At 27.4% G+C, this 120,839-nt stretch overlaps 10 protein-coding genes across 21 annotated transcripts; 9 read left to right on the forward strand and 1 right to left on the reverse strand.

Annotated features, from left to right (window-relative positions):
• The first annotated feature begins 16,325 nt into the window (after positions 1-16,325).
• On the forward strand, positions 16,326-24,356 carry LOC132919839 (uncharacterized). Of its 2 annotated transcripts, XM_060981723.1 has the most exons (7): positions 16,326-17,231; positions 20,596-20,622; positions 20,878-21,101; positions 21,186-21,358; positions 21,429-21,588; positions 21,652-21,858; positions 22,333-24,356. In XM_060981723.1, the coding sequence occupies exons 1-7, from the start codon at positions 16,819-16,821 to the stop codon at positions 22,779-22,781; spliced, it is 1,653 nt and encodes a 550-aa protein (XP_060837706.1). In that variant the 5' UTR covers positions 16,326-16,818; the 3' UTR covers positions 22,782-24,356. The 2 variants fall into 2 exon arrangements, with proteins under 2 accessions (XP_060837706.1, XP_060837707.1); XM_060981724.1 differs by lacking the exon at positions 20,596-20,622.
• A 90-nt stretch (positions 24,357-24,446) lies between these two features.
• On the forward strand, positions 24,447-46,908 carry LOC132919838 (sodium/nucleoside cotransporter 2). Of its 2 annotated transcripts, XM_060981720.1 has the most exons (13): positions 24,447-24,669; positions 30,334-30,473; positions 31,337-31,438; positions 32,446-32,608; positions 32,703-32,838; positions 35,278-35,620; positions 37,030-37,191; positions 39,928-40,021; positions 40,213-40,369; positions 42,361-42,535; positions 42,619-42,777; positions 46,080-46,260; positions 46,589-46,908. In XM_060981720.1, the coding sequence occupies exons 3-13, from the start codon at positions 31,355-31,357 to the stop codon at positions 46,621-46,623; spliced, it is 1,689 nt and encodes a 562-aa protein (XP_060837703.1). In that variant the 5' UTR covers positions 24,447-24,669; positions 30,334-30,473; positions 31,337-31,354; the 3' UTR covers positions 46,624-46,908. The 2 variants fall into 2 exon arrangements, with proteins under 2 accessions (XP_060837703.1, XP_060837705.1); XM_060981722.1 differs by lacking the exon at positions 30,334-30,473.
• A 5,177-nt stretch (positions 46,909-52,085) lies between these two features.
• On the forward strand, positions 52,086-56,348 carry LOC132921862 (facilitated trehalose transporter Tret1-like). Its single transcript, XM_060985102.1, has 8 exons — positions 52,086-52,299; positions 53,148-53,215; positions 53,359-53,509; positions 54,216-54,604; positions 54,674-54,830; positions 54,918-55,096; positions 55,213-55,478; positions 56,113-56,348. Exons 2-8 carry the CDS (start codon positions 53,165-53,167, stop codon positions 56,327-56,329), a joined length of 1,410 nt encoding a protein of 469 aa, XP_060841085.1. The 5' UTR covers positions 52,086-52,299; positions 53,148-53,164; the 3' UTR covers positions 56,330-56,348.
• A 5,497-nt stretch (positions 56,349-61,845) lies between these two features.
• LOC132921861 (facilitated trehalose transporter Tret1-like) lies at positions 61,846-65,723 on the forward strand. Of its 4 annotated transcripts, XM_060985098.1 has the most exons (9): positions 61,856-61,930; positions 62,051-62,196; positions 62,754-62,830; positions 62,974-63,124; positions 63,250-63,638; positions 63,706-63,862; positions 63,950-64,128; positions 64,243-64,508; positions 65,128-65,723. In XM_060985098.1, the coding sequence occupies exons 3-9, from the start codon at positions 62,780-62,782 to the stop codon at positions 65,345-65,347; spliced, it is 1,413 nt and encodes a 470-aa protein (XP_060841081.1). In that variant the 5' UTR covers positions 61,856-61,930; positions 62,051-62,196; positions 62,754-62,779; the 3' UTR covers positions 65,348-65,723. The 4 variants fall into 4 exon arrangements, with proteins under 4 accessions (XP_060841082.1, XP_060841081.1, XP_060841084.1 ...); XM_060985099.1 differs by lacking the exon at positions 62,051-62,196 and having other exon boundaries at positions 61,846-61,930; XM_060985101.1 differs by lacking the exon at positions 61,856-61,930 and having other exon boundaries at positions 61,950-62,196; positions 62,754-62,919.
• A 5,569-nt stretch (positions 65,724-71,292) lies between these two features.
• Positions 71,293-74,128, forward strand: LOC132919652 (facilitated trehalose transporter Tret1-like). Its single transcript, XM_060981414.1, has 7 exons — positions 71,293-71,352; positions 71,730-71,897; positions 72,002-72,379; positions 72,449-72,605; positions 72,691-72,869; positions 72,986-73,251; positions 73,677-74,128. Exons 1-7 carry the CDS (start codon positions 71,302-71,304, stop codon positions 73,891-73,893), a joined length of 1,416 nt encoding a protein of 471 aa, XP_060837397.1. The 5' UTR covers positions 71,293-71,301; the 3' UTR covers positions 73,894-74,128.
• A 3,814-nt stretch (positions 74,129-77,942) lies between these two features.
• On the forward strand, positions 77,943-84,270 carry LOC132919650 (facilitated trehalose transporter Tret1-like). Its single transcript, XM_060981412.1, is given in 9 exon segments — positions 77,943-78,205; positions 79,095-79,178; positions 79,446-79,590; positions 82,175-82,563; positions 82,869-83,040; positions 83,339-83,517; positions 83,645-83,656; positions 83,658-83,911; positions 83,985-84,270. Coding segments are annotated over 8 exon segments (1,440 nt in total). The 5' UTR covers positions 77,943-78,205; positions 79,095-79,106; the 3' UTR covers positions 84,202-84,270.
• A 1,571-nt stretch (positions 84,271-85,841) lies between these two features.
• On the forward strand, positions 85,842-101,153 carry LOC132919649 (facilitated trehalose transporter Tret1-like). Of its 6 annotated transcripts, none has more exons than XM_060981407.1 (10): positions 93,481-93,587; positions 95,266-95,356; positions 95,422-95,758; positions 96,580-96,669; positions 96,987-97,131; positions 97,593-97,981; positions 98,661-98,814; positions 98,900-99,093; positions 99,213-99,478; positions 99,911-101,153. In XM_060981407.1, exons 4-10 carry the CDS (start codon positions 96,619-96,621, stop codon positions 100,125-100,127), a joined length of 1,416 nt encoding a protein of 471 aa, XP_060837390.1. In that variant the 5' UTR covers positions 93,481-93,587; positions 95,266-95,356; positions 95,422-95,758; positions 96,580-96,618; the 3' UTR covers positions 100,128-101,153. The 6 variants fall into 6 exon arrangements, with proteins under 6 accessions (XP_060837391.1, XP_060837390.1, XP_060837393.1 ...); XM_060981410.1 differs by having other exon boundaries at positions 96,593-96,669; XM_060981408.1 differs by lacking the exons at positions 93,481-93,587; positions 95,422-95,758 and adding an exon at positions 85,842-85,865.
• LOC132919651 (prostatic acid phosphatase-like) lies at positions 86,034-90,895 on the reverse strand. Its single transcript, XM_060981413.1, has 7 exons — positions 90,455-90,895; positions 90,242-90,340; positions 87,730-87,969; positions 87,466-87,651; positions 87,190-87,313; positions 86,917-87,122; positions 86,034-86,812 (listed from the first exon to the last, which is right to left on the reverse strand). The coding sequence occupies exons 1-7, from the start codon at positions 90,614-90,616 to the stop codon at positions 86,624-86,626; spliced, it is 1,206 nt and encodes a 401-aa protein (XP_060837396.1). The 5' UTR covers positions 90,617-90,895; the 3' UTR covers positions 86,034-86,623.
• Positions 101,154-102,026: 873 nt separating the features above from the next.
• On the forward strand, positions 102,027-109,219 carry LOC132922414 (solute carrier family 2, facilitated glucose transporter member 8-like). 2 transcript variants are annotated; one of them, XM_060985921.1, is made up of 7 exons: positions 102,027-102,160; positions 102,268-102,431; positions 105,272-105,814; positions 107,473-107,713; positions 108,058-108,263; positions 108,420-108,685; positions 108,796-109,219. In XM_060985921.1, the coding sequence occupies exons 2-7, from the start codon at positions 102,351-102,353 to the stop codon at positions 109,049-109,051; spliced, it is 1,593 nt and encodes a 530-aa protein (XP_060841904.1). In that variant the 5' UTR covers positions 102,027-102,160; positions 102,268-102,350; the 3' UTR covers positions 109,052-109,219. The 2 variants fall into 2 exon arrangements, with proteins under 2 accessions (XP_060841904.1, XP_060841902.1); XM_060985919.1 differs by lacking the exon at positions 102,027-102,160 and having other exon boundaries at positions 102,167-102,431.
• Positions 109,220-111,226: 2,007 nt separating this feature from the next.
• Positions 111,227-119,558, forward strand: LOC132920923 (pancreatic triacylglycerol lipase-like). The gene is made up of 8 exons (XM_060983664.1): positions 111,227-112,128; positions 114,250-114,668; positions 115,986-116,235; positions 116,365-116,636; positions 116,718-116,868; positions 117,262-117,391; positions 117,688-117,873; positions 119,058-119,558. The coding sequence occupies exons 1-8, from the start codon at positions 112,008-112,010 to the stop codon at positions 119,125-119,127; spliced, it is 1,599 nt and encodes a 532-aa protein (XP_060839647.1). The 5' UTR covers positions 111,227-112,007; the 3' UTR covers positions 119,128-119,558.
• The last annotated feature ends 1,281 nt before the right edge of the window (positions 119,559-120,839 follow it).

Raw genomic sequence — 120,839 nt, forward strand, 5'->3', positions numbered from 1 at the left:
TTTCGTTATAAACAAAAAACTACTAATTTGTAATACTACTCATAATTATATTATGTATCTATTATACTTTTATATTTTACTAAGACTTCCAAACCTATAACTTGTTAATTGAGTTAACTAAATTGATGTTCATGAAATATTTTCACTTATTTATTACGTTCAAAATTTAATTTTATAACTTCTGTATAATACATTATATAATATATAATATAAATTTAACAACAACTTTAGACGGTACCATATAATAGGTACCTACAATATACATGATATGTAAAGATAAATAATATATTAAGTTATATATTATTATATTAATTTATCATGTTAATGTTAAACATTAACATTAATTAGAAAACATATATTTACACCGACATTGCAGACATTATTTTTCAGTAGGTATACATTAAATTAGTTTTAACTTTTAACAAGGAATAAAATCAATCGATTAATGATAAGAAAAAAATTTTAATTTAAATTTAAAATGGTTAAAACTTTACCTTTCAAAGATCAGAAGTGCATTTTGATTGGTATAACAGCTTCTGACGCATATCCGCCGCATGCGTGTTGCTATAAACAGAAAACAACTAAACTCGTTTAAAATAAGTATCATTTACGTTACAATTTGGCACAACACTTTTGGACTAATTAAAATTAAAATAAGACAAATACTTGGACGAACGACTGCACTTTTTCAATTTACGTCGTATAATAATAAAATTAGAGATTCTGGACATTAGTTGCTGAAGCGTATATAAAAAGTGCATATGAGTTTAAAACACGATACTTGTTTAATAAAGCGACCTGATTTTAAAAATAAAAATATATGAATGTAAAAAATATTATAAATTATAATACGCACTTTGAATTTAAGTATATGTATATTTGTATTTAAGTATATAATATTATCAATAGAATGACGAATATGCAAGTGACATCTGTAATGTGAAGAAGGTGTGAAGAATCTTGCAGGGATCCAGAAATCCATTAGCATCACTACACATATTCGTATTTTCTGTTGTTAAAATTATTATTTTATAATTTTTTAATTTTAATTTTAGAAATTAAAAGAAATGTTTACAAATTAACAATTTAACAAATACAGTTTTGATTACTTACTTCCTATAAGCTAAAAACTTGTGTTGTAGGCAGGGAGTTATAACATTAACAGATATAATAATTCAATTAAGTAATTTCTTATTATATTATAGGTACATTAATTATTTATTAGCCTAGTTAAAGTAAAAAAAAAAATATAATAACAACAACAAAGAACGAAAAAAAATATAATTATAATTATAATTATAAACTATTGATGTACACTTAGATTTTTGTGGGATCTGTTCGATTTAGGTAACTAAGCATAAGTGTTGATTGATGCATTTTAGCAGTTTTAAACTAAAATAACTTAGGTACTAAACAATAATTTAATATAATATTTATAATTTTTATATAAATTTGTAAATAATACAATTAATATATGCATCTCATTGTAAAGTTGTCCACTACACTATACCGTTACATCACTGATGACCGATTTTGCTTCTAAACGTATCACTATAATAGTAACTTTGTATAAAATTATTTATATAACTATTGTTTATAACAAATTGTTATGGAATTAAAATAAATAAATAAAATCAAATTAATTTTAATTGTTCGTGTACAACTTTGGTGGCTTGTTTTGAAGTAAGTGATTAAAGATATAAATATTTCAAAGATTCTTATAGTTAATGATCCATTTACAATTTCCAACAGATGTTAAATTAAAATCAATGAGGTCAATTTTACCCTTTAATTAAAAATCGGCCGATATTATTATTTAATATTGCACAAAACAATCTATTGTGTGACATAGTATCAAATTTTTAAATTTAAATAAAAACAATATATTTTTAAACTATACAAAAATTAAGTACAACATAAGAAATAAAAATATTTAATCAACTGTCCAAAATATCGTAATCGGTAATCATGTACACAGTACACTCTATACATGTATAAATGCACAAGATTATTGTAAAATTACCCCATATTATGTTCTATAATTATTATATTTTTCCGTTATGTCATTTACAAGAATAATAAATTAAATTTATTGATTAGATTGTAATTTGCCCGGTGTTTAATTAAGATGAAATTCTCGTACAACACTTATGTTACTTTTTAGAGGTAAACACATGTGGGAATTATATTTTTTTATTGTTGGATTTTTGAAATTAATAATGATTTAAACTAAAGGCAGAATAACAATAAATATAATTAATAATAAAATATAGTCTTAGCTAAATAATATAAAATTGTTCCATTTTATTATTTGCCTGATTTAAAATTAGCATTTAGTTAGACGCCTAAACTTTTAACTAAATGCTTGGGCAGATATTAAATTCGCATAAAAATTAAAAATTAAATTCTTTGATTATTCGTTTAGTAAAATTACCGCTTTGATTATATGCCTATTACATATATAATATATATGTATGTATATGTATGCTTTGTTACTAACAAACAAATAATAACAATTTCAATATGATAATATTTTTAAATAAATAAATAAACAATACAATATGTTAAATATTGTATTTTATAAATCGACCATTAAATGTTAATATGGATTTATAATGTATACATATATATATATATATATTAAATGCAGGGTAATTCACCCCAAACATGCTTACCCTCATTTATTCTTCTGATAATGTATTTATTCAAAATCTGATTTTTTAATTTTTTAATACGCTGAAGGACCATGTTTTTAAATACTTTTATGTTTGGTGAATCATATTGTGTGTATTAACACATCGTATTGTAATATGTGAAGTATTTGGTAGAAAATGACAAATATCCTTGGGGTCATAGGAATTTCGCCTATAGACGTAAACATCTATTAACAATGTTTAGATATTGTAATATTTTTATGATAACACCTTTCGTAAAGATCAATATGCTTTATATATTGTAATAATATGCTTATGTACCTATATTTTATTGGAGAAAAATAATGACATGCCCATGGTGGTGAATGGTGGGTGTTAGAACCCGAACCCCTCCCTTCCTGGCTATGCCACTGAACATGTCAACAAAATAAAGCTATCGGAACTACGCAGAACCGTTGGAAAAATGCACTGTAATCGTTATTGGTTATTGCGTATCCGACGGTTTGTGGGTAGCTGCAATATTGAAGCGTAGTACCCTGCAGGGGGTGGACGATCGAAGTCGGCACAATGATCGACATACGACAACAACGACGACGACGATGATGATGATAATAATAATAATAATAATAATAACTGATGATGAGGGTCGTCATCATCTTTATTCCCACGATGTGGAACGTCCGTTCCGATTTCTCAGAATCGACCACGGTATATATTTTGAGACCGACCCCGACGCCACCTAAGCGAAATGATCCGCGCCAAACTTTTGTGTCTACGTGTTGAATTATTTTAGATATTTTACAACAATAGTTCTCTTCGTCCGTATACAGGACACGCACTGTTCGATCTTAAAATGACAATTGTCTTATTATCATTATTTTAACAATTTTTTGGAACCTACTAAGTCGTTAACTTTTGTGTATAATATTGTACATTCATAAGTTCATAACATACATGATACACGTGATTATCGTCAGATTGATGTCAAATAAATTTAATCGATCGAAACTCATCCAGTACGGTTGTTAAAAATATTGTTTTTTTTATATAATTTGATATTTTTAGCACTTTTTCGGGTATACGATGATGATAATAATACGTCTTGTCGTTCAGAGTACACCGTTATCATCATCGATATTAATACTACCTGTGGCGCAACGTGGGCAAGGTTTACATCAGATCTTCCGTTACACATACATTTGTCATCTGTCGCCGTGAATGCCATTTGTTTGTGGGTACCAAAACCTACATTGATTACTACGCATTTATCTCAATAATATATTATATTTATTGTTTAATCGTCTTTGATACGGCCCCACTTATGACGCAAAAGCAAAAAAACAAAGAAGCATATTAGACCAACAATGCTGCATTGTCTGTAATAAATAAAAAAAAATTCGCATAACGTCGCTCAAAAGATCTAGACTAGAATCTAAACTTATTCATAGAAAATTGATATCGTCAGCGTAAACATTATACGTACGACGCGCTGTAACTGCTGTAAGTTGTCCGTGGCTTAATCGCATACAATAATACAAAGGTAAATCCGCAAGGCTATGTGTTTACAGCCCGTTGACGTTGTTTGTGAGTTTTTCATAATAGAGCTACTAGAAAAATACTATTTTATAGTGAAAATAAAACTTAAGGAACTACGATAGAAAACAGGAAGTTTCGTAAAAAAAAAATTAAACTCGTGGCAAAGTAAGACATTTTGGTCCCCACCAGACACCAGTAATTAGCCATAGAACATATTTTGCGTATTACTTCTGTTGTAAAATCCGGAAAATATTATACCCGTGTACCTTACCTAATACATACTACACATTAATAGCCTATGAGTGTTATTTTACGTATGTTAATGCAATGGTGTGTTACAAAAAAAATAATAAATAAATAATCACCGTATTTAAGCTAAGCAAACAACCACACTAATCAATGTAATTGTAAATATAATTCTAGGCTAATGACCCAACTATTGAAGCCTTTATACCTAATAAAATGTTTCAAAAAAAATACAAGTTACAACATAAATAGCATTTTTTTTTAATATCATAATCAGAAAAACAATGAAATCATGTGCCAACAACATAAATAAAATACATTTATACTGCAAAAAATAAAAATGGAGAAAAAATCACTATTCTGTATAATATATATGTATATTAAAGTATATCACTGTAATGGTTGTGTTAATTTTAATTCAATGATAAATAATTTTATTGTATAAGCCATAAGATGAAAAACGATTTTGAAAGGGTTTATCAGCTTATATTTCTAAAGAAATCGTATTATATATTTATATTGCTATTAGTACTTTATTTTTCTATAAGTAATATGATAGTTAGTACTTTAAACTATTTTTTGCCAAAAGGAAATGTACACATATTATATTATATAATAATAATTACATTATTTCATACAATATTACTAGCTATTATTAACTTAAAAGTCAATACTGACGCATCGTAGAATGGTATGAATAAGTTAGTAATAAAAATTACTTAAAATGGACCTAAATAATTTTTAAATGTAATTTTTTATTGGTAATGGTGCAACATTCCAAATCCCTACAAATAATATTTTTTAAACCATAAAATAATAATTAATATTGTTTGGGAAGAAATTGATTTTACGTTTAAACATCCATTTGCCATAATTTTAACTTTAAACACTCAACAAAATTAATTAATTAATTAATAAAACATAATCTGAATTTACGTTCGACTTTTTTAAATCTAGTAATAACAACTTATAAAAGGATTGTTTTGCTCAATTTTTGAGCATCATATTTTTTTTTTGTAAAAAACCCCTCAAAAAATTAAAAATGTCAAATCTATATAAATAGTTTTAAAAAAACCAACATAATTTATGTTAAAAATGATTTACAAAAATGGAAATATCAATATTTGGTGAAGATTTCAAGTATAGTATTGTTCGCTTTTTAATTAGGTACAACAAAATAACAAAATCGAACCAGTTCTTAGTGTTCTTACGTTCATATTATTATTTATTCGTAATTTTATATTAGTTCTGCCTGATGTTTAAGAAAAGTTCTATGCATTTTTATAGTTTCGACTCCTAAAGCTCCTATTAAATCACAAAAAAAATAATTAATAATACACTATTTTAATACCAATACATTCATCAGTCAGAATCTTAAATTTAAATTATAACAATGACGACATCATACTACATTATATATAAAAAAAAAAAAATAGTGAGTTATGTAAAAATCATCAAATGTAAAATTTAAAATGTTTGTAATTGTATCGTATATTTTTATGTTTTAATTTTCGTAGAATAAAAAAAAAAATTAGCGAACTTAACGAGGATTTAGGTACCTAATGAACTTTTATTTAATTTATTTACAAACTTAATATATTTTTCTTTTTATAACTACTATTTGGCTGATAATTTAAAATAGTGAAATACATATAGAATACCTAAAACTCCAAACATCCTATAATTTATATGTCCCCGGAAAACAAATATCCGGTCTTAATATTGTCGAAGAAGAAACGTCTGTTTACCAATTCGGTGACAAGACTTCGATTACGGAAAAACAAATAATAAAATATACTCATTATACTTACAAAGTAATAGAGGATATAATTCGTTGACCGTTGTTAAACCCACCCAATGGCTGGTCATATATTTTTCTGTCTGTACTCAGTTTTATATACACTAGTATAGACTATAGACTCATAAATAAATGTATGTATATCGGATTCCTATAATTTAGTATATTTATGTGTGTATTATACAACCTGCGTAATTTGTATTTAATGCTGCGGATAATACTTGTCGTTGCATACGTAACAAGGTACACAATGATTTAGTAGGTAAACAATATTTATATTTACCTTTTGAATTTGTGTATAATCTGTAATCTACCCGAAATGAATTGTAATCTGTAAATTGTGATAAACAATTACAAGTTAATAGCCTTGTAATTATTGAAGCTGATGACATAATAATTAGAAAATAAAAATATTTATATTTAATTTAAAAATTAATTGTTAAATGGTTTAGATATCATTTCATAATAATTGTTTTGTTCATTTTCCAATTAATCGATATTCATGTCCATGATCATTAAATTTATAAATTCATAAAAATCTAACAGTAATGATCAAGATATAAACTTCGCAATGGCGTGCTAAAAAAATATGATGTGTCGTACCGATGTATATTTTAAATGTTTAGTCCTTTAAATGCAGCTACATAGTCTATATAAATAATTAATTTGTTTAATAATTATCGTCTACGATTAAATATATCAACATATTAATACATTATTTCATAAGAAAGGAGAAAATATAGAGGACACAACAAAAAATATTTTATGCGTAAATGGATAATCACTATAATCATCGTGATGTACCGTGTAGGTATCATCAATAATATCAAGTAACTTACATATTATGATTGATTGGGTCTTAGCGTCTTACTGTTGTTTAATATGACATATTTTAGGTCAATTAATAATTTAAAACTTACCAAATATGAAGAATTACTCACCGTAAATATCACTGTTTGCAAAATGCTAATTTGAGTAATTCAATTTAAGCATTAATAATAACACAATACTTACTATTAAATTAAGTTTAACTTATGCATTTTTAACAGTATGTATAATTAAAATTAAAAATAATTTATGCATTGTCAAGTATTTACGGTATAACTTACAATTTGGTTAAATTGTAAAAATATCATAATATTTTAATTGCCTAAAAATAATTCTTTATAAACTATTTAAAAATAATATTTTTTTCAGATATCAAACGAAGTTAAATAGTTATAAATCTTTTCGATGTATTTGATTCTGTAGCTTATCGTGTAAAAATACATTCTACTTTGATATTTAAAATTTAAATATAATATTCCAATACAAATTAAATATTCAAATATACCGAAACAGTTAGTTTATTTGATTTTCATATAAAAATAGTGACTTACGTACTGAGTAAAAAATGATAGTATTTTATTATCATAAAATATATTATTATTATAATCGTATTTATTTTAGGTAAAATAGTACCTACATAAATAATAATGTCAATTACACCATAAAGGTTCAATAAACAACGAATACATTCACAATTATTATTAATGTATAATTATACCGGTTTTTTTTTATGTCTTAAGTATGTCAGATGAAAACACGAGAATTCTATTAATCCAAAACTAGCGTGCGTTACGATATAAATACTGAAAGGTGTTAAAGAATTTGACAAGTAGCCAAGTTATTAATATATTATAAGTATGCCTATAAATCTTGTGCCATTGAAAGGTACATCAATACTCATGCGTTTCCTCTTTGATCAAAAGTTTCCAGAAAACGACCAAGTGACGAATAATTGTACATAAGTACGCTGTTCTTACTACGTAACAAGTATATTCATAAGTGGCAAACAATAATAACTCTGAAGTATGCCAGTCATGGGAACCCCAAGTATATCAATATCATAGTGTTATATCAACTATCAAGTACTTAAATTATATAGAGAATAGAAATATTTAATAGGACTCTTTCGGACGGCATATGATTGTGGTACTACGGAATTCAACTAAACATAAAATATATATTCTATCAATAATCGTTGTTGTTATTTGATATAATATCTCGTGTAGGTGGTGTGTGTGTGTGTACGCCATGTCACTGCGAGTAGGATGTTTTTTCGAATGTTCCACCAGCTGATGAACGACAGCGATGACGACTTATTCTCGATCCCCGCAAGCTTTAGAAACTTCTTTATTTTCGACGTTATATCCGAGAAACGGCCGGAAACCGACCGGATGGCAGTCCGCGCGGGTGTGATATAGGTGTATAGCCGGAGAACTGGAGAAGAAAACGCAGTCCCCATAAATCGGTAGTCGGTAAAAATAACGTACCGGGTAGTCGCGGTGGCGAAACGGACCAAATTAAATACTGTATAACAATACGGGGGACTGAAAAGGAGGCGAAAAAAATGTCTCAAAAACATATTTTCAGAACACAGTTTGCATTCCGTGGGAAGGTCTGCGGAAAGCGAGACTGGACAGCGACCACCGTGGGGGTAATATATTATTATTATTATTAATATCATCTCTTTCACCGAAAAATAATTTGAAACGCGCGCTCGGACACATCGCGCACACACACACACACACACACACACAACCGCCCGCCGAAGATGCGTATGTCCCCTTGGTCCGCGCGTCCAAAGGGAGAGTCTGCGATGTGCGACGGAGACAACGATCTATTGTCGCGGGCACTGCATCTCACACGCATCCCATTATAATAATAATAATAATAATAATAATAACATGTATATGCGATCCTCCGCCGTCTAGACGATTAAATGGTATTTTTCGCCTTTTTATTTTCGTACCGATCGTACCGCGTTTATGCGTCGGATACGCGCACCACACGTGTTCCGTTTGCTCGTTACATATATATATATATATATGTGTGTGTGTGTGTGTGTATAAATGCGTGTAAAAGATTCCGTATTGTTGTACACGCGCACGCGCACGAGCGCAACAAACATGCACATTATAACACATTTATTATCAAAATGTATTTGTGTGCGTATACGAATATAAATCCGATCGGTCTGCGCCGGGGCCGAGGCACGCCGACCGTCGACAGACGCGTTATTCGCGAACACCCCGAAAATTCCAAACGCTTATAATAATAATATTGTTATTATTATTATTATTGTGCAGACCGGCACGCCGCCACCGCCGCCGCCGCCGCGTAGTGTTGTCGTTATAATAGCGCCCGCCAGACAGACAGACAGACAGACAGAGACGACAGTGGCAGAGCGAGCGAGAGGAGTGCCGACGGAACGAGCGAGAGACGCGCACAGACGGAGATGATAATAATTCGTCATATGTACGATATATCATATATTATATATTATTATATTATGTAGTGGCGGTTTCCATTTTTATCCGAAAAACCTTTTTGGTTTTCGCGGCCGCGCGCATTGTGTGAAAACGTCGTCTGTGCGGTATGCGCCACGCCGTTACCGAGAAATCGACAATTCTCGGTAACAGCCTGCACGTACCTGCAGCCTGCAGACGCCACTGCACCGACGCAGCAACATCAGATGCGCCGAAATAATAATTAATGACGAGTCGCGTCGGCGGCGGAGGTGGCGGCTGAGGCGGCGGCGGCGACGACCACCTTCGGAGAAATACGTTTTCATCTCGTCCGGCACCTCCCCGCGGTGTACATAATATAATAATAATAATAATAATAACACGTACGATATAATAATGCGCACAAACCCGCCGGCGGCGCTGTATACCGGTCGGCTGTCACGACGGCCGTTTAGTAAATGTTGTGATCCCTTTCATTTATAATAATATTTATTGTTATTGTCTTTTTCACGTTTTTCCGCCCTCCATTCACGGAAAGCGAAATAACACAATAAAAAAAAAAAAAACATATATACGCTCGCACGCGGTGCTCATTGTTGTATTACACATCACAGTCGGCGGCGGCGTGCCGCGCATACCGTCGCACACATACACAATAATACACCTATATATGCGCACGATACGCGTATATTATGTGGGTACGCACACGCTCATTGACGGCGGAAACGCTCAAGGTTGGTCCCGCGCACGAGACTAGGTCGAAACCCGAAATAATAATATTATAATATGTGCCCTGGCGTTTTTAAATAATGGATGTAACGCGCGCGAATATTACCATCGTTTCCGGCTTCGAAAATAAAACAACGCGCTCGGCTCACGTAACTATAATATTATTATAATAGTATAATATAGGTATCATGTCGCGCGTAATGTGGATTTCCGTTCGATTGCAATCGGTTTTCATTTTTTTTTTCTCCCCGTCGTTTTCTGTTCCCCGTCTCAATGGCGGGTACGATATTACTATTATATATAATGTGTATATTACGACCGTACATTCAATAATATATTACGGAATAGGTACGTCGGCCGGGTCGCCATATACGCGAAAATAGTCGTCAAAAATATTCAAATTCAATTCACGCGCGTTATCGTGACCATATAATACACTGCACGTTATTATAATGAAAAATTAAATTGCCAATACCCGAAACCGGGTTTAATGTACAGACGACGTCCGTCGACAGACAGTAAATACTATTACTATATTATTGCCATTCAAAATGTCCACGTTCTATTAATGATAATCTAACCGACGGACCGTATAATACATTTTTATCTTATCGTACTATAATGTACCTACGGTAAAAAAAATTTCATTCATAAAACCCGTGCGTGGTTCATTAGCATAAAAATGCGTGTGTCTATAGTACGGCACCGTGTTGGCCACAAAATCGACACCGAATTCATTCAAATCTCCCGCAATGACGTCATTGGCGTGAGTGTTTTTCGGCGTCCGAGTTATTTTCGACGCCAAATCGATGCACACAGCAAATACGAAACTGACGGTATACCACGTCTTGTCCGGTTCGAATGCTCAGTCGAATAATTCTTATGTTAAATTTATTTATTTATTTCCACTACAGTGCAGTATATATGTAGTTGTTTTGGAATTCACACTACGCGTAGACTGATGTAAAAGTCCTTAACATTTTTTTTATGTTACATAATGCGTAAATGCTGAATAGGAATATAAATATTTAATATGAAATTTCCCGCAATCTAAAATAACCGGCAAATAAAATAATTTTAAATGTTTGTCTTAATGTAGTTCGTAGCACCTTTTTACCTAAAATAATATACCTAAAAATAGATGTTTACTTATAACACAAATTTGCGTAATAATTTATTACCAAAAAATGGGAAAGTTTACGAAATTGAAAATTTAATTTAATTTTAACCTACCGAACTTTCCAACCTAACAACAATATCACACACGCCATCATGTCAATTCCATCTTACATTCAATGGCCTCTACTCCTCAATAGTTTATCAATAATAATCACCACTATGGCGAACGTCTCAACGCTCTAAATTATATTACTTTTTATTTCATTCGACGTTTACCCATCACCAAAACCCACTAATACTAATTAATAATAAACTATCCTCCTGCTCAAACCTTGATAACCCCCAGAGACATTTAAAATGGCCCATAGAAACCTAGGTACTTACCTACTGTTTTAATAAAATTAGTCGGATAGAATTATTGAATAATTTCCTAATTATTTTTATTTATTCGTTTATTTACATGCAATTGAAAACTACTTATTTTAATCTTTTATGAATTATTTGTTGTTAGATTCATATAAATATTTTATATCAAACTATTCGTTAATACTTAAAAAGTATAGTCATTTTTCAAGTAATTTCTAACCACTTGATTATGTTTTTACTTTATATCTTAAATCCAATTTGCATTACACGCAAAATGCAGAAACATTTTTATAAAAGTCATAAAAATAAAAGATAAATAAAATAATATTTTTATAACTTACAACAATAATTTTGAATTTTTAAGATTATCAACAGATATTTGAGAAAACAGTTATCTTATTTTTGCACAATAAATTGAAGTTTATTTTATTTTTTACCTGGACTATTTTAATAAGGTGTTGTGAACTAGTAATATACTTTCTGATTGTTAAATTCTACGAAATTGTTACTTTAGTATACTCAATTATTTAGAATCCCAAAAAGCAATAACATTTTTATTATGCAGTTAGTATACGAACATCATTCATTTATTCGTCAAGTAGTACTATAATAAATAATTATATCAACTATTTGCTTAAGAGGATAATAGCGCAATATATATTTTATCTCTCAGGCCCACGCGCAGCAAAGATAAAACACATTCAAGTAAAATCATTTTTTTTTATGATTTTTGAATAATCCAAGAGAAAAATAAATAACGTATTACAAAAATTATAGAGGATAATATTTTTGAGGGTCATATTTTTATTATTATTTGTTGTCATATTCGATTAAAAAATAAGAAAAAATGTGTACATTTAAATGGATATTGTATAGCAGCTTTGGGACAATATTTAAACAAATCAATTCATTATAATATTTTCAAATATGTTATTCTTTATGATTTTTGTACCAAATAGGTGATTCTATTCAAAGCTTATCTAAAAAAAAATCAAAATTATATTTTGCGTAAATCGTTTTGTAGATGCTGCGCATAGGCGAGAGAGAGAAATCAAACTGATAAATAAATAAATGCACAGATATTGTCTTAATTGATATAATTTTACAAAATATTAATCCTTTAATCAAGATAGGTAGGTACTATCTTAACAACGCTTAATGATTTTGAAGTAATATCATGTATTACGACATAATAAGATAATTTTTATTTGAATAGTTATAATCATAAATTTATAATATATCATGACATATTACAAAACATTTTTAAAAAATCAGTAGTTATAGACAGATTTAAACAAAATTCATTAAATTGTTTGAGGTTTCACAAAAAAATATTATAATACTTTGGATTGATGTTTTTAAGACTTATTATAATATAAAATTATTGTTTTACATTTTATAATTTTTAAATAATAATCAATACATACGTAATTTATACTTTTATGTTTCCGAGTCTCAAATACGGAGTTATCTTCAGTTATGTAAGAATTATCAAGTTGATAATCCTTTTATAAATCTGTATTTTAGTACATAAGTTTTTATATAATATTACCTATCTTTTAGCGGGTACTTAATGTTTCTATCTATTAGATTTATATACCAAAACTTATATGATATATCAAATAATATATTATATATTATTATATTTGTATACGCATAAACATAGGGCGTTTACAAATTAAGTATATTTTAATATATTCCTCTTCGTCTATTCTTATTAGGTAATACCTATGTTTATATTTATAAATACAATATTTTTTTTGTCTATTAAAATTAATTATTGATTTGATAAAATTGAAACTAAAAAAATATACATATTTATGTATACCTATTTAATGAATGAATATATAATATTATATATATTATAACTAGTTTATTCCGATTGAAATCTAAAATACTTTACCTATGTCATGTTTAGTATAAAATGTAATAATTATTCAACATAATATTTTCATTTATATTATAATTAATCAACTTTTCTTTAGTGTTATTACATTTATTTAATTTGTCACCTGTAAGTTAAACAATTGCATAGGTATTTATTACTAATACAGTTTCTTAAAATTTCATGGTATTCAAAATATTATATAAAAATATTAAAAACTAGTTACGATTCAGTTTTAATTATGTATTTGAATTTGAATAATAATAAATTTAATAGAAATATAACGTAACAGCTTCACGAAACATTGACCATTGCAGCAATTGCAAGTTTAACCTACATACAGCTATGCAGGAACATAAAATACATATTTTATTCAAGCATAATATTATGTACTAAGTTAGTGTGATTTTCCACGTTTAAGCAATTATTTCTCATTAGTAATTATGTTGTTGAAACCTTTTAAGATAATTTGTTATTTTATTAATTTTATCAATTTTTTTTATAAATGAAAACATGTAACATATTTTCATTAGAATGAAATTGCATTTATTATTATTACGTTTAGGTACTTTTAATTTTGTTGTATGCTACTAATTAAGTTATACACATAAATTCAATAGTTATAGCTATATTATCAACTTAACGATTAGTAACTGTGTTTTTTATGTATAGTTTGAATTACCTATTTCACTATTCGCTAGGGAGTCTCATAATTCGTATTATTCGTATATAATTCGTTTAAATATGTATGATTTTATATTATATATTTTACAATATTCGCAGAGGCAGTCAAGAGTAAAAGCAAGTACAAATATAATAACCCAAAGAATGTGAATGAATACTAAAAATATTATTACTTATGTAGTTATGTGTGATGAATTTCAGACGGAGGGCGCACTCATATAATAATAATATGATTTAAACTCCAGTAGACTACCTATATAATGCATGGTATACGTGTTATTATTTAACGCACCGTGACCGGTATTTCATTGAAACTGAATTGAAGAAGACGAAACTCTACACCCGCTCTTCATCCTTTTGCCGACGTGTGTATATTGTTGTTTTCGCGTGACAATACGCGATACACATTATACATTATAATATAAATTATGTCTCGCCAATGATAATAATAATAATAATAACATTATTATAATAATATATTATCGTCCTCCTCGCGTGTCTGGTGTCTCGTCGCCCGGTATCCAAGCGTCTGGTCGAATAATCGGGGGAATTTTTTTTCGAAACCATCTCGAAACCGCCAACTCGATAAGAACACGGCAGCGACAGTGGCGGCATGTGGTCTACTCTGATGGGTGGGTGAATGAAGCGCGGTGGGCGCGATGTACTGGAGACTCGGAGTCGTCGTCACCACCGCCGCCGCCGTCGTACCGATTAATTATCAAAAAACAAGGTATTTGCCTTATCAGCAAAACGCACACAATATATAACGTTGAGAAAATACAACATCACATAATACTACATATCGTTGTACCTAATTGTATAAATTTGTATACTTAATTCGATCTATAAAATTATACACTGCAGTTGGTAAAGTATAGTAACACCTGCCCTGCGACTGATAACTTACGGTAGATACATTTTGTAAAATAATGTTTACAGTTTAGATAATAAATCTTAGCGTGTTCCAAACGTTATATTTATTAATTTTATTTTAAAATCAAACGCATTGAGTGCCTAATACAATTTATTAATTCAATAATATTCTATGACAACATTCAATTATATATCTAACATATTATGGTTTCGTAGCGTTAGCATAGACTTAGATACCGAGACCAAACCATAGAGTCTTTTCAAAAACGTGAAATTTTATTAGTTTTCTTATTTAACTTTCTTTTAAGGTCTGAAATCTTTCGATTTTTGAGAGTTTTTTTAATTTCAATAATTCGTATAATGAAAAAAAAAAACTAGAAGTAACTAAAAGTAGACTTGAATCGTTTACTCGTTTTTATTTTGAAATTGATTTTAAATGACAATTTACGCGATTTAACTTCATTAAATATCTATAAAATACATAAAAAGATGCATATATCTTTTTTACTTATTATTTTACTGATGTACAACCTATATGGACACCTATACATATATTTATGTATGTTCCTATTATAAATGTATTAATTTTTGATTTTAGAAAATGAAATAAGCTACATTCTATATACTACCTGTAAAATAATCAAAAACACAATTACTGAAATCTTGTTAATAATGTCAAACTATACCTGTACTAAAAATTTGAACATTATTGTACCAAAGTTGCACGCAACTCAGTGAATGATTAAAATTGAATCTACCGAGTGGGTTAGCTTCCAAACAATTTTTAAAATATGTATACCAATAACTATCGATAATATATGATAATAATAATAATAATATATATGTGACAGCATAGCAGTAAAGAGAAAGACGCAATATCGGCTAGACGGAAGTAGTAGAAGATAGAGATGAAGAAGACCACGAAGAATAAGAAGAGGAGGAGGAGGAGAAAAAGAGAAGAAAAATAAGAAAAGGAAGAAGAGGAGAAGCAGAAAGAAATCAAGTAAAAAGAAGAAGGAAGCGTGGCGTGGCGTGGCGCGTAGGTATACGTGACGTACAGACGCGCGCCGCCGGGTCCAAGGGTGGTGGTGTGACGGTGGCGGGGGCGGCGGCGCGGTGTATAAATGTAAACACTAAACACACGGATTTTACACACGCACGCCAATGCTCTCGCGCTCACGGGGTACACAACCCAGCCGCCACACTCACGCGTCTTCTAACGACGACTACAACGACGACGCGAAGCGCCAGAACGACGTCAAGTGCCAGAACGACGTGTGCAATCGCCTAAGCCGCACGGACAGCGACACATTATAACCACTACAATAAAACATTAGTGTTTGTGTTTTTTCCGTATTTCTCCGATTCGATTCTATCGCGTCTTCGTTTACCGGTGCGCGCTTAGCCACCCCGACGAGCCCTAAGGTCCCTCGAGACTTCGCCGCACGATTTTTTCGCAGACAACAAATTGCACGGTCTCCTGGCCGCACAATTCTCTACCACTTTTTCACACTGTCTCACCCGCACACGCACTGCTGCAGTAGACGATTTTAGTGATATTTCGATAATATTTTTTTATTGTTCAGCGACATAAATTAAAACCACTACACGTAAAAAACGATCTTCATACCCGCCACAATGATGCTGACACCGCGGTTACTATTCGCCATGGCCGTACTGTGGGTGGTTACTGTCACGGTACAGTGCCGGCCCACCGTCGACTCCGAGGAAACGGAACAAGACGAGTCCGATGAAATTTCAAGTAACCCCACGGTCCTGATGGTGCCGAACCGTATACTCGCCGACCCGGATTCGTCGTTTGGCAAGATGTTGCGCGATCGATTGCGTACCATGTCTGATAAAGACTTGACCGTCCTGCAATCGAATATGCAGACCGCAATCAAAACCGATCCCAACGACGACGATATGATGATGGGGGATATGCCGTCGGCGGACGATCCGCAGGACTCGTCATCACCGGCCTCCCCGCTGGGACTAGTCACAGTGACGCCGGACATGGATTACACTGACGATCTATTGCGCAGACAAAGGTAATATATTATAATAACACTGCTGTATAAAAATATAGTTTCGCATAAAAATACGGCAGGTTGCACGGGGGTAGTTCCACACGTGGTTGACGCACGTGGTTCACAATTCTAAATATTTATTACAGTTACTGTGGGTTCGTACATTAAAATCGTTGCAGTTGCTGCAGTTATAATAATATGATTGCGACAAGATTTATATTGCCCTTATACACCGTGTAATTACCCATAATACTGGATTTAGGGATAATGTAAGGGGGTGCATTAGTACTCAATATTTTTTTTAAGGGTATTAAGTATTTAGAAGTAGGATTTTTAGCGTAGTATATCAATGATAGATAATATTGATTTTTTTATAAAAAGTCTCCGATATAATAAGAAGTCTCATCCTGGACCTATATCTAACTCTGTCAATTTATTTCCATGAAACATTTTATTCACGATCGCCCGGCCGCCTATATATCGTATTCTATGAATAGAATATTATAACTATATTCACGACCCAAATCCCACGTGTATATTCGCTTTAGGTGGATTAATTTTATTATTATAGTTAATATATTTATTGGCTTATTACCAGTGTACCGCCACATCACCCTCGTCGAAAAAAGATTTAGTGCGTCTGTCATTTTGATGAATCAAACCTCATCTAAGGCGACGGCTTACGTTTGTTTAAAATATTGTGTTTGCGTAATTTAAAAAAAAACTGAAACGAAGCCGAGAATGTACACGACTTAGTTTCGGTTTGCCGCAAACACGCTGAGTTTGATCTACGTGGGCCCATATGTACATAGGACACACTAAATTTAGAGCGAAACCTCTCTGGGCGTGTCCAGACAATCGCGTGAAAAAAAAAACATGAACTTAATTCGATAGAAGTAAAAAAAAATGTATAAAAGGAAAATGCGTATAATATATATAATATATACATAAATAAACGTTGGACAGTCAACAAAAATGAATCACATTTGAGTACTTGTATCACTCCAAGGCAAACAAACCTTATATTTCTTTTAAAATAACGTAATTTTCCTAAATGTAATTAACTTGTTCTAAATTCAAAGAAAGGCTACCTCCCAGAACATCATATTAGTTCCTAAAAATAAAATCGAATAAAAATATTTTATTAACCAAAATTAGATAGAAAATTGTAATTGGTTATCTCTGAAGAAATATGATATATAGAAATATTATAAATAAAACAGAAATTCAAATTCGAAAATTTATAAAGTTTGGGTAATTGTAGAGCCATAAAATGTTTACTATATTATCATCTATATTTTACGTTATTATTTATTTTATATAATATGCTCTATAATCTGCGTAAATCTAATTAACAATCTACCAATATTTTAAGACGATTAAATTAGTATTATCGCTATTAAACATTGAAAACATATTATGATACCTAATTTAATAATATATGTTTAAAATAAATGTAAAAAATAATTTGACTTCTAATTAAATATATTATATTCTATACAAATCTATAGACATTGGCTATAAAACATCTAATAAGATAATTGTAATAAACGCAATTAAAGATTATTAATAACAATTTTATAAACGAACTCGTAATTTCTATACAATTCTAAAATATGTGAATGCCATTAATTATAAAATTAAATATTTAATACATAATATAGGAAATATATTTTTATATTAGCTACTTATAATTATTAATGATTTATAATAGGTACTTTATAAAATAAAAAAATTGTACAATCGATGCAACACAAATATTCAATACAATATAATATTGTACCTAATCTAATTCAATACGTACTTACAATATGAATAAATTATGTTTCAAAATACTTGTATCGTTTTTGTTTCAAAATCATAATATTATATAAGTTAGTTACATAGGTATCTAATTACACATAATTTCCATAAAAATGTAAGATATCCTTGTATAAAAGAGATTATGATCAAAATAACTATGAAAATCAAATGTATACCGTCTGTTATTAAAATTATTCTTATTCAACCTTTTTATGAAATTTTGTAATAATTATTTATAAAATGTTTTTATTTAGGAAATGTCTCTTTTTATTTTATTGTTTGCAAGTACACAATACTTTTAGTATATGAAGAATAATAAAAGCGCTACTGGGTGCTAAACACACACACAAATATATGTATCAGCCAAAATAAAATGGATTATGTAATTGTAATTTAAATGGAAACTCGTAAATTAATTCTACCTAAAACATCCGGATCAGCAACGCTGTTATTTTTAAGTTTGTGCATTATTCATAAATAATTGAATGTCTGGTTGATACCCAAAATCGATTTCCGTTACAACACAATCTAATGGAATATCTAATTTACCGATTTCAAAATCATAAGATGCCAGAATATATTCAAATTTTATAGTTATTCAAACAAAAAACTGTATAGTAATTATTATTGTAGAAGAATAAAAAGTATTAATGTATTATTAAAATAATTATATAGGTACCTATTTTCATGTTGAATATGTGAAATAAATATTATAAGAGCATATAGAATAGATAATTAAATGCATAAGCATTAGGCGTAATGTAAAAAATGTTCCACTATTTAAATACACGGGAAAAAGTAGTAATTATAAATTTGAACGGATAATTTAAAGTTGTTAAATAAAAATCCATCTTAAGCAAAATTTATTTTTATTTTTATTTTTTAATAAGACCCCAGATGCTCTCTAAATTACAAAATGTTGGGTGCATGTACACTGTACAGTGTACACCGTACAGTTAATGTTTGACGATTACGCGTGTATACGATTTAATTTTTTTTTTTTCGTCTCGGCTTCTTAATTTATTCGTCTGGACCATTATGTTTTTATTTATTTTGAACCGAAATTTAGGGGGAAATGCACTTGACGACTGCATTTCCAGACAGATTTTAATGCGTCTGCTCGGACGTTTTTTAAACGATTACAGGTTTTGTTGGTTTCGGTTTTTATTTTTCGTTTTTGGTTTCGTTTGTGACCCGGTTAATAAATCGAGACAAAAAATAAAAATAAAAAAAACAAAAACCTAAAGTACACGCAAGTAAAGAGGTACATTTACAATAAATCTGACTTGTTCTCTTGGCCGGTAATTGCGCGACGATCTCGGTTTAATGGGATCCGTCTACATCACGGTCTCCGGCCTTGGTTCACCAGACGGAGCTTAAAACGTGACCATTAATATTTCATATCTGATTTATATTTGCTCGTGGAGATTAATAATTTTTCGCGTCGTATCGTACTAACACTGTTAAAATATTTGGGGTTGGGAATTATTATAACCAAAATGTATATTTTATCGTCCACATAAAACTTGAATTTATTTTTAATTTGATCGCTCATACTCCAATGAACTTTGTTTATTCACAGCCCCGAGTCTGAAGATCCCGATGCCAGGTATGTTGATTCATCAACGTCGTAAGTGTGCGTGTGTTTGTGATAATATATTTCTCCTCTAACCTGATGTTTTGTATTTACTATTATCAACCGTAGCTAGTGTACCATTATTGTTATTATTGTTATTAACACGTATTAATTACCCGTAATATGTTGCCATTTTTGTTGTTGTTATTATTGTTGCTGTTGTTTTTATTTTATCGATTATATAAAACCAAACACTGTTTAATACATATTCTGTTTTTGTTATTGTAGTGACAAAAATCTCAGAATTCAAACCATTCAAGACCAGATAGTAAAGTTTATGGGGAGGGACCCCCAAATACTCTCGCCAAGTCCAATGATAAAGACAGGTCCGAGTTCAACAATACCTATTCCACAAAGAGATGCCATAAGAATATTTTACGACAACTTAAATAATTTTCCAACTTATCCTTCTGATACGTTTACTGAAAAAACTCAAAGCTTTTATCCTACTTGTAAGTTAAAATTTGTAATTTGGTACCATAAACCATCACAGTATGGCATGTGATATTTTATTTTCGGATTTTAATTATACGCAGGTGACTTGCCAAAGCACACAAATGAAGGCGTCTGGAATACAAAGGAATCAATGAATTTAATGTTTAACATTACTTTACCCAAGTCGTCTAAGGGTATCTCAATCAACGTAAATATGGCTAGACTCAGGCTATACAAACAATTCGTATCGTGTTATTCACAATCGAGTAATGAGGTATGTACCAGTACATTTGACTATTATTTTATAATTTAGTGTTTAATTTTTTCAATCTATTTATCTATAGACCGATGATTCGCAAGCATGTCCACCAACATTTTATGTAGAAACTGTAAAACAATCCAACACTAATTTATCTACAGCTGGTGTAGTACCGCTAATATTAGACGAAAGACAAATTCGTGTATCAGTTTACGCGTACACCAGATCACTTAAGAGAAAAAGAGGTAAAACATTTGAATGAGTATGTTTTATTTATTTTTTACCTAACGAAATGTATTCCTTAACAGTAAAGAGGAAGTTATTGGATAGTCGTATGTTGCCATACTACAGTGAAAAATGGACAGAATGGAACATTCGTAATGCAGTAAAGGCTTGGCACAGGAACCCAGTTCGTAATTACGGAATCAGTGTTGAAGTGGAAGATGAAGATGGTAATTTGTTGCCAGTCAGCAAATTTTTCAGGCCCATGAATTGCTCAGGAGACGCGCAAATAAGTAATAATTTATTTATTTTTCAATTATAAAAATTATTAGCAAACAAAAAAAATGTATAATATTAATTTTATAATACGCTTTCTGTTATTAAAAATGTTAGTGAATACAATATATATATATATATATTTATACAAGGATTAAACTAATTTCCTCAGTTGATTTTAATTTTTCAAAAAAATATGTATAGTATTATATATTTACAAAAAAAAACTAAACATAATTTTTATCATGGCAATATTAGATTATGTGTTTAAGTAATCGTTACGACAATGAGCCACGATAAAATATTGTATTTCAAATCATTGTATAAATAAAATATATGAAAATTCGTGTAAGAAAACGAATAATTGTGCTCATTGTGTTAGTTAAAACTGTACACCTCGAACGCGCCCATAATTTTATGATAGTCGCATTCACTCTGATCGTGTCTTATCTATGTCATTTATTTAATGATTGTTTTCTGATATGTTACAGTGGCCCCGAAGCCGGTTCCTGGATTCATAATGGAGGCAATGCACAACGGTTACCAGGCCGCTACAGCCAACAACAGTAACACAAACGCGGCCGACCCTTTAGCGTTTAGCTTCAACATGCACCGGTATCCGATAATGGACGTTACCACGGTAGAAGTGCCAGAATCGGAAGTGAACAACGCTATGCTTTACCAGTACGCGAAGAACGCGTTCGAACAGGTGGGTGGTAGTAGCGCGGCATCGGCGTCCTACTTATCGACGGGGCAGGAAGACCAGGGTAACCAGCACCGGCTCCGCCACGGTAGTCGGCAGCACCGTAACAACGGAACCGTACCCGGAAGTCTATCCAGAGACGGCCACGAGCTCCGCGATCAGATCATCATGCAAGGCGTAATCCAACGGAACGCGCAGCACAGACCAACAACCACCGAGATCCCGGACTATAGATAATTATGACGAAGTAAGACGACCAACAACCGCGGACACGTCGAATCATAATAATATATTATACGTGTGCACACTGCACAAGTGTGTTTTTAAAACAACTATTTTAGGCTCGTCGGTGCAAATAAGATGATAGCTAGCTTGGGTAAATTTTATCAACTCTTCCAAACAAGCAATTATTTAACAATAATCTTAAACCGCCTCTCATCCCGATATTATAGTAAATTGCGTTATTTTAATTTAATTTTAATACTTTATTTATTTAAAAGTAAATTGTTAATGCCCAAATACTACACCAATAGTCAGATAACAAATTTCCGGTTAACGATTGACAAAATTATTCTGTATCCATGTATAACACAGTATAGTATAAATGCCGTAACGATACGGTACTATGTGCGATGTCACTTTTCTGCGCGCCAAAACCATTCATTAATACATTAATCCATCGATTAAGCTGCCACAAGATCAATAATTTATAGGTTTAAATAACACATCTTCGATCCGTGTCCGTTTCGACTAAGGTCCGTATACACGACAAATAAACACACACACACATTTCTTTTTTACGTGACATAAACACTTCAAACCCAATTATAGTTTTTTTTTAATGTTATATATTATATATATATTATTATATTATTATATTGTTGAGGTGGAGGGACATACTATTATATATTTATGTATGTACATACGTGTACGTATAGTGTGTCGATTGAAAAATAGATGTAGTATAACTTTAATTTATATTATTATTATTATTATTATTATTATTATTTTTACTACTATTATTGTACTAACTCTATGTAAAATGTTCCTATAGTTTTTATAATAATTAGCGACGACCAATATAAAATCAGTTGTCTTAGTTTCGTAGCCGTTCTATATCAACACATAACCTTTTGTAAACATTTGTTAAAATCATGACTCCGCCATCGGTGAATTAGAAAAATCGCTTTTTAAAAAAACAATACAATGACAATAATAAAAATTAATACCCCCCACACCGTTGACATTGTTGTAATATCTCGTGCCTCGATCGTACACACTATTCGTTAGGTACCTACATATTATTAAATTATTCGAGTTTTAGTAACTTATTATATTTTGTTAAAATATTAATTTATTTCATACAGACTAAACGACGTGCGACTTTTTCTTTTTTTTTTTATGAATAATAGGTATTTATTATATTATTTACTGGTATCTGTAGGTACTCTTAATTACGTGTTATGTTTGTTAATGCGCAATATATTATTCATCTCATCTAGAGCGATGTCTGTGGACATTCGAATACTATATTAACCGCACACTTCTATCAATAACATATTTCACCTATTAATTTATTTATTTATTAGTCCTAAGTTTTTTTATTTTTGTCTTTTTTAAAATAGCTTTCATGACCACATTCGTAATGTGTTTAGACATAATGCTTCCTAACAATGTACCCTTTTACATGTAAATAATCGCTGTACTTTGTTTTATTTATATATATATATATAGATTTATCGTATACTATGTGTGTATGTTTTTTTAATTTTTTTTTAAATATATTATAATATAATTATTACTGTAAACGAATAGCGCAATTTTATTGGTTGTAATCACCGTACATGCACACTTTCACAGTTAACAAGTAGCTACATCGTATGTGTAGATGTGTTAGTCCTTGAGTACAATGTTCGAAGAACACTGCACAATATGCTCACTTAAGTACTGACTGTTACGCTGCACGAGTACCTAGTTACACAGATATTTCATGAATTAGTGTGTTTCGACTACCGGTTGAATCAACGACAGTTTCAAATACAAAGTTCATTTTAACTTTTAATTGTTTTTATTCTATATCAACAGCTTTTACTATGCACCGATGACCACGTAACCAATCACTAAGGTAAGATATTATAACATGCGTAATATTATACCTAACAATTTATAATACTATATAATATGTGAAAATGTAAAAGAATCACAGAGTTATTTTAAAATTGAATTAAGTAGATAGGTATTCTGTTTTTTGTTATAATCGATATAAAAAAAAAAAAAAAATAATTTGGTATTACATGAAAAAATGTAAATAAATAAAAACTAAAAGCTTGAGATGCGTACATATTTATTTAAATTTGTATTTGTTAATACAAGCTGCAAATCTTCATCATAGTTTTAAAAGAAAACAATAATTAATCAAAAATATATGCATATTCAATTTAGTATTTTTATTTTCTATCACTAAACGCCTAGAATTTTACCACGATTTAATTCAGTGAATTAAATCAATATAATTTTTAAATAGGTAAAAGCAATAATTAGTGCATTAAATAAGTCGATGATGATATCTTATACATAGATAAATATCATTTTTGAAACAATTACTCGCGTTTGCTTTTTTTTTTATTTACACTAGATTAAAATGAACTGTTTCATCTGCCAAACACTAATTTCTTCAGTAAATTTTAAAGTATGATTAACGTAATAAAACTTTAAAACAATAATAAATTTATTATTTTTAATGCGCTACGTCACTAGATTTTTGATCGTAGTTACCTATGTCATTATACGTTTAAGACTATTGGCTTAAACAAAGTTTTTTTGTAGTACAAACGTAGCAACAAAGTTACTGACTTCAAATTGAGTAAAGAAATTGTTCTCATAAGTAATACATTGACATTTTGTATTTAGCTAATTAAATTAATCATTTTGTGTAAAAATGATTTCAAATTTTTAAACGCACAAACCTATTATATTACCTAATACGTTCTGTTTCTGTGTTTTTAATTCTTGTGGAATGTAAATTCGAGTATCTACTCTCAACTATATACCAGTCCGCAGTGTAACGTAATGTTTACATTATGGTATAGTGGCACAATGAACACAACGAATCTATAAAATGCTAATAAAAGTATTAAATACCGATCGATCACACAATTATTGTGCATACAAATAATTATTAATGTATCTTCAAGTACGCACGCAGATAAAATATTATTTCAATATCGTTTTCCGCGGCGCGCGTAATGCATAGTGTTTAGTTTTGTATCCACATAATCGAAAATTCGTATTACATTCGTAATTATGTTATTATTTTCTGTCGCCGACTATAGCGTATTTTAATTTATATCATCTATCGCCGCTGTTGTACGGTTTTTGGTTTATTTCGGTTTCTCGCGCTCATCGTGGTCCATGTCGAGTATTTTATATTATGTGGTCGGTCGGTCGCACAACAATAGGTACGCATAACACCACAATGCATTATGTTATCGTTTTTAACGTCAGTCGTCTTTCATTAAAGCAACATAATATTATTATAATATGACCGAATAATTGTGTTGTGCAGTTCGACCTATATCATTGTCGCTATTGATCAAAAGTATAATATCCTTGTTCTGCTCTATCCTTTTATCTTGTAAAAGCCGATTGGCGTTAATATTATGTGTGAAAAAATAAATAAAAATACAAATAATCGCATAGGTACCTATAATACTAACCTATAATGCATGTTTTTGCAAAGTTTATCGTTTTGATTATTTCCCACACGTCAAAATAAGGTGCACAGCTTTAATCTGTATAAGCTACCTGTTATATTAGACACATATAGGTTAGGTATTCCTAGGTATATTGAGCATTATTGACGTACTGTATTATTATGAATCACGATGTATCTACTCGTACTTCGTCTGTTTGTCTATATGTTATTTTTTTGTTATTTTGTTATTTATTTTTTTACTGCTCAAGGTCGTCTAGCGTAGTAGGTAATCTGTGTGTCCACAACACATTTAATCATTTTTAATATTGTATTGCTAGTATATCATATTATTCGAGTTATAAGGAAATTGTCTTTATAGTTTTACTAAGAAGTTCCGACGCTACAACTACGAATTATAATATTTGTGAAAACCGTTTATTTTAATATACTATAATTAATGGTAATGTAATCAGTATTTAACATAAGTAAAACTGTTATTCTAGGAATTAGGACCCTTTTTTTAGTTTTAAAAATTTCGATGATTAGTAATTGATATACTCGTTTATGTTCATAATAATTTTAAGTGGTAGATAAGTACTTAAATGCTACGTAACTATAGGTTTAAATTACCTTATACACAATTCGAATTTTTTTTTTAACTATTATCTGTTTAATAATAGTATGTATAACGGATATGTGAATTGGCCACTGTACAAATTAATATAATTATAGAAGTAACTACTACTCGTTTATTCATTTTATAAAATATATTATATTGTAGTCAAATTTTAATGTTAACAAAACAAATAAACAATATAGTACATTTTAAAATTGTCCAAGAACTAATTAATTTGGTCATGTTTAATTCAAATATTTTTACAAACAAACAATACAATTTAATTAGAAATTAATATGTTTTTGTATTATTAAATGTCAAGAAAAAGTGAGAGTAGATAAGGCAAAAATAGGTATACATGAAATGGGACCCGAAAAAAACACGGATCAGTAAGAAATATAAAATTACAATATGTATGTACTAAAATGTCTAACAATGAGTTAACAATTGAAAAATTCTTAAACCGCACATAGATCATTGTCTAAGAAAACGTAATTTAAGTTAATATTTTTAAGTACATGTATCTAGCTAGGTAAATATATTAACATTTTGTAATTATAAATAAAAATGTAATAAAATATTTTGTGTTTTCGGACTTTTTGTCTGACTAAAAATGTGCTCGGATTTTTTGTCCAAATTTTTTTAAAACCAACTTTTTGACTGATTACCAAATCCCACATATATTACCTATTTAAATTTAAATAAATGTCTATAGTGTATTATTACATTTACTAAGCAAAATTTAAACTATATATGTCTATATATTCTTACTTCTCTGTCTATAAACTATGTGATATAAATACAGTAATACACATTATACATATTATGATATTAAATCGATATTAATATAGTTTATAATATAATCGTATTATACTGCTACATATTAAATGTAACATAAATTCATGAAATATTAAAATATTAAATTTCATATAACTTACTTATGTCTAACAAAGTGGCGATACACTACATAACATTAGGCTCTACACAAATGTTTTCTTTACATTTGGCTGTATTAATACCTTACGTTGTACAACAGCTATTTAACATTAAATGTCTGTTTAAACTCTAAATTCTTTCCTGGTATTGAGCAATTTAGCGATTGAATTATTAAATTATACTATATAATCATAAATTAATTTGTGTTAATAGTAACTTTTTGCATTACATTAATATTTAATAGTATTAATATTGCTTTGTAAAAAAACTAACATATGTACCAATAAATCTGCGACACTATTAAACACTTAAATAATCTTTTTGATTCAAATACTTTGCTTTAGGTATCTCATCAATTAAATAATAGAATAGCTATAACTACTGATTTGATTATTTTATTCACTATTCGTACATATTACCACATGTCTAAATGTTCTTTTATTACTAACATAACTAAGATAATATTTAAGGATAAAAGCATAAAACACCATATTAAAAATTATATCAGAGTAAATATACAGTAATTAACTTTATTATCTATTGGTGGTCTGAAAAATAATTGATTTATCTCACTGATCTTTAAAGTGATTTAACTTTTTTTTTTAAATATAATTGATTAAAATAATTTTTGCTTCATTTAGAATTAGTTTTATATAATTTAAATATTATTTGTAAAATTTTATTTTGTAAATATAAAAATATTTCATTTTTGAGAGGGGGTTGATTAGATTATCAAGGGCCACATTCAAGGGGGGGTAGACCATTTGGGCAAATCGATCCAAAATATGGTCTGTTACGGTGAATAAATAAATACAGTTTGGGCAAGGATTATTCAACTAAAAATACCGCTTGGGCGGTATGAAAATACTTATAATATACACTCAACAATTCATTAAACAAAATCATATAAAATATAATGAATTAATAATAAGTCCTATTAAAAAATAAATGTATATATTATTGGCTTAGATATTAATAATATTATTATATAAGTAGGTAGTAATCTACACTCCAAAAATTATAAATAAAATTACATATATTAATATATTTAGTACATTTTAAAGTAATCTATTGGCTTTGTATGAAAATGCTCATAATGTACATTCAACAATTAATTATTTAAATTTTTGATAATAGAGATTAATAATGATTAGCAATAATATTATCTTTATTTGTCACCAGGTTTTTACCTCGCATAGTTAAAAATAATTTTATTCTCCCAAACGGTACAAATGATAATCGCCCAAACGGACTACTATTTTTTTGGTCAAAATTATTACTTTCGCAAGATGCTATGTTTTTTATATATCTAACTGAAGTATTTTCACTGAATTTCTCTTTCCACCACGTCATTAAGACATTGTAATTCACACACAGATTTACATCGTCATAAGTTTTGTCATTAGTTATTTAATAAAAAAAATAAATATTTTACATTTATTGTCGAGTTTCTCCGTTTATATGCGATATTCTGTCAGTATTCGTTTGATAGTAAGAATTATTTCACATAGTTCATAAATTGATGAATCTTATTTTAACATTAGAAAACCATTTATTATTCTATTAAGTGTGCCTAATTCTTAGTATATTCAGTGTTGTATACATTTTAATAAAAATTCTGTTTTTGGTCAAATAATATAAAATTAATTAACAGGTATAACCTGTGTTAAAGTTATATTTATATGTAAAAGTATAGGAAATAAAAAACAGAATGTGCAATATACATAGAATACAGGTTTTTAGTTTATATTTTGGTTTGTTAGTTATAGTTTAATAATATGCGTATCATATAGATGCGTCGATTCCGGCAATATAGTCAGTGCATTGACTTACATAGGTATAGCGATTACATGATGAAATGTATAGATTGAATAACGCAGCCATATGGAAGGTGATCAATACATTAAGACTAAAAAATGAAATTTCGTAACTATTATACAACTCTTGTAAGTATCAGAGAACATACTGATAGCGGTAGATACCTATTACGGGGGCCCCCTTGTATAAGGTTTGAATAATCTCCTTTCAATTCACTACATCAGCAGGGGTCTTCAACCAATCACGGTCAGCCTATCTTTACTTTAAGACCATGAACACATTTTAAGCAAATGAATGTTTTATTACGAAAGCAGCCCGCAAATTTTTTTTTAAAAAATATGGCTATCCATGAAAATTGAAAATCTTTGTACTATAATATGTAAATTTATAATAGTTAGGTATATTAAAAATAGTTATACAATAAAATATATCTACATAATTTATTTATGAAAGAAAATTAGTTATTTTAGGATATTAATTATTTTTCTATAAAGGAGTAGTGAAATTTACTATTATTTGAATCAATAAACAAATCAAGTATACTATTATGCCTTTACTCTAAAATAGTTATAAAAACAAATAATAATTAAGTAAAATATAAATAGCTAATTACGATACAAAACAAATGTTTATGATTCTTTACATTTTAACATGCAATTGTTAATAATTGTTGTACAAACAAACCATATTAATTGAACTGTAATAATAATATTTATTTATTATAGTAAATTGTATGTTTTAATTTACTGACTATCGATGGTTACAAATGACAAATCGTTCATGATATAATTATTTTCTACGACTTCCACACAATATACTGATGCATCGATTCGGAATTTATAAAGTCCAACCTTATTAATATATTGTAAGTATAATTATTTATATAACTAATCAATTTGTTTTTATTCAATGATTCATGTTGGTTAAATATACCTAGCTCAATTTTTTGATTATTTCTAGCTTATCAAAATACTGAGCGAATAGTATAGTAAACAAATTTTACGTTATAAACGAGTATTGTTGTACACATATGACATAATAATATTATAGATATTATATCTACCACGATATTATTATGACTAAGATCATATTGGTATCAACTATTAACATAACATTATATTAAAAATATGATCATGTTTATTTAAAAATTCCTTTAAATAGTTTAATATTATTCCAAATTAAAATGATACATTTTAAAATGAGATGTTCATAGACGACTTTTTATTAAATAATAATTGTAAAATTACAGACAAAATATGTACATATTCACGAATCGTACGTACATTTTTTAATAAACGTGTCAGATGAGTTATACACAAATGATTAAATTATTGGACCTTTTTAAAATTGTGTTTACTAAATTCGATTAAACACGTGTAAATACAGTAATACAGTATACACAGTACTGAGTAGTTTACACGAATTGACGTTGCATGGTAGTCCAACATTTTGCGTTCGGCGGGGATTTTTTTTTATGAAATCCCCACTAATTTTTTAACGCAGAATTTTAGTACCTGTATGTTTATACTGTGTACACTATAATATTGTCAAAGTGATCAGTGATCATTGTTATTATACCGCTAATGTGAATACTAATATACTATATTTATCGCTGAGGATTTCTTACACATTTAAATATGCTATTATAGTATCTAATCAACATATATAAGTGTATAACTGTACACAAATAGTTATTCTATTAGTCTGACTGATATATTTTTTTTTTAGTAATTATTAAATCTTATCATGGAAATGGCGACAAACACAGATAATAAGACAAACGTAGACGAAAGCAATCAAGACTGTACCACCATCTCTTTCGAAACCCACGTATGTATATTGAAACAGTTTGTTTGTAATTCTGTATTAGATTTTAGAAAAACTTGAAAATATTGTATAGGTTTAACTATATCTACATTTTACGCAGCGGCGGATTGAGAGTTGGAGACGCCGAGGGAAAAATAAATTTTCCAAATAATACGTTATTGGTACTAAAAATATGTTGGCGCCGTTCTTAAAATATAAAATGTATGACGCCACAAGAAATTGCCCCTTTTGCCCACCCCCCGTTAGACGCGGCTTTGATTTTACGCTATACTCCATACGGTGTTAATTTTGTTGTCCATGATTAGAACAATATAAAAAAAATATCTCTAATAATATACGTAGTCATACTTAATGTATCTTCATAAAATCCCCAGTCCACGTCTACATCGTTGTGTTTGGCATAATATGACTAAATAAATATATATTTATTTACCTAACATACAATGAACAATTTATGTACAACTTTAATCAGTCGATGTTTTACTTAGAACTAGGAAATATTACTCACAATAAATATGCTAATCCAGTCGTTTTATCAATATGGAATTTTATCTTTATCAATTTGTCAAATAATACAAATATACACTAGCTGTTGTTTATAGCTTGAGCAAACTACATCAATTGTGTGACATCGATGTTAACATGATATATCTAATGTGTTTAAATAATTATCAAGTTTATTGTTTGTGTACAGTAACCAAACGTGCATTGAATAATATAGTTTTATTAAAATTGAATTGATATGGTTGTGTTACCGAATGAACTTATCGATAAAAACGCGTTTAATATTACAAAGCACAATATTATGCAGTTGAAGGAAACGTAATATAATATTGTTATCGTTGTTTTTAACGATGCGATTTAATATTACGTTTCATTTCTGACCACGTAATACAATCAATTATTTTGATTATTTTTTCGATATCTATCATATTGATAAATAGAAAAATTATTCCCACGAGATGTAATTTTTTTGATTTCTTAAATTCATAAATATTTATATATTCTAGGATACTCATCCGAGGGCGTGCAAAGAAGGATTCAACAACAGTACAAATTGGCGTTTCCCTCGGTTGCTGATCAGTAACAACAAACAATTAGCGCTAAAATGTCTGTGTCACGCAGTGGTATTGGCTTATTTATTAGCTGCCAGCCACCATTGGTATTTGAGCGGTGTGTACCCAATATAATCACATACATATCATATATGCATATGATATATAATAATGATACAGTTTTTGTCATTGTCGTCATCCGCGTGTTGCAGACGTAAAAGACATCGGTTGGAAAAACGGATTAGGTCTACTGATCGTTGTGACCGCGTGTTATTACGGTTTCAAGCCAGTCAAATGCCTGTTCACGTTGATGCCTTCTGTGAAGGTGTTGCCGCACGCGCACTTCAAGTAATACTACAATAATACATTATTTTATAAATACTTTATGGTTTATCAGTATAATATTATTATGTTAATCATTGTCACCAACGACACAAACTACTCTAAAGCGTTTTCCGTACCTTATCGAATTTCTATTAAGTGTTTTCCCATCATATATGCCTAGCGATTATTTTTATAATTAGCAGATTATATTCTTGAAATACTCGTATAAAAAAAATAACCAATTTCTGCGCTTTATGTAATCAAAAATTATTGAAAATTTGAAAAATTATTTTTTCTAAATGCGTAGGACGTAGGTATTACAGTGACCTAGGACATCGTAAAATAACTTAATTTAAAAGCGAGGTCATTGTACAAAAGTATCAAGTGTTGTTTTTGACTTTAGATACACTGAACTTATGTACAATGAACATAGTTTACAATTACTCGATTTATTATCCACGTCAAATCGGCCATGGTCGAATTTGTTACCGTGCGGTAAACTCGGTCGTTTAAAAATAGTAACTGATGTATACGTGAAAATTATGCTAATAAGCGACGAAAATTTTTCTCTATTGCAGTGTAAACATCATACAGATGTATATAGTGTTTAAACACCTGAGTTAGGTTACCATACATAGAGATAATAATGTGAATACTAAATAACATCTTTAACTTAGTAATTTACGTAACCTTATTGCTATGTTTTTTTTTTTATGGACTAAAACATTTAATGTTTAATTAATTAATAAAGATAACAATTTAATTTCGTGATTTTGTAATTTGAATATATTTTTTTTTATCGGATTATATATTGACACATTTTTATTTTAGTGAATAATATATGGTGTTTACGATGATGATTTAATTATTTTTTATCTTTTTCTGCTTACACTGTTTTTAAACAGAATTATTGGGTTAATGGTTTTAAATAGGTAGTATTCATTGAAAAATATCTAGTCATGTCTAATTTTAAAAGATAATTTGTTAAAATTCATCATCATTCATTTTTCTGAATGTATTACACAAAGATAAAAATATAGTTACTTAGTAAGTACTTGCATTATAGTTGATTTCAAAACATTTACAATTAGAAAGAGAAATGTAAATAATTACAAATCACAGTAGGTAGTAAATACAAATAACCAATTACTTATTTATGATTAAAGTAAATCACACTGTTAACTAATCAATGCTTAATTAAATAAATTATAAATTATCATTTTCCATTTACAATAATATTATTGTATTATTATGATAAGTCTATATTTATATATTATACTTACACAATATTTTTAAGGTACGATAAACTAAGGCTCTAAACGTATGTTACAAATTAAAATTAAAATATCAAATTGATATAAATATTTTTTATTGCTAATAACATTTTGTAGATAGTTTTAGTATTTTATATTTATAGCTAATCTTTCATGTTGTTCGTCAGAAATAGTCTCGAATGAATAGGCGCTTAGTATATCCATATCTCTATATTTCTATATATTAAGGCTGACAGTTTAACAGTTATGTGTCATCTTACATTGATGTAAGCTAAGGAAAAGGAAGCCCATCATCTGAATAATTATATTTATATTTTTAACTGTTATAAAAAAAAGTTTTCTGTGCCAAAATTCTTAAAAATTTAACAATTCTTATATCTGTAGTATAAAAATATTAAAAATACATAGGCAGATTTTTTTACATGCATTTTATGTTCAAATTTTTACAAAAATTCGTCAAACTCACAACCATTTACAAGTTACAAGTATCTTGTAGTAAAAATATTTAATTGAATCTTCAATTCTTATAGTTAATTTAAAAATGTAATACAATATTCCTCATAAGTAGTTCAGACTAGCTGAAATTAAATAAATATAATTATTTTTATAGACTTTTGAAGTTCAAATTTAGACAAAATTATGTATGATTAAATGATGAATACGATGTTCGGTATTTTGTTATGATTTAAAACATAAGTCTTTTACTATGTTTACATTTATTATAAATTGTATTTTACGCAATGATATTTTAAAAAATTATCTTCATTTTAAAGATTAATTTTAAGATATTACCTATATTTATAACATAAACCTATTTACACTGTTTTTTGGTAAAGTTGTATCGAGTTAACATTCAATTATATATTAAATGCAATGTTTTAGGCAATATTAAATCAACCTACAGCAATAATAATAGAAAAATAAATGATTCATTGCCATGTAAATATATTATAAGATACCTTTAGAAATATTAAATATAGCTGATTGTTTTTGTTCAAAATCATTTTACTTAAATAATGATGTATCATTAAGTTTAATTTAACACATAAATGTATGTAGTACAAGTACCCACTTGCTCAATTTTTTTTTTGTTGTTACCATTACTTCAGGGGTTCCATTAGTTATTATAATTTTTACAAAATATATTAAATAATTCACTTATTAATTATATTTTTTTCTCATAATATAGAATCGGAGTGCTGTGTACTTTCTTTGGGTCATTCATTTTATTTATTTTCTTCGACACAAAAAACAACCGACTTAGGCTATTGCCATTGGCTGGACTTTGCGTATTTATTTTCATTGGATTTATATTTTCCAAACACCGTGGACACGTGAATTGGATGACGGTTGCGTCTGGCCTAGCCACGCAGATAACTATAGGCATGTTGACCATCAGATGGCAGGTCGGCCGATCTATAGTCCAGGCAGTCGGAGAATTAGCTGAAAAGTTTTTCTCCTTTGCGTACGTTGGGGCTAAGGTGACGTACGGAAATGAACTAATCGACAATTATGGTGTATTCGCATTTAAGGTAAGTACTTGTATTGTTGATCTAGATATTATATTATGTTCTCATTAATGTACGGTAATATAATACTTTTGACTGCGTTCAATGTTTAATCTTATAATTGATCAATCTTATAAAAAAAACTATGAATCATATTAATTAGTCATTAATATACTTCGTATTGTATATTTATTTGTAATCAAAAGCCATTTAGGTCATAACTTTATCACATTTTGTCATTTTACGATCGAGTATTCTATTTCTCTATGTTCTACAATATTTTTAAGTTGGTTTTGATTTTGCATGATATTTTGACTACAGAAACATGAATATAAAATCGCTACGATATTTTAATATTAATCATTTAAAACATTTTAAAGTTTTATCAACAATATAAGCTATAAAACGCATATCTGTGAGTATGTGACCCATTTTAATAGTATTTATAACCTGCAATTATAATTGGTTATTAACGGGTTTATAACAGGTATACGTGTTTACTTAATATTTCAAAATCACAAATTTTCAATGTTATGCTCTTAAAAATTATATTATGTCTTCATACCATTGAATTAATTAAAAAAAAGAAACATTAGTATTTTAGCAAATATAATTGCAATAATACATTTTTTTTGTTTGCAATAATACCTATATAATATGCTTAGTTGACTTTCGTCTGAAAACATATTTTTTTTATGTTACCTACCTAATACTTTGTTTTTGTCCTTCAAGTTTTGAGTAGTAATTTGCATAAAATTTAATTTATTATTAATGTGTATATTAATTGCATGGAATTAAAAATTTGATAAATCAACCTTAATTCTTTAAAAATAATAGCAAACCGTGAATCAAGATTGGTTAGTAAGTAGGTACCACTGTTAACTTTCAATATTTTGAATTAGTAGTACTTTTGAAATACTTATTGAACCACTTAATAACTTCATTAATTTGTATCATTGGTCAGTAGGTACGCAATACGCATGAGTTAATTAGAGATATTACGAAATTATTCCTGTTTTTTAATTAATAATCTATAAATTATTCAATAAATTTTAGATTCTATAAGCGCATATTTACTCTGTGAAAACTTTGCTAGGTGATGACAAAGCTTCACGTACATATCACCATTTATTATATTATATTATTATATAGTATTTATAATCAATAATAACACTTAAACAAAGATAGATATTTAATTGTAATACCGTCTATGCTTATTTTATATACACCTACATATGGCTACATGGTTCTTTTTGAGTGATTTTTAAGATATCTTTACATGAAAATCAGTAAATCACTAGTACTTAGTACTTATACTTTTATTTAACATTGTATAACTATTGTTATTTAACGAGTAATATCATAATTAATAATATTATATACGAATTAAACATTTTAAATATATAAACCGTGACATTTTGAATTTATTACAGGCGCTCTCAGTGTTATTCTTTATGTGTTTTGTAATTGAAATACTGTTTTACTATGGAATCATACAAAAAATAGTTATAAAACTGGGATGGTGCTTGCAAAAATTACTAGGAACGACTGCAGCCGAATCAGTCAATACCTGTGCCAGCGTGTTTTTAGGCATGGTAAGTAAATTTAATCGTTTGAGAAACTATAAGCGTAATCATATAGCAGTATATGTATATACCTAAATTATTATTATATAAAAGCTTCCGTTTTAAAATGTAGAATATTGTTTAGAAATTTGAAGAAAGTAACTGAAGTCAATAAATTGTTTTTACAATAACTACTTTTCGTGTAGTTTATTAAGCTAATTAAAAAAAAATGTGGTGAAAGTGCCCCCCAACATTTGATTTTGCCCCTCCATTGCCCCCTATAATTAATGTTAAAAATGTGTAAGTAAATAAAGAAATTGTAAATCATTATTAACATATAAAATAGTATTAATTACTTTAAAGAGTTTTTAGACCTAAGTTATATTGTCTTAAGTTTGACTGTTATATTCAACTTAAATATGCGTTTTTGCACATTTAGTAATAAATATGCTTAATAGAGTTAATACTAAATACTAACGACACACTTTCTAAAATCGCATACATTAAAAAATAAAAAGTTATGTATTGTTACACACAAATAAAAGAAAACGGAGGAAATTTGAAGTTTTACTGTAGTACATTTGTAATAATAATAAGCTAGGTATATTTTTTGATTATTATTTATTTAGAAATATAATAAATTATACCAAAAACATTTTTAGTAATACTTTTCTGAAAATATGGTATAAACAAATTAGTTGGTGATCGAGTAGCCATCATGTATAAATGCCCCGCCAGAAAATATTTTCGCCCAGTATCACCTAATAAAAAATATCTGACCGCCACTGAACATAATACCGTTGTATAGTATTGTGTAGTAGGTATATGTCTAAAAACCCTAGAATAATTTTTCATAGAAAAAATATTTCATTTTTATTTAATTTAAAATAAATAAAAATAATAATACGTCTATCTAATTAAATTTAAATTCTGCTGTAACAATTTTAATTAGTTATCAATTGTTTGAATAAAAATAGTAAAAAAAAAAAAAACATTGTTTTATTATGTTAGGTTCATAAAATGTAATAATATTTTCAGTGATTAAGAAATTACAATTTTCAATTAAATCAATATTAATAAATTAATAATTTAAATGAATACAATATAATAATATATTGTCTAAAATATGAACTAGAGTTTTATTTACTTAAGAAAAACCCTATTGACATGAATATTATACCTACACATAATATTACTATACATTTTTACAACTATACAACGCAGATAATTACACATAGGTACTTGTATGACGTCCTCTACGTACACTTCATAAATCATGAGATTATTTGGTTTGACAAGAAAAGGAATCACGTGCATAAAATTTCCTTTGATGTTTACCTACATTTTTTTTTATCTATTAAATTGTTATAACTATACAAATAGTTTTATAAATATCACATTTCATTTCTCACGTGTCAATTAATATACAGTGTCTTTCAAATTAAGTTTGGAAAAATCAGCGAGTTACCTACTGTATTAAAACTACAATTTTTAAGTAACGTAAATTTAATTTAATTTAAGACATTTATGAATTTACATGGATGCTAAGATTTTTTGAGCACAATTTCTTTCCACAAGCAGTTCAAAATATATTTTTTTTATTAAATTAATTTTCAAGGAAATCTATCAACTAAAATAATACTGGAATTAAAAAATTATTTCATATTAAATAATAAATCAACAACATAATATTGTAATAAACATGAGCAAGATAACTATTTTGTATACAATAACAAATAAAATCAATGTTATTTCAGACAAATGCTATGTCAATATTATAAATGAAATATTTTGGGTACCTATTGGTAAACATATTATTTTTATTGCTACACTAAATCAGGCACGTAGCCAGGGGGGCCTGGGTGGGCCAAGCCTACCTAAAATTTAATCTGGCCTAGGGCCAGCCCCCCCAAAATTAAAAATATAATTATTTATGATTTGTGCACATTGAAATAAATCTATTGTGATTACTACTAGGTAATACAATTATTATTATAATAATTAATTTTTATATTCGTGGATAACATTTCTGAAAAAAGATAAATAATAGGGTCTTGATAGACATACCTGTTTTATAGACAATAATAGATAATAGACTAGCCCGCAGCTAGCAGTCAGTGCGTACTCGACTGCAATCTGTAGACTTTCAGCATTTGAGCTGTTTTTAAATATAAATTTATGAAAATTCAACGCCGTTGGCGTAATGACGTGTATACGCGTCAATGGACTTCATTCAGTATTTCAACGGTCCTGCGACGCGTTTACTCGTCAGAAACGACAGAAACGTATACTTTGGGGGTTTTTAATCTACTATAATTCAGTCATTTTTATTTTAATAAACTCTGAATCTTACATGGACCATAAACAACTCTAAATTTAATTTAATAGTCGGTTTTACTGGTTGTAGTTTTTAATTTTAGATATCGATAATCGTTTATTTTTATTTTTTTTTAATCATGTACTATCTATTTTTTGTAATACTCTAATAAGTACACTTGTTGAGAAAAAATATTTTTTAATCAACTACTAACCAAAGGTAAATTATAAATTAATAAGATTCTTTATATGGCATACCACCTAATGATGAGTGTGACGGAAAAACCCCCTACAAGTATATCATTAGGAAAAGTTATGGAAAATGATAAAAGGGCCAAAAATTATTCCCCCCCCACTATTAGACATTTTTTGGCTACGTGCCTGACTATAATAGATGACAATATTAGTATAGCAATTTTAATAAAACAAACTAAATTTTTTTTATTATAGTCAGAGGCGCCTATTATCATTAAACCATATTTACCTGATTTAACAGAATCAGAAATCCACACTGTTATGATGGGAGGATTTTCGACAGTAGCAGGTATGGTTAATCTTATTATATTATAAATATTGTTTTCTTACAAATTGTATCTATATAAAAAAAACAATAATAATAATAACATAAACAACATTATTATTGTTTAATGATTTTTAATAGATATTCAAGTTTCAAGTTTTTATCAAAGTGTGTTTGCTAATATAACATTTACATGAGTTTTATGTTTTAATTAGGAACTGTATTCGCGGCGTACACATCATTTGGTATTGACCCAGCCTACATAATTACTGCATCAATCATGTCAGCTCCAACTGCGCTCAGTTTCTCTAAACTGATTTTTCCAGAAACTGAAAAATCATTAAACAATGTGGATCAAATATGTACTAAAAAGTAAGTGTACGTCTTACGTGTGGCGATTAGGATGAGTCGTACCTATATCTTATTGAAGAGTAACATTACTAAAATCTGATCAGAAGTAAGGAAACACAGTATTTTCAAGCATGTTAATATTTTATGTTATATAAATCAGGCCAGTAAATTTAATGCACTAAAAAAGTATTAAATATCTATGCTTGCATTTATGCACTAAAAATTAGAAAATTGTAAAATTATACAATTCAAAAAAATGCTCAATAAAAACGTCTTTATTATATATAAAAAAAAAAACTATTAAAATGGATAACAAAAATAATTCTTTATTTATATACTTAATAATGCAAATTTTTCTTAACTGTCTGAAAAAGAGAAATATCTGATATATTAGATCTTTTGCGGAAAAGGTATTTAAACTATTAAATTGTTTACCTTCAAGATAATCATTGCATTCGGTAATCAGCGATTTATTTATATTTTGGAACTTGAACGATCTTCTATTTTGCGCCAATATAATATTGAACACGGAGAGCTCGTGAGGGCTACGTATTAAATAATATAATAAAGTATAATCAATGGTTGCCAATATACACACGATATTTTTAAAGACTACAGTTCAATTTGATAAAAATTGATTTTATATGTTCCCCATAAAGTCCAATGATAACGCACTTACGTGATACTGTAAGCTAGGTAGTCATTATAATAAATTGTACCAACACATAATAAATGTAAAACTTAGATAATTCACGAAATAATAATGGAAATTAAATCTATAACGTCAAAAAAATTATTTTTTCAAAGGATAATCGTGAATATTATAGGTGCATATCTTAATAAATAGTAGTCTGAGAAAAGTATATTGTTAAATAATATTTATTTGTTCGTGAAAAATCCATAACAGTAACCAAAACGACTCATATTACGATAGACCATCGGTTCTCAACCGGGGGGGGGGGGAATATAGTGATGACGGAATCACGAAAATAATTATGTTATTTTACAATGTTTTTATATTCAATAATTTTTTCTTATACTTAATATTATTACTTCGTAAGTTGATTTATAATACATTTTTAAAATTATGAAAATTATAAAAGTAAATATTGTATATTGTATAATATATAGTTATTTTGTATGATTTATTTGTACCGCTCACAAAAAAAAATTCACCTGAACTCTAATTTGGAATTTGGGAATGAAATTTTTGTAAATTTACAAGGGGGCGTAGAATGAAAAAGGTTGGAATAGATACATTATTTATTTTCTTTTTGTCATCCTTTCCTCTCGTTATTACTGTACGCAGTGGCGTATTTACAGTTGGGCTGTAATCCTCCCAGAGATTGATAATTTAGCAAATAAGAATAGAAAACTTGATTTTATTTAATAATTCGATTATATTTATACTTATAATAAATAATATAATCAACTTTTCACCTCTTCTCCTCAAAAAAAAAAGTTGTAAATACGCCACTGGCTGTATACGGTGAACACTGAACATATTATTCTAATACTCTTCTAAATATTATAGACTATAGACTATAACAGTAATACCTTTTTACAAATATTTTCCAGTACGTTCCTATTCAAGTATACAATAATTATTGGCACTGTTTTTACATTCCTACTACTTTCCAATCTCTGTTTAAAATACTGGTATAATTGTATTTTTCGATTGACCTTATATTTCAATTTACCGTGTACGTATTATTTGCTGAAATACCGAACAGTTTAATTATTTAAAAATTACACTATCATTACACACGATGTGGTCATGGTTGATGACCACAAAGCTTTTGTCTTCACTCTTTTGGCCATTAAATTAGAAATTGTTGCTACAAAACACTGTGTTTGTTGTTTTTTATAAATCACTAATATTCGTATATTATATTTTAAATATGCCAGCAATACTATGAAAATCAACCAAACAATAATGGATCAACACATAATATATATATTATCATATGGCTATTATTATCACCCTATTAATGTTGTTTAATATTTTACAGGACTGATAACGAGGGTAACGTAATGGACGCGGCTTGTAAAGGAGCCCAGTTTGGATTGAAAATAATCGGAGCGATTGTCGCCAACATAGTGGCGTTCGTGTCGTTCGTTGCGTTCCTAAACGCAGTAATATCGTGGTTGGGACATTTGGTCGGATTCGAAGGGCTATCATTCGAGGTTCGCAAAAAAAAATAAAATTATTAATATATAATTGTATCGATTTTCGATTTGTATTCCATCTCCCGATTGTCCGTCCGCAGTATGTATTGGGAAAGATTTTGATACCCGTCACGTTGCTGTTGGGCGTCGATCCTAGCGAATGTGAAGCTGTCGGCAAATTGATCGGCCTAAAAATGACAATTAACGAATTCGTGGCGTACAAGCAAATGGGCGATCTAATTAAAGAAGGCAAGATTAACGTAAGTATATAGTACTGCCGTGCATTGTATTTTACGAACGTCATATTCATACTCCAATATTCTAACTAGAATGGAAGTAGAAGAGGAAATGTGTATCTAATTTTTCTAAAACCCCTTTTTAGGCCTGCTAGAAATAAAATGAAAGAGCTATTATGACGTATCTTGAATATAATAAGGTATCTTACCCTTTAGATATATAGGTAGTTGGAATTTTTTTTTTACTTTTCAAGTACAATTTGGGTTTGCCGTAGTTAGGTTAGACGTGGTCTGACTGTTGACCGACACTGAGGAAGAATTGATAGCAGCTATGTTATAAAATATAAATAATAATTAAAAAAACATAATTTGAATGTCTCAAAATGTTTTCGTTCGAATAAATTACAACCACAAGCCATACACTAATTAATCCTAACCGTTAAATCGTGATAGAAAACATTAAAATTAATAATTTCTATCCATCAAGATGTCATACTAAATTTGTCATTCAATCTAAAAATAGCATTTTGATTCGTTAATATTTAAAATCTCATCTTCTATTTATATCTACCATGAATATAATATTATATCTATACTATAATTATTTAGAGTAAATTGTTGACTAGTAGTGATTTTATGATGACCAATGACCGTATACATTTTGGCAACTGCAATTAAACAACTATGAATTCGAATACGGTTGGTTGATTTTGCATAGACCTAAATAAGAACCATGTTATGATTTTAGATAATCCATACTAAAGCCTCCAAGTTTTTTTTTTAAATCTTAAAAATTCGAATGGCGTATTTCGTTTAATACTAACCTACAAATGTTCGTGTAAATAAATAACCTTGTTATTAGCTAAAACTGTCGTATGTTATAATTTATTAAAGACCGGATTTATATTATACGCCTAAAATCTTAAAAATAAGATGTTTTTATGCTTTATAATTTTTTCAAAATAATCTTTTATATGCATAAATATTCTTGTTTAGAAAAATATATTAAATACTGAAAAAACAAAATAATAAAAGTAACAATTTATAAAAATTAATCCTAATCTTTAAAAATTATTCAAATAGTCATATTTAATCTATAGGTACTGGTTTATATTATTTAATTATACTTAATATGTGTGATTGTAGCACATAGTTACAAAAGTTACATGTTAAAATTCAGATTTATGAATTCAAAGAATAATAATAATAAATAATAAAAAATTTTATTTTTATTCACTTATTCAATTTCGATACATCATTATACTGAATTACTATTATAAATTCGTATGTTTTCATATTAACTTAGTATAAATATACCATATTTAACCATATTTGCTTTCCCTTAATTTTTAATTCAATTTTAAACTGACCAAGCTACCTCCATTTGATGGTATCATATTACTGCTATTAATAAAAATATATTAGATTTTTTCAAAAGTCATGTATTAGTATCATCCTATAAGTATTTCCGTGAAAATTTAGTATACAATTTAAACCTAGTTTTCTAACGGGTAATTTATAATATTATAACAATAATTAAAAAAAAAATTTAAAATAGCAATCTGTTATCATATTATTTCAAAAATATATCAAGTTCGGGGGTGTATTGTTTATTGGTTAAATGAATTAATTTGAACTGCAGAAACTACCTCTATATATTATAACCAGTTACTAAAATAATGAGATAATATCTAAAAATGTTCATATGCGCATATAGCCTGATATTATTAAATTTTTAATTAACAATTATCACCCACTTACTCACCCATTTGAAATTATTCAAAATTATTAATTGCAAGACCAACAACAAAACACTTTTTGTTTCGTTTTGTGAAAAAATACAGTTTATTTACTTTCGATATGATAATACGGGTTTTTTTTTTTTTAAGTAGTGGTTTAAATGTAAAGAAGCGGGGAGTAGTGCTTATTTTTTTCAACTATAGCCCTGGCGAACTGGATAGTTGAGACAGCCATAGCCCATAGGTCTTGAATGACTTTAATCAATTCGTGCTGTATTGTAAAATTACGAACGCAATTAGCTTTGTCGATTTTAGTCAATGGGTTTAGTCATGATAATGGTAGTACTATCTTTCTAAACAACGAGTGAAAAAACCTCTCGTGTTTCCAATCATGTTCGCCACTAGATTGCACTGATGTACTTAATATTTGTTTGATTTTCAGCCATCCGATGTAGTTACAACCATATCGATAATAATTCCTCTTTTTCTTCTATTTTTAATAGCCCAAAATTTGGTTTTTATTTGAATATGACAGACATACTTCGTTTATTTGATTTTTTTGTGAAATTTCCTAACTTGCAATACGTAACCAATAAATTGTATTATGTACTTTAACTTTATACCAACCGTAAACCTTTAGAGGACGCGAAATTCGCATATGTTCTCACCGTTTTACAAACGAACCACAAATACAAATTTGCGTTAGTGGTTTATTTATTATCTCTCATTAGTTTGGGGTGATTCCCGTTTGCAATAAAAATAGGCCTTTCCCTTTTCCACCAGTATCCGTTTCCGCCAAATAAGATATTGAGTATTTACTGCGTTTTCATCAAAACAATTGTATACTACGCGTATATTAAAAGCTATCTATGTTTAACACGTTTTATTTTAACACACACAATTATTGTAATTCATAATTTAAACTCTGCAACCTTTTCACTTGTTCATAAAATATTAGTTTTTAGATATTATCCTGGTTAATCGACATAAAAGGTAAGTAGTACGATAACGATTTAATATACAATCAAATATGATAAACTTACAATATTATATATTGCTTATATGTATATATGTATATATACGTTTATACATTATACATCTAACATAAATCGGAAAAACTCACGAAAAGTATATTCTATAATTTAAAAAAATATATATTTTTTCAACCCAGCATTAGGATGTAAAATAAACTCAATACTCTATTAACGGTTTTAATAAAAGCGTAGTATATACAAATTGTATTATTAAAAACGTGGTTAAATTTGGTGGAAACGGATATTGATGGAAAAAGGTAAGGTACCCTTTTGATGGAAAAGGGAAAGGTCTGCTTTTGGTGGTAACGTGTTACGCCGTTATTTTCATATGTTGATGTACTTTCATACAAATTACAACTTACAATTTCAACACACATATCGTTATACGTTTTACGTAATATGTGCAGAATATTAAGAAGTTGTGCACATAAGTTCATTATAAGTAAAATTGTGCATGTAATTTTGACAAACCACTGTAAGATGTGACGTGCAATTCGGATGCAGCCATCACACTGCGTTTATCGATTTGTTTTCACGTGTATTTGTTTTTCAGCGCAAGTCGGAAATCATCGCCACTTTTGCTTTATGTAGTTTCGCCAATCCTGGATCGATTGGGTCGATGATTGCCACGTTGACGACATTGTGCCCGGCACAGCGATCGTCGATAACCAAAAATGTGTTTAGGGCATTCTTCGGTGGTACAGTCACTTGTTTTTTAACGGCTGCTATTGCTAGTAAGTATAATATTATTATATTATGTATATACTATATACGTCCAACAGTACCTCATAAGTGCAAAGCGTATGAAAAATGATATTGTTTGTTATCCTTTCCCTTCCCTTCCTCGACACTTACATCACGCCGTATACAATGTTTCACCCCAACGCCATCATCCATTGCATCCATGACATTATGTATAAAAACCGTAACAAAACTTTTGAATAAAAGTAGGTAATTAATATATTGTTGAAAACGTGAGGTAATTTTTTTTTTTTCCGTTACGGCACGGTGTTTGGGATGACAAGTCATAACTAATCAAAAATACCATTTTGTATTTTACAGGTTTATTAATGCCCGATGAAGGATTACATAACTAAAAGCAATTATTTATCATTGTAATTTTTGTATGTACATTTTGTTTTTTTTTTTTTTTTACAAATTTATTTGATGTATTATTGGTGCCTACGTATTAGTAAGCATACCTATATCTATTTATTGGTAGGCTGGTAGGTAATATAATATATTTTATTATTGTTATGGAAACTGTATCGACCAAATTCTCATTCTGTTTTGTTAAGCATGACTATTTTATATTGTTAGATTATACTTAATTGATAATATTATGTAAATATATAATATACACAATGTGAATAACAACGAAAGTTTTGTATTTTTTTAAATTAAAAATCAAAATCAAAAGTATGGTATTTATAAATATTATAATATGAAAACAAGTTTCACTTATGTGTACTATAAATTATACTTAACAAAATGTTCAACTATCTAAAATGTATAAAGCTAAGGTACCTAGTGTAAATATGTAAAAAAAAAAAATATACATTGTCAATTACGAAGTGGCCATACAGTTATACAAATTATAAAGTTATGAATTTCAAAATGTTCGTAGTAGGTATGACGTATGAACACTATAAACAGCATACACTATCCCAACATATTATCTACTATGGCGGCGTTTTAGCAGGTTTACAAAGCCTTGTGCAATAATATTAGTAGTAGTGTATTCGCTTTAAAAAGTTATTGAAATTGGCCCATGCTCATTTAGTGTTCATGGTTTATATCAATACCGGAAATAATATATTAGGTATATATCACTTTCCACGAACGAAATATATGATATTAGACATTAATTATGTTGTTCATAACTTATACTGTCAATAATTGTTATCGAATTTAGAGCATTGATTGAACATAATACTTTAATTCTAAATAATTGTATTTTGTATTAAAAATGTTTATTGTTTGTCATTTAGTATAATATATAATATTATATTAGAATAAATTTTAATTTTACAAGTATTATAAAGTCATGTTCAGGGTCTGTGATTATTCACCTTTAATAATTTATTCATACTCTGATATTTTAGAATTTTTTTAATATTGTAGTACCTACAAACTACAAACATTTGTTCAAACAAGAATCGACACCTATTTTCTGTAGTCGTTAAAATTATTATTATTTATTAATAACTAATTGCTTTTTATAAATATTTGATTTACCTACCTATTTAGATTGAAACGCGAAAATATAATTGTTGAGTTATTTAACTTTGTGTAATAAAAATTAAAGGGCTTTAATATTATCTATCTAGGTATTTATCTATGAATATCCTATAATTTGTAGTTATTAATTGACTCTATTAACTATTCTATTGAATCTACTATAGTTACAATTAAATTAATTCTACCTATTTTATATATTTTTTAACCGTTTTTTTAATAAATCAGAAACTATCTATTTATTCAAATTTCGATTGAGATATACACTACAATTTTCAAAAAAAAAAATTGACTTAATAATAATAATATAATAATAAATCTTTATTAACGAAAAATTAATTACAATTTATGGTACAATGTATACAGTTGTAATAATCAATAATTACATCAATGTGTAGTATCTTAATATAATTTTATAATGAACATAAAAAATTTGTATGACATTAGTAAGTTATTTATAGTTTATAATAAAAGAAAACAAAAATGGATAAAAACTAACATTTTATATTAATTGCTGTAAATTAATTACAGTTGTAATAAAAGTTCAATAAACATTAAAATGAAAAAATTCAAGATATTTTTAATATTACCTTGAGCCACCAAGACAGGGGGTCACCAACTAATTTATATGGAAGTCAGTTTTGAAACTTACCAACTGGCCGCAATTCCTGACAGTTTTAATGATTTTTACACACGTTAATAAAATATATAATATATATATTAATTAGTATTTATAATTATCTATTTATTTATGCATTTACCAAATTATAGTAGGTAATATAATATATATACACTTATTGTTTTTTATTTATTTATATTATAACAATTTTAAAATTTACTCCGTTACCCCTATACTAAGATACAACATGAAGAATTTTTTAAATAATTTTCGTTGTATTAATTTATACTTTATAAGATGAAGACTTTTCATTTGATTGTATTATATTTGTTTTAATAGTATTTTGACGTGGACTTTTAAGAACAAACATTAGAAAACTATGTTCTATTTTAAATAATTATTAGATAAATTATTATGGTGGTTTATTATGGCGAGCAGTTCTCATAAAAAAAAAAATTGCAATAGGATGATCAAACTTTATACTTGATAAATATTATAATATTATCACGAAATCAAACATTGATCGTCATGTACAACATCAAACAAAACAAAAACAAATTTCACTCAAATATAATATAACTTATTAAATTGTCTTAGTGGTAAAAGTACCTGATGCTACCTCTCAAATAAGCATTAAACACGTATTATGTTTTTCTCGAGCATAATAGTTTTAAAAAGGATTAACAACTAATCCTTTTGTTTTATCGGTCATTATTTATTGGTGTTAAGTTTTGCGTTTATCAATATAATAGGTATATGGCTGTATAAACATTTTATATACCTAATAATTACTATTATTATTGTTGTCCTCTACTTCGATCACGACTAATAATCCTATGTTAATACTTTAAAAAAATAATGTATTAGTGTTTTTTTTTCATTTAATACATTTGATAATAGATTATGTAGACATAATAGTATTTAGAGTGTTATTGCTTGTAGATACACTGCAGTACATATTATTTTATACTAATTACAAGCTACAACCAATGATATTATTATTTAATATTCAAATATAATATTAGTTTCATGTAAAATAAATAGTTATAAATAGTTATAGTCATATCTTTATCTCAAAACAATCATTTAAGAAACGACAGTATTTCTTGTACAGGTGATAATTGAGTAATTACACAATTACTATTTCTATTAATTCAAATTAGATCAAATTAACTTATAAACAATCTGTTTGTTTATTTTCTATTTATCACATAAGTATTCGCAATAATATATTTAAATATTTAATATATAAAAGCGTACATCAACTTTCAAATTTATATTTACGTTTCTTGCCAGTAATTGTATAGCATATTAAGTTCTTTATTAACACTTCAACAAATTGAAACTAATTTTAGAAAGACCACAAGTCAAAAATATTCAAATTGATTGACAGACTTCCACATACATAAAATTCCAATTACGTTTAACGACTTGTTACGTATTTTGTTTAATATTACTAAAATTATTTAATTATTTAATATTCAGCTCTACCTCTGAAGCACTAATTGTATAATACTATAATATGTAATATTAAAGAACAAGCAGTATTATTGCAGGGATAGTCAAAAATAACATGACACAGACAAAAATATATTTTTTTTTTTTTTATTTAAAATTATTACAAAAAAAGTTAAAAAAATGAAATTAATAAAATAGGACATTTTGGTGTACTTTTTTTAAAATTACTATTTATAATTGTTTCTTTCGTCTTACAAATTTTAACGAAACGGGCATCACGTATTTTATCCAATAAAGACCTGCTAGATTTCTACAATCATTTTAAATTTAATTTGAATGAGCGAGTTCTAAATGATACACGCATAGAAAACGAATAGTCACGCGCGGAGGCCCACAGAAACTGCAGCCAACCGAAGATTAAATGGAAATAATCTATCCTATATTATAGCAGTCATTCTAACGTACATAAAGCATAAGGAAAATTCAAGTTTGAAGGGATACATATTATTGTTTCAATTAGAAAAGCTTTAAAAAAATATTTACATAGAAAGAGACAAATTTACTAAAAATAATTCAAAAATCAGATACTTGAGACAATTGAGATCCCAAAATTAATTTACACTAATATTATTTGTTGTTTAAGGTGACATAATCCCACATAAACTTTGTTTTGGCTCGTGAATTGTTTTGTCACTGGTTACAGAAATATTGTTTGAAAAAAAAACAAAATATTTAATGCATTGTTTGTTATTAAAATGTACAATAAAATATTAAGCAATTATGTTTGTACTTTATAGACTTAAAAACGATAAAATTTTCAGAAATTATTTTTAAAATATTAAGGAAATTTAAAAAGTGGATTAGACCACGTCTCGATCAAATTAGTTCACAATGTGAGGTAAGTACTAAAGTACACCACTGTCAATTTGCCTGTAAATTGAGATACACTAAACCCGAGATACCCCAATATAACAACGTATTCTAATGGGGAGTTTACCAATTACGCTTAAAATGACCTTTTAATATACCAATTGCGCTCTGTCTTTTTTGGGTCGATATACCAATTGCACCCTGTCTTTTTTGGATAGATAGACCAATTGCGCTCAGTTGTTTTCAGGGTTTATAATTTTATTCTACATTACACCTAGTATATAAAAATACTTTTATAAAAAAATGTATTTTAAATAGATTTATAGGTACTACTATCAGCTTGTAGCTTGTCGTATTTTCTCGTAATTTCGTATACGTTTTGCTTTAAATTAAGTATATTTGAATGCATATTAGTTAGCTATATTTAATTGTGTATAAACATATGTAACTTTTTCCGCCATGTAGTAACTTACATACTATGTCCATGTAAAAATAAGGAACCTAAAATATAAGTAGCGCAATTGGTGTACTGACCTAAAATTTAAGCAGCGCAATCGGTGTAGGTACTGACCTAAAATTTAAGCGGCGCAATTGGTATACTGACCTAAAATACAAATATTGTTTTAGGTGCAACTGGTACATGCCCCTCTAATGTATTCGTTTATTTTTCCCAAGAAAATGTCAAATTATACATCTAGTAAAAATAAATAATTATTAAAGTATAAATGTCTCACAGAGATCTGTCAAATGAAATAATGAAATTACTTTTGTTCTAATCAATATTTTTATAAAATTTCATTTACTGTATAAGTCATAGACACACTTGTGCTACATTTTTTTATTTTTTATTTTTTCATACCGAAAATAAAAAACTTAAAAATTGATTAAAATAGATCGTAATTTACTTAACGAGAATATTGATATTTAAGAAAAAATTGTAAAAAATCAGTCACTAGACTTGAATAAATATTTTTACATCTAAATTTTTTTTAGTTAGATTCAAAAATTGGATATTTTCGAATATTTTGGAAATTTTTTTTATCAATTTTTTAGTTTTTTATTTTCAGTATTAAAAATAAAAAATGTAGCACAAGTTTCTATGAATTATATTTAAAAGATTTTTTTTTAAATATTGATTAGAACAAAAATTATTTCATTTGTCAGATCTCCGTGAGACACCCCGTATATATACATTTTAATTAGTTTTTTCAAAATAATCCTCAACAACAGTAGTTGTAGGAATGATTTACATAATAGTATACTTATTTGTATACAATATATAGATTACATAAAAATCGATAAATGATTAACGATTGCAACAGTGATGAGTATATAAAAGGTTAAGAGTTATTTTGTTACGTAGATTGGCTGCAACAATGAATTTAATAGTAGCGGAGGAAGAAGTATATTAAACTTTATTTACTAACGTGTAGTTTAAAAGTATTACGATAAAAGATAGTATGAAGCACTTAGGTGGCCGCAAATTTAATTATGTGTAATAAGCAATATTAACATACGTGTTTTTAAATCAGTAAGTTGAGTAATAATCGCATAAACTGATTGAATTGAACATTTTAGTTAATATCTGGTGAGTTTATTTAGAAAATATTATTTTCTCATAAGTTTTCAATGTTTAGAAATAATTAATTGGAATATATCAATTGTAACAAAATATACGGACAAAGAGTAAAATCATTTAATTATATTTAACAACCATAGATTTAAAGAAAATATTTAAATCAATTTTAATACATTTCGATTGGGTAAGTTAAAAGATACATATTTATAAATAAATGTAATTTAAAATAATAGATTAAATCAATATTGACTCATATATAATATAAAATAAATATTTATTTTAAATTAGTGAATTTAGTCAGAAAAGTACATCGATATGTATTGCATCTCGTACATAATATTTAAAAAAAATTTAAAAAAAAAAATTGGAAAAATAATCTCGACACATTTTCAACTTGTAACAAATCTAGATTTATGAATATTAAAATTAAAATACCTATAAATAATAAACTCATTATTTTAACAATAAATGCATTTTATACATATTATACATTATTTTAAACTTTAAACGAATATTTTCTGCTATGAAATAAGAAATTCAAATAATTCTATTGTTACCTAAAAGTTGATTTTTTCATAAATAGAGTTTTTATACATATTTTAAATCATAAATTGATAAGGAATTAAATATAGTACGAAAAAACAAAAATACTAAGCTCACGGCAACAAGACCTTGCGAGCAGCCCCAAACAGCAAATTCGAAAAAATACAAAAAAACCCACGCATGCACTACACAAACCGGCACAAAAGAACCAAATACCAAATTATATTAAAACAATTTAATATATTCTTTGTTGATAGATTAATTTGATTGTACAATCTTGTATTATCTTTTTTTTTAATTCATAAAAAATTAAGTGATTCCGTTCAACAATATGGATGAAAATAAGAATTATCAATATGGCATAAAATCAACTTTAGCTCAAGTAAATAATTTATATTTAATTAACTAATTCAATTCAAATCACGTAAGTGATCTGACAAAAGTTATAGTCATATATCGATATATCACGAGATGATTTAAGAGCAATAATGTATACAACGAACCAATATATACGTTTGTAAACAGTGTTGGGCAATCTCAGGAGTATGGTTCTTGCAAATCGAACTCGGTGTAACTGTCATGATATCAACTATAGTTATTGGCGCCTTAGAAAATAATGCATCTAAAGACCAAAACGAATTTTTGACTATGACAAGCGAAGAAGCATCTTGGTTTGGTGAGTATATGAAGATAAACGCTCTATTATACAACAACATTTATAAGTATGCACTGTATACTTTGTTTTAAAAAAAATACATTGCGATCAATTTAAAAAACAGCGGTGTAAATTATGGTATATTTATTTATGGTATTATTTTTTAAGTGAATGGAAATAAAGATTGATAAAAAAAATTCTTAAAAAATTATATTTAGTTTTTTTATTAGTATATTTAGCTTATTGTATTTTTAATTTGTTTACTATCTATCGTCGCGCTATCAACTGACCACTATCTATTGACATGGATCCGTTTAAATACGCATTCCAAACACTTAAATTACATGAGATTCCAACATTAAAAATCAATAAGCTAAATACTAATAAAAAAAAAACTAAATATACTTTTCAAGAATTTTTTTATCAAGCTTTATTTCCATTCACTTAAAAAATAATTAATCAACAAATAAAAATATATATGTTAAGTCACCAAAAAATGTACCATCATAAATTTCTAGTCCCCAATAGCTTTCATATACCAATTAGTAATAAACAGTATTCTGTATTTGAGTTATATTTTGGATATATTTATATAATTGTAATAATTATATCAAAATAAATATTTGAAAATATATTTAAAATTTGACGAATATGCTGTCGATTAGTTCTACGCGTGTATTTTAAATTGATGTGTCCTACAATAATATGTCTTATATCAACATTTCAGCTAGTCTGCTATATTTGTTCACGCCTCTGGGAAATCTTTTATCCTCACTTTTACTGGATCGTCTTGGTCACAAGAAATGTATGATACTAACAAATATACCGTGCCTAGTAGCTCAGATTATGCTGTATTTTGCTGAAAACGTAGAAATTCTATACGCCAGCTCAATCCTAATGGCATTGAGCATGGGATTTTCGAACGCCCCGAGTCTTGCATACGCCGGTGAAGTATGCGAACCAAAACTAAGAGGTGCCTTGACTTCGGCACTGAACATATTTTACTATGCCGGGTCCATAATATTGACTATGTTGTACAGCATTAACATGAAATGGAGATTAACGGTGCTAATGACCACGGTGTTTCCAATTATGACCATTATTATATTATTAACGGTAATCAGGTATGCAATTGGCATTACTAACCACTTATTAATAAACCACCAAAAAAACAATATGTCTTAGACGCCAGATTCTCCGATGTGGTTATTAGCCAAAGGGAAACATTCAAAAGCACATCGAAACCTCAGCAAATTGAGAGGAAAAGTTTCGTATGACAAGTGTGAAAACGAATTTCAAGAAATGGTTAGATACAATATGCCCTCTAACAATGACGAACCGCGTAATTTTATTAATTTGTTGTTACATAGATTATTTTGTTCTATTTTATTGAACAATAATATTCTAACAAGTCGTCACGTTTTTATAGATCACAAAGAAAATGCAAATATTTGGAAACAACTTTTCGAGCCCGAAGTAGTAAGACCTTTACGTCTGATGACGATATATTTCTTCTACATGAATTTATTGTCTGGATTACCATTATTACCATATTTAGTAGCGATATTTAATACATTTGGTGCACCTGTTAACATCGAGTGGACAATAGTAAGTTATTTACAAACTAATTTATGGTGTTTGTGTTATTTTATCCTGATTTTACTCAAAAACATTATTTAAATATATTAATTAATTTTTTTTAATGGTTTTGATTGTATTTTCAGTCGTTTTCAATGTTCCTTTCCATAATAGGAAGTTTAATTGCAGTTTTTCTAATACGTAAATTAGGCAAACGATTTCTTACATTATTTACGTTATCGGTTTGCTCCATTTGCTATATAATTATTGGATTAATTGGTATTTATTGGAAAAACGCACAATCAATAACATCATGGACAATACTAGTACTTTTTCTTACTACTATTTTTATTTCATCAATAGGAATAACACCGGTTTCGTGGACACTAGTCACAGAAATATTTCCTGCAAAGTGAGTTAAAACGGTATCAAAGAAAATAAATAAATAATGCTTGCTGGTTTCTCGACTGCGCAGAAAAAGATTGAATCATGTTATACATGTTTTTAAAATTATTATACCGTGCTATTTTCAAAAGAACACGCTTAAGAAAAATTAAAATTAAAGAAAAAAATATGATTGAGAAGTTTTTATAAATTTTTATTGCGTACACGTCTTTAAATATTTTTAATATTCTGATTGAAAAATAATTCAAAACTTATTATTGTTATTTTAAACGGGTAAAAAAGATACTTTAATTTTTAAAATGTAAATTTTTAGGTAACATAAACATTTTTCAATGAAATATTGTGTACTAATATTAAACTTATAGAACATTTTTTAAATATATTAGGTGATTTACCAAGTGCTCAGTTCCTTTTTTTTCTTTTACAATTAATTTACTCAAACTCTAAGTTGTTGAGTTCTTTTGTAAAATAGCATATTTTTAAGTAGTTAGCCAGAATTTTCGTTACATTTAAAAAGTGTCTATAACTGGTATAACTTTTTAGTTGATTAAAAATAATACAACGAATCGTTTTTTATCTTTATTGTTTATTTTTATTATAATATATCAATTGTGAATTTATTTATTTTATTTTGATTTCAGATGTAGAAATATTCTATGCAGTATTTGTACGGGGCTCTGCTTTATTATTACTTTTTTCATGACAAAATATTATCCAGAATTTTCAATTCTAGTGGAATTTTATAATGTATTTACAATATTTGGTATTTTTGGGTTAATAGGTTGTGTATATTTTTATTTTTGTCTACCAGAAACCGAAAACAAAACTTTACAAGAAATTACTGAGTTTTTTAAATAGAACAAAACACTTATTATCATTTTGTTCTTAATTTATTACCCTAATGATGTTTGTTTAGCATGGTAATACAAAGATATAACTTTATTTTCATTCATGAATGTTCATATTTTGAGTTGTTAAAAATTGAAGTATAAAAGCTATAAAACAATTTCTTAAATTATAACAAATAAATACTTTTTTATCCTTCATTAGTTTAATTACATTCATTTTGAGATAAATAACGATAAAATTGTTGGTTTGTGATAAAAGATTAATTTTTTAACATAATGAAAACAGAAACATAAAAAGAGATTTAGATAGTCATATTTTTCGGCTAAAGTTTTACGGAAGTGGTCCGCCGACGCTAATTTCTATCAACCGCCACTTAAGAACACAAACGCCGTGACCAGGATGACTCAGAGCTAGACTAGATCGAAAAAAAATTAAGTTTAAATTTTCAGTTTAAGTCAATGAAAATTTAAGTTTTAAATGTATACATTGGAATCCATTAGGAATACACATTAAAACAAGTTTAAATTTTTTTAAACTTTTTTTTTTATTTATTTTAAACTATTTTTTTTTTAAATAAATTTCTATGATTATACGAAATAATACAACAATAGAACCAAATTATTTAAAGCCATTTAAATATACAATATATATTTTGAATGCTGTTTTTTATTTCCTTAAGACGTATTAAATAATAAATTTTATAATTTGTAATGTATTATAAAATGATAATTTACCTATTTAAATTTCTTTATCTTAGGTCATTGACACAATTAAGTATAAACGGGGGTTTTTGTTTTCCACCAAAATGACCCTCGCCCGTTATTACCATGACCGTTTTCTTCTGTCAAAGGTTATATTATTCCGATTTCTAAAAAAAATAATAAATTATTTAAGTTTTATTTTTGAGACCCCCTGAATCTAAATCCATCAAATAGTAATGATTACGATGTATGCGCCTCACCTTGTTTCACAGATATTGATCATAAACTAATATTTATATCTTATCATACTGCCAATTGTTTTTTGTAAATAGTTTAGCAACGCACTGCTTATTGTAGCACCTCTACCGACTAATGCCGTTTTTATATGTATACGCATGTATAAATTTAAAATTATAATATGTCCACGGTTACTTGATATAATTTCAATATTTTGTGACATTATAGAATATTTTTTTAAATTGTTTGTTTACATTGTCACAGACCATGGCTTAAACTGATATATCATGGCTCAGACTGATATACAATGGTGAACAATAACCAATCAATTATCCTGGGATAAAGTTGCAATGAAATAATAATAATAACTTAGTAGTGATCATAATAATTAATAATTTTCCACCACAAGCTGCATATTCTTACGGAAAGAAGGTTAATCAAATCTGTAACTATTCATAATATCTTATCTGTAATAATTTGTGTACGATTTTTTCAATAAAAAAACAAATAAATAAATTACGTGGGATATAACTAATGTAAAGGGTTTTCAAAAAATATCTTAATTTATTTATTAATTTTTTTAGCGAAAATCGAAGTATAACCTTTTAACGGTTACGCCAGAATAAATACCAATAACATAAAATTACACCAGTTAAAAATTAACCGAGTATCAAAACAAATATAGGTTGTAAAATAAACTACGAATAAACAAATTAAATAAAATGAAAACATATTTTTATTATCATAGTGAATTAACATTGCAAGGGATTTAGGAAATGTGCACAGTAGGTTGAAAAAAATGGTAATATATTTATATATTTAAACGTATATTAACTGATAGAAGATAGTATAAACAATAAAGCACTTATAATGATAATAAATTAATCATATATACACCAAACATTTAAACTACAAAACACTAATCAGTTTTACTCAGTACGAGTTTGAATGCTTTTCATATAAACTGATTAACTTAAACATGTTATATTTAAAATATAGTAAGTTTATTTTAGACAATATTATTTTTTTTTTTAAATTTCTATTTCAAAGATCAATATTAAAATTAAAAAAGGTGGGCAAGTGGGTATCGCTCTGCTGTATAGTAGAGATGGAGAGTAGGTCACTGGTCACTACAATGGATGTGTTATTTGAATGCAATGACAGGTATCATTGTATACGAAAAACGATTCTGAACGGAGATGATTTATTAGTCAATGATAATTAGTAGGATATATTATATTATTACCTATATTTAAATTGTAATATATCTCTATTTTACGCGATTTCGTAAAAAATTAAATTTCATACGCTCATAAAATTTTTTTTTTATTGACGTTAGAAGTTTTTTTTACAGTTATTTGAAGACAAACTTATGGATAACCTTGTATTGGGTTTTTTAACCATAGGTATAAATCACAAAAATTTTATGAATTTTCAACTTCAAAATTCCTTGCAAATTTTCGTGATTTTGATATATTTTGTAAACATTTGAACTTTAAATGCTTATAAACAAAAATTGTGACTAACGATTTTTGATTTTTTTTTTTTACTACGATAAGTACAACTTATAATAAAACTTAAATTTTAAAGATTTTTTGGAAAGCCAAATTTTTTAATCGGCATTTTAAGAAAAAAAATTTAAAAACATCGAAAATTTCAATGGTTTATATAGTTTAAAAAAATTCTAAATATTTTGCAAATTTAATTGTAAATAGATAACGCTAATATAAACATTTGGTGAAATTTTCAAGTATTTACATTGATTTGTTTTTGAGTTACAGCAAAATAAAAAAATCGATTTTGTCGAAAAGTGGTTATGCGTAAAAATTCCCGTTTTTTCCGTTATTTTTCAGGGTTTTTCCTGACGCTTTTGAAAACTACTGGAAATATTTTACTTTTGACCCCCCAAAGTACTAAGTAGATGAATTTTCCTTTTCAAAGGGGTCTGAAATCAAAAATCAAAGCATTATTACTATTCCAGAACGTGATGACACACAAAAATAAAAAATAAAAAAAAACATACACACATCATTGTAGAATCAATACATTCATCACTCCGTTCAGAATCTAAAATGTTGCACAATAATGATTAATGAATAGTTAAATAAAGAATTTATCTTTTTAATGACGAGTAAGATATAGTGTGACTTTACAAAATTGGTATATTTTTGAGTACTTAAAAAACTCATCTTACAAACTGTAATTGAATATTTTCTGACAAGTAAATTATTCTATCAAAAACATCGTTATAATATTTACAATAAATCAGATAGGACAATCAATTTAAATAGGTAAGTATGTAATTTACACATATATTAAAACACGCATAACGATGAAACTTACAAATAATATGTAAAATAATTGTATAGTTGTTTATTCTTAGCTAAAAATTATACAGAACACTTTTTCCAACAGCTACTTCGATTAGTATATCAAAGAAGACGCCATACCCGCATGTGATGTCGAAGTCTTACTAACGTACATTATAACAAATTTTCGTTCAGCAGAATACATATTGTGATGTTAGCTTTAATATTAGAGTTTTATTGATATTATTGTTTTAAAGTGAGTTATATAGCTATGTAAAATATTACAACTTTAAAACGTTCATAACTCACTTTAAAATGATAATGTCAATAAAAGCATATGTCATTGTCTAGATAATATTCTTACCTTTAAATTTGTTAATAGGTTAATTTACTTTAATATTAAAGACAACAACACAAAATGTATTCTGCTGAACGAAAATGTGTTATAATGTACGTTAGTAAGACAGAGACAACACACGAGGGTATGGCGTCCTTTTAATAATAATTAATTTCAAATTTAATTGATACAAAATATATTGTTCCGGCGAACTTCTAATTTCTGAGTAGAATGAAATTTATCCGTTTGTGTTCAATAGCTTTCCGTTTGTATAATTAATCAATTACATTTTTAAAAATCTAACACGAGAGCCTACATTAATTATCAGTTTAATATATTTATAACCACAAAATCTGTCTTAGTTCGTAATGATGTAAGTTTACGAAATACGTGTTTTATAAAATATTTGAAATTACAATTTTTAAACTACAGAATAGTATTTTCTCATCCACAATAATATAGAAGTTGAAGAAAAAAATTGTTTTTTTTTTTTTTAATGTCTTATAAATTATTTGAAAGTTCAATATAAAACTCTTCATAAGTTAATTTAATTAAAAAATAATAAAAATCTACAAAAACAATGTTTTTTTATAATTGTTTAAAGTTATAATTTTGTAAAATTCATAAAAATCATGAAAATTAATAAATTATTTTGTAGATCGAAATTCATAAAAATATTTGTTCTTATAACTGATATTTAAAAAATAAATGCAAGTTCTTTATTTGTTTTCAACTTATATATGAAGAAAAATTCTACCTAAGTTCTAATAAATTTTTATCATTTAAATTTTACATTTTTATTTTACTAACACGTATTAAATAATACATTTTATAATTCGTAATGTATTATAAGATGATAATTAACTTATTTCAATCATTTTATCTAAGGTCATTGACACGATATAGATAAATACCAATAACATAAAATCACACCAGTTAAAAATAAAAATTATAATCATAAAGCACAGTATCAAAACAAATATAGGATGTAAAATTAACTACGAATAAATAAATTAAATGAAAACATATTTTTATTATAATAATGAATTAACATAACAAAGGATTTAGGAAGGACATACATTACTAGCTTTACTACATAAAAGTTGTCAATTTCTATTTATAGTATAATAATTTCAAAAAATTAAACTTATTCGTTGTGGAATCAATATATTTTTTACTTCTCTGAACACTTAAATTACAGAAATAATAAAAAATAAAACACAATTAACAAATAATAATTATATTTTAAGCATACTTAGTGTTATTTGTAATTTATAAGCTTAGTGTTTAAAGTATTACGAAACATTATACTTTACCTATAGGTACAAATTATGAAATAATTTTCATTCATTAAAAAAAAATTTTATTATCCTAATGAAGTGGTGACTATAATAATTGGAATTAACGTTTATTGTTAATTTACACATTTATATAGGAAATAAGGAAGGTGAGGTTATAAAATTACTAGTGTCATAAAAGCGATAAAATATAATATTGAACATAGTCCTTATCATTTGATATTTTAGGGACCTTTTAGGCTATTAAAATGTTGAGCACGCTCTACTTTTATTATCTCATATTATAATATTGACAAATATTAATGCACTCAAAAAATAAAATTCATTTATTTATATACATACATTTAAAATAAATTGGTTAATTTTCAAATAGGTATATACAAGATAATTCTAATTACATTTATTAAAATAATTGTATTCTCTATTATTTAATGTTTTTATTAATATTTCCATACATTTTTTGTTATATAATAGAAATATAACATTGACTACATATTAATATCATAATTTTAAATGTGCTTAATAGTTTTTAAAAAAATGGTAAAATATGTTTATTCGTGTGGTAACTGATAAAAAGTAGTATAAAAAATAAAGCATTTAATGATAATAAATTAATTATATGCATAAAAAAACATTTAAACAACATAACACTACTCATTTTGACTCAGTATGAATTGAATGTTTTTCATGAAAACCGATTAATTTCAACATATTATATTTAAAATGTAGTAAGTTAATTTTAGACAAAATTATTTTCTCTTAAAAATGTATTTCGAAGATCAATTAATAACCTTTTTCACAATAATGATTAATGAGTAGTTAAATTAATAGTTTATCATTTTAATCAGAAAAAAGGTATAGTGTCATAATAAAATATCTTGAAAAACTCATCTTACAAACTGGAAATTTATATTTTCTGATCAGTAAATTATTTCATCAAAAATATCTCTATAATTATTTACTATAAATCAGATTGGACGGTGAATTTAAATTGGTACGTAATTTTCACATTTATTAAAACATGCACTAAAAATCAAACTTATATACAATAAGTAAAATAATTGTGTAGTAACATTTTTAGCAAAATATTATGTACAAAATATATTTCCAATCTTACTTTTTAATGTATAATAAATGTCTAGAATGGTATTCTATACTTTCTAAATCTTATTCCCTGTATTTTTATTGAAATACCTACTAACCCATAATATTATTTGTTTCTTAGTCAACTGAAAGATGAAAAAGTATTTACATTGTGGTCACATTATTAGTTATTAAAAATAAAATATGATATAATATTTTTATTTTACCTATGCAACAAACTTTTTTCTAGTACCACAGATTTGCACGTACCTGCTCTTTTCGGTAGATTTTATACTACATAAAATATTATCATTAATTATTAAAGTGTTTTCAGTTTTAATTATTATAAAATTTCATCGATGCAAAACATATTATTTTTTAATGCTAAAAGCACGTTAACGTAACTACTACTTATCCTTAAAATGTTTTACAATAATTATTTTTATAATTATTAATTGTAATTTGTAGAGAACTAAAGCATAATACCCTACAATATGGAAGAAAGTAAAAGTTATAAATATGGAATCAAATCAACATTAGCTCAAGTAATTTTTTTTAATTTATTCAAATAATGCTCTTGAGGTAAGTGATTTGAAGAAAATAGTAGATAGATATCATGAAACGAATTAAGTGGGTAAGTATGACAGTATGTATAATTTAGATAATAATATATCATTTATGATTATAGTGCTGGGCAGTATCGGGAGTATGGTTATTACAAATTGAACTTGGCATGCAAGTTATAACATCCACTATAGTTATAGGTGCTTTAGAAAATAATGCATCTAGAGATGAAAATGAATTTTTGACAATAACAAGCGAAGAAGCATCTTGGTTTGGTATGCATATCTACTCCGTATTAAAAATAAATTCACAAAATGTATTTTTTAATTTTTTTTTATTATCTAAATCAAAAATAAGTATATTCAATTTTTAAATTAATAAATATTTATTAAAATTTTAGGTAGTTTGTCAAATTTGCTCACACCTCTGGGAAATGTTTTATCCACGCTTTTACTGGACCTACTTGGTCACAAGAAATGTATGATATTGGCAAATATGCCATGCCTAGTAGCTCAGATTATGTTGTATTTCGCTACAAATGTAAAAATATTATACGTTTGTTCAATCCTAATGGCTTTGAGCATTGGGTTTATGAGTGCCCCGAGTCTTGGATATCTCGGTGAAGTGTGCGAACCGAAATTAAGAGGTAGCTTGTCATCGACAATGACCATATTCTACTATGTGGGAACCATTATATTGACAATGTTGTATAGTGTTACTAAGCAATGGAGATTGACGGTGATAATGTCTATGGTGTTTCCAATTATAACCATTATTATATTATTAACGGTAATCAGATACTCAATTGGTATTGGTGACATTTCAAAAATAAATAGCTTATAATAATATGTTTCAGATACCAGATTCTCCTATGTGGTTATTAGCCAAAGGAAAACATTTAAAAGCACATACAAATCTCAGAAAATTGAGAGGAAATGTTTCATATGACAAATGTGAAAACGAATTTCAAGAAATGATTAGATACAATATGCCTTCTAACAATGACAAATCGCGTAATTTTATTAATTTGTTGTTACATAGATTATTTTGTTCTATTTTATTGAACAGTAATAGTTTAACAAGTCGTCACATTTTTATAGACCAAAAAGAAAATACAAATACTTGGAAACAATTTTTTAAACCTGCAGTACTAAGACCTTTTCGTCTTATGATGATATACTTCTTCTTCAAGAATTTATTGTGTGGATTACCGTTAGTACCATATTTAGTATCAATATTTAATAAATTTGGTGCACCTGTTAATGTCGAGTGGACAATAGTAAGTTATTTACAAACTAATTTATGGTGTTTGAGTTACTTTATCCTGGTATAACTCGAAAAGATTATTTAAATATATTTATTAATTTTTAAATGATTTTAATTATACTTTCAGTCGTTTGCAATGTTCCTTTCTATAATAGGAAGTTTAATCGCAGTTTTTCTAATTCCTAAATTAGGCAAACGATTTCTTACATTATTTACGTTATCGGTTTGCTCCGTTTGCTATATAATTATTGGATTAATTGGTATTTATTGGAAAAACGCACAATCAATAACATCATGGACAATACTAGTACTTTATCTTACTACTATTTTTATTTCATCAACTGGAATAACGCCAATCGCATGGACACTTATCACTGAAATATTTCCTGTAAAGTGAGTTAAAAGATTAAATGTATGTAATTGAAAAAAAAATATTATCTTCATTTTATAATTTCATACTTACAGTTATAGAAAAACTCAGAATTTCTAATATAATTCTCTAGAGTGTATTTATATATTTTAGTGAACTTTTAAACTGATTCTTAACACATAATAATGCATGTTCAAACATTTTTTTTAACACTATAATAACTATAATTTAACCATTTAACCATACATTTAATATGTAATAAAGTATTTTCTTAATTATTATTAAACTAAATTATTATACAAATATTATATAAATGGTTTTAACTATGAGGTGTAATAATATACTAGTTTTTCACATTAAAAGTATTCTTGATCAATTATAATTATTGTTTTACGTTTAATAATATAATTTACTGAACTATAATTTTTGTATAAATGTCTAAAAAGCCTTAAAAGATAATATATTATTATAGGTACTACTACTTATAATTAGCTAATTAAAAATTAGTTCAAATATTGACATCTTAAAATATGGTTTAATGTTTGTACCGTTGTTCAAAAATATTGTATTAATCATTTTCATCTTTAATATTTATTTGTTATTATCAACCTTTAAATATTACATTTTTGATTTTAATTTCAGGTATAAAAACATTTTATGCAACATTTCTTCAGCATTATTCTATGTGATAACGTTCTTTATGACAAAATATTATCCAGAATTTTCAAATGTAGTGGAATTTTATAATGCATTTACTATATGTGGTATTTTTGGTTTATTTGGCTGTATATATTTCTATTTTTGTTTACCAGAAACCGAAAACAAAACATTACAAGAAATTACTGCATTTTTTAAAAATTAAACAATTAAAAATATAATATAATATTATCAAAGTGATAAATGTACTGATTTTATCATAAAAGTTTTTTTTTTTGGGGGAAAGAGCACATGATAATTTGTTGATAAAATGCTGCAATATTCAAAAAGTACAGGTGGTATTGAATATTAAATTTAAATTTAATTTGTAGGTATTTTACACAGGTAAAATTTAAATATTCATTGAACTTATTATTATTATCGATTAAAACAAACCAAAAATTAAGGAATTTTTGTATACAAATTTAATGTTTAACAATATTCGACTTTATTTTTTTATGTAACTCAAAAACTAATACCCATAGATACTTAAAATGTTTACCAAATGTTTATATTATTAAAGTATCAAAATATTTTGACTATTTTGAATTTTAGTATTTTTTAAGTCTATTATAAATTATTTGAAAGTTTAATATTTATACACAGCCACAACTAACCATCAAAATCCACTTATCTCCAATCTCCGTTCTTTAACTAACCCAATTAATCCACTACGTCGATTAAAACAACGCTGGCCTAGAGATCTACTAAACAATTAACCTTTGAGGAGTAATGGAATTGGAACTGGTGTCACTGGACGCCCCCTTCTCTCAAGCCCACTAGTCCACATGTCCTGTTGTTTTCTTACTTTAAGCCTTCAAAATTTACTTATTGTATAAACTAAAAGTATACAGATTGTAAATGTTCATTAAAAAAAATAAAAAAAATTTAATATATACCTCCGCATAAGTTTTTAATTAAAAAATAATACAAATCTAAAGTAATAATGTTTTTTTTACAATCGTTTAAAGTTAGAATTTTGTCAAAATTCATAAAAATCACGAAAATTATTAAATTATTATGTGGTTAGGAATTCATAAAATTATTTATTTTTATTTTGTAATATTATATTATAAAATGATAATTATCTTATTTTAATTCCTTTATCTAAGGTCATTAACACAATAAAGAATAAATAACAATAACATTAAGTACACCGGTGTAAAATAAAAAAAAAATAATCATAAAGCATACCTAGTATCAAAACAAATATAATAGGTTGTAAAATAAACTACGAATAAACAAATTAAATAAAATGAAAACATATTTTTATTAATATTTTTAATAATGAATTAACATAGCAAAGAATTTAGGAAGGACGTACATTACTTGCGTATAAAAGAGTTGTAATTGTTGTTAATTCCTATTTATAGTATAGTAATTTCAAAAAATTAAACTTCATTGTGAAATCAATATACTTACTTTTCACTTCTCTCAGCAATTAAACTACAAAAAAAAAATGAAACTCTAATAACAAATAATAATTACATTTGAAGCACACTTAGCATTATTTATAATTTATAAGCTTGGTGTTTAAAAGTATCACAATAAATGACACTTTACCTACCCATTCAACATAGCACGTATAATCCATACTTTTAAAATAAGAATAATGTTGATGTGTATATATATATATATATATATATATACATAATGAATATTCGTATAATATACGTCAATAATACATGTATTATTGGGGTATTAGTAGTTAGTCGAACTTAAATCGATTTACATGTATAAGAATACACGAATATAATATTAGGTTTAAAATACGTTGATGCATATTCGTATATTTTCCGTGGTAAAATTGCGTTTAATTAACGTCGACCATACGTGTATTTTTGGTGGAATTTACGCCGTAATATATATTACACACATAATAATATAATATACGTTGAATATCTACTTTTTGATCCAAAAATATCCATGATTTCTATTTATTATCAACTAAATATATTCGTATATTATACGTTTAATATATGTAGGTATATTTGTTTACCTATATATAGGTATAAATTATGAAATAATTTTAATTCAGTAAAACAAAAAAAAATATTGTTTTTATTATCATGATGAAGTGATGACTATAATATTTGGGATTAACGTTTATTGTCAATTTACACATTTATAAAATAAATGAGAAAGGTGAGCTAGTAAAACTAGCACATGCAGTCATAAAAGCGATAAAATATAATATTGAACATATTATAGTACTTATCATTTGATCCTTTGGGGATCTTTTAGGCTCTTAAAATATTGAGCCCGCTCAACGTTTAAAATCTCATATAATATTGACAAATATTAATGCACTCAGACTCAGTTGTTAAACTACAATAATGGTGTTATTCTAGAACTAAATCTTTAGTTATAACATATTTATAAGTTATAGCTATCATGAACTGTTAAAAAAATATTAAGTTTAGTTGTGTATCGTTGTTTAAATTCAATTATAAATACTTCAATATTAATAAATTTTATATTGATGCAAATTGATTTTATGCCTATATAATTTATATTTTACATTATCTGAATATATCAAGAATATTAATACCTAAATGTATAATGAATAAATGAATAATGTATTTTAAAACGTATATTTTTATTTACATAAATTTAAATAAAATTGGTTAATTTTCAAGTAGGTACATTGGACCTATATGTAAGATAAATCTAATCACATGTATTAAAATAATTGTATTCTCTATTATATAATGTTTTTATTATTATAACAATAATTTTTTTGTTATTTATATATTACACATAAACATTGACTGCATGTCTGCATATTAATATCATAATTCTCAATTTTAAATTGCTTAATGATTTGAAAAAAATTGTAAAATATTTTTATTCGTATGGTAACTGATAAAAGGTAGTATAAAAAATAAAGCACTTAATGATAATAAATTAATCATATGGATCAAAAAACATTTAAACTACATGTCTACATATCACTACTCATTTTTACTCAGTACAAGTTGAATGTTTTTCATAAAACCTAATTAATTTAAATACATTTTAATTAAAATGTACTGTCAAATGGGGTAACATTATTGTACCAGTTTTCAGCGGTTTTCAACTTAGGGCTAATTTTATTTAGCTAGCACTTAAAATTAAAACAAATATTGACATAAATTTGTGGGTTCACACATGCCTTCTGCAAAATGTAATTTTTATTTAATTTTTAACTTTCAAAAATTTGGGCCAATGTTATCTGTCAATGGGGTAACTTTAAATCACCTCCAAAATATCCTTATATAGTTGCCGTTCCCGTTACATTGGGCCAAGGTTAACCTATAAACTATGCTAGGTTAATTTACAAATTCCTGAAAATTAATTAAACCAATATTTATGGTAAAAAAATCTAAAATAACGAATAAAACAGATATTTTAAGGAAAAAAATTTTTTGCTTTGAAAATACATACATTTACTAAATAAAAAAAAATATATATAAATAAACTAGATATGTACCTAAAGTACATAAAAAGACCATTTGAAACAATAATATAACATAATAATGCCAAAACATATAAAAAAAAAAAATTTTCGAAACAAATTTTAGTTAGGTATCACTCAAATAATTGTGGGGTAGTTACCCCGAGTACGAAAGTATAAATTTACAACACATTTGACTTTTCTTCAAATTGTTGATAATTACTATATTAGTACTATTATATAATATGTGACTGAATGCTAGACCAGAGATATATCAGACTAACCGAGTTCAACGAAGACTCTTTCACTACAAACAAAATATAAATTAGAAACAGGTTTTTTTTGATAACAAAACCAGTGATAACGGCAAAAACTGTTGTCATATTCGGTTACCAGTGTAGTCAACTAAAGGAAACCAACACAACATTTTGATAATAGTCACATGCCTTATCACACTATACTGAGGTATTCAAAATTCCAACGGTGGGCCAAAGTCACCTCCCGGGCAAAGTTACCCCAAGTTTATGGTAGTAAGTTTATTTTAGACAATATTATTTTCACAAAATTCTATTTCAAAAATAAATTAATAACATTTTTTATATTAATGATTAATGAGTAGTTAAATTAACAATTTACTCTTTTAATCACAAGTAAGGTATAGCGTCCGTTTTCAAAATCTACCTATGTATTTACGAATATTTGAAAAACTCATCTTACAAACAGGAATTTTATATTTACTGACCAGTAAATTATTTCATCAAAAGTATCTCTATAATATTTACAATAAATCAGATTGGACAGTCAATTTAAATAGGTATGTCATTTTCACTATTGTTAAAACACGTATTATAATGAAACTTACATATGTACAATGTGTAAAATAATTTTAAAGTAATATTTCTAGCTAAAAATTATACAGAACACTTTCCAATAGCTACTTCGAGTATTATATCATTATAATATTATGTTTAATAATAATTAATTTCAAATTTAATTTATATAAAACATATTGCTTCGGTGAGCATCTGATTTCTGAGTAGGCTGCCATTTATACGGTTGAGTTCATTAATTTCCGATTGTAGGTTAGTAGCTGTTTGTCCTTGTAGAGAAGCACAAGCACGCACGCGACTGGCTGGGTTTGCGCTTCATATTTGTACTTATAAAGGCGCGGTCTTGTCAATTACGTCGAAAACGCGACGGCACTCGTGCTCGGAAAAACCCAAGTGCGGAAACGTCCGGCATCGATCTTCGGTTGAATTTTTCGTCAGCAGTGATTATTGTTAACGGTTTATACCTTTTTCATTTCGCTGGTGCTTCCATGATTTGTGATGATTGATAATCACCTAGTTTTACATTATTAACCCAATATGTGCCGTTTTAGTTCATCCCGACACTTGCTATTATTACGCGCATAACAAATATTACGATATTAATAAAATAATCATTTATCGTTATTGCCGAAGGTGCAATACCTATATGGTCATCAATAATATTCATCATATTTCTCATGGTGTACCATTTGCATGCCATTCCACCGACCAGACCCATACTAACATTGAGACAAGCGTGATGCCCATTAACCAAAATAAACGAAGTATATAATAATACTTGTGGCATTTAATTACGCGATAACTGATAAAAAATAATAATGTAGTATTAATAGATTAATTTTTTCATGGTATTAACAATTAAACACCAAATGTGTGTAAAAAAATATGTGTATCAAAATACGTTCAAATCAGTTCAATTAGTTTAATAATACTCACATATTTGATTTAACATGTTATAATACATATTTAGTACTTAGCTAAGTTTATTTTAAACAATATTATTTTCAATTAATAATTCTATTATAAAAATTAATTAATTATATTTTTAATATTTAACACGAGAATCCATATACATACTATTAATTAACAATATAATATAATTTTAACCACAAAATCTGTCTTAGTTCCTAGTGAAAAAACTCTTGTTTCAAATTATAAACTACTGAATAGTATTTTCTCATCTACATGAATACACTAAATCTGACGAAAAATAGCATAAATAAAATTATTGAAAATATTGAGAAACAATAAATAAATTTATAATTTAAATATAAAATATACAAATCCAAAAAATTGACTCGCATGAATAACTTAAAGAAAAAATTGAAAAAATATGTGCCAAATATGTAGACAATGTTACTTTAATGTGTAATACATTTCTGGAATATTATTCCATACTTTCAAAATCTTATTCTCTGTATTTCTAATAAACTACCTACTGTCCCATCACCCTAAATTTCATGTTAATTGTTTCTTAGTCTACAGAAAAATGAAAAAGTATTTACATTATGGTCACATTATTAATTATTATTTATTAAAAATAAAATATGATATAATATTTTTATTTTTCACGTGTAACAAAGTTTTTTTTCTAGTACTACAGATTTGCACATGCCTGCTCTAATCTGTTGTTGACTTTGAATTACTTAAAATAATATATTATGATCAATTATTAAAGGGTTTTCAATTTTAATTAATTTCAAATTTCATTGATACAAAACGTATTAAATTTTAAGACTAACAAACACATTAACGTAACTACTACTTACCATAAAAATATTTTACAATACATTTTTTTTTCTAATTTATTATTATTATTAATTCATAGAGAGCTAAAGGATAACTTTCAACAATATGGAAGAAAGTAATAGTTATAAATATGGAATCAAATCAACATTAGCTCAAGTAATTTTTTTAATTTATTCAAATAATGCTCTTGAGGTTAGTGATTTGAAGAAAATAGTAGACAGATATCATGTAATGAATTAAGTGGGTATAGCAATACCATCTCTAATTTGGTCAGCATGTCCTTCCAGTCTTTTGCCTCCAACACCCAGTCATCCAAATAACTTTTGACCAACGTCTCCCGCAGTTCTCCCAACACTACGTTCATCAACCGTTGAAACTCGCCAGGTGCTCCAGCTAGACCGAACGGTGTTCTTGTGAACTCACCTGTGTCGTCTGTTATAATAAAGGCGGTCCTTTCTTTAGACTCCTTTGCTAATGGCAATAAGCGTATGACAATATGTATAATTTATATGATATACAATTTATGATTATAGTGCTGGGCAATATCAGGAACATGGTTATTAGAAATTGAAAACGGCATGCAAGTTATAACATCCACTATAGTTATAGGTGCCTCGGAAAATAATGCATATAGAAATGAAAATGAATTTTTGACAATAACAAGCGAAGAAGCATCTTGGTTTGGTAAGCATATTAACTCTGTATTAAAAATAAATTCACAAAATGTATTTTTTGTTATTATCTAAATCATAAGTAAGTATATTCAATCTTTAAATTGATAAATATTTAATACAATTTCAGGTAGTTTGTCAAATTACCTCTGGGAATTGTTTTATCCACGCTTTTACTGGACCGACTTGGTCACAAGAAATGCATGATACTGGCAAATATACCATGCCTAGTAGCTCAGATTATGTTGTATTTTGTTAAAAATGTGGAAATGTTGTATGTTTGTTCAATGCTAATGGCATTGAGCATAGGGTTTATGAGCGCCCCAATTCTTGGGTATCTTGGTGAAGTATGCGAACCAAAATTAAGAGGTAGCTTGACTTCGGCGTCGTGCATATTTTACTATATGGGAACCATTATATTGACAATGTTGTATAGTATTACTAAGCAATGGAGATTGACGGTGATAATGTCTATGGTGTTTCCAATTATAACCATTACTATATTATTAACGGTAATCAGATACTCGATTGGTATTGCTAACCACTTATTAATGAACAACCAAAAAACCAATATGTCTTAGACGCCAGATTCTCCTATGTGGTTATTAGCCAAAGAAAAACATTCAAAAGCACATAAAAATCTCAGCAGATTGAGAGGTAAAGTTTCATATGACAAATGTGAAAACGAATTTCAAGAAATGGTTAGATACAATATGCCTTCTAACAATGACAAATCGCGTAATTTTATTAATTTGTTGTTACATAGATTATTTTGTTCTATTTTATTAAATAGTAAATTTAACAAGTCATCACATTTTTATAGTCCACAAAGAAAATACAAATACATGGAAACAATTTTTTGAACCTGCAGTACTAAGACCTTTTCGTCTATTGATGATGTACTTCTTCTTCAAGATTTTATTGTCCGGATTACCATTAGTACCATATTTAGTATCAATATTTAATAAATTTGGTGCACCTGTTAATGTCGAATGGACAATAGTAAGTTATTTACAAACTAATTTATACTGTTTGAGTTATTTTATCCTGTTAAAATTCGAAAAGATTAGTTAAATATATTTATTAATTTTTTTTAATGGTTTTGATTGTATTTTCAGTCATTTGCAATGTTCCTTTCTATAATAGGAAGTTTAATCGCAGTTTTTTTAATACCTAAATTAGGCAAACGATTTCTTACATTATTTACGTTATCAATTTGCTCCATATGCTATATACTCATTGGATTAGTTGGTATTTATTGGAAAAACGCAGAATCAATTACCTCTTGGATTATACTTTTACTTTATCTTACTACTATTTTAATTTCATCATCTGGAATAACACCAATCTCATGGATACTTATCACTGAAATATTTCCTGCAAAGTGAGTAATATTTGAAATTTATGTATTTTAAATAAAATATTATTTAAATTTGATAGTTTCATAATAGTGTTCGGTTACAGAAAATCTCATAATTTCAAATATAATTCTCAAGAGTGTATTTATATACTTAAGTAAACTTTTAAACTGATTCTTAACAGATAATAATACAAGTTCAAACATTTTTTTAAAACTATAATAACTATTATTTAACCAAATCTTATGTTGAATATGTAATAAATTAGTTTCCTCATAATGATTAAATTTAAAGAAGTACATAAAAATATTATATAAAAGGTTTTAACTATGAGCTTTACTAATTTATTACTTTTTTACATTATGTTCTTGACCAATTGTAATTATTATTTTACTTGTAATAATATAAATCACTGAACTATAATAAACTATATTTTTGATTTTAATTTCAGGTCTAGAAACATTTTATGCAACATATCTTCAGCGTTATTCTATGTGATAACGTTCTTTATGACAAAATATTATCCAGATTTTTCAAATTTAGTGGAATTTTATAATGTATTTACTATATGTGGTATTTTTGGTTTATTTGGATGTACATATTTCTATTTTTGTTTACCAGAAACCGAAAACAAAACATTACAAGAAATTACTGAATTTTTTAAATAAAATTAAACAATTAAAAATACAGAATATTTTCTAAATGATGAATGTATTGATTTTATCATAAAAGTTTTTTTTTTCGGAAGAATACTTGAAAAGTTGTTGATAAAATGCCACAATTTTCAAAAAGTACAGGTGGTTTTGAATATAAAATTTGAATCTAGTTTTTATATTACACAGGTAAAATATAAAAATTAATTGAACTTATTTTTGACATAATTAACTTTGTTTTTTATATAACACAAAAACTTATACCCTTAGATACTTAAAATGTTTATCAAATGTTTATGTTGTTGTTTTTTTATGATCAAAGTATCAAAATATTTTGACTATTTTTAATTAAAACATTTTTTAGTTATTTTTTTTAAACGTCTATTACAAATTATTTGAAAATTTAATACAACCTCCACATAAGTTTTTATTTAAAAAGTACAGAAATCCAAAGTACCCATTTTTATATTTTTTTTTTTTATTTATTTATATTTTTTTCATAAGCGTTTAAAGTTAGAAATGTTTCAAAATTCATAAAAATCACGAAAATGAATAAATTATTTTGTATTTAAAAATTCATAAAATATTGGTTTTTATTACCAAGATTTACCAACAGATTATAAACAACAATTTTTATAGACATTTTAATTTCCAATTTGAACAAAATTATTTACCCAGTCAATAAATAATGATATGTTAATTTTTTTGTTATAACATTAATCGTTGGAACTTAAACTTTATTTTATATTATTATGAATTTTACTATACACAATATTACAATAATATTTTTGATTTATTTTAAAATATTATTTATTTGTTGGTACCTATTATAAATGTATTTGTATAGTTTTGCGATATTTATAGAAAGATGTTATTGAGCTCTTAACTACTGTGTGGAGTGTAATTTGTTTACTTATGTAGACTTCATCTCGTTTATGACGTCGGTAATGCGATGACTCCCACTACACAGCGTTCGAAAAATTCCAGCCTTCCACAGATACACTCGACGGCGCTGGGAAAATTCAACGTGGACGATGTTTGTTCTTCTCGGTTCGTCTCTTTTGATTCTGCTGGCACTCCCTTCATTGATTTTTACTTATGGTTATGAACCACCTAGTTTGCATTAGTAATCTAATTTGTGTGCCGCTATAGCTTTTCATAACATTGGACATTTTGTTACGCGCATAACAACCATTACGATATAATAACCACTTATCGTTATTACTTATTACCGAGTGCGGGTTTATGGTCACCGAGAACAAATCGATTGAATGAGTTTGCACATAAGCACATTGTTGTGTATTGTTGCAACCGGTACATGTCGCCGGTCAGACCCGAGCTCTACATAATACATTACTTCTGGTGTACAGTCGGTGGGAGATTAATAACTCCATTGGACGTCTGCCGACTGCAAACGTACGTAAAGCATTTATTTGCGACAATCGGCACGCAAGGATGTCGACCTACTATTTCCGGAAAGTATATGCTCATATAGTCGCAAATAGCGTTTGAGATTTGGGGGGGAGGCTGAAGCCCCAGATACTGAATGAGGCATTTATGCAAGTAATCAACACCTAAAAAATGTTTTAATACAACATAATAGGTATATATACAATATACCTAACAGGTATACCTGTTATTATAGTAATATAGTATACTACTGTATACTTATTATAGTCTTTTTAAGCGTATAAATGTATAATAATTAATAAATAATAGCCAAATAGTATATCAATATATGAGCTGCAAACCCACAACCATAGGGCATAGACTACGTAATAAGAATGCTTAGTACCATTCTTAGTTCTTGGTAGGTATTATGGTTTATGACTACAAGTCTACAATGTACAATAACAATAATACAAATAAAATGTGTGCATTTACGAATTACATAATCTTAAAATGAATTTTGCATCATTTACTATAATAATACTGATAAAGCTTAAAAAAAATTTAGAAAATGTTTGGGGGGCTTAGCCCCTAAAACTCCCTCCCCTATTTTGCCTATGTATATTCATTATACAGCTAATATTAGCTGAGTGCTCAAGATAACATGTAATAGATAACTATGCTAGTATATAAGTATAGATAATTACGTAGCACTATAATTGCAAAATGCAGCATTGCGCATTTTACACATGAAAACATTCTTCAAGTGGTGAGTTCAACATTACTTTTAAAATGGAAATTCTCAATGTTTTTTCAGTTTTTTGTCATTAATCATCGTAATCTGCAGATGACTGTATAATATGCTAACTCAATTTTATTTTGTGCTCTAAAATTATGCCAAACATATTCCATTGACAATATGAAAACAATTTAGTCATCCAATACTGGTATTTACCAATAATAATTAAGTTGTTTTAAAAACATTTTTTATGCTATTTTGATGAATTTTTTTCGTGAAAATTTATGTACCTACCCAACTAATCCGATATAATATAGTTTTAAATTATATTGCTATTATCGTAAATTAATCTGTATGTATATATCTTCCTAGTTCCTATCGATTATGCAAAACAAAACTAATATAAAATTAGTATATTTTTCTGAAAATTCTTTACTTACCCATACCTAACTTTTTTTTAGTATACTGAACTGTGAACACTATCTTTAACAAATCAAAATAAGTTCCATCATATACGGAACACATTTTTTTTTAAGGTAATACAAAATATTTTTGTCCAGTAACCATAGATTGAAAAAGATTTTTTGAGAGCAGATAAGAAATACAGAAATTATATTTTTTTATTAATTTCCAGATTTTTAGTCCTTTCAGTTTTCACATTTAAAATTAAACTTGCATTTTTTTAGAAGAAACAGGTATTTTCAACACCATTTTCAGATAGATCGATATTAAGCATTATTTAATTACATAAATTATTGAATTAAAACAAATTACCTACACAATTTTATAAATTGTACTATGTATTTAAAAAACATTATTTAACACCAATTTCTATTTAATTCGATTTTTCCAAAATTAACCTATCATTTTCTATATTGATGTACCTAGGTATGAGCGCATATAGGTATAAAAGTAGGTAGTCGAAAATAATAATCATTTTATATTCTAAAATTATATCATTTATCTTTAATATACTAATATTACATTAATTTTTAGATGTTTACATTGATGTCATTTGAGTATCACCTTACATGACGTCACATAATCACAGTAAATTATTACAATTTATCAATAAACGGTTATACAACTGTTTAAATATTAAATATCAATAAAAGTAATCATTATAATTCATGTTTATTTAAGTTGGCTTTTATTAGTTTTTCTTTCATTGGTTTCTATAAACATTAACTACTATTGTGTTTATAAACATAAAGACTTGAATTAATAATCAATGATTTAATAATTACATTAGTAGGTGGTTTATTTCAAAAGATTATTAGTAAAATGTTTGTAGTTTTAAAGTACAATTTTATTTCCATTTTTTTTTTAAGATTTCAGTTTAGTTAACATAAATTAAATAGAGAGATAAACATAGAGAATAAAAATAAATTAATTATCTTCTTAAGAAATATTTTATTGATGTCTTAGTGTTTGTTGTTTATTTGTACATAAAGACATAAAGCATACTAGGTACTTACTGTATTATATGGTAAATGTTAAGTTATAGTCTATAATATTCAATAATTAATGAAAGCGGTATCTTAAATACCTATAGCTGTTTTTAACTTATTAACTTTAACTTATTATAGGTAGGTACGTAATTATGTATTTTTGTATTTCATCGACTACAAAAACCAAATTTTCTATTGTTTTACCTAACAAATAAGATAGGTAGTGTTTTTATATAACTCGATAGTTTCTTAACTGATTTTAATTAAATATAGGTACCTATGTTGAAATTTAGTATTTATTTTACACAAGTTTAAAATTAAGTGAGATATCAACAATAAATACTTGAATACCAAAAATAAAATTTTAACGATATTAATCTAATTAACAAATATAAACATTTAAAATATAATATATATATATATATTACGATAAGATTTTACCGTCTAAAACACTTAATAATAATTATTGTGAAATAACGTGTATCTACCTGTTATTAAATCAGTGTAAATTGAGTGATAATCACATGCACATAAACTGATGCAATTACACAAAAGAATAAACTTAGAAGGTTTACGTTTTTGTTTGACGATATTATTTTCTTATAAATATTCTTAAACATTAAAAATCCGAAAGTATAATATTTTTTGTATTTAATAGTGTTTATTTTAAATCAATATGATAACTTAGTTTGATGATGGTTTTTAGGTACCTACTATTAAAGGAAAAACATTAACTATAAGTGAAAGGGTAAATATAAATATAATTTTATATATTATATATCTTATTCTAGTAATTAATTCGTACATTTAAATTAATAACTATTTTACTTCTTTTTTACGAGTGAGTAAATATAATTGAATTATTTAAAAATTTTAATTACTTATATAATAAAAAATTATTTTGGACTTCCTTTAATTATATTTAAGTTAAAGATTATACTTAGTAAAAATGTAAAATACATAAGTTACTCATTAGAAACGATTTTACTTATTTATATTTAATTTAATATTATATCCGTGATCCGTCGAATTTATTGTGATAATTATATATTTAAATCAATGCCTTTACTGAAAGAAAATATTATAGAAAAATCTTTTATTTTATTTGTTTTGTAAAAACACCAGTTAAGGACGAATCCATATATTTTAATAATATAGGTAAGGATTAAAATTAATCCATTTATGGCGTATTAATCATGTATATATTTCGGAAATACTTTATAATTGTAGATTTGAATTGATGTTGAGAAATGATATATAATTTTAAAAGCAGTAACAAAACTTGTTTTAAGATGCTGTTTTATCATATAAAGAAACAATTTATGAAAGTTGTGATGGAATATTTTTATATTGGTTAACACTATATTTAGTATTATAAAAACGTACAAAGGTTCATTTTGTAGATTATGGATTGAAAACAGTGGTTTCCAATAATTTGTAGTTAAAAGAAGTAATTGTTTTAAATGTGTTTATAATTTTAGCATTTAAGGGACATCAGGTATTTTTTATTTTTATTTTTACTTGTATGGTTATAGTTTGATATTAATTTTTTTTTTTAGTTTTAAATCAATATCAATACAGCAATTATTATAAGTTCGATTGGAAATTAATTCTTTCAGACTTATATTACTTTACAGAAAACTCAAAATATGACTGCTTTGAAAAAAGAAATGGAGTCCAATATTAACTATAAATACAGCTTTAAATCCATTTTCGCTCAAGTAAGTTATCGTTTAGTATTTATAAATTATATATTACTATAATGCAATTAATTTAGGTATAGTAACATTTTTATATGGTTGTATATTACACTTACATTTATCCAGTTAATAAAGTCATACAAATATATAATCATTTGTACAAAAATACAACGTGTTAATATTGCAATATTATTTCATATATAATAAATAATAATATGATTGTTATACATATGTAATTTTTTTAAGATTGTATTCCAAAATTAAACTCGGTGTTGTATTGACTTGCAGAGCTTGGCACTGGCTGGTCCGTGTTTCATACAGATTGGCATCGGCATAGAACTCACATGTTCTACAGTAATTATTGGAGCGTTAGCGAGCAATAAGAACAAAAACAGTTTGCAACCTTTAACGGATGAACAAGCGTCTTGGTTTGGTAAGATGACGTATTCTTATACGAAATTGTTTGGACTTAGCAACCCTATATATGCTAATTACATAAATTCATAATAACGGTCTGAGGGATGTCGCCCGTTTTAGTACGAAAAACCTGTGAAGTGTAAATAATATTATAATCGATGATTGATGCATGTGAGTCTTACCTTGACATACAACTCTGGGTCTGAAATCCTCGGTAACGGATGGGATATGTTTCATTAAACCGAAAGTCATAAGGCTCGCATTTACAGGGTGTCCCGTGTATTTACCCATTGCGATATCTCTTGAAATAATTAAGATATCATAATCATGTTTTTTTTAAAGACTCGCAGAGGCAAGAACGGTGGTAAACTCTCCCGATTTTTAAAAATAGTTAACTCTCCCAAGTCAACATTATGGTTACCCGTAGGAAATATGTAAAATCTCACAACAATGTGGGCTTCAGCATCATCATCAACTTCATAAACAACAAACGCTTGTGAATTGTTCCCTTCACATTTCTCTAGTACTCATCCATCTTTATTTGTATTTATTAACGCCTTAACAGATTTTTAAACTGAAATATATATTAAAATTCAAAGTTGTAATAGTCTAAATAAAACAGGTTAAAACAGTAATACAAAAAAAAATAAAGAAAAAACTATATCTCAAAAAATATTATAGATTACAAAGACAAAAAAATAGATACCATAAGTTTTTTTTAAATCTGCGTGTTTCTTTTCTATTATCGAAAAAATTAAATTTCAACTTTTTATTTTATTAGGTATATATTTTATATTTATTTTGTATATTAGATTTATTTTATGATTTTTTTTTATTTTTTATTGGGTTTTGACTATAATATCATAGCAGCTAAAAGCATTAATTTAAATTATTATTATTATTATATGATTGACTATTTTTAAATGAAACATAAATGTATATTAGATTTATTTTATTATTTTTATTAAATTAAATTAGTAGTATTAAAGACCTGGGAGAGTTTACATAATTTCGTCAGGTAGTAGTGGAATAAGTAAACCCGAGAGAGTTTACCATCGGGAGAGTTTACATTGTTTACAATCGCCCGGACAACCAGTATTTCATATTTTAATTTAATTTAATGTTTTTAAAAAAAGGTTAAAAAGACACGGTGTAATAGAAACTTGACTTAATGTTAACTATATGAACTATGGTATAAAGTCTATCACTTCAACCCTGGCATAAATACGTCGATCGTGGTTCACACATTGGAAACGGCATATACACTAGATACTAGAAAGTAACAGTGATATTTTCTGTTATTACTTATTAGTCAGTTAGGTTTTTAATTTCTACACGTATGTCGTGCACTTATTATATTGTTTGAATCTCAATTGAGTCATATTCGCATCTTTGTCCCCGAGTTCCATTAATGATATGTAATATGATTACACGAAATTCCGGTGGAACGAGTCTTGTACGAATATTTTCAACCTCGACACATAATGTTCGAAGGAACACTGATTTGTCGATGGTTATGAGGAGAAGTGAGATGTACCTACATCATGTCATCTATATTATTTACAAGTTCATAAGTTCTTTTTTGGGGTAGACAGTTATTATATTATGTAACACTAAAATTGTCATGGTGTTATTTAAAACAAATTGTATTTATATAGTATAATGTATGTAAGTGTATTTAAATACATTTTTTTTTTTTAGTTAAATCTCTGTGGAAAAAGTCACATACTAACACGCTATAATATGATGATTCTTAAAATAATGTATAAATGTGTAGTAGTGTAAAGTACCTATTAATTATTATTATTATTGTGGATTATCGTCACTTAGTTTATTGTATTTATAAATTGAAACGTGAGTATATAATTTTTTTCTATATTCATTAATATTTAGCGGGTTTATAGTATATAATGGGATTTAATATAGTGTTCAGTATGCATGTATAATATCAATTTTATTTTATAATGTGATAACATTTTCTATAATATAAATCCATTCGAGGATTAACGCTAAGCTATATGCATTATAATTTTGGTCAATCGACATACTTACAATAGATAGCTAGTTAATAGAGTACTCAACATCCAATTACTCAGAAATGTATTCTTAATATATTAAATTTTTTAAAAATCATATGATATAGCTTATTTGATTCATATTACTTTAAAACTAGGAATAAAGAAATAAAATGAATGCAAACAATATAACTTATAAGTTATAACTTAAAAAATGTTGCCGCAACGAATTTCTACCCGGTCGACTACGTGTCGACATCGGTCACCGACGCTCTATTATTATGGTTTTTGTGGATTGTGAACAATATTTTTATAATATTTGTTTATCGACAACTCTACACACATACTGGTTAGGTATTTTAATTAAAAACTTCTACGACGCGTTGGTACATGAATCCATGTTTTTTTTTTGTTCTGAGAAGGGGGGGTTTAACCCGGAAACCCCCCGTAAATACGCCACTGACCCCTAGAATCCCCCACCACAATAATACAGGTTCTTCCGCAACTGTTTCCATCTGGTCCACTGAAAACACTAGTAGTACCATTGATTATAATAGTATTTAATATTTATCGATATCTTTACAGGTAGTCTTCTGTTCTTGTTTACACCCTTGGGCAGCGCACTATCTTCGTTAACGCTGGACCGGTTCGGTCACAAAACGTGCATGATAATAACCAACATACCGTTCATAGCGTCGCAGATCATGTTCTTCTACGCCAACAGCATCGGGACATTGTATGCATGCTCGATGCTGATGGGACTTAGCGTCGGTTACTCAGGTGGGCCGTCTTCCGCTTACATCGGCGAGGTGTGCGAGCCGAAGCTGAGGGGCGCGCTGATGTCGGCGACGAACGTTTTCTACTACGTGGGCTCATTACTGTTTACGTTGATATACGCGATCACATTGGAATGGAGACTGACGGTGCTCATTGCCATGTCCGTCCCAATCACGACCACCGCTATATTGTTTATGGTTAGATGAATATTTAATAATATTACGATTGTGTTTAATATAACCTGAATAGGCTGAATAGATTCCCTTTGATAAAACAAAAAAAATGTATTCTTACCATCAGTTTTGGTAAATTTAAAAAAGGTTTGAAAATTTTGGGTTTTAATATTTATTAATTATTATACGTATATTATGATATAGAGTCAAGTAAATATGTTTCATAATAATTCTTTTAATAATTTTTCCACGAGCAAAATTATTATTTTTCACCACATTTAGTAATAATCATATTGTTGTTATGCAATATATATAATCTTATATTTTAGACGCCACAATCTCCAATGTGGTTGTTGACCAAAGGTGAATCTTTAAAGGCACAGCAAACGCTTGGCAAATTAAGGGGATGGCCGTCGCAAGAAACGGGTTCAAGCAAAGAGTTCAAAGAAATGATAGCTTATACGTCTTCTGTGATATACGATGATGATGACATCGAAACAGGTAGGTACCTTTTTTTAATAATAATTATACCTAGTGTGAAAACCGGTACGATATAAGTATATGTGCAAATAATTAAATTGTGCAGTCGATTCACTCGCAAAAAAAAAAATAATAAACGGGTTTATAAGTCTAATTAATTCTCGTTTAATACTAAATCTAAGAAAATTTGGTATCCAAAAAGGGATTTTCTTCAACTCAAGAAACACTAGTAATTTTTGATTTTTTTTTCGTTTTTGTGATTAAATGATACAGGTATGAGGTATGCATTATAATATGTATTTATATTATTGTTTTCTAGACAAGAAAGATGTAACAAGTTCTTGGGGACAACTCTTTCGGCCTGAAGTTTACAGACCATTCCGTCTGTTTTTGGTTTATATTTTTTTCGCAAATTTATTGTCTGGAGTACAGTACGGACCATATCTAGTATCAGTATTTACTAAATTCGGTGCACCCATTAACGTCGAGTTTACATTAGTAAGTACCTATCATCGGGTATGTTGTTTAACATATTATAAAAACATGACGACTATCTCAGCTGTCATTTTAGTGATGTATATTATTATATATTTTTATAATATATTTTTATTATTTACAATTATAGGCGTTTTCAGTGTTTTTTATCAACAATTGGTGGAATAATAACAATATTCTTGATAAATAAACTCGGCAAACGATTTCTCACTTTTACGACGCTATCAATTTGCTCAATTTGTTACATATTAATCGGATTAATTGGTGTGTATTGGACAAACTCAAAACCTACTACTTCTTGGTTGGTGTTAATACTCTTTCTTACTACTACTTTCATGTCATCGATTGGGATAATGCCTATCTCATGGGTACTTCTAACCGAAATATTTCCAATGAAGTAAGTGAGCAAAATAAAAAAAGTTTTTTTTGATTTTAATTCAAAACCTTTAATTGTTTTTAATCAATTTTAGGAGTAGAAACATTACCTGCAGCGCAGGTTCAGCACTGGGTTACTTAATATCTTTCTTCATGATCAAGTATTATCTCGAATTGTCCAACTTTGTGAACTTTTATAATACTTTTACTTTATTTGGAATTTCGGGTTTATTTGGTACTGTATATTTCTATTTTTATCTACCAGAAACTGAAAACAAAACATTACAAGAAATATCTGAATTTTTCAAATAGAATGTCTGTTATCATTATTTAAATACGAATGAAATGCACTTCATTAATAAACTCGATAAAAAAAGGTAATTGAAAATAGAAGCAAAGTAAAAGGCACTCGACAACGCTATATTCAAACCAACTATATTTACGTTTGTTGTAGGAGATCGTGATCTCTGCAGCGTTGGTGTTTATGCTTGAGTGATTTAGACCTAATGTTGAAATTAAATTGAATTCTTAATAAATCATCTTAATCAAGTTTATAGGAATTAAGTTATTATTTATTCATTATACGCAGTTAAAAACTCATAAAATATGATATCTATAATAGTATAATAATAAATAATCTCTATAATATCTTGTTAACATATATGATGAGAAAAAACATTTAATTTAGTGCATAAATAAATAATTACTTACACATTTTTGTATAAGCAATATGTTTATTATTCAACGCATATTTTCTGAAGAGACCTGTTTATTACTATTTATTATTATGTAACTATTATTTACTTTGGTCTCAATTTCTTGTGTTAACTTTGAAGTATTTATTTTTATTAATATAATATTTTAAACTAATATTGTAGTATTCTTCATGCTTAGTATAAAATTGTTTCTAAAAAAACAATAGTTTAAAGCTTAACTACTATAATTTCTTGTTAAATATTTCTGAAAATATGGTTAATTTATCTATAATAAATGGTAATTCATACCATAATATTATAATATAGTTATTCAATGTTTTGTGTAATTATATTTTACTGTTTATATTTTATTTATATTAGTTTAGTTTCCTGTATAAAAAATGTAAATAAATAAAAAAAGTTTGCTTTTTTTATAAATAATTTTTATTGTCAGTTGTCTCCTATTATTCTTATCAAACTATATGTAATGATTATTGGTCATTATATGTATTTACATAAATACAATATATTACTTTTCTCTTAATTACATATGAGACTTAACAATATAATTTTAGATATATCAAATAAAATTATCCATGACACAGCACCAATTATTAGTGAAGAAACTAAACTGCAATTAAAAACTATCAGGCAACTGAGATCATATATACATCAGAAGCCATAGCTATATTAAAATCAGTTGAACATGCAATTTCCAATAATGAGGTTGGAGACATACTATTTCATAATATACTCAGTGAATCATTTAGACAATCTAGTCATACTAATTTATAGTTCAATAACGGATATTTTTTCCTTACTACAAATTCACAAGAGTAGCTTACATGTGGATTGGCAGTTATTTTCATACTAAGGAAGCAAGTAAAAAGCAAACAAAGCCGTATGTCATAATGTGCACCACTATTTTTTCACTTATAATAAGTCATCAAAATATAACAAAAAAAAAGTAACAAATAACGCTTTATTGCTTTCACAATCATATCACGAAAAAATAACAATTTTAAATAAACATTAAAAAAAAACCCGGAATCGATATTATTTTAATGTTTTAGGTAATTAATATGTGGATTAATATTATGAAATAATTAACTACATGATAGTATTAAACGTGTTTAATTGTATTCGACGATTTTATATAATATACAACTCGTTGATTTAGTTCTTCATGTTTTCATAATAATATTTGTGGAACTGAATTGGATCTTTCATAGAGTAGACCAATGATCACCGAACTCTCAACTTGGACATATGCTATACAAGGTAAGAACTTTTTATTATTGTTATAGGTTTGTGGTTGGGTGGTGACTGGTGAGATAGAATACAATTATTAATTTAATGTTTTATTAAATTGTGTTATTATAGGTATCATTGTCAATATATTTAAATCTTAGATTTTAAAAATTAAATTAAATGAGTAAAATATCTCAATAAGGAATATAAATAATAGTTTATTTAATAATAATTATATCTATAATATAATATGATTATGTTGTATTCACTTATTCAGTTGATAAAAACTAATAATTAAATATGCTATATAATAATAAATAATATTATTAAACAACATGTCGTACATCATATAATAATAAAAATATTGGAAATTTATTCAACTTAACTTCTAAAGTACATAATACACAATTTTTTATATATACGATACTTTTATTTTAGATTTTTGGTATATTTTGTTGTTATTTTAAATAATAATAACATTCAAATAAAGATATATTTTATATATACCTATATATATATTATATATATATAATGAAATTGAGATAATTTCATACAAATACAGCCATAAAACGATGTAAAATACAATTATCAAAAGGCAATATTGGAAATCTTCATACAAATAACTCTTCTTGAATAATAAAAATAAACAAAATCTTTGTTTAAATAAAATAAATAAAAATAAAGTTATCACATATTAATATTTTAGCTGGTAATCCTTATTAAATATATGATAAAACAAACGTTCAAGATTATGTAATCATATTCATTAACACTTTCTAACTGTGATATTATGGACCTCGGTCAATAAACTTTAAGCTCGAAAATTTAGGATTATCAGTCTTGCATTCTTCACTCAAATTCGATGGTATCACGTTCGCCGTCAAGTTCATAATGCGTTCCATAGTACATAAATTGTCCTTACAATTAGGTATTTGTAAGTGATAAGGCTCTGTCGATGATTCGTTACGCAAAAACACCTAGGCAATGTAAAAATAAAAGTATGATATTTATTATTCGTACATAAGAATGTGCTAATACGTTGAATAAGTACAAAAAGTATTTAATTAATTTCATTAAATACCTTTAAATAGAAATCTCCTCTCTTTAATTCGTGTACCTCTAGTAATGCTAACATATTATAGGTGGGAATTTGCTCATCCCATACACCCAAGGTAATTAAAAGATTGGCTATAGTTGAATCGTGACCAGCGTAAGCATATAACTGATGTGTAGACAGTTTGTTTATTTTATTTATACTATTTTCCAGTATTTGTTTTAGTAATGGACCTTAAAAAATCTCATTCAACTTATTTTTTATATATCGTATATATATTCTATAGTTATGCAAACCTACCTCCTTTGAGCTTTTTCATTTCATTATTGTATGCGTTTAGTATAAAACTTCTAGATGTCACTTTGGTCAATTTCGTTGGATATACTTTGGATGTCCAACTTGGAAGAGCAACTCCATAGTCCGACTTGAGTAGAAAAATAAATATTAAATAAATTAAACTTATATCTTATGATTTAAGAACCATAAGCACAATAACACAAAATGTGTAATATTGCGTTAACGTATAATGTACAATTCCAAAATCTATCTATTATATACCTACCTTTTAGTACCTACCTCAGCTTTTAGCGTACTATAAATGGATTGTACATCGTCGGGATCTTTAATGGCCAGTCCTGTGTGATTGGACAGATAACTATATAAATCACTATAAGTATTGAGCTCTTCGAGAACTTCGGCGGAATTCATTATTTTATGTCTTTCTTCGTGGTACTTGGGACAGTCTATTCGCACTAACAACAACTACAGCACATACATTTGTATACTGCTGACAGTTAACATGCAGACATTAATTAAACAAATTTAATACTAAAATATTACTCGGTCGTCATTCAGAGGTTCAGAATGTATCGGAACGGGTTGCCAATCTAAATATTTATTCCATTTCTGTACACCAACTGGCTTGTATATAGCAGACGCGACTAGCTGAGCGCTCATTTTGGTTCTGTCTACGTCAGTACTTCTAAATGTGACCTTTTTTGAAGAATATAGGACATCCAAGAATCCAGAGTAACGCTTTCTGATAAATTTTCCGAGCTCGTATTGTTTTCGTTTGCCATTCTAAAAAAATGTTCACAAAAATATTTTATTTTATTTTCGTGTATTTATTATTTAAATTAATTAATTATATTTTTCAATTAGATTACAACTAATTATAAAATGAATGTTAGGAAATTAAATTTCTTGAGTGTTTTTGTTTTAGTATCAAACTATTAATATATGGATGACAATTCATGATTTGATTTTCATTAAAAACTTATAACGATTGAGATGTTTTTCTCTCGTACTTATACACCTAATTCGATAAAAAAAATTAAAATGTTCATACTTAGTGCTTAACTTTAAAAAAAGCTTCTATTCTAAAAATAAAAAAACGTTGAAAGTAATTTTGCATTATAAAAATAAATAGCTATTTTAACGCTTGGTATTAAAAATATTAAATTTTTCTTTCTTATTTTCTTGTTGTATAAATGTTTATTATCTAAAAAATGATAGTGCATTAATTCATGGCTAATCCGTGGCGATCTTCTTTATAAACAAATAACTGAATCATCAAATAATAAATAGTGTAGTTTATAATGTAAGAAAACTTGTTATTATAATTTATTTAAATCCTGTATTATTATTTATTTACTAGTTTCTGTATTCCTAATATTAGATCATGAAAAATATTTAAATTGCATTTAATTTAACTTCTATCTCCTTATTATATTTGTGGATCATGTAATAATATAGTTCACTTATAAGTGCTAATGAACATAGTTTAGATTTTAATTTCTCAAAATGTTAGGCTATATTGTTCTATAAAACTTATTAAAGCTTTAACTAATCAGTATTTGTACTTAATCTATGAAAATCTTTAGTTATTAATGGGCGATGAGATAAGTAATAACTTGGTGATTTGGGTATCACGTTTTATTGTGAATTGAACTTTTGCTCTCATTTAGGTTAGAATGTTGTATAAGACTAACATTTTTTATTTTTCGAGAATAATATGTATATATTTAAATAATGAATCACATACAATTTTTATAATGCACTTTTATAAAGCATATTTTTAAATATGGAAATTATAGTGTAGGATCCATTTATACTTTATATGGTAAGCATAAAATTAAATGTGTTTAGCGCAAGTTTCTTAAGTTTGCAGCGTTTAAATTATATAGGCATTGATAGGTATACTCATGTTTATTTTCCAGTTATGAACCGGTTTGGTTTAATTATTTTAGCTAATAGAAGGCTAGACGCTCATTTAACCTTTCTCGAGCTTCTAATTGGTGGCTAATCATATTATTATTATTAATTTATCATGCTATTGACTCTCTGATATAATATTATCTCAAATAAACTAAAGTTCCATTCTTCCATGTCTATTCCGTTGTTTATACCTTAATGCAATTTCAGTTATGTAGGAATCAACCAGTTATTGGAATCATGCTTACAGCTAATGAGGATCAATCAATTATATAAGTATAGTTAATAGTTATTTATATAGTATACATAAGATTATATTATTATTATCTATTGTTATGCTACAAGTTACGATCTGTATTGTTAATACATAAAATAAGTAAATATGAAAATAATTAATGTGTAAAATGTAACTTTAATATATTATATAATCTATTATTATGCTGTCTTTTTTTTTAAACAATTAATAATTATTCATATTATTTGCCAATAAACTTTTATTTTATTCACGCCGATTATCTAATTAAAAATACGTATTATTTTAGTAAAATATCTATTTAATACCCAGTAAAATTTTTTAAAAATAAATTATGAACTACTTTAATAAAGTATGTATATTATAATCTATATTTATTACGGTGATATGATATACCTACATTATATTAAAATATTATATATATTATTTTGTTATATAATGAGGTAATTATTGTTATTATTATTAAATGTTTATACATTTTGTTAGATCATTTGGAAAAATATAACTAAATTAATTTTTACTATGTAATTTGCTCACGATAGGCACAATAAGCACATATTAAAATGATATTACTCATTTGTAATTAATAAATGTGATGTGATTCGTACTATCGTACATGAAAATTAAAAAATTCAACTTTATAAAATATGATAGAAATTAAATAGTGTGGTTAATATTATAATATCACAAAGAATAACGTAAAACTAAAAATATCTCTCAGATCTGTCGTATTTCCATTTTCACGTAATAATATTATATTAATATTCCCCACACAGCTGCGTAGTCGATCGAATATACCAAAATGAATTATAAAAAAATGTTCACGCAAATAGTCACAACATAGTTAAAATTCTAAAAAATACAAAAATAATAATGTTCACTTGCATTTGTCAGTTGACCCCACCCGAATGGCTCCCACGACGAATTTATATACGGATCCAGAGGGTACGTGTCGGCAGGCGTCCGTTCTCCGTGCCTAAACACCTGTAAAAGATTTAAAAATGAGTTTTCACATTTATACTTTGTAACAGATGCAAACATCACAGCTAGTAGGATAATATTATTATAGTTATGTAGAAATATTATTAGCTTACATACCACGTGGACCAGTCTTAAGGTATTCGAATCGAATTTGTTTCCCATGTGTCCGTTTACAACTGCATAATTTTGGTACATTGCGACAACTACAGTGGGACATATCGAAGATATTAGAATCGAAATACATAGCTCTAAAACTCTGTTTCTTTTAACCGCGTTCATAATGCTCTATAATGTGTGCGTGGAATAAAAATAGTCATTGAAAACGTTTATAAGTAAAAATAATTGTGTTCAAAGAAACGAACAACAATGAAAACAACCAAAAAATATTATATAGTGTAGTGCGTGCTCGTTGTAAGTTCGATTTTTTTGAACGGCGCCACACAAACAGCTGACCGTCTGGATAATAGCGTGACGACAAACTGCATAGGCGCTTCGGCGATAGAATTATGTTGCATAATATATGTTTAGTACAACCACACTACAACAGTTGTTTATTATTATTACCAAACTATACTGAATAAGTGGTCACTGGACCATGTGGTCCGTGTGTCTGATGGAAGGAGTTAGGCGGCGGACCGTGGTGGTTTATGTGTATACGTCATCGTCGACATTCACTGCACCTACTAATATATTATTATTATTTACAATACGCACAACATTATACGCATTTGTACCCGCATTCATAATATTAAACCTTGGTCGGACGTTTTTCTGTCGAGTCGGGTCATCGTCAATTTTCACCCATTCGTGAAATAAATCAAAAACATTAAATACTCTGATCGTGTTTAATTTTTAAATTCTAACAAACATGAAAATGGTTCATATTATAATAATTACGGTTGTAATTTATAGAAGAAATTATATTATTATTATATGTTACGATGTACTCGTAAAGTCACAAAAAAAATATACCTATTATTTTAACGCAACCATTATAAAATCTTAGTCTGCTAAAGGGAATCGTTGACTATGAATTTAAACAAATGTTCCTATATATATATATATATATATATATATGTATATGTATATGTATTAAAAAAACGAATAGACGATTGAAAAATACACATATGATAAGATATAAATTACAATTTATAGATACTTTAATATCGAATTGCATAAAAATAGTAATAATTTAATAGTTCACTAAAATATAATGGAGCAATTTTGGGCTACTAAAACGTATTTAAGATACTATTAACTCACTATTCATTCATTAAAAATTTAGTGATTGATTGTACAACTCGAAAAGAGACACTTATCAAATTTGATAAATAAATTAAATGTGCTATTATAATTTAATTACATTAGTTATAATGAATTAGAAATGAAAGATGAAAAATAATTGTCTGAGATCGAAACAACAATTAATACAATCTTTATAAATATTTATTTACGAATTCAATGAATAAAATGTCCAAGCAATGTAATATTAAAAGGTGATATTTATAATTTTTACAATGTAAAACATTTTATTTTATTAAGTTTAAAACTGTATTTTTCAGATGCATAATACAAATAATATACATAAAAATAAATAATAATAGATACAAACATAACTCAAATATAATTTTAATTACCTACCAAATTACAATTTATTGTTTTTATTTTTTTAGTGACTAAAATGTATGTAATAAGAATATTTCCAAAATCTTTGTCAATATCTGAGACAATAAAAGTTAACCTTTAAAAGATCACCTTGTATAACTGATTATTGAATTAAAATTACAAATATACCTATATATAAATTCTTATCTGAAATTTGCATATCCAATTTTATTAATTTTAAATGAATGAATTAGATAAATAAATGAAAAATAATATTCTTATAGCACCTACATGGATGAATGTACCTATATGCTGTTTTATAAATGGAATATAATTAATTTTGATTAAGTCTGTTCCATAATACACCTTATTTCTAGAAGATTATATCAATAATGAATGTATAGATTTATGCAATAATCGTTTACAATCATTTTAATCATAACTTTGTTTTAATTAGAACACTACAATTATAGTACAATACACGTGTTTAAACTAGGTGATAGGTACGAATCTACACATGAATTACGTCGTTGAATTTAGATTGATTTGAAAGTGCTGTGATTGGTTTTTAATTTAATTTCGAAATTAAAAAAATATACCTATAGCTACGTGTTTTCTTAAATGATGGAAATCTATTTTTCATTATATTTTAAAATCTATTCAATCTATCAATTATATTCTGACGTAGAATCATACTATTATGCGTCAGAGTAATATTACCGTTGATGTATTATGTATACAATTTAGTTTACAATATTATCTATTTTACGCAGAATATAATAAATTATATACATATAGTTTATCATAGTTATTTTGAATAAATAAATTGATACACATAAACAAATTGTTGAAAATATGTTGATGAAAATTAAATACCTAATTTTTAATTAATATATATTGTTTGGTAAATACATCATATATTTTTCAGTTACAATTTCAAAACTGAAACTTTTAATTAATGTAATACACTAATATTCTTATGCTTAACTGCTGTAGTGCAATTTATTGTATTAATGACTTTAACAAATACATTTCAGTACGAATTACAGTTTCAAAGTATCTATCATCTTTATAGTTATATTTTTGTTCTTAATACAGATTTTTTAAGTTCCAATGCTTGATTATCTTACCATTTATTTGAGTGCATTGGTAGGTAATATGAGATAATTATATCTATTAAATAATGTATTTTGTGATAATATGGTCGTGTCATTTAATCTACAAATCAAATGTCAATAATTTATTTAAATTCTAAAATTTAAAACTATTTTTATTAGATTAAAATGTGTGATAGAGAACTAAAAAAAAACTCCAGTGAAACCTCATACGATTTTATTTTATTTAACATCTTATACCTTTTAAAGTAATACATACCCTCCGTTCTTTATGATATAATGTATGTTAAAAATATAATAGTCAACAAAACATGAATAACATATTTATAATTCACGCATTACTGATTGGTTTATCAATGGAGCCTACTACTAATCATTAAATTCTAATATTAGATGATAAGATTATAAACTCAATTTCATATAAGAAACACTCCATTATGAAATAATCTACGCACATTATAACAGAGGAAGCTGAATGGTACATGTTTGCATATCTTTTAAGATTACTTTTGGAGTTGAATGGAAATTTGGTGAGTTTTCAAACAATATATCATTCAAATACTTTATAGGAACCCGTAATTAATGATATAATGTAATGTATAATAATATACTAAAATAAAATATTTAACCAAATAGCTATAGTGGATAAATTGATTTTTTTTGTAAATAATTAAAATTAAAACATTCTAAAATCATAATATTTATTATAAAATGAAAAAATATTAAAATTAAAAATATTATTTAAATGCAAACAAGAATTAAATCCTAATAATAAATATATTAATTTACACTATGATTGATTAATTGTAAAATAATGTGACTTTTATAATAATTTTTTTTATGCTGTTAAATACCTATAAACTAAAATTTTATTTTAACTCATAAGACAATTACTTATAACATTTTAGGACCATGAACTATTATTTGTATTGTTACCAAATGTATAAGTATAATATACGTTTGCATGTATATAATTTAATCTAGAATAAGTTATTTAAGTTAACATTGGTTTTTCAAACTATTGTCATACTTAACGATATTTATTTACAAATGTTTATTTAAACAATACAGTAAATAGGTATAAGGTATAAAGTTATTAAATTGCGTGTTAGTATAGTTAATAATTTGTAACTTTAAATTAGACTTAAATAAAGCTAATTATATTCGTGCACATTGTACATAATATGTATGTGGTAACAGCATTGATTACAAATTGATTTAAATTTATATAATATGTACCTACCTACCTACGTACCTACACGTGATAATGGGAACACATAAATAAATGTTTCGTATTTTAAAGTTGAATATTTAATAAATATCAAGTTTGGTTAAAATTTAAAAATGTAAGTAACAAGATTCGACATATATATAGCACTTACTATAATGTTAATTTTCTTTTAAACATTATATAACGCAGCGAGCAAAATTAAATGACAATATAATTTTGAAAAAAAACAGAAGCAACATATAACAACATAATATAATTTAATCATTATATTATAGGCAATTCTTGGAAAATATTAATAATTATTGCTGATTTAAAAATAAAAATGTATGATAACTGATAACATCATGTGTTCAGAGTAACATGTATTTTAAACAAATATAATTCAATTGTGTTAATGAACTCCAAAATCCCTACCAAATACCTAAATTATCTCATTCAAATAAAGATGAGATGATTATTTTTCTAGAGATTCCTTTGAATAAGATTGATAACATTATAGATTGTTAAAAATATAATATTTTTGATGCATGTGATTCGGACGTGGTAATTGTCTTAATCATAATTTAGTTAATGGTATAGTTCGTATTAGCCATAAAATATACATCTACAGTATCAGATTATAATAATTAATAAATTAAGAAGTGGCAAAATCGCAAATAAATAGGTACTAAATACCTAGTTTAAAATCATAAAGGACGTCGCTTCAAACATTCAACATATTTTAAATTCTTACTTTACAGATATTTACTACAGTTTGGTGATATATTAAATTATTTAGGCACGTTTATTTAAATTATATTAAAATAATACATTGGTATATTTATATCAATAATAAATTAATAGATTATTAAAATAGATTTGTGCAATTTAATATTTATCAATTAATTGTCTATAATAAAATCCTATTTAGACACTTAAGTTGTACAATACTACTAATACATAATTGTATTAATTAATATTCATTTTGTTATGGTCAGAAATGTATCAACTGCCAAATAATGGAATTCACGTAAAGCTATTCATTTAACTTTAATTATAGAGGAACTTAAAAGGAATAAACAATACAAGGTTAGTTGAATAATGTTAACTTACTACTACTTTGCTTTATTAATTCAATCTATTTTATTAAGAAGACGTCGTACCTGCAGTGTATTCTATGCCTTACTAATGCAAAACATTCTATGACTTCGTTTTAGCTTGAATATTTTAATAAATTGACTTGTTATTAAATTTAAAGGTAAGACCATTGTACTCAATCAACTTCTATGGATTTTTGTGATCTTATAATTTTTAAGGAAGGTATGATATGGCTGTTAGCTTGCTTAAAAATTTTAATATTGTACAAATCAATAAGAGAATACAGATAATGTTCTTCGCCTTAAGTTTAATATTAGGTCAATTTATTCTAATGTTAAATCTAAGAACACATAATTGGAACCGCTGAACTCAAATTTGTTCCGCTATCCGTATGTAAGTCAGAGATAAAATAGCAGGGTGATCCTCTTAAAATATAATACTAATAAATGAAATAACAAAATATCCAAAACTAAACAGGAATAACTATAAAATACATACTATTCAATATTGAGATTAAAAAAAAGTTATAAAATTGTAAGGTTATAGGTATATTAATTGGAGGGAGATTTTTATAATATATTATATTGTGTTTAGAATGTTTAGATGTTTAAAAAAAACCCCTTATATTAATGTACACTATCTTTTATCTCGATGGTATTTATATTCTTGACCTAGGAAATAAGTTATTTATTGTTTTAAATGAATATAGGACAATAACAATTTTAGAAGTGAGTTGTGAAATATTAGATATAAGATTATTAGAAACACTCAAAAACGGTATTTAAACAAGACTTTATCTTTGTATATTAAAAGAATTCTACGCTAATTTTATTATTGTTTCATTATAAGAAGAGATCATTATGTAGGTACCTATATATGATACTTATATGTATGACTGTTAACAGGATTACGTTTAAGCAGAGGAGTCATTCATCTGCCGAAGATTATACTATTTTATATTTCTATTTTACATTTTTAACTCTCGCAGTAGCATGTTAATCATGTTATAGTCTCATAAAAATAAACAATAAAACGTATTTATGTAGCATACAATATTAATCAATAGGATAATTAACCTAATTACCTAAATTATAAATTAAATTATAAAATTAACTAAAAATTATTAAATTTAAAAAAATATTTTCACAATAAATATTATTATTTTAAAACTATTATTATGAAATAAAAAAATAATAACGTATTTTTTATTATAGTTTTAATTTGCAGAAAGCAAAAGAAATATAGTTTATGGAATGGAGTCTAATAATAACTATAAATATGGTATTAAATCCACTTTTTCTCAAGTAAGTTATTTCTATTACTATAGAATAGAATAAACTGAACTATGCTTTATAGATAATTAACTTTTTAATTGTTTATACTTAAAAAAATTTACAATTTATATTTTATTTTACTATTTGAGAAAAGCAATTTATAATAATATTTTTAAATTGTTTGGGTATGCATGAAAAGTATTACTTGAGTTAATGATTTACAACAACTATTATTCAACTAGAACGTAAAATTCTTAATAAATATTAAACAATTAAAAAGTATATTACTATTCCTATTATCTGTTAAAAAAATATTATCTTGTTATCAATATTGATTTTTATTACAGTGTTTAGCGTTAGTTGGAGCTGGATTCTTACAAGTCGGAGTCGGAACACAACTGATTTGTTCGACAGTAATCATAGGAGCATTATCGGACAATTCAAATGAAAATGAATGGCTAACCATGACTATTGAGCAGATGTCTTGGTTCGGTGAGTATGAATGTATTTATTTACGATTTAATTTACTGTGTCTAAAACGAACGTATGTGCCGAATTCAATTCATATCTACCCCATCTTGTCCAAACTTTTCAACACATTCGTCTATATTCGAATATTTAATGGAAACTTTAGTTATTCAAATTTTTATATACATTTACCCGGTATAATTTGAATGTCTATAATATTGTTATAAATAGTAAATAAATTTAAAAAAAATACAAAATACAAAAATTGTATTTATTTATTTTAGTTTTGCGGGCAAATCTATCAATAGGTAATTAGTGTGATCATTTTCTAAAATCATGTTTAAAAAAATATATTAAATATAAAAACAAAAAAGTTAACGGTGTGGATAAAACACGGCAAAATACTTGTGTCTGTGACGGGAGGACGAAACTATTATAATATAGGTGTTTATCTACTCAACATTGACCGTCTGTGTCCATTGCAGGAAGTCTGCTATATCTGTGCACACCTCTGGGCAGCATAATCTCATCGCTGGTGCTGAATCGACTCGGTCACAAAAACTGCATGATTATCACCAATATACCGTTCTTGGTATCTCAGATCATGTTTTTCTACGCAGAAAATGTAGAGACCATGTACGCGTGCTCGATAATAATGGGTTTGGGCGTAGGATTCTCAGGCGGCCCGTTTTCCGCATACATAGGCGAAGTGTGCGAACCAAAGCTCAGGGGTGCCCTGATGTCGGCGACGAACGTGTTCTTCTTCGGCGGTTCGCTGCTGTTCACCACCATTTACGCGATCACCAGACAGTGGAGATTGACCGTACTCGCTAACATGGCGATACCGATCATAACTATTGTGATTTTATGCATGGTGGGTAATTATATTATAATGGTACATACCTACATACCTATATCTATATTATGTACCTCATACTTGTAAAATATTAGCGATTATACTTACGTAGGTATATTAGTACCTAAACTTTTGACACATTTTAGATGAAGTATTCAAATATTTCAAATACGTATTGTAAATATGTTTTTATATTTATTATTTTCCTGGAAAATATATTACATCTTAAATTCATACCACAGATAATAAACGTAAATAAACGTTTAAAATGTCTATGTACGGCTTACAAAATATAATCTGGCCCTAAAAATGTAGTATTTATTAGTTTACACTGAAAATCCAGAAATCTAAATATTTAAAACGTCACCATCGAAAATTAATTTACATATATAAACGTATTTTATATAGAGTATTGAATAAATATTCTTTTATAACATATTCAGAATATGTATGTATATAAAAAATAACACATTTTGTTCGTATAAAATATGAAGGAAATCTAAATATTCGTTGTGCTGTTTATTCGAATATCATATACTGTATTCTGAATACACAAAAAGTATTATTGACAAGACTGTACCTAACATAGTGTATTGCGATACATTATATTTATGACCTATATACTATAGCATCGACCGTAGCCCGAAGATAAACCACCCATCGATAACAACAATAATAATTATTTTTTTATACACAGAGTCCAGATTCTCCGTTGTGGTTACTGTCCAAGGGCAAGAACGAAAAAGCGCAACGAACGCTTGGCAAGTTACGGGGATGGGTGACACACGATAAGTGTTCAAACGAATTTCATGAAATGGTAGTGTTCATGTCTGCGAATAAAAACTCGACAAGTAATTTTTTTTTTGTCCACGCTAAGCTACTAGCGCGTGTTGCTTATAACGATTTTATAATAATTATTTTCATGGTTCGATACAGATGACAAAAACGGCAGTAAAAATGATTCGGAATGTTCTTGGAAACAACTGTTTAAGCCCGACGTACTTAAACCTTTTCGACTACTGCTCATATATTTCTTTTTTTCAAATTTATTATCTGGAGTACCGTTCGGGCCGTATCTGGTAGTAGTTTTATTAACTTTTGGCGCCGACGTTGACGTTCAATGGACCGTAGTAAGTAACTTAAGAACTAAGAGGTTATACATTATTATTCGCATTTAAAAAAAATTGTATTAAATATTTGTCTATCTATTTATATTATTTATTTATTTATTTATTTATTTATTACATAGGCTTTTTCGTTGGGCATAGCTATAGTTGGAGGCATATTAACCGTTTTCTTGGTGAACAGACTTGGAAAACGATTTCTCACTTTAACGACGTTGTCAATTTGTTCTATTTGTTATATATCAATCGGATTGATTGGTGTCTATTGGACGGATACAAATCAAATAAAATCTTGGTTATTACTAATATCCTTCTTTATTAGTACGTTCGTGGCATCATTCGGTATAATGCCAATCGGATGGATACTTCTTACTGAAATATTCCCCATGAAGTGAGTACAAAACAAATACCACTTAAAACATTACATATAGATACAATTTTACAATAATAGTACATCACTATGATTAATCTGTTTTTATTAATGTGAAATTCAATCATAATTGGCGAGTACTTAAAACTAAGAAAAATAAACAATTCCCGTGTAAATCTACGCATCAATTAACATTTAAATAATAATAGGTACCTACTCTAAAGATTATAATAATAAATTGTAAGACAATTGCTTATGTAAATAGCATACACTAATTCGTAAAGCAAATAAATTAATAACTGTGTTAATATAACATGGAAATGATTTATTGTTATATGTTATGTTAAATTGACAAAGAAAAGTCATCTTAAGATAATAATAAGAAAAAAATGCCATGTCATCTATATTCTTAAACAATAATATAATAATATGTTTTCCTAACACTTGTTTCAGGAGTAGAAACATAACCTGTAGTATTTGTTCGACGCTGTCTTTCGTTCTCACTTTTTTCATGACCAAGTATTACCCAAATGTCGTTGATTTAGTGGATTTCTACAATACATTTACTATATTCGGATTTGGAGGTTTGATCGGTTGTGTTTATTTCTATTTTTGTCTACCTGAAACTGAAAACAAAACATTGCAAGAAATATCAGAGTGCTTCAAATAAATTTAAAAAAATATAATTTTGAGTAAAAATTATTGAAGAATACGACCGTAATAATATATTGTGAAGTAAATATTGAAATGTAGGTTGCAAACCTAATATTTTTTTATTAGATGTATGTAAATAATACAAACATAAATTAACCATCTAAGAATAACATCATATTATTCCTAGTGAACTAATCACCAATATGTGATGGTGTATTGGCGCTTAACACATGTAGTTACTCAATATTTTTATAATTGTTCTAACTATTAGATATTAATATAATTAGTACTATTACATTTTTCTAATAATTCTAATTTTATAATTGTTCCTTGATATTATCATATTATGTTATATTTTATTTCCTATATATTATTTTATAATTGAAATATTCAATGACAAAAATTTAAAAATATTTTATCTTATTAATAATTGAAATACCTCGGACTTATAAATGTTATAATTATCGGAGTTTTAACTTTTCTCGATTTATTCTGGATATATTTTAAAAAATGTTGTATAATTTAATTATTATATTATACTATAGATTTTTATCTATGTTTAAAATATTTGTTTAAATTACAATCAATAAAATAACTGTATAGCTTATACTTAACAAGACATAGATAGTACAAAATAGTTATTATACTTATTATTAATAAATATTAAATTTGTAGTCACAATTTTATTTTATTTTAATTGGTCTACAATTATTGTATGTTCATGTTTTTTTATTTATTATTAATGTTATTATTATTATCATTGTAATATTATGTAATTGAAAAGTGTATAATAATTTGTTTTTTTTGTCGTATAGGGTAGTGAATGTTGTACTTTTAGTATAGTAATAATTAGCGAAGTTTAAAAAAACGTATACTTAACATGCATTATTATTTAAAAAATTGTATAAAAATATGAAATATGTTTAATACGTTGTACATATACTAAGTAGATAGGTACCTAACCAATCTATTAAATATTTTAATGTCTGATAAAATACGTATAATGAAATTTTATTTAATATAGTTAATTTGAAAATTACAATCATTTTTTTTGTTACTACTTACTGATCAGCAATTGACATATGTATTACATTTACATCGATACTTTACTTATATATTATAATATGTAATGCATAATCTTACCAGTGCATTTAACTAAATGATATTTCAACAAAAAGATAATAAATTTATGAATATGTATATTGTATAATTTGTATATACATCGAAGCATAGTATTATATATATTGTATCCTACAATCCTACCTCGTTTGTATTTCTTTTTAAAAACTAAGAATACCAAATAATTAAAATTTCTGGGACAAAATAATAAAATAACACTATACTAGTTTCATTACAAAAATATTTGTATTGTATGAAAGTATTACCTATTTATAATTTATTATTCGGTTTACCGACACATCCACATTATATACATTGTATAACTAACTTTCGGCCAAAAACAAACCCCACGGCCCACACAAATAATTTAATATTTTAACTATTACAAGAAATACTGTTTTCTTAACAGCAATAGGAGAATGCTAAATTTATAAGGGTAAAATGATTTTAGAAGTAATAACATAATATTGGCAATAAGAAACAAAAAACAATCAATTTATTGAAAAAATATAATAAATATTAAAAAATGAAAAATTATTTTTCAAATATAAATCTAAAACTATTTCAATAACATGTGGTTTACGTATAAATGTATAATGCATATTAAACTATAAGTGAATAACGTGTAGAACTGTATACACTAAATAAATCTTATCCACGGTATAATCGTACAATGCTTAATTCCGGAAATTATTTTGAGGAAGTTGTAAAACTCGTTAACAATTTCTTAGAATCGATGCCATGCAACAGATACAATAAAGAACTCCTCACTCTTTTTGTTGTTGTTACTTTTTATTTTATTTTTTTTTATCGGTCGTGGAACGTTTATTACATGTGCAGATACCAAATATCCCGACGACGGTCCTTGACTATCACCCGAAACGCCTTGACCGTCCTCTCGGTGCGGCGACACGGAGTCAAAACGTATAGGTACGTAGTAAGTTACGACTTTACACCGGGTACACAGATACAGTGCACACATGCACCATGCACAAGTTACTGCAGTGGTAAATAACTATTATTTTCGTTGTGTCTAGGCATACGTCCGATCGTTAAATTCACTATTTATTACCGCCAATAATAATAATATTTTACACTATTGTTTGTTATTATTTCGGCGATGGCCGAACTTAAATCGTCAAAACTAGACGCGGAAAATGCCAGGAACGAGTACAATTTGTTTAAATCATCATTAGCTCAAGTATGTAATTCATTTATTTATTATGTACTTATTTTTCTTTTAACAATTATACATTTTAGTCGGTACATGTTGGAAAACTGAAATTGTTGGATTGTTATCCGTATATTATAATCGTATATGACTATTAAACTAATTTTATTCGGGACTAACCTTTTAATAATATTAAAAACGTGTCGATATCAATTTAAATAGTTATTTATATGTAAAGAGCTAAGTTTGAAACGTTGTTTAAATAAAGCATAGGTATATAGTATGTAGTGCATATTAAGCGCAGTTAGTATACACCTTTTATTTTTCAGTTATTATCAAAAAACAATAGTTACTTTTAAAATTATTATTTATTTAATACAAAACTTTAAACGTATTACGAGATATAATCATTTTCTTATATTACTTACTTTAAAATATAATTTCCCTGCGTGTTATTGAAATAACATTTTTAAAATATATACCATATCGTACGTATAACGTATTTCATATTAATATTTTTATTTATATTCGTGTTTTAAATAACTAACGACTAATTCTTATAAAAATATATCAATAACCAATTATACACAGTTATATCAATAATGCACACTTAAATTATGACATGATATTATTTATACCTTTTAAACTTGATAACATTTTTAGATAAAATATTATGAGTCTTCCAGCCTCGTATTTTTTTTTTAATTTCTTAGATAAATTATTTTAATAAAAGTATATAATATTAGAATCTATTATTAAAGTTTGTTTTAATAACTCTAAAAATATTTAAGTAAAAACTTTTTTTTAAATAATAATTTTACTGTATACTAATTAAACCCACATATTAATAATATTATACAATTATATAAATCTATTCATGGTATAATTAAATTTAGATAACAATATAAATATTTTTATTTCCAACCAATTAGTTTTTCCAATTAATTTAATCTATAAAATAAACATAGTGCACGATTTAACATATTTTTTTTAATTCGAGTTGAACACGGGGAATTTAATGGATCTATTGTAATTATAGTTCTACAATTATTCATGGTAATATAGTCATAATAAATGTAATAATAAAATCTCCTAAATAAATCTAAAAATTACCAGAGAAAAGTTTTGAATCTCACTAATATTTATAATATTAGTATCAGCCTTGATATAAATTAAAATAATAATTTTTTTTTAACTGAGACAATAATCATTTGGAGGTAGTAAGTTCTTTTGCTTCAGTATTCAAACTAATCAAGCTCATAAAATTGAACGATTAAAGAACGTTATTGAAGTAGAAAGCCGGAACAACGTACATCAAGGATCTTTGATGTATTAAAATAATACGTAACTAGATTGACGTCGACCTCATGGTGCGCTCATATGCGAATGCCATTGATATACAATCATGTTGATTAATCAATATTCGTTGGTACCTACACACATGCAAGTGAACAACTATAATCGTAAACATAAAATGCTTATTTCAAATGAACATATAGGTATAAAGATACATTGGTCTATGTGTCATTTCACAAATAAAATAAACGCTCAAGAATAAAAATAATAATCATTATTATTAGATATTTCAATAGCAATAAATTGATTTGTTGTAATATGATTAATGACTGTACTCGTACTCATAAATCCGTAAGGTCATAAAAAATAAAACTAAAAACATTTTTTATTCGATTTTAAGGACGAAATGATTATGTTTTTATTAATCTTAATATCGACAAAATAAGCGTCGATCTCGATCTCGATCGTCGATGTTGAAAAACTTATACGCATATCAATATTATAGTCAAAAGAGTCTAGGTATATTCAAAGAACGAAAGCTTAACCAAAGAATCAATTGAACTGAACAGTCATCCATTACTTTGTTCTTGTCTACTTTTCATAATTAATTTAAAATAATAATTATTGTCTGGCCAGCTTTCTCCAATATTACTTATTACATTATTTATGTGTTCATAAAAGATAATATGATATGCAATACCATAGTTCTAAATATTCTATTAATGCAAGAAGAATGGCCGTATATGCAGGTTATGTAACCTTGTAGGGTAAAATCGCCTAGGGCAAATGCTTCTAATATCATTTCTATTCGACATTAAAAAAAAAAAATACATTAATAATATTTATTATTCAAGTTCAACAATGACTTTAATGAACAATATTGCTTTTTTATATGTATTACACGTCAGTTTTGCACCGCAATAGCCAACAATAATTTGAGTATTTTTGACAATGTATTTGAACTTAATATAATATGTCAATAAACTTCCGAAAAAATGATAGTATAATCAATTATGAAATGTAAAAAGTTAAGAATTAGAAATTCTATCAAGAAAAAAATGAATAAATTGAAAACTATAGATACACGAAGTATACACAGACGATTCAATAATACAAATCAACAGATTCGATAATATATTATTAAGTTATAATAATAAGCATTAAAAGTGAACGAACAATTAATTTTAAGAGCGTGTATTACGCTTGAAAATAAAGTATTAGGTAATTTATGTAGGATCTTTTTTGGTATTTCCATTATCAAATAAACTATTGCTGTTAATTTTAACAAAAAAAATGGTTCCAGTTGTCTTTGAGCATTCGAGTTTTACAGTAGTTTATACTCGAACGAGCATATATATCTATACTATATCATTATTAGTGGGAACACAGGGAACCGAATGCATTTAGAACGCCTGATAATTGCAGTTTAATAATATGATATTATGAAAAAGGGAGATCACATAATATTCTAAACTATATGTTTTCCAATGAGTTGGAGTCGTCAAACACACTGCAGCTGTAATTATTATCATTATTATCATTATTATTAATATTATTATTGATAATACCCACAGATCGGTACGATAATCGTGCAGAACGTTATAATGTTGGGCTTCGGCATGTCGCTGGCCATACCGACGGTGGTCATCGGGTCGCTGATGTCGGACGATGGCGTCGACGACGGCGGCGGCACCATGACTTTGACGGAAACGGAAGCGTCGTGGTACGGCAGCGTGCTATTGGTGTGCCACCCGACGGGAGGCCTGCTGTCGGGCGTGCTGCAGGAGATCGTGGGCCGCAAGTGGTGCATGGCCCTGGTGAGCGTACCGCAGCTGGTCGGCTGGTACGTGCTGTGGCGGGCCGGCAATGCGTTCGATCTGTACGTGTCGTGCGTGGCGCTGGGCCTGAGCATGGGCCTGAGCGAGGCGCCAGTGCTGACGTATGTGGGCGAGACGGTCGAGCCCAGGCTCCGGGGCCCCCTGTCGTCGGTGTCCACGTTCACCATCATGCTCGGTTCGTTCATCGCTTACCTCATGTCGACGGTCATGCCGTGGCGGACGGTGGCCATGATCAACATGGCCGTGCCCGTCGTGTCGTTCGCCGCCGTCGTGCTCCTGGTAAGTGTGCTATGTATTATATAATGATAAATGAAGTTATACGTTTTCGTTTCGTGTTTTTACGTTATGTACAATGGGGTTCAGTACTTATTACACTAAACATTTTCGAAATGTGTATGGGAGAATATGTACGATTAATATATGCAACTAAAATTACAAATGAAAAAAATGGGTAAAGCAATATGCGCAATATAAAACACGCGCTTAAATGATTAAATAGTTTTTAAAATTATATTTTAAGGTAGAAAAAAATACTCAATTTGTTAAATATTCGTTTCTATAATAGACTAGTAACGATAAAAAATACAAAAATATTCAAAGACTAACTTTGTAATTAATTTCACCAAACAAATTTATATCTTACCTAAAATATTTTATAACTATCATAAAAAACATACGAAAACTCCACAACTCTAAAAATGTTATTATATTATTGTTATTTATTACGATAAAGTCGATATACACGTGTAACATATCATACTGCAATCATTTCTTTGAAGGTATTGGAGTATAATTAAATATATGTATACCGAAAATAACCGAAAATATTGTTAAATTGCTAAAAACTGAGGACGCTACACCCGCATGTGTATCTGTTGTCTCTGTCTTACTATTTTTAATTGATATTATTATTTTAAAGAGAGTTATGAACATTTTAAAGTTGTAATATTTTATAACATAGCTATAACTCACTTTAAAATGATAATATCAATAAAAGTATATGACATTGCCTAGATAATATTCATAGCTTTAAATTTGATAATAGGTAAATTTACTCTAATATTAAAGTTAACATCACAAAATGTGCTCTGCTGAACACAAATTTGCTATGATGTACGTTACTAAGACAGAGAAAACACATGCGGATGTAGCGTTCTCTTAACCATAATTAATCAAATCGTATATTTAAAACCCAATGGAAATATATACACAATTTGTAAGTTTAATTGGTTAATTAAGTACTGGTCATCGTCTTAACTTGCAGTCATATTAAAGAAGTTTTTAAATTTTTAATTCCTATTTTGTATTATAATACTTCTTTCTAATTCTTAAAAAAATAATATTAGTTACCTGCAAAACCTAATATACCATGATAAGATTGTGTTCCACGATGTTAGGTTACAGTATATTATTTGTAACGAACTAACGAATAATGGTTTTGCTTTCCTCTAAGATGAAATTATTATTAACCTTCGCATTTACGCAATATACATAGGATCAGTAAAATTTTCAAACCTTATATCAGTGTGACAGTGTGTTAAAACTTACAGTTTTATTTTGTAAGCTAAAAATTTACAAAGATGAAAAAGTTACTTTCAATTGATTTCACGGAGGAAATCCTGAGGCCTATACAAAATAGATAAAACCTATAAAAACATTATAATTGTTTTCTTATCTAAAACGAATGATAGAAATATTGATAGTGCGTTGCGTACTTTGTAGAAATAAAGAAATGGGTGTGGTTAGTTTTCAATTATTTTTTATTACATTTTTAGTATTTTAAAATAATTTCCCTGAAACGTGAATACGTATTTTAATCAATGATCACTATATGCGATATTATATGTCATATATTATATTTATTATAACATTTCCGTCACCTTACTGTCCCTATACATTATACTCGTATAATATTATCCATTTTTTTTTATGTATAGACACCTGAATCGCCGGTATGGCTGTTGTCCAGGAACAGGCCAGCCGAGGCGAAAAAGTCGTTAGCCTACTTGAGAGGTTGCGTGAGCACGGCCGACGTGGAAGATGAGTTTTCCGAGCTTTCGATTTACGCAGGATTTAACAAATCCGTCGATCTCGAGCAGTACGTCGACTGCGGAATAGACCAACGGCGTCTATCGTACGTCAAGTACTTGCAGATCAACACCAACGACACTACGAATGGTAAGCATAGACAATAAGATTACAGTGAAACTTCCATTATATAACGAACTTCCATTTTACGAAATTTTCTTTTTAATTAAATATTTTTAAGAACTATATATGACCTTCATTGTTAATGAATACGTAATTCTATTTAACGAATTCTTCCATATTACGAATTTTTTTTGTTGCTTATTCGACTTCGTTATATGGAAGTTTCAATGTATTTTATAATGAGGCAAAGTCATTGTATATCTGAAACGCAGTAAGGAAAGTGGTGGGAAATCGATTATATTTGGGGGCTTATGATTTTTTTAAATCTTATAAGAAGCGATTTAATAATTTATGTACTATGTTTTTTACAGCCGAAATCGACATTCTCGCCAATCAAAATCAGACTGGTTTTCTGGACACGCTGAAAAGTTTTTGGACGCCTGAACTCAATCGGCCGTTTTTTTTCATTATGCTCTTCTTTTTCTTCTGGTCGTTCGCCACATTCATACCGGCTAAACCGTACCTGATAGCCGTGTTCAGCGAAATCGGTTTGCCGTGCACTGCTCAGTGGACACTGGTCTGTGATTTGTCATTACGTTTAATTATTTAAACTTTTCATATAATATATTTTTTTTAATACATTAACTAATCATAGTGCGTCCTTTTCGTTTATTTTTTTACACATAGCGCGTTTAGACGATTATATTTTGTTAATTAATCGTATTTTTTTTAGGTCTATACTTCTATATTGACTCTAGTAGGAACTCTTTTGAACGTGTTGACCGTTGCCAAGCTCGGAAAACGTCCTATCACATTGGTTTCGATGGCTCTCTGTGCTTTTTCGATGCTTGGAATTGGAATATATATGGTTTCTACTACTTATTTCTCGTTTTCGTCAACGTGGATACCGATGATATTATTAAACGCCTTGTTCTTCTTCTCCGGTTACGGTGTGTTTCCTATTCCATGGATGTTGGTCAGTGAAATATATCCTACAAAGTGAGTTTAGACATTTTCTAGTTACAATATAAACGTATGATATTATACTTGATAATGATTATAAAAAAACAATGATATAATTTTTAATATTTAACACGCCGTTTCTATAGAGGACGCGGCATCGCAAGTGGACTAACTGCCGCGTTGGCGTTTTTGATGACATTCATTTTAACAAAATCATTTTTGGAAATGCAAGAGTGGTTCACACTCCCTGGGCTGTTCATCGTCTACGGATCGATTACATTAATCGGAACTCTCTACTTGTATGCGTGCATGCCCGAGACCGAAAACAAAACGCTGCAAGATATCGAACACTTTTTCATTGGTGACTTGGACGACTACGAGGACTGCAATAATCTAAGCTGATTAATCGGAAACGAACTACAGCGTTATAATATTCCTAATTTGTTCTTCACAAAAATCAACATTGTTCACTATAATTTATAGTATCTATTATATTTATATTTATGTATTTATTATTTATTGTTAATTTGAATACCATTACATTATTATATATTACTAATATACACATTATACGATGTTTTGAAATGCCTAGGTAATAATTAGCAAGTCCTATAGTATAGTAGCTGAAGCTTAATATGATTGATATGAAAAGTATTTATATTTTTCCAAGACACATTTCACGTGTATTATATTTATAAGAAGAACGACATTAGATTAGAAAAAAATGCATATTTCCATAGATATAACGTACACACAGAAGATTATCGATAAAAATATATTGCATGATCATTGATATTTACAATTATATCGAAAATTAGAAAACAGATTACCATATATAATTAGGTATGTAAATTTTAAATAATAATAGGTAAATAAAGCCTTTACACTAAACTTATTTATATTCTAAATTTTTCTATTTTATTCCAATTATCTACTTAAAAGTAAGATTAAAACTATGGAAATTATGTAAACAAGTTCAAGCCCAAACGTAGAGAATACACAGATAAATGATATTTTGTTTGCTTAATAGTATTTTTATATGTTTACTATTATTATGGTCACTGAGTGGGTATATAATTTTTTTGTATGACGACTTTTTACTATTTAGATTAGATTATTATTACTATATGTCTATATATTGTTATTATATTAAGTAGACTTTTTACGTCATAATTATTTTAAATCGCTTATAAACACTTTAAGTGACGACTTACTTCACGAATGACGTATTTACGAATAACATAGGTACTTTTTAATATTTTTGAAGCCTTTAATAAATATACGAATAACATGTTATTGATTGATATACATTTTTGAAATAATACGTAAAGTATTATAATATAAAAATGATTAAGCGAATTGTTATTATTTCATGTGTTGTTGTGTATATTTTAAAGGAATTTTAAGTTTACGTCATGTACCCATGTAGTTCCCATACTTCAATTAATAGAATTTAGTTCAAAAATTAAATTTTTAACTATGTTTGAATAATGTGTATAATATATATATATATAGACTATACAATAAAGTGTATTCATATTTCAAATAGTCAAATATTAAAATAACACAAAACTAAAAGCAGTAAAAGCATATAAATACTTAATACATATTTTGCACAAATTCATAACTTTATTAATATATTATAAGTATTTAACTAATATTTTATTTTTTATAATAATATGTAGCAAACACTAAATGCTAGTAGGTATAGCAATTAATAATACAAGCTATAACATAAATACAATTAATATATTCGCTTTACGTCTTATATATTATGGTGCTTTGAAATCAAAAAATACAAGTAAAGAAGATCATCAGTACGTTTATTCAGTATCACACAGATATAACTAAAAGTGTATCGAGATAAATATATAAAAGAGTCAGTAATATTATTTATTTATTTAATAATATACTATAATAATTACCTATAGATGAAAATAAAAAGATTAACGTATAACAGTTTTTAATTTATATAAATTGTAAAGTAAATACCTAATGCTATTAGTTTCTATGGTGTTTATGATAAATACTAAATTATTTAATTTGGGTTGATTTCTTTTCAAGTTCCCTATTTGTGATTGACGTAGATTTTCTAGATAAAATAATGCAACCTCATATAAAATTCGTATGAAATATCAACAAGTTCAATCCAATGAATCGTTCAATCGTTCAAAGTCTATTGGGTATTACTTATTATTATTTAATTATTATATTATTTATATGCATAACGATTCAATTGCATTCTTAAAATTAGGTAATATAAACACGTAATGAAAATAGGGATACGTCATCGGTATAAAATAACTATGACTGAATCACTTACTAAAATAAACAAATAAAAATAACAAAATTCCTAAATTCATAAAAATAATTTTTACAGATCATACTGATTGATCTTTAATTATAAAGGTCGTTGAACCGCGATATTCGTATTTCATAATAATAAATCATGTACAGACAGCTGCACCGATTACAAAATCATTAATTGGCCGTACGCAAAAAAAAAAAATAATATTGTTATTACAGTTAATGTGCACCCATCAGGTTCATTGGGTATAAATATACGTAAACCATCTGCAATCGAACACAATTCCACCATTATTTGATCGCCGCGTATGTTAAAGAAGAACGAAAATACGTAATATAATTATCATTAGGTTCGTTTTAAATGGTTTTGTGTGTTTGATCGAGCGTGTCGCGTTTTCGTACGGAAATACTTTACTCTTTTCCTCTTAAAAAAATAAATAAAAATCGAACTAGCTAAGCGTGGTATGATCGCTGGTGTAAGTAAACTGTGTGTAAAATAATAAATTAGAGTGTTTCAGTGTCGTTTTCCGACCTTTGCGCTTCTATTGCACATCATAAAAATAATTGTTTATATCTGCCACTGGTGCTTGCAATCGTATCTATTAATCGAACGCGTTACGCACAGAAACCCGCGTTGCGCTCAAACGGCTCCTTGCAGCATCCGAGGCAGCACGTGCAGCACGTCGTCAACAAAATCAAACGACCGTTCTTAACAATCACAGCCACACATGTGCGAAATCGTAACATATGTCGTGATAAATAGTGTCTCGTAGTTATTTTCTCGCCGTGCGGTTATAGTATACCTAATATATTATATACGGCTGGTGCACTAATCGCGTTTTTCGTCTCCTTCGGGATTTCGATGGTGCGCACGCGTTGCGGGCGCGAGACGAGTGAGAATAGAATTTTACAATACTCAACAGTGCATCATTCGACTGAATAATCAGTAATATCCACGCAAGAGATCGTCCGCTTGCGGACTTTTGAAATTCGTCGTCTATTCATTATATAAATATATTTTTTAAACTGTCATAAATCGTACATTGTGATCATGTTCAACAACACGAGCAATCTGCTGCTGCAGACCATGCTGTACTTGGCGCAGACAGACAATATCACGTTCCCGTTAAACTACACCGCTGACGCGAACAACGTTGTTTTGGAAGGCGACAGTGAGTACAAGAGTACTCAGTTTTTATTATTATTTTTGATTTTAATTCTAAAAGCCGTCATGGCGTTTGCCATAATAGTGGCATAGTGTTATAATAACAGTGTCACGTCGTTAAATTTAAAACACCTTTTAAACATACAACTTAACTACCTGTATAACCTGCAACTAACATCATATCGATATAATCTATTAATAATCAATAATTATCAATACTTGTAGATAAACCGAATTCCGTTCAGAATATATTATACGACATTGGATATCATAATAATTCATTTTACTTTCATAATTCCACGATATATATCAACCACCTATAACTTTAGTCCAGTGGTTCTCAACGTTTTTAAAACTGCCACCCCACTGAGATGTAAAATATTTTTCATCGCCCACCAACCACCTTAAAAGAGAAATAAAAATATTTTACATGAAAAGTTTATAGTTGAATAATAACTAAATAATCTAAATATTATGTTTAAATTCAATTTAGGTAAGTGGAAAATTGAAATGTTTTGCAATAATTGTATTGATCGGTGAGATGATTGTGCTTAGTGATTCTCAAAATTAATTTTCACATTTATTTTAAAAAGCGATAAATAAAAACAATTACAGATAAACCTTGGTGCGTTGCTTTCAGTTTTTATTTTTGTTGAGTTTTTACGTTTTAATGTAAATTGTAAATACATGTTCATCACCGGGCCTACTCACCACTGTCCCAGCCCCCTACTATCCAAAAAAAAATTCAGGGGCAGTGCCCACTACCGAATAAAACAATATCACAGACCACTGCTTTAGTCACTTTGCTCGACGTCTGTAACGCTGAAATTGTATGATATGTATAGGTATTATTTTATATGATCGCTATATGCGCTTTGCCAATACCTACAATAGTTTTGAGTGTCTCGACTATCTTATTGTTTTTCCGTTAAATTATCATCCGAAACTAAATCAAAAGCTCCCAAAAAATGCATAGAATACTTGACAGAAAACATAATTGTATTACTATACTTTAGTACTTACGAGTATAACATACAGAAAACGTATTTCAGTAAATGCAGCGGTGCATCGAGTCCAGGACATAATTTTATACATATTATAATAGGCTGCGAATCAAATATTGTACATACCTAAACATTTCTACCGACTAAATTATAATCTGTTATTGTGATAGCAGTACAATTACCCATATTATTGTATACCTGTCAGAGTCTTCTAATATCCATCGGCTTGAACCAGCTTTATAAACAATTAAATGAGCTGAATTACAATTTTTGGCATTTCGCAAACTCCAAACGGTAACATTTTTGACAGAAATCAGTTTCTTATAAGATAATAAAATTATAATCGTGCAACGTTTAATATTTCAAAGTTCACTAGGTCTAAATAGTTATTATAGGACCTTGAGGAATTTAAAACACGTTGTTTTTTAAAGCCCGATAACAATAATATTAATTATTGTTATATATTATGTTACAGTACATTTTGCAATGCTACTTCCATAAAAATTGTGACGTTATCGTAAACTGTGGACCTATAAATTTATATGCGAAGTATATACAAGTTGCGGAAATTATATTTACCACGTGTTGAATGCGACTCAGAGTCCACAGTGTAGCATGCCGGTTTTCATTGATTATGAAATTGATAATAATTATTGTTATTACTTATTAGTGCTATTACTGTGTCATATAGTATAGACACAATATACAAAGTTTAATTGGCCAATTTAAGTATAATAACAAAATATACAACTTTTAACTCTACCAAGTCCACTATTTAATTAATTTAAATTACGCTGTAATTATTATTATGCTATACAGTATACACACATATTATTGAAATTTAGTATAGAATATCGAATAACTACCGTCTGTCAAAATGACTATAATTATTAATTACTTCTGTTAACTAATTTAAATTATCATTGATCATCAATAATTAATATGCTCTGAAAAAAATGTATCCTTAAAACTAAAAAGTTACAAAATACACAAAAGTGTGCATTAAAATTAATTTCTACCTTACATAAACCACAATAAACATGGAAATACAATAACTTCCGAGCTCTAAATTTATAATAAATAGTAAGAATATTTACATCGTGGCTGTTTTGATCTTGTTACAGACGTGGAAGTCAAGTGTTATGGCGAGTATGGTTGTTTCTCGGTGGCCGGCCCATGGCATGACGACTCCTCCAGACCGGTGAATCAGTTCCCGGAACGACCGGAAAAGATAGCGCCGCGGTACTGTCTGTACACACGCAACAATCGGAACGTGTGCCAGTACCTGAACCACAAAGACCGCAATTCAGTGATCATGTCCAACGTGATACCAACTTTGCCCACATACTTCATCACACATGGGTTTCTGGAAGGCGGTGATCGGCCGTGGTTGAAGGAAATCGCCCGGCAAATCCTGCGACGGTACGACGCTAACGTAATTATCATCGACTGGGAACAGGGCTCCGGGTCACCATATACACAGGCTGTGGCCAACATACGGATGGTGGGCAGGGTAACGGCGCATCTGATAAACGTGATTCGAGTGAGTAACGTTTATGTACCTATATATAACTTTATAAGTATACATTTTGTTTATTATAATAAGTTATGTATGGACTTAATATTACATAGGACTCGTAGTAATACTTTGGTTATTTAGGAGGGGGGCTATAACTTCGATATAATATTGTACCTGTTACATAGTATAAGATATTGCTATATCACGCACCTAATTTTAAAAAGCGGAAGAGAATGCAAAGCAAGTGCCTTCCGAGGCCTGTGATGACATGTTCATTATACGAAGAGGTTGCGGGACTAGGTACTATAACGCTCCATACGATTAAATAAAAATAAAATATTCTCAAAATTTAAAAATCAAATTTATTTATTTCAAGTTAACAATAATAAAATCCATGTTATTAAGAATGATTTCAAAAAGTTTATCATTGCCTCTTTGTGATCGTATGAAAAAAAAAAAATTCTTATGCATCTTTAGTATTATAGTATACTACAGTAATATGCAAAGATTTCCCGCAACCGATTACAAATTTACAATCGAGTTAAGTTAATTCAAAAGACTAATTATTATCGACAAAATGGAAAATTTCAATCCATAAAAAAAGAAAATAACTAAATTGTCCGTTTAAAATGGATATAACGTAATATTTATTAACCTCATTTATATTTAAGTGCGATTAGAAAATAAGATTCTACATTATCTACCTCTGCATATTATATATACAGTAGTCGCCGCATATTGGACTCACTTTGGGACCCGACAATTTGAGTCAATTAACCGAATGAGTCAATAAGGCGAATGACTCAAAAAAATTTTAAGAATGCTTAAATTTAAAAAATTAAAAATTAAAAATATGTATTGAAATTCAAGGTATAAAAAATGTAAAAATCTAGCTATATAAAATAAAATAAAATTAATAAAATACATACATACATAATTAATAAAATTAATTAATTTTTTGATAAAAATACGTCTAATGTTGATTGGATTTTCGCTTCTTCGGCCAACTTCATAATCATATCTTCATAAGATTTATGTTTCTCGAATACGTCAAAATCGCCTCTTTGCTGAATCCCTCTACGTAAAATGTATGTACATATTTTCTTTATTTATCTAATTTTCAAATGACCCTATTAACCGGTGTGTGAGTCGAATAGACGAATTTTTTGCTGTGTGTTAGTATATGTGCGAATCGGGACCAACCTTTTTGAGTCTAATAGGCAAATGAGTCAATTAACCGTGAGTCCAATAAGCGGCGACCACTGTATATATAATATTATAAATTAATATATGTTCTACAGTACATATTTGTATATTATATTATGGTATTTGTATGCGTAGACAGAACTCGGATTAAACGTCGCCAACGTTCATTTAATCGGTCACAGTTTAGGATCGCATCTCTGTGGTTACGTAGGAAGTGTGCTGCAGACGAACTTTGGCGTCACGGTGGGTCGAATTACTGGTCTAGACCCAGCAGAGCCTCACTTCAGCCAGACCGACCCGATGGTAAGGTTAGATCCTTCGGACGCCATGTACGTGGATATCATACACACCGATTCCAGGCCATTTATCAAAGGAGGCGAATTAGGTACAATGATGTCCAATATTATTATATTATTATGCAATATTCTGTAAAATAATTTTTAATTATTATTTTATATTGTTATGTATGTACGTTTCTTATATCATTGTCGTATTTATTCATTACTTGATGTAGGTCTGGGAATGAGTGCGCCCATAGGACATTTAGATTTTTATCCAAATGGTGGTGAAAATCAACCCGGATGTAATCAGGGTATGATGAAGTACATTAACCGCGAAAACGGTAGTTTCTATCAAGGTATGAGAAGATTCCTGGCCTGCGATCATGTCAGAGCACACGAATATTTTAATGAATCCGTGAACACAATTTGCAACTTTGTAGCAATAGAATGCGATTCTTATGAAGAATTCTTAAATGGAGAATGTTTTTCATGTTTGAGCGATACTGTTAGTATAATATGACATATTAATATATTATCAATAATAATATTATAAAATATATTTTTATCTGATTACTCAATATTTTAGAACCCAGATGGTAAAATCTGTGCAGAAATGGGTATGCGATCGTTAGGCCACTGGAAAAAATATGCCCCCACCATCGCCAGTTCCATCGATCCTAATGCATCACCACACATACGTTTATACTCACTCACCAACGGAGACTCACCATTTTGCAGTTAGTATAAATGTTAATAAATTTACTTAAGCTTTTTTTCATTTATAATGATAGGTACATAATATACCTACGTTAATATACTCTATTTATGTGCTAACCGTACGATCTTCGAATTCTTCGATAGATAAAATAATTACCAACTACAATATATTCTATTTATCAATTTAAGAAAAAGTACTAATTTAAAAATTTTTATTAAGATATTTTTCAAATGGATATACATAAAAAAAACCTCTTTCTTTAACTTACATTTATCGGCAATTTGTCATGTTTGATCGGGTACATAGTAATCAAAATACAAATAGCTACTTTATACTCTCGATGCAGCATAACTGCTGGTGTTTTATACTACAAATTTAAAAATATGTGTAATTATTTACATTTATATTTTAGCGTATTTGTACAAAATAACATTGAATTTGGCAAACTCACAATTGAGCAAAGACCATGGTGGTGAAGTAGGGCATTTTTTGGTGCAGCTCGAAGGAACTGACTCCAAGTCAAAACTTTTGAATGTATTCAAGTGAGTGTATTACATACATAAATATGCAACGAAGTGTTTTCTAACCAAATTAAGTACATTTTTGTTTATAATGGATGCATAGATATATACTATTTTCTCACTTCTATAAGAAAAAAATCCCTAGGTAGAATTTGAGTGTTTGGTGATTCTTTTTAAAATCATATTGAATATAATTATGATAACCGTGATATTTTCTGATTTTATTTTTATTATTATTCTATATTACATACAGTTATGACAATTGACAATAGTAGAGATATTTTAATTAATAATTATGATTCTACACTTGAAAACAGAGAACAACATTACAAACCGGGAAGTATACATCGCCGAGTGTTTGGGTCTAGCAATGTGGGTACTATCAAATCGGTACTGTTGGTTTGGAACCACTCGACCACGATGAACATACTAACCTGGAGATTTGAAGCGCCGGTAATCTATGTTGAATCGCTGACTATCGAGACGTTCAATGTGGGCCAAAAGTATGTTAACTCTACAACCAATATAATTATTATTATTATTATTATAACCGAGTATAAACACTATAAATCCTTATCGGAATTTTTAAAAATTAGCAAGGTTTGTTTTTGAAATTTAAATAAACATAATGATGTTTCACAAAATAATTAGTATACAATGTCGCATTTCATTTTCGTACAAACACATATATAGGTATTACAGTGAAATCGCCTTTATCGGACACCTCCCAGTAACAGTAATTTTTTTAAGAATGGGAAAAATTTCACTATTTTTCAATTGAAACCCCTCCGAAAAATTATTAATCTTAAATTAAAAATAATGACAAAATGACGACAGAAAATCGCGCTCACACTAGTGACTAGTAGTATATATAAAACTATAACTACGACAACGAACTCGTTCAAAAAACCGATTTTTTTTACACCAAATTTTATTGTATTTATTTATGTATGTATTCCTTTTTTTATATTTATTTTAATATAAATATGTATGGTTAAAATATTAAAATTATTATGTCATAAAAGCATTAAATAATATTATTATTATAATTTACTTTAACCTAGCGCATATTTTTTTCTTTTACACGTTTATCCTTTATACATTTAAAAAATGTACCACATTTACAACAGCAAACAGTTCCGAATAACTGACGAAATTTCAATAACCGAGAGTTCCCGCTATTCAGGTTTCACTTTAGTATTTAAAAAAATTGCTGTTTTTTACATTTTTGAACAGATTATTTATCATTAGAATATTATATTCTAACAAATATATCAAAGAATCGCATTTCGCTGACCTATATTTGTATAAATTGTACATTTGTACATATGAAATAAACTGATAACTTTTTGACTATAATATACAATTGATGATAATATATTGATGTTATTAAACAGTGTATCAACCGTATTTTTTACTGTCAATAATTTTTAATTTAAGCTAATAATTTTGAAAAATGACTCTTATATGTATATACTCTATTTTAATTTAACAATATGTAGGTATATAAAAATATATTTGACAGACGAGTATATGTAGAATGTAGATGCAAAAACAATAGATGAATATCTATGTATATTACAATATATACAACTATAATAACACGGATAATTTATAAAAAATATCATTATGTGGACATAATAATATTATGCCAAGGTTATTAATATTTTCATTTTTATTTTTTCAGAATAAAATTATGTCCACCGAAATTAATAGCTTTGGAAGCCGGCCTATCGTTTAGAATGATTCCGTGTTAACAACGCGTGAAAAACAAAGATATACACATTTTTAAGATCGTTTCTCGTATTCATATTTTAAATTTGGCTAGGTTAACGACGATTTTATTAATGTATAATATGAGCTACAGTATAATATCGTGAAACAATACTTATTTACCTATTTATTTTTATTCAAACGTGATTATATTTTTAATGTTTCACTTGTGAAATGTATACCAATATGTTATATATATTTATTTAAGTTTAAAATATTCTCATTTTTACATATAACTGTACAACAAAGTTAATTCCTGATAAACTATTTATTACTTCGATTTTATTCAATATTATTTTTTTTACAAATTTAGGATATTATGTCTTATGTATAATATCATTATGAATGTATATTATTGTTTATTTTATATCATTATTTATTGTTATAACTTTTATAAATAAACTTTTTAACTGGACTTTGGAGTGATAATACTTGTTGTGAATGGTGAGTTAAACGGTATTTTTAAACAAATCGATTGTGTAGTTTACTTCTAGCAGCTAACGTGTAATGAATTCTAGAAAACATTTCAACAATGGCTAACAAAACAACAACAAAAAAGTTATTGAATATATTTAAATAAATCCTGTGAATCATTACAACACACATAGTGTGCCACCATAAGTTTACGTGTGTGAATAATTTGACATTTCTTCAGAGATGCTTGTTTGGACACGTGAATACGTGATGATAAAAAATATATTTACATTTTACTCTAATGAGTAATGAATAAATTACCAACGGGCAACGGATATATAATGATGAAAGCTTGGACCAATATAAATTATAAACATATGTTATTGAATTGTTCTGTGTATAGGTACTAATACAAGATAATGGTTAACTTAAATATACAGTGAAAGGAAACCAGACGAATATGTTATTACCAGTTTATGAATAATTTACTTGGTTAAAAAGATGAAATCGGAAAAAAACGTGAAATGTCTATAGACGCTTGAAGTAAAATTTCATATTTTGATTTTTTCCAAAACAAATCTTTAGCCTGCGGTTCTTAATATTTTTAAGACCACGACCCAAATTTTCTACTGAAAATCAATCGCAAACCACATGATCTAACCTTTACATGATCAAAAAGTAGTTCTAAAAATCAGTTTTTATTAAGATTTATATTACTTATTTGACTTATTACTTTTTACTTTATAATTTGTATTTTATAATGTATTTTTATTATTAATGAGGTAAAGTGTGTAATTTTTTCCTATTATGATTGATAAAAGCACTGACGTCGACGTTCTTCTAAGTTATTTTTAAACGCAAGGAGTTCTATAACTGTAGCTTGTTTCGATATTCATTTTTGATGTTCACAATCGCCGAAAATCCAACTTCACACATATGAAGACGAGAATGGTAGTAGTACTTACTTTTATAGCTTAATGGATTCAGCTAAATGCTAAAAAAACTGGAAATGTTTGTTGAGTTTATAACCAAAACTGAATCAAATTTTTACGACTAAATTTGAGTTTTAAACATGAATCTTCTGACGACTCCTTATATTCCTAGTAAATATAAATTTAGTTCGTTAAGTTTCGAAATTATATTGACTAAATACTAAAATACTTGTGCTTCAGAACCAATTATTCGTTGTGCAACGATTTAACCAAATCAGTTTTTACTTTTAGAAACAATGCAATTTTTTTACGGTGTTCTAAAAGTCGTGATGTTAATAATTTTCCTCCTA

This window comes from Rhopalosiphum padi, chromosome 2, assembly GCF_020882245.1.
Source record: "Rhopalosiphum padi isolate XX-2018 chromosome 2, ASM2088224v1, whole genome shotgun sequence".
Classification (NCBI taxonomy): Eukaryota; Metazoa; Arthropoda; class Insecta; order Hemiptera; family Aphididae; genus Rhopalosiphum; species Rhopalosiphum padi.

Excerpts from the sequence above, each read along its gene's own strand:
- LOC132919651 (XM_060981413.1), bottom strand. The coding sequence starts at position 90,616 with ATGAACGCGGTTAAAAGAAACAGAGTTTTAGAGCTATGTATTTCGATT. Across the intron at positions 87,314-87,465 it reads ATAGTACGCTAAAAGCTGAG|TCGGACTATGGAGTTGCTCT; the intron begins GTAGGTACTAAA and ends TTTCTACTCAAG. Across the intron at positions 86,813-86,916 it reads GAGGAGATTTCTATTTAAAG|GTGTTTTTGCGTAACGAATC; the intron begins GTATTTAATGAA and ends TACATTGCCTAG.
- LOC132919839 (XM_060981723.1), top strand. The coding sequence starts at position 16,819 with ATGATGCTGACACCGCGGTTACTATTCGCCATGGCCGTACTGTGGGTG. Across the intron at positions 21,102-21,185 it reads TCAAAGCTTTTATCCTACTT|GTGACTTGCCAAAGCACACA; the intron begins GTAAGTTAAAAT and ends AATTATACGCAG. Across the intron at positions 21,589-21,651 it reads ATCACTTAAGAGAAAAAGAG|TAAAGAGGAAGTTATTGGAT; the intron begins GTAAAACATTTG and ends ATTCCTTAACAG.
- LOC132921861 (XM_060985099.1), top strand. The coding sequence starts at position 62,780 with ATGGAAGAAAGTAAAAGTTATAAATATGGAATCAAATCAACATTAGCT. Across the intron at positions 63,125-63,249 it reads CGAAGAAGCATCTTGGTTTG|GTAGTTTGTCAAATTTGCTC; the intron begins GTATGCATATCT and ends TTAAAATTTTAG. Across the intron at positions 64,129-64,242 it reads TTAATGTCGAGTGGACAATA|TCGTTTGCAATGTTCCTTTC; the intron begins GTAAGTTATTTA and ends TTATACTTTCAG.
- LOC132921862 (XM_060985102.1), top strand. The coding sequence starts at position 53,165 with ATGGATGAAAATAAGAATTATCAATATGGCATAAAATCAACTTTAGCT. Across the intron at positions 54,831-54,917 it reads CTCTAACAATGACGAACCGC|ATCACAAAGAAAATGCAAAT; the intron begins GTAATTTTATTA and ends ACGTTTTTATAG. Across the intron at positions 55,097-55,212 it reads TTAACATCGAGTGGACAATA|TCGTTTTCAATGTTCCTTTC; the intron begins GTAAGTTATTTA and ends TTGTATTTTCAG.
- LOC132920923 (XM_060983664.1), top strand. The coding sequence starts at position 112,008 with ATGTTCAACAACACGAGCAATCTGCTGCTGCAGACCATGCTGTACTTG. Across the intron at positions 114,669-115,985 it reads ATCTGATAAACGTGATTCGA|ACAGAACTCGGATTAAACGT; the intron begins GTGAGTAACGTT and ends TTGTATGCGTAG. Across the intron at positions 116,869-117,261 it reads CGGAGACTCACCATTTTGCA|CGTATTTGTACAAAATAACA; the intron begins GTTAGTATAAAT and ends TTTATATTTTAG.
- LOC132922414 (XM_060985921.1), top strand. The coding sequence starts at position 102,351 with ATGGCCGAACTTAAATCGTCAAAACTAGACGCGGAAAATGCCAGGAAC. Across the intron at positions 105,815-107,472 it reads TCGCCGCCGTCGTGCTCCTG|ACACCTGAATCGCCGGTATG; the intron begins GTAAGTGTGCTA and ends TTTTATGTATAG. Across the intron at positions 108,686-108,795 it reads AGTGAAATATATCCTACAAA|AGGACGCGGCATCGCAAGTG; the intron begins GTGAGTTTAGAC and ends CCGTTTCTATAG.
- LOC132919652 (XM_060981414.1), top strand. The coding sequence starts at position 71,302 with ATGGAAGAAAGTAATAGTTATAAATATGGAATCAAATCAACATTAGCT. Across the intron at positions 71,353-71,729 it reads TCAAATCAACATTAGCTCAA|TGCTGGGCAATATCAGGAAC; the intron begins GTAATTTTTTTA and ends TTATGATTATAG. Across the intron at positions 72,870-72,985 it reads TTAATGTCGAATGGACAATA|TCATTTGCAATGTTCCTTTC; the intron begins GTAAGTTATTTA and ends TTGTATTTTCAG.
- LOC132919649 (XM_060981404.1), top strand. The coding sequence starts at position 93,533 with ATGGTACATGTTTGCATATCTTTTAAGATTACTTTTGGAGTTGAATGG. Across the intron at positions 96,670-96,986 it reads TTAAATCCACTTTTTCTCAA|TGTTTAGCGTTAGTTGGAGC; the intron begins GTAAGTTATTTC and ends TTTTTATTACAG. Across the intron at positions 97,982-98,660 it reads CTATTGTGATTTTATGCATG|AGTCCAGATTCTCCGTTGTG; the intron begins GTGGGTAATTAT and ends TTTTATACACAG.
- LOC132919838 (XM_060981720.1), top strand. The coding sequence starts at position 31,355 with ATGGAAATGGCGACAAACACAGATAATAAGACAAACGTAGACGAAAGC. Across the intron at positions 40,370-42,360 it reads GATCAAATATGTACTAAAAA|GACTGATAACGAGGGTAACG; the intron begins GTAAGTGTACGT and ends AATATTTTACAG. Across the intron at positions 46,261-46,588 it reads TTTAACGGCTGCTATTGCTA|GTTTATTAATGCCCGATGAA; the intron begins GTAAGTATAATA and ends TGTATTTTACAG.